The sequence below is a fragment of the Panicum virgatum genome, chromosome 7N, assembly GCF_016808335.1.
Source record: "Panicum virgatum strain AP13 chromosome 7N, P.virgatum_v5, whole genome shotgun sequence".
In the NCBI taxonomy this organism is placed as follows: Eukaryota; Viridiplantae; Streptophyta; class Magnoliopsida; order Poales; family Poaceae; genus Panicum; species Panicum virgatum.
Window position 1 is genome coordinate 36,768,151 of NC_053151.1, and position 140,559 is coordinate 36,908,709.

At 47.1% G+C, this 140,559-nt stretch overlaps 9 protein-coding genes, 2 long non-coding RNA genes and 2 pseudogenes across 16 annotated transcripts; 5 read left to right on the forward strand and 8 right to left on the reverse strand.

Annotated features, from left to right (window-relative positions):
- Positions 1–3,741: 3,741 nt before the first annotated feature.
- On the reverse strand, positions 3,742–7,484 carry LOC120682991 (beta-glucosidase 18-like). Its single transcript, XM_039965001.1, has 11 exons — positions 7,140–7,484; positions 6,387–6,453; positions 5,921–5,979; positions 5,734–5,809; positions 5,568–5,642; positions 5,139–5,479; positions 4,913–5,028; positions 4,574–4,826; positions 4,366–4,468; positions 4,160–4,268; positions 3,742–4,067 (listed from the first exon to the last, which is right to left on the reverse strand). The coding sequence occupies exons 1-11, from the start codon at positions 7,272–7,274 to the stop codon at positions 3,887–3,889; spliced, it is 1,515 nt and encodes a 504-aa protein (XP_039820935.1). The 5' UTR covers positions 7,275–7,484; the 3' UTR covers positions 3,742–3,886.
- A 9,070-nt stretch (positions 7,485–16,554) lies between these two features.
- Positions 16,555–20,010, forward strand: LOC120682408 (protein disulfide isomerase pTAC5, chloroplastic-like). Its single transcript, XM_039964309.1, has 6 exons — positions 16,555–17,201; positions 18,310–18,405; positions 18,507–18,599; positions 18,845–19,088; positions 19,545–19,582; positions 19,688–20,010. Exons 1-6 carry the CDS (start codon positions 16,653–16,655, stop codon positions 19,787–19,789), a joined length of 1,122 nt encoding a protein of 373 aa, XP_039820243.1. The 5' UTR covers positions 16,555–16,652; the 3' UTR covers positions 19,790–20,010.
- Positions 20,011–20,440: 430 nt separating this feature from the next.
- Positions 20,441–23,790, reverse strand: LOC120682407 (annotated as a pseudogene).
- A 1,345-nt stretch (positions 23,791–25,135) lies between these two features.
- On the reverse strand, positions 25,136–43,552 carry LOC120681209 (disease resistance protein RPS2-like). The gene is made up of 3 exons (XM_039962731.1): positions 42,923–43,552; positions 41,150–41,606; positions 25,136–26,823 (listed from the first exon to the last, which is right to left on the reverse strand). Exons 1-3 carry the CDS (start codon positions 43,550–43,552, stop codon positions 25,136–25,138), a joined length of 2,775 nt encoding a protein of 924 aa, XP_039818665.1.
- A 1,834-nt stretch (positions 43,553–45,386) lies between these two features.
- Positions 45,387–50,612, forward strand: LOC120682201. Of its 3 annotated transcripts, none has more exons than XR_005678282.1 (4): positions 45,387–45,482; positions 45,575–46,599; positions 48,802–50,066; positions 50,163–50,612. It is a non-coding gene; the product is annotated as an uncharacterized LOC120682201 (long non-coding RNA). The 3 variants fall into 3 exon arrangements; XR_005678281.1 differs by having other exon boundaries at positions 48,802–50,063; XR_005678283.1 differs by lacking the exon at positions 50,163–50,612 and having other exon boundaries at positions 48,802–49,794; positions 49,878–50,024.
- Positions 46,017–50,303, reverse strand: LOC120682200 (annotated as a pseudogene).
- A 1,863-nt stretch (positions 50,613–52,475) lies between the features above and the next one.
- LOC120682199 (casein kinase 1-like) lies at positions 52,476–57,347 on the reverse strand. 2 transcript variants are annotated; one of them, XM_039963997.1, is made up of 14 exons: positions 56,888–57,347; positions 56,738–56,778; positions 55,921–55,990; positions 55,687–55,835; positions 55,482–55,577; positions 55,026–55,096; positions 54,267–54,328; positions 53,953–54,016; positions 53,782–53,866; positions 53,528–53,654; positions 53,374–53,447; positions 53,224–53,284; positions 53,029–53,126; positions 52,476–52,953 (listed from the first exon to the last, which is right to left on the reverse strand). In XM_039963997.1, the coding sequence occupies exons 1-14, from the start codon at positions 56,961–56,963 to the stop codon at positions 52,657–52,659; spliced, it is 1,371 nt and encodes a 456-aa protein (XP_039819931.1). In that variant the 5' UTR covers positions 56,964–57,347; the 3' UTR covers positions 52,476–52,656. The 2 variants fall into 2 exon arrangements, with proteins under 2 accessions (XP_039819931.1, XP_039819932.1); XM_039963998.1 differs by having other exon boundaries at positions 52,499–52,953; positions 53,032–53,126.
- On the reverse strand, positions 52,514–63,017 carry LOC120682198 (putative pentatricopeptide repeat-containing protein At3g23330). 3 transcript variants are annotated; one of them, XM_039963995.1, is made up of 11 exons: positions 60,432–63,017; positions 59,088–59,165; positions 58,391–58,517; positions 56,888–58,286; positions 55,921–56,778; positions 55,687–55,835; positions 53,953–55,577; positions 53,374–53,866; positions 53,224–53,284; positions 53,032–53,126; positions 52,514–52,953 (listed from the first exon to the last, which is right to left on the reverse strand). In XM_039963995.1, exon 1 carries the CDS (start codon positions 62,709–62,711, stop codon positions 60,771–60,773), a length of 1,941 nt encoding a protein of 646 aa, XP_039819929.1. In that variant the 5' UTR covers positions 62,712–63,017; the 3' UTR covers positions 52,514–52,953; positions 53,032–53,126; positions 53,224–53,284; positions 53,374–53,866; positions 53,953–55,577; positions 55,687–55,835; positions 55,921–56,778; positions 56,888–58,286; positions 58,391–58,517; positions 59,088–59,165; positions 60,432–60,770. The 3 variants fall into 3 exon arrangements, with proteins under 3 accessions (XP_039819929.1, XP_039819928.1, XP_039819930.1); XM_039963994.1 differs by having other exon boundaries at positions 56,888–58,517; XM_039963996.1 differs by having other exon boundaries at positions 56,888–58,517; positions 58,967–59,165.
- Positions 63,018–99,982: 36,965 nt separating this feature from the next.
- Positions 99,983–103,315, reverse strand: LOC120683148 (60S ribosomal protein L14-1-like). Its single transcript, XM_039965177.1, has 5 exons — positions 103,142–103,315; positions 102,940–103,041; positions 100,538–100,667; positions 100,340–100,452; positions 99,983–100,251 (listed from the first exon to the last, which is right to left on the reverse strand). Exons 1-5 carry the CDS (start codon positions 103,142–103,144, stop codon positions 100,192–100,194), a joined length of 408 nt encoding a protein of 135 aa, XP_039821111.1. The 5' UTR covers positions 103,145–103,315; the 3' UTR covers positions 99,983–100,191.
- A 1,680-nt stretch (positions 103,316–104,995) lies between these two features.
- LOC120682616 (dCTP pyrophosphatase 1-like) lies at positions 104,996–107,375 on the forward strand. Its single transcript, XM_039964588.1, has 2 exons — positions 104,996–105,300; positions 107,018–107,375. Exons 1-2 carry the CDS (start codon positions 105,106–105,108, stop codon positions 107,249–107,251), a joined length of 429 nt encoding a protein of 142 aa, XP_039820522.1. The 5' UTR covers positions 104,996–105,105; the 3' UTR covers positions 107,252–107,375.
- Positions 105,307–106,231, forward strand: LOC120682617. The gene is made up of 2 exons (XR_005678503.1): positions 105,307–105,862; positions 105,963–106,231. It is a non-coding gene; the product is annotated as an uncharacterized LOC120682617 (long non-coding RNA).
- A 5,062-nt stretch (positions 107,376–112,437) lies between the features above and the next one.
- LOC120681210 (beta-glucosidase 18-like) lies at positions 112,438–126,174 on the forward strand. Its single transcript, XM_039962732.1, has 11 exons — positions 112,438–112,638; positions 115,094–115,160; positions 116,490–116,548; positions 117,927–118,002; positions 118,099–118,173; positions 118,289–118,629; positions 118,737–118,852; positions 120,243–120,507; positions 125,448–125,550; positions 125,648–125,756; positions 125,849–126,174. The coding sequence occupies exons 1-11, from the start codon at positions 112,438–112,440 to the stop codon at positions 126,027–126,029; spliced, it is 1,593 nt and encodes a 530-aa protein (XP_039818666.1). The 3' UTR covers positions 126,030–126,174.
- A 1,549-nt stretch (positions 126,175–127,723) lies between these two features.
- Positions 127,724–130,808, reverse strand: LOC120682160. Its single transcript, XM_039963929.1, has 9 exons — positions 130,165–130,808; positions 129,909–130,060; positions 129,668–129,763; positions 129,352–129,414; positions 129,145–129,213; positions 128,947–129,049; positions 128,730–128,801; positions 128,382–128,470; positions 127,724–128,254 (listed from the first exon to the last, which is right to left on the reverse strand). The coding sequence occupies exons 1-9, from the start codon at positions 130,475–130,477 to the stop codon at positions 128,102–128,104; spliced, it is 1,110 nt and encodes a 369-aa protein (XP_039819863.1). The 5' UTR covers positions 130,478–130,808; the 3' UTR covers positions 127,724–128,101.
- Between the last annotated feature and the right edge of the window lie 9,751 nt (positions 130,809–140,559).

The following is a 140,559-nucleotide window of genomic DNA, read 5'->3' on the forward strand; positions in this document are numbered from 1 at the left end:
AGAGGACATAGATGAGGTTGTCAAAGATAAAGACCCTGCACGTAAGCCTGAGATGAATTATGACAAGAAAGATCCTCCTATGGCTGTAGGAACTTTGTATTCAGATATGGATGCCTTTAAGTTGGCTTTAGCTTCTCATGCTACCAAATATGAGTTTCATTATAATATTGAGAAGAGTGATAAGACTCGCTACACGGTGTACTGCAGTGGCAAGAATATAGGTTGCAGGTGGAGACTTCATGCCTCTACTATTGACGATGGATGCACAGTAAAGGTAATCTTTATTTTAGTGTAACTTTGTATTCATTGATATCTTTTTTTTCAGCTACAAAAATCATTGAATTATTGTCTTTGCAGGTCAAGACGAACCCATACCCTCCTGAGCAGTGTCACAACACTAGAAGGGCAGGTGCATGTGTTGGAATGACACAGTTTTGGGTGCGTGACCAAGTGCTTGATTGACTAAAAGAAGATGGGAATTTGGGATCCAAAGAGCTGAAAAGGAAGCTGAAGGAACATCACAAAGTGGATGTGTCCTACAGAAAAGTTTACATAGGGAACCAACTTGCTATGTGATAGAATGTATGGCCCTTTGGGCTCAAGTTTTGACAACCTGTATAGATTTTAGGCTCAGATAGAGGAAAGCAGTCCTGTGTCCTTTGTTGTCATTGATCATCACACCATAGATAACAAGATAAGGTTGAATAGGCTTTTTTTTTCCTTGAAAGCTTGTGTTGATGGATTCTTAAGAGGTTATAGGCCATATCTTGCTGTAGATAGTATATTTTTGAATGGAAGATTTAGAGGCCAGTTGTGCATAGCTTGTGCAGTTGATGGGCATAATTAGATGTACCCAGTAGCTGTTGGAGTGATTGACTCAGAAACAAATGAGAATTGGGTGTGGTTCATGGAGAGGTTAAAGGAAGCTGTAGGCACTCCAGTTGGCCTAACATTCAGCACTGATTGTGGACAGGCAGGAAGGAGAAAGAACAGGATGAAATCAGCTTTGGAGGGAGGCAGTAGCAGGAAGAAGAGACATGAGTGCCCAATATGCCATGAGTTAGGGCACCGCCGGTTCACCTGTAAGAATGGGAATCCAGAGGATATAGCTGCAATGGAGGCTGCCAGGTAAACTAAATACACATTAGTTCACTTTAACTAAATGTACCTAATTATGTTGGTTTTATGTTTATCTTTAGACCTGCATATCAAAAAAAAATCAGGGGCCCACCAAAGACAAAGCGCAAGAAAGCATCTTCTTGTGCATAGAGAATAGCATTGTTTTGCCCACTCCTGCATCAGGGATGGTCTTTCCACATAATGAGGCAGTTGCCAATGCTACACACAAGAAAAGGAAGTCAGCATCTAAAAAAAAAGTGCCACGAAAAGGAAGGGACTAGCAACAACTACTTCAACAAGTACTGCCGATACTAGGTCTACAAGGTGTGGTCTTAATTTGTTCTCACTTTTCAATACTTTCTCATTTACAATCACCTCACTAATACACATTTTTTTTTGCTTTACACACAAGATCTGGAACTGGCTCCAATGACCCTCTTCCTCTCTAAGTTGCGCACCCTGCGCCTCATCTTCAAGACACTGGATACCCTGAATCCATACAACATACAGTGCAGACACCAAAGAAGAAATGTGCCATTAGAAAGCTTACACCAAAGAGGGTTCCAGTTGAGGCAGCCAACCCGTCCAGCCCAGCTTCAAATACTAGAAGCACGAAGCAACTCCAGCTTGAATAAAGTGTGATTCCTAAGTGTTATTTTTGTATGCGATGAACCATCACTTTCTTTTGTTGCCATGTTTCATCCTATGGTCATGTAATTTAAGGCACTTGTAGTGCGCAAACCTAGTACTTATGTGATGAAAACTAGTCAACTTATGAGTTTTAGTGTTGCTGAAATGAACAGGTACATGTTGCTGTTATTTATTGGTCTAATTGCTAAATGAAATATGGTGTGTGGTCCCGGTTGTAGTTCTTCTAAATTCTATTTATTTATTTACATTGCTCTACTGCTGTTATATTTCAAATTTAAAAAAATTGCTCAATATGAGGATAAGCTCACCTCTCTCACGAATGCTACTCGGACTCTCTTTGTGCTCGCTGCCTTTTTTTAATTTCTAAAGTTTTTATTTTCATTATATCTGAAATTAAAAACAAAAAAAGCTATACGGGCGGACTGCACCCTTCCAGCACCTCCAATTGTTTAAATAGTCACAAGGATATATAGGTTAATATCAAGTTTACAAAAGGGTATACAGGTTAAAAAACTCATGGGGGAAACACCTCCTTCACATAAGGGCAAAATTGTCTTTTTCCAACTCTGTTAGCCTCCGTTAGTGCTCATTCCGTCCAGAAGGATACACAGATAAACAAAACTAAATGCGAGGGTATAGAGGTGCGAATTCATTTTTCAGGGATATAGAAGTCACGGGCACTTAACATAAGGGTATGTAGGTAAATGACTCGATTTTTATTGTCAAGCTGGAGTAAAGATGGGTTGATGAGATTTTTTCCATGCACGGACCAGGCTGTGAAACCCCATTTAGTGCTTAGCCCAGATTAAAAAAAATTAGAGTAAAATACACAAGTCGGTCCCCAAACTTTTAAAGAGGTGTCATCTAAGTCCCTAAACTCTCAGGGTCTGAAAATGCATTCTTAGAGTTTAAGTATCTGTCCTATAGGATGACACCTCGAGACAAGTTCAAGAACCGCGTGTGTATTTTACTAAAAAAATTAATCCAACCTAAAGGAACCGAGCATCAGGCTAGCATGTACTTCCCCTTTAATTTGTAAAACTGATGTGTTCTTTCCACTTCTAGTCCAGATGCAGCAACTAATAAAACGAGATACATTTTCTTGGAAGAAATTACTAACTACCGCTCCCGAACGCCGTTAGCATTGCGGAGAGCTAGCTAGCTGCAAGGCTGGAGAATGGGAATTAGGAACAAATGCGTGGATTTTTTTTTCTAACCAAAAGTTCCTCCGATGTTTCTAGGAGGTCTATCTATACCAAACCAGAGTAATTGATTGTCTTTTGATTGTCTTGAGTAGCAATCGGAAATAATAATATGATAATTCATTATAAGAAGGCTTTCAAGACATCAACTAATTTCGCTTCTAGTGACATTCCAGCTTTGATATAACAATATGGTACAAAACTTAGGGAGTTGGAAGTATATGTTGTACCAAACGAAAAGGATTGGAATAAATTGTCTCTCCACCTAAGGAATAAAGCATGTTGTTTGTATATGTTTATTTTTCTTGATTAGAAAGTGACTTGTATGCGCACACAGTCTTCCCACACACATACCACAAACATATAGCCACGTGTAGGAAAATATTTCCCTTAGCCCCTTAGGCCAGTCTCATTAGGAGTTTCATGGGCATAGTTACTTAGACTGTGAACTAAGTAACTATGCCAGATGAGTTTTATGGTGATGAAACTCACTTCACATCTCATGAAACTTTATCATTCTCTCTCCTTGCCATGTCAGCAAAATTGATGATATTTAATGCCATGAAACTCTCAATGAAACCCCATTGAGACTGGCCTTATCTCAGCATCCAACGTTGCCAAAAGGCTCTCGGTTCATAGCTTGGGCGCCTGCGTCCTCTCCCCTCCCCCGCCACCAACCTTAGGAAGGGCACCCTATACTCTCTTATACTCTTTGGTCTTCAAGAAGCCCCTTTGAGCATACACGCCTTATATCAATAGGGGCATGATGGAACAGCTAGGAAAGTTTGGATGCTTTATTCATGATTAATCAGTATATACAGGATCAAGCTCTTCAGTTTCATAAATAATTGGTGAAGAGCAAGCATAATGTTGGGTCTCAAACTTTTCAAGATTTAGAAACAAGGCATAATCCTCTATTGAGCTTCATGCAGACTTTGCAGGAATCTTTTGTACCACAGCGCTGACGACTTGGGCTTCCTTTCCTGCGTTTGGAAGTCCACGTAGTGAAGTCCAAACCGTAGAGTGTACCCATATAGCCACTCAAAATTGTCGATGAGAGACCAGATGAAGTAGCCACGGACATCAGCTCCGTCCCTAGCAATTTGGCTCAAAATTGTTAGCTGGGAATAGGGAACGCAGTTCGTCCATGTCATCAATGAAACCGTGAAATTTGGAATGCAACTGACCTGATAACTTCGGCGAGTTTTGTGAGGTAAGCGTCGAGGTACTGTATCCTGCCCTGGTCGTCAAGCCAGTCATCGACATGGGCGTAACCATCTCCGCCTTGCGCGTAACCTGTTGAATTTTTCGTGTAATTGTTACAGCTCTGAACGTGACGGAAACAAAACATGAACAGCAGTTCAAATTTGAACCAATACTGTCATAGACGTACCATTTTCGGTTATGAACATGGGCAGGTTGTTGTATCTCTTCATGACATAGGTGACAATCTTCGCTATCCCGTCGGGGACAACGTAGAACGTCGGCATCGGTGTCTGCACAAAGGGCACGACGATCAAATCGAGCATTGAGTATGAATCTAGGCACAAGTCAGTTAGTATTCTGTGTTTCAGCACGAGTGGAATCCATGTCAAACTCACTGGAGGTCCGATGGGGATCCCGTTCCTCTCTTCGGTGACGGCCACCAGCGCGGGCTGGGTCTGCTGTCCCAATGGGCAACCTGCTGAAAACATGCAGTCCTTGGCGTACAGGGTGGTGTAGTGGTTGACCCCGATGAAGTCAAGCTTGTAACCCAGCTTCCTTCTCTCCTCCGGGGAGAAGGTCGGTAGCCGGGAGCCCAAGAGCTGCCGCATCTCCGGAGGGTAGTCGCCGTAGACTATTGGATCAAGAAACCTGCAGCAAGTAAAAAAAAATCTACAAATTAAGCACATGCACACATGTTTGTTCCGCTGTCAGTTCAGAACTTGATGATTTCTTGCCATGGAACGTCGAAGGCCAGCACCCGTTCAGTCGCCAGCCGGTCCTCTGGTGAGTCCGTCAGCGGCTCATACCAGGTGGTCGACATGACGATGCCGATCAGGCCCTTCTGCTTGCTCTGCAGATTTCAACCAAAGCAGGTTGTGAACATCTGAACGGGGGGCTACAGCATTTTCTGATGTTCTACACATCATCAGACATGTGACTGGCAATCAGTTCGTTAGTTACCTGGTACTTCCTCTTGTAAATCTCGACGGCGGTGGCGTGGGCCAGGACGATGTTGTGCGTGGCGAGGTAGGGCTCGGTGCCGGAGTCGCCGCCGGCGCAGGAGCCGTACGGTGGCGAGCAGCGCTCGGGCGGGTAGGTGCCGAGCATGTAGCCCTTGCGCACGACGACGTTGGGCTCGTTGAAGGTAACCCAGTACTTGACGCGGTCGCCGAACGCCGCGAAGCACACGTCGGCGAGGTGGCCGAAGTCGCGCCGGATCTCGGCGCTGAGCCACGCCCCGTACCTGTCCTCCAGCTCTTGCGGGATGTCGTAGTGGTTCAGCGTGACGAACGGCTCTATTCCTGCTCCAGCAAACCAAAAAAAAAAAAGCGTCTGAATTCAGAACTCTCAGCTACGCGTTGAAGAAATTCAGAAGAGATCGATATACACCTTTGAGCAAGAGTGCGTCGATGAGTTTGTTGTAGAACTCGATGCCTGCTGGGTTCACTTTGCCGAATCTCCCTCCTGTTCGAAGCATTTTGTTCAGGTTAAGAGGAACTGACGACAAAGGTTCGATCGATTGAGAAAGAGTGAAGTTTTGAAGCATAGAGCTCACTTGGAAGGATTCTGGCCCATGATATAGATAACCTGTAGGCGTTTGTGCCAAGAGAGTGGATCAGCTCAACGTCGTCCTGTCAAAAGAAGCAGGCCGGATTAGCAGTTCAGTTTAAGACATACAAAAAAAAATCAATTTTAGTGATACATGGATCTTCATTAGTTGAACACATATGAATAGTTTGCACCTCGAAACGATGGTAGTGATCATCCGCGATGTCCCCGGTGCTTCCATCGTTGACTCTCCCTAAAAGCGTACGACTGCTTCAGATATGTGGCCTTGCAAATTCATGACTAGGGGTGCAAATTTGTGATCCTTAGGTGCACCTTCAATCCTCATTAATTTAAAATTTTACACTAATTTTTAAAATGAGATCTGATTTTGAAAAAATAGTTCAAAATTTTGAACTAAAAAAGAGTTGGAGGTACATCTAAGGATCACTAATTAACACCCCTATTCATGACAGAGTAATAGGTATCTATGACAGAACAAGGGGCAGGGCAATACTGCAGCCTTACAGAACAGACAATTACTGTAGGTTCAGACATCATCAGTTTTTAGCTGACAGGAATAATCTACCACTACCCGTTGTTTATAGGAGTTAACTGTTTGACCACTTTTGGAGATGGAAAATACTTTAGTCAATGACTTACCTGGTAGATGAGTGAGCACATCCCAATTGCTTAAACTTTTGTTGCCCTCCAGGTATGCACCTTCGATCTAGAGGTAAAAGAAAACAAATTAAGAAGAATATATATAGGCATGTTTTCTTGAATCCATATTGTGTATCGTTTTATCTTAGTACTTATACCATTAGTGTTTCACCTATTTCAACCACACAAACAACACAGGGAAAAAAAAGAAGGGTATACTCCCTCCATTCTTTTTTATATGACAATGTTGACTTTTTTCTTCAATTTTGACCAACATTATTTGACTAATCAGTTAGTTAAATGAAATGAAATGAGTACCTTATGTTTATTATCAAGAGTCTCTTGAATCTAACTTGAATATTTGGCTATTTACATAAATATTTATAGAAAAGATGAATAGTCAAACAAAAAAAGTCAATATGGTGTTATATATTTAAAAACAGAGGGTGCATCTTTTCACCACAGTCTGAGGTACAACAAAATTCTAAAGACAGCACAAGTACATGGGCCTGGATCAGGTGGAGCCCAAAACAAGCCCAAGGAGGAGGGTACAGATCCCAGCCCAGCAAATGGGTGTCTGTCGGGTCATCATTTATTTCTCTAGAAAATCTGTGTGCGCCAAAAGCTTTTTTTTCCGAAGGTCAACGGAGGGGGAGAGAATCCCCCACCCTGATTCCATTTCATGGCCAAAAGGTTGGGGCAAACTAGAGCTGATGAGAGTGAGAAAAAAAAATGGAGATCGAGAGTGATCACCTGGTACGAGGAAGTGGCGGTGCCGAAGAGGAACGCCGCCGGGAAGTCGCTCCGGCGGACGGCCGATGCCCACGGGAGAAGCCACAGCAGCCAGGCGCCGGCGAGCAACGGCCGCCATACCTCGCCGCCTGCCATCTCCCCCCCCCCCCCCCCCCCCCCTCCCTCTCCGGTATGGTAATATACGCTAGCTAGCTAGGACCTTTGCTCTGCCAAGCTCTTTTTCTTGCTAGGATATACAATGTTGGCCGACGAGCCGACGACGAGGGGGGTTAGTTGGAGTGACGAGGAGGGGCGGGCGTTTTCATGTGATCCCCTCGACGGCTTGCTTCCGCTTTTCGGAGCCGGACAGACTATTATATTATATTTATAGGGTGAGGTAGTGGGTGTGATGGTCTGAGCGACTAGCTAGGGCGTGCTGGTTGTTGTTGGGTTCCATCGAAAAGCTAAGGTTAGTTGGAGACGGTGCCGAGACACCCCCCGCGCCCTCTGCTGCGTGCACGGCCGCGGCGGTGGAAAAGGCGAACCGGGACAGTAGGACCGGGCGTGGCGCTACCTGGAAGAAGTGGAAGAGAAGACGATGCAATGCAAGCAGCGCGACCGGACCGATCGATCTACTCCGGATAATCCTGCATGCGTGGAGGAGCTACTGGATAATCGGCAGCCATTTCGTTCCGCCACGCAACCAGCAACTGCGTGATCGATCGAGCTGCTGGCTTGATCGGAAGAGTTTTGTGAGACTAGCTAGGTTGCTGGTTTGATTTTCATCCGGGAAGTGCTTGCGCAGCAATGGGCCACGGCGATTACGGTCTCGTGATAATAACAATAACAATGTGCAGCACATGCAAGGTCTCTCTAGGCTAAAACGTACTCCCTCCGTTCTAAATTATAAGTCATTTTAAGAATCTTGGAGAGCCAAACCATCTCAAAGTTTGACCAAAATTATAGAGAGAAACACAAAGATTTATGACATTAAATAGGTATACTATGAAATATAGCTAACAAAGAATCTAATGATACTTAATTGATATCATATGTTATTATCTTATTATATAATTTTGGTCAAATTTGAAAAATGTTGACTCTCCAAAATTTTTGGAATGGTTTATAATTTGGAAGGTGGGAGTACCGAGAAATTTCGAGAGAAACTGATTCAAATGCTCTGACTTGCTGCCGTGTTCCAGACAGCCACACAGATTTGCCTGGTTAGACGCGCTAGGATTTTAGCGCGCCTATTCTAGTCTCCGCATGAAAGACCAAATAAAGTCTATTTGCAAAATTTTTTCAGGGATGAGTGTAATTTTTCGCGACGAATCTAATGATGGTAATTAATCGATGATTTGCTACAGTGATGCTATAGTAACCATTCTTTAATCACGCGGTCAAAGACCTCATTAGATTCTTCAGGGTCACTGGCGCGGAGTTCTGAAGTTGGTTTTGTAAACTGATTTTGTTTTACATCGTAATTAGCGGTTAAATTGTCACTATTCACTAGCATGCTACAAACTAAATGGAGCCACGTGGCACGTAGGCTACTGTTGGCCTGCTGCGAGCTGCAGCAAGCAACCCGTCTCTGTCTCTGTCCCTGTCATTGTCCTTCTTCTTCGTCCTCACCAAGGGTTGCAGTCCATCTTCTCCATCTCGATCCATCGTCCCCTCGGCAAGAAAATCCACCCCGCTTCTCCCCCACCGGCCACCGTTTCCCAGCTCGCTCGCCCGCGTCGCGTCCCAACGATAATGGCTCAGGGTGTGTTTAGTTGGTGAAAAAAGTTTGGATTTTGGTATTGTAGCACATTTCGTTGTTACTTGATAAATAATGTCTAATTATGAATTAATTAGATTTAAAAGATTCAGCTCGTACTAATTAGTTAGACTGTATATTTAGTTATTTTTTCAACTACATTTAATGCTCTATATATGTGTCCAAAGATTCGATGCGACGAATACTGTGCAAAATTTTTGAGGAACTAAACAGGACCTCAAGCCGGAAACAAATTAATTAACTCAGAGCGGTCAACATGAAGGGAACATATCAGTGCAAACAAGGACCTCGTGCAAACCCGTGCAAACCTACTAAATAAAGTTTCAAAAAATTCTGAAAAAAATCATGAATGTGCTTCTCAGATTACATCATCTATATATAAAATTTCATGGTCAAATTCGTCTTACTCTAGAAGTTACAAAAAAGACAAATTTGAGATGCATTTGAGCCATTATTGTTGTCAGAAAATTTGTCTTTTTGTAACTTCTAGAGTAAGACGAATTTGACCATGAAATTTTATATATAGATGAGGTAAGCTGAGAAGCACATTCATGATTTTTTTTAGAATTTTTTGAAATTTTGTTTAGTAGGTTTGCACGGATTTGCACGAGGTCCTTGATTTGCACTAGATACGTTGCCCAACATGAAACCTCAGTACGGCCGCGGTTAATTAACTCAGAGCGGTCAACATGAAACCTCAGTACGGCCGCGGTTAATTAACTCAGAGCGGTCAACATGAAACCTCAGTACGGCCGCGGTGAAACGTGAAAGCGGCAGCCACTACCGATCGATCGAGAGAAGGTAGTGCGTGGCGCGGGGCGCGGTGAAAAGCAGCAGTCATTTTCTTCTGAAAGATTGAGAAGCAGCAGTCACCGCCGAGGTGCTTTCCGCCCAAATCTCGGCGCGATGTTACCCTGCGGGTCGGATACTACGATGCCGACGGATCCACCGCCGACCCTGATGGCGATGCGCGGGGTACTCTTTTTTCTTTCTTGCCCGGAGAACCCGAGGTAGCCTGGTACCGTCCACGCGACGCACGGGGGAGGGAGGCGTCCACGTCTCGCCGGTCGACGACGAGCTCCATCCGCAGGGGATTGGGATTGGATCGCGTCTCCACGTCAGGACTCGGAAGAGCTCCGTCTTTTTTTTCTTCTTCTTCTGAAGATAAATAAAATCAAAGCGCGTTTGGTAATTAATCGGGCGTGCTCTCCTGTGGTTCCTTGCCCCGGAGTCTCCGCACGCACCGTCTGTCTCGCTGTTTCTCCTACTTCCAACTCTCTTGCAGTTTTGAGGATGGCATGCACCCAACGTGGCAACTGCCACGTGAGCATGCAGAGGAATTCACCACGTGTCGTGACTTTCCCTGCAATCCTGCACACATACTTATCCGCAGAGATCAACAGTCTGGTAAAATGATCGATCCACACGCCAGATTTACTACCATTTTATATTTTGTTATGACCAGATGAATCGACGCATTTCGTTTCATCTGCAAAATTGGTACATGTCCCGGTTACAATTTCTCTTCTGGGCTGATTGGCTGTGATTCGGCCCAGACTTGTACGAGGAACTGGGTGAGGCCCGTATAGGCCCATGCGACCAGCCCAAGCTGGATTCTCTTCGGGCCGTCATACAGCCCAGCAAGTGCGAGCCCACACGCTTGCGCCCTTGGCATTTCAGTGGGCGGTTTTTTATTTTTTATTTTTTTTATTTCTGTTTTTACAAAAATATATTTTCGAGTTGGAAATTAACAAAAATATACCCCGGCCGCCCGGCTGCCGGGCGGCAGGGGTTAAACTGCAAAAAAAAGAGGAAACAAAATTGCGGCCAGGTCCCTGGGAACCGGCCGCCTGGCAGCCGGGCGGCCGGCCTCCCAGGCCGCCCGGCTGGGGGGGGTGGCCGGCCCCCCACCCCTATATAAGGGTGAGGTAGAGGCAAAGCGGCGAAGCCCTGTCGGATTTTAAAGCCGGCGACTTTAGGTAACTAAAATTTTTCACATTTTATAAATATATTATGTTGTAATTATTTTGTTGAAACAGTAGATTACCAATCAGTTTAATTATTGTTAGGAGTGATTAGTGGTACATTTAGTTGCATTTACTTATAGTGATTAGTGTTGATATAGTACATTAAGTGATAGATTTAGTATTAGAAAATACTAGAAAATTGTTAGAGAAGTATTAAAAATACAAGATAATATTAGAAAATTGTAGAAAATGTTATTAAATTGTAGAAAATTGTAGATAATGTTAGAAAATTGTAGAGAATGTTAGAAAATTATAAAATATTATAGAAACTATTTGTTGAAACAGTAGATTAGCAATCATTTTAATTATTATTAGGACTGATTAGTGGTATATTTAATTATTATTAGGACTGATTAGTGGTACATTTAGGTGTAGTTAATTATAGTGATTAGCGTTGATATAGTACATTAGCAATCTAATTAATTAATCTTAAAAATTGCAAGATAATATTAAAAAATTTCTAAAATGTTACAAAATATTAGAAATTATTATTAATGCTTAGAAAATCTTATAAATTATTTAGGAAATATAAGGAAATATTAGAAATATTTAGATGTGTGTGATTGTATTGTTTTGATCTTACGTGATAGGTATAGCCGGGGTTACTCCTGCGTTGCTGGACCCAACAATAGACTCGGGTCACTGGTCCTTCCTTGCGAAGGTTCAGCACCAAGAACTAAACGTGCTGCGTCCACGTCCACCTGCAGAGTTGGTTGCTGTAGACCCACGATGGGTGCCTAGGTGATATGTCGTATATTTTCTGTTTTTATCCGTTATACATTTTGTTATATAATGTATTAACATTTGAGCACTGTATGATGCAGTCTGAGCGAGGCATGTCTTCTCACAGTGGCTCATCTTGCTGAGAGTGCTTTGGTGAAGCTAGACAGGTCTCTACTTTAAGCTCTCATTGACAAATGGAGACCTGAGACACACACGTTCCACCTCCCTTGTGGGGAGACGGCACCGACCCTACAGGACGTTGCGATGCTGCTTGGTCTTCCTATCACCGGAGACGTTGTCGGGCCCCGCGTGATACCTTCTACGTGGCTGGAGGATCTTGAGGAACGTTTTGCAGGTGTTGCCACCACGATTGATCCTGAAGATTTCAATGAGCACCCACAGTCGAAAGGCCCTTCCAAGTCATGGCTCCTACAGTTTCAGGTACAATTTCGTACAAAACGATGTGTTGATGTATTTTACGGCTTTGAAATAACTCATGTGTTTCTTATTCTCAATGTTCGTACTTCATTGCAGCCGGATCTGTTGGCAGCCGATGCTGATGACTACAGCATGACTAGATCACTCGAGGCGTACCTGCTGTGGTTATTTGGGTACATCCTGTTCAACAACTCACACGGGCACTGTGTGGGTAGGGTGTTTCTGCCATACGCACAGGAGATCGCCGATGCAGATGAGGATGCCATACCCTTATATAGTTGGGGTTCAGCGGCTCTTGCATGCACATATCGTGGACTCTGCAAGGCATCACGACAGAATGATAGGAATGCTGTCCTAACGGGGTGCCCAATTCTGCTACAACTTTGGTCTTACGAGAGGATTGCGATCGGTCGTCCCATGATTGACCAGTCACCGTACACGCCGGATATGTACAGTGACATGGAGGACGACAGACCCACCATGGGGACTCTCTAGTACTCTCGACAGGCATGGGACACGATAAAAATTTATATTCTATGCGTACTATGGTCATACATTGTTCCCTCAATACCTTTCTTATGGACACAAAATTTTTATTTTTGCAGAAAACATGGGCACATCTACAGACCCGGCGGTCTTATCCTGAGTTTGTTGCCGAATTTGATCGATTGACCCCAGAAGACATTGTGTGGGAGCCATACAGTCCTTCGGCTATAGCCGCACGTGCACCGCTTGGGATATCTTTGGTGTGCACACAGGACCAGGTTCTATGGATGACTACTGCAGCTTTGGTGTACGACGTTGCAGTTGAGGCCCACTGCCCGGATAGAGTCATGAGGCAGTTCGGTCGACGCCAGTCTTTCCCTGTGTCTTCAGCGTTGGATCGTGTTCAGCGCCACGATCATAGGTAACAAAAATGTATGAGCACCCATGTACTAAATAACGTGAAACTAATTTCTATTCAACGTGCAGTTTATCAAGGGCTGGACATCATTTCTCAACAATGTGGGTGACTAGATTACAACCATGGGTGGCTGCGTGGGATGATGCAGACGAGCAGTTGGCTGAGGATACCGGTCCACACACTGAGCCTTCGTTTCGGGCGTACCTGACCTGTTACGAACCGAAGACTCGTTGCCGTTTGACGTATGTTGACATGCATCCACAGCCGCATGTTGCGACTTCTCAGGATCGGTATGCACGACACAGGGATGAGGCATTAGCTGGGGCGGTGAGTAAATGTTGACGGCATTTTCGATCTTTTAATATTTGTATACTAAGTTTTTTTGGTTGCAGTTCGAGGCATGCAGGCTGCTTGAATTAGATTGCTCCCTGAATGTAATGAGGATTCATGGCGGGTCTACGATGAGCGTGCCGGCACAACTCGAGGCCTGGACCACTCAACGTGATAGAGCCCGAGGTATGCTTCAGGCCTTTGGTACGCGGACGGAGTACGAGGATTCCTACGGATCGTCGCAAGCGTCGACGTCGGTTCCTTGTGGTTCCGCATGGCAGCAGCCTCCCTTATACCACCGACAGGTAGAAGGTATGATGTGATATTTACCGTTCCGTATGTTTATATGTATTATTTAAATACGACTCCACACAGGGTATGGGTACCCCGATTCTCAGCCCTATGGAGGGCCAGGTGCCTCGCAAGGGGCTCCATTTCATGGAACCCAGTTTACCTCTATGCCACATGCTGGAGGGACTTTAGATAAATATGTGGTGCATAATTTTATTTGCTTATGTTTTATGGTCAAAGACTCATACGTTATTATTTATACTCAGGATCACAACAGTTCACTGGAGCGGGGCCGTCTTCGTATCACCCTATGCCGTCACCAGGAGGATATGAAGGAGTTTCTCCCTATCCACCACCTCCTTCAACACAGGGTACGTACAATAATTTGTACGGAATTGCATTCACCTTTTGAATGTTACTTAATTTTTTTTGATCTGTAGGGTGGTCTGAAGACAACGCCGCGGCCTCCTTGGACGAGTTTACACAGTTGTTTGCTACGCCTGCCCAGGACTTTGATCCCAGCTCGCATACACCTCTGGCTCAGTTACGCCGTCCTGCCAGAAACGTGGGGCCACCGGAACGTCATAGCTACCCTACAGATCACGTACACGCACAACGTAAGAGAGGTCGGAATGGTAGGGGTCGTTAGTTGTTTGCACTTGTTTCTCCGGCGGCATTGTGGATTGTTTCGACTGTTCGGATTATGATTGTTTATGATTGTGGTAGTTTACTTGTCATTTGTTTTTATAGATATTATTGATGTGAACTTGTTATATTTGGGGGTTCCATAATGCTCGTGAAATAAGGGAATCTCTTGCGAATTTTTTCCGTGATTTAATGAAGGACAAGTTAGTTGCGGGAGGAGTTAGCGGCTGAGATCCCGCCGACGATGACGACGACTACCGCATACAGAGTAAACTTCGTAACAGGCTCGTATAGCTCAAAATAGGGACCATAGTGTATCTATCTGCGAGTACGAGATCACGGGTTTCACATATGTCGCATTGTTTGCCCAGACAAACGTGACAAAAGTCGACAGCCAATAGTAGTGCCCTTTCACTATTTCGAAAAGATGTGACAACACGGCAACCACACTAGCTCACATTCAAAGCAGTCTCTCGGGCGAGGACGACGGAACTGTCATTCTACAGCGAAGGTCTGTGGCGTGTCGAGGGGAAGGCGGCATCTAGGCACGATCGACCGAGCGGCAGCGATGCAGTGCTGTGAGTCTGCATGCACTTAGATGCTCTGCATGCACAGAGATGCATCGAGTAGTCAGTTCGATAATTGAATATAGCATTTTCAGTGTTCGGTTAGCTAGCCTCTTCACTGTGTTGTCATGTAGGCTTTTCAGGTCCATTTATACTCCACACTCCGGGTATCAGACATTTGTGCGCCTATAAATACTCCGAAGTTTGTGAACTCCCAGCAGCACTCAAACAACAAAGCTCATTGTATACCCAATGTCTGGAGGTGGGTCTAGCGGGAAGAATTACTATAGTTTTGAAAAAGGAAAAGGGGGAAGAAATGGAGACCCCATAATATGGGAGGGGCCTCTTGGACCTGATTCCTTTCCGGAATCAGTGTTTGAGGTTCCGCCACAGCACAAGAGTGATTTTACCAATGAAACTCCTCTACGACAATACGATAACCGTAGAGAACCGTGGCCAAAATGCAGACATGATGAGGACTGCTTAGTGCAGATGTGCACCGACGGGATGGATGGCGGTCGGCGTTTCTTCAAATGCCCACACGCATGGGTAATACTCGGTTGTTTTATTTCTTTATCTTCGTTGACATACCTTACATGAAATTTATTTTGCAGTCTTCAGATGTTTCAGAAAACTGTGGTTTTACCAGATGGGTCGATCCTGCACCAATTGATTTAGTTCAGGAGTTCATCGAGTACCTCCAGATAAAGATCTTTGATCTAAAATGCAAGGTAAACCATTACGAGGAATTGAGCGAGGGTAACAAAGACGACGAAGATGATGATACCAGCAATGCTGCCGCTTCACAGGATGAACCATGCACTATTCCTTACTGCAACTGCCCTTGTCACAAGAAGAAGGGCCCTGCCCCTCCGGCACCACCGACTGCACCACATGCAATGGGTGGATACTGCGGAGAAGGCTCAACGCAGTTTGCTACGTGGGGGTACGGCTACTAGGACTATCTATTGCTAGTCACATGCTGCATCGTTGTGTTTGTTGTGTTTTTCTAAATTACCTAAGGCATGTTAGCTTAGTTCAGAATCTGTTTACCGTGGTTGCAACGGGTTTTGCCATGCCACTGCATGTTTGATGTGTGTTTCATTAACGTTGTATTATGATGTAATTCCTATGGTTTATATTGTGTAATGCAATTTTTAGTTCTTAATTCTTACCGTTATATTTTATGTGTGGTTCACAGTATTCTAGTCCACTGAAAATGTCTGAAAATTTTAAATGCAAGTTCGAAGATTCACTAGATTGCTTATGCGTGTGTGACACCTCGGCGCCGTGATATGTGGCATCAAGACGTGTTATCTCGGCGCCACATATTACAGCGCCCACCCCTAGGGTCTATTTCTGCAAAAAATTACAAAAAAAACATATATGTTCAATTATTTCGTGAAAAGGGCTAAATTGCAAAAAAAAATTCCGGCCGCCCCCCAGCCAGGTAGCCTGGGAGGCCGGCCGCCCGGCTGCCGGGCGGCCGGTTCCCAGGGACCTGGCCGCAACCGGCTGCCGGGCGGCCGGTTCCCAGGGACCTGGCCGTAATTTTGTTTCCTTTTTTTTTTTGCAGTTTAGCCCCTGCCGCCCGGCAGCCGGGCGGCCGGGGTATATTTCTGTTAATTTCCAACTCGAAAATATATTTTTGTAAAAACCAGAAATAAAAAATATAAAAATAAAAAAACCGCTTTCAGTGGCGCCGGCGGCAAAAATATCAACCGCCGCGCCGGAGAAATATCCACACGGCCAATCTCCTCCCGCCCCGCCACTTCGCCGCTCGCTTGCTCCCTCAGTCCCTCCCCGCGACCCAACGCCTGCTCCCCGACCATGATCACCGCCGCGGGCGCAGCAACCGCCTTCCCGTTCGTCTCCTCCTTCCACCGCCCGCGCCTGCGTCCCTGCCCGCGCCGCGCCGCGGCCGTCCTCCCTGCACGCGCCGCCGGCTCGTCCTCGTCCTCGTCGTCCTGGGAGGAGCGCGAAGAGGCGCGGTGGCTCCGCGAGGAGCAGCGCTGGCAGCGGGAGGAGCAGCGGTGGCTGCGCGAGGAGTCCCGCTGGCGCGCCGAGCGCGAGGCCCTGCTCGCCGAGGTTGCCGCGCTGCGGCTCCGCCTCCGCGCGCTCGAGGGGACTCACCCCGACCTCGCGGCCGGCGCCGTCGTCGACGCCGTGGCCTCGCCCGCGCCCCCGGCCGCGGTGCCCGCACCGCAGCCCAGGCCGGCGCTCGTCGAGGAGGTCGAGGTCGAGGTGAGGAAGGAGGTGGTGGTGGTCGAGGAGAAGAAGGCGGCGCCCAAGGCCGAGGCGGGGAGCGGCGCCGGAGCCGGCAAGCGCAGGAGGACGCTGAGGGCGGGGGCCGAGGGCGAGGACGTGCGCGCGATGCAGGTGAGCGTCGTCGCGGGCCTCTCGTTCTGGCTAGGATTCGTGTTGCATGACGTGTGTGCAGTGGCGGAGCCACCACTAGGGCGAGCCAGGGCGGCCGCCCTAGGTCCCTCTAAGTGAAGTCTAGAGTATATTTGTTAACAGTAGAGGTAGCAGAAAAAGAGAAAGAAGGATGGATCTGAAAAACATAGGAAGAACATAAGAGAACAGGAAATTGGCTTCCGCAGAATAGATTACTTGAGAAAGGAGTAAGAGTTCAAACAAGTTGTTCGATACCATTCCTCCTCGCACGCACTTAGTATTTAACTAGCGACTCTCTTGCGTTTACATGGACTTGACCTGATACGTGCGCGCAGGCACATCTAGCGAACCCATTCGCGCCAAGACAGACACTAGGCTTCCTGGTGCGGGGGCCCATAGTAGGAGATGCTTTCTCTGGTTCGTGGGTGCTGACAATATCCCCGTTCTCAACTCCGGCAGGGGCTCATGGCGGTGCGGCAGCGCCCCCCGAACGCCAGGTCGAGTGGGCTGCGGCCTCTTAAGTGGCTCAACCTAGCGCCCCAGCCCAGCACCGCATCTTGCCACCAGATGCCGCTGCCAATTTCGGCAGTTCACCATCTACCCCCCTGCAGTCCCGCTCAGGCGCTCACGCTGGCGTGTCAATGCCGTTGCGTGACGCCACTCCACGCCCGTCCGTTCAGCAGCCCCATCTCGGCGCCCGTCGGGCGCCTGCAGCCGGGCAGCAAGTCTCGGCGTCTCGCTCTGGTCGTGCAAAAATTTTATCGTAAAAGTCCGCCCTAGATCATTTTCTGGGCTGGCTTCGCCACTGCGTGTGTGGGGCTCGGTGGGTGCGTGGAGCTGAGCGGACACATCCAGCCGGCCCATCGCTGCTTGGCAATGCCTCTGGGTTGTGAGCACAGCCTAAGCCTATGCTTGGTAGAAATGCTCTACGCTGCCAGATATTTCTGTACAATTTGCTGCGTTTCGATCAAACTCGATCAGCAGCTCTAAATTGTCAGAAACTTGTCATGAATAGCTGATGCAGTAATCCTACACTTGCAAAGCACAAGATTGATCGGAGCAAAACTAACTGCATTTTGGACATGTGCAGGAAGCTCTGGAAAAGCTCGGTTTTTACTCTGGCGAGGAAGACATGGAGTACTCGAGCTTCTCATCTGGCACAGAGCGAGCTGTCAAAACATGGCAGGTCAGTACTACTTCAAGCTTCATACTGTTACGACTGTATTGGACCACGTAATTCCCATGTTTTATCTGATGATGAGTCAACGACATTCACTTTCTTTTCAGGCAACGGTAGGGACTTCAGAGGACGGAGTGATGACGTCGGGGCTACTTGAGAGGCTATTCTCAGGCAAGACTGGGGAGGATGAAAAAACTAAAGTGAGTTTACCTGCATGAATATAGGCTTTGCCAAATTCAGCTTGCCCAGCATTTCTGATTTCAATTTAAATTTACCGCACATCCACCTGACCTGTGTCCTTCGAAAACTTGCTCCTAAAGATTTCTGATATACAAACACACAAATCACAAGTAAATAGTTTCGGAACTACAGAACTTCTTCAATACAAGAGCTTGCCTTCTATAACTGTGTACATGGAGAAACTTCAGGCAGTATTTCCTTGCAGGATGGCACAAACGGAGCAGCTGTTCCTGCTGTAACAGGTATCGCCAAGGTTAAGCAGACTGTGGTTACTGAAAATGGTGTCTCAGGGGTAGGGATTTCGGAGAACAGAGTGTTTCTTCTTGGTGAAAACAGGTGGGAGGACCCATCCAGGCTGACGCAGAACAAAAACCTAGTCAGCACCGGTACTGCTGCATCAGCTAAGACATGCATCTCCTGTAGAGGTGAAGGCCGCCTCATGTGCTTAGGTACTGAAACTAAATCCATTCACGGCCTTGTACTACAGTACTAGTTCATACTCACCTTTCACGGTCAGGGAAAACATATTTTATGTATAAGCTGGTACCTTCTAGAACCCTAAAAACCATGATACAAAAGGTTTCTGCCAAGAAATTATCTTCAGTAATTTGCCAGCGGCTCTTGTTCTGTTCAAGTTATATCAAGATCGAGTATTTCTTTTAAAAATAGTATATAGCAAGATCGACTATGGTAGAACCATTTCCAGGTTACTTCACTCTATAATGTTATCTGAACAACTATTTGATGTCTGATGTACAGTAAGTCAATAAGCAATTTCCATGTGAAAAGTATGTTTGAATACCATTATTCCCCTGATTTTGTTGACATGTAATGTACTGAAAATTGGCCTGCCGCACGTCTCTGATTCTGTGATTATTGATCAATTTTTTTCTTCCTTCCTGCAGAATGTGATGGAACAGGAGAGCCAAACATTGAACCACAGGTGTGCTAGATTCCTGCTTCATAAATGCATCACACCACCAAATCAAATAAATTTCGATCGTTCTTGTCTGAATGCATTAAAAAATTAACGTTTCTCTAAATGCAGTTTTTGGAGTGGGTTGGTGAAGATACGAAGTGCCCATACTGTGAAGGCCTTGGTTCCATTTTATGTGATGTTTGTTATGGGAAGAAAGTAATGGCAAATTAAGTGACTTTGAGGGACATTATGCCTTGTTTGTGTGCATACATAACCACATGTGTAGATACTATCATTTATTCAGTTTTATCATAGTAATTGAAGACTGCATTCACATTGTAATACTGTTTATTGTACAATAGGAGATAGAAACATATTGATAAGTAAGGCAAATTCTTTCTCAAATCAGACTTCTAAAATTAGGATCCCCGTTAACATTTCACTTGTCATAATCTCTTTACAAAAGTATGGGATATTCTCTGAAGCTATTAGCTATGTTGGTTTTCTTCCCTATTTGGATTTGTATCATTTACTTCAGTTTCATAGTGTGCAGTCATTAGCCACCTATGCAGTTTACATTGGGTTAGTGCTTTAAACATAATTTCTATTACATGTGTACCATAAATTGAAACTGTAGTTGTAGCATAAATCCTGAAAATCAACATATTTATTTAGAGAACAAAGTAAATAATGAGTTTATATCATGGAAGGAATACGTGAAATATGGTACCTCTGATTAAATATCTTAGTGATTAACTGTAGGTTGTTCTTCTTTGTACAGTGCAAACTCGTTGCTTTATTAGCACAAGTGCATGAAAAAGTAGTTTTCTTTCAGCAGTCAACTAAATGAAGTATGGTCAGTGCCCAGTGGGGAAAAGACGATTTCCTTGATATGGCATTTTACTGATGGTGGGTAGCACTGCAGACAGACTATGGCTGTTTTTCATATTTTTTGGTAAAATGTAGTACAAATACAATGTAATGTTACCGAATTCCCCACCTAAACAACCAAACATATACTTATTAGATCCTTGACAAGCCAAAAGATTAATGAAGGCCCATACTCCTTTAGCCGGATATAAGTTAAAAAGGGCCCTTATCCCTCAAGCAAGCATTCCAGACAAATTAAGCTGATCATATTCCTCAATTCTGTCATCTTTAATCATTCCAGTTAGATTGCCAAGCATTTCGTAGATGCTTAGAGTGTCTGGGTGATGTGTGTCCTGTACAACAAATAAGCTTGTTTTGTTTCCCACAGTGATCCAACTACACCCTGGAAATTTTGTCACCCCTTTTTCTCGCATTGTTTCTCTGGCTACCTTAGCTTCAACCCAGTTGCCAGTCGCAGCATGCATGCTTGAAAGGAACACATATGTGGATGAGCTTTGTGGTTCCAACTCAACAAGTTTCTTTGCTGCAACTTTTCCTCTCTTCTCATCCTTGTGTATTCGACATGCTGCAAGATATGTAGCCCAGATCACACCATCAGCTCGGAAGGGTAAATGGTCTATAACTTCTTGAGCCTCTTGAAGATGACCACCACGTCCAAGTAGATCGATGAGACATGCATAATGATCTACTCTGGGCATTAGCCCATAATCTTGGCTCATAGAATCAAAGAAATTCTGGCCTTCAGAAATTAAACCAGCATGGCAACAAGCAATTAGAACACCAAGGAATGTAATTTCGTCAGGCTTTAGTCGCGACTCTTGCATCTTCTGGAAGAGAAGAAGTGCCTCGTTAGCATAACCATTTTTTGCAAAACCAACAATCATGGAGTTCCATGGCATGATATCTTCCTTGTTTTTCAACTCCTTGAAGATTTCGAAAGAGGAGACTACATCCCCACACTTGGCATACATGTCTATGAGGGCACTGGTGGCAGTTTCATAAGAAACAAATCCAGATTTTATGATGAGGCCATGTATCTCTTTTCCATCTGCAAGAGCTGCTATCTCAGAGCAAGCTTTCAGAACACTTGCAAATGTAGCCTCATCTGAACGAACATCATAACTGCGCATTCTCCAAAACATCACCAACGATTGATCGCTGTAACCATTTTGAGCATACCCTGAGATGATAGCTGTCCATTCAACCAGGTTTTTGTGATCTGACACCTCCTTTAGAAGTCTGTTTGCATCCTCAAGCAATTTGCACTTCAAATATATACCAACAAGAGAGATGCCAAGGGAAGTATCCTGATTCAAAAGACCGGATTTCAGTGTGTAACAATGGACTTGTTTGCCGATAGTTGAATTGATAAGGCCAGTACACCCAGAAAGAATGCTTGTAAATGTAAAGCTAGAGGGTCTGAAACCATCTTTTAGCACTTGATGGAACAACTCTATAGCTTCATCTTCTCTATTGTTCTGCACAAGACCTGTAATAAACGCATTTCTTGGGACTATGCTGCTTGCATCTACCTGTGCCGAAACCTTTCTAGATGATTCTATATCTCCATGCTTTGAGTATAAGTCAATCAGAGAGCTGCCAACAGCGTGATTTGAACATACATTATACTTGATGGATGCGCAATGAATCTGCTTCCCGGTCTCGGTAGCTCGAATATTGGAACAGGCATTAATTGCAGTAGCCACAGAGCTTCATCCTTTTGAGCATAAGGACTGCTTCATCCTCCTCCTCATTCTGTGCAAGTCCAACTATAAGAGCATTCCAGGATACACTGTCCTTGTATGGAATGAGACTGAACAGTGCTTTCGCAACGTCAATTGCCCCAAGTTTTGAGTACATATGTAGTGTTGCATTAGCAACAAATAAGTCTGCATCCATGCAGTTCTTGATTGCTATACAGTGTACCTGCCTTCCTAAGTCAAGGGAATACAAGTTAATGCATGCACCGAGCACACTCACAAATGTAAAATCATCAGCCTCAAGGTCAGCCCTTCTCATATACTGAAACATTTGAATGGTCTCTTCTTGCAGCTCATTTTGAACAAATCCATAAAGCATCGCATTCCACATGACATTGTTCTTTTCAGTGGAGAAGTCAAACACCTTCTTTGCATCAGAGATGCAGCCATGTTTCAAATAGAGGTTGATCAGAGAACTGCCCACAAAAACATTTGCATCCAAACCATGCCTTACTGCCGCTGCATGTACCTGCTGGCCTTCATCAAACACTGCCACGTTGGCTGCTGCGCTTAGCACGCTCGCAAAAGTGGACCTAGTCGGCCTCAATCCCCGTCTCCTCATATCCTTATACAGGCCCAACACTTCCCTCTCAAGTCCACCTTGCGCATAACTTGAGATGACAGCATTCCAAGCAACTGTACTTTGCATATCTATCTTCTTCAGAAAAGTTCTTGCGTCCTCCAGTCTGCCCATGCTTGCAAGAGTGGAAATGACGGTAGCGCACGTCACCTGGTCCGGGGCAGAGCCCATCTTCGTCATCCTAGAAAACAAAGCCAGCGCTTGCTGGTAGCATCCAACCCGGTGGTACCCTGCAATCATGCTCGTCCAGCATATCGCGTCGGGGCAGAAGATCCCGTCAAACACCCTCCGAGCATCGGCGACCTGGCCGCATTTTGCGTACATGTCCACCAACGCCGCCCCGCAGAAGGCGCTGGAGCAGAAACCGCACTTGACCAAATCGCAGTGCACCTGCCTGCCATGGCCGAGAACGCCCAGCCGGGAGCACGCGGACAGAACCACCGCGAGGCCAAACTGGTCCGGCCGGCTGCCGACGGAGCACCTGATGGCGCGGAACGCGTCGAGGACGTCACGCGGAGACCCGGACCGCGCGTGGCAGGACAGCACCGAGCTCGCCGCCTCGGGGCCTGACGCCTCCGCCCCGAGGCCGCAGCCCAGCGCGCGCCAGGCGTCGGCTGCGCGGCCGGACCTGCAGTACAGGTCGACGAGCGCGTCGCCGAGGCGCAGGACCTGCGCGTGCAGGACCCCGCACGCCCGCGCCGGGTGGGCTCGGTGAGGACTCGCGTCGAACGGGTGGCGGGCGTGGCGATCTCGGGCGAGGGACGCGAGGAGGCCGGAGTAGTAGGCCTCGGGGTCGGGGTAGCCCGCCGCGCCGGCGGAGGCGGGGGAGATGCCGAGGGGCGGACGCTCGGGTCTCGGCTTGGGCGCGGAGCGGAGGAGCGCTGCGGAAGCGGAACGCATGGGCGGGCGCACGGCCGCGGCCGCCGCATGTGATGTTCAGTTTCGTCGGGCTCGAGCGCGCGCGGCGTCGGCTGATGGATGGCAATGCGAGCGGGCGGTTCTGGTGCGTTGCGAATTGCGATGCGGCAACACGCGGGGGACAGGGTGCTCCGGGCCGTGCCAAGTGCAGGCTAGATTCTAGGCTGTCAGTTGCCGACCGATGAACAGCGTATGCTTGTTCATTTGGGCAAAAATTTTGGAACAGAATCTTACTATTTTGAACTACTAAATGAAGTTTATTAATAAAATTTTTTGCATGAATAGATTGTAAATCGCGAGACGAATCTAATGAGTCTATTTAATCCATAGTTAATTTATAATTAACGAATAGTTACTGCAGCATCACTGTTTTTAATCATGGATCAAGTAGACTCATTAGATTCGTCTCGCAATTTACAACTCATCCGTGCAAAAAGTTTTATAAATAGACTTCATTTAGTACTTCATGCATCTGTCCATATGTGTGATGTGATGGTTTTGGCCAAACTTTTTTCGCTTCTAAACACGGCCTAAATTCACCTGGTTTGGTGAGCAACAAAATAAGGTACTCCATCCGTTTCAAATTATAAGTCATTTTCAAGAATCTTAAAGAGTCAAAAATTTTCAAGTTTGACCAAATTTATACAACAACATAATAACATTTACAATACCAATTAAGTATTATTAGATTCTTTGTTAGTTATATTTTCATAGTATAACTATTTGATGTTATAAATTTTTATATTTCTCTCTATAATTTTGGTCAAATTTTGATATGGTTTGACTCTCCAAGATTCTTGGAATGACTTATAATTTGGAACGGAGGGAGTAATGTGTATCAAGCCACAAAACGGCAAAGGAAAAGAGAACTTTTTTCCAGAATAAGTAAACAATTGCAATTTATTGATCACAGATTTACAACAATGAATGAATGAATGGATAATATTATGTACTGGTTTGTAAACTCAGCAATGTACATGTACGGCCTACTTGTATGGCCTTGTTTGGTTTTCTTCCATGATCCTTAGCGCACGCAAGCCGAGAAAAAAATCTCGCATGTATGGAGTCTAAAATAAAGTTTATTTGCAAAACTTTTTTAGGGATGGGTGTAATTTTTCGTGACGAATTTAATGACGGTAATTAATTGATGATTGACTACAGTGATGCTACAGTACCATTCTCTAATTATGCGGTCAAAGGCTTCATTAGATTCTTCGGGGTTCCTAACACAGGGGTTCTGAAATTGGTTTTATAAACTGACTTAGTTTGACACCATAATTAGCGGTCAAAGTGATGATTTCCTAGCATTCTACAAAACCAAACAAGGCCAAACATCTTGCATGGCATCGCATATATGCCAAACTGCAAGTACAGAACGAAGCCTCCTGCCAACGATGCAAGAGCTGCTGCAAACATGACCCCTGTCTGTCAGATTGGAATGAAGAGCTTGCTATCCATGCCCTCCTCGTCCTCCCACTCCAGTTTATCCCACCACTCAACCGAACCGCACACCTGCTTCAGTTTCTCACAATTATACCTGCTGTTGAGTGGGATGCTTCGCAGATTCGGGCAGTCCTCCACCCGGACCGTCTCGAGGCTGGGAAAATCTCTTGGCTTGCAAATAATCCTCAGCTTCTTCACATCAGTCAATACGATTAATCTCAATTTCGGGAAGCCAGTACGTGTTTTGTCATCGCTTAATTCGCTCTTACCGTAGCTTTTACCGTAACCATTCCGCTCATCTCCAGAATGTTCGGCCACGGCATTGTCCTCCTGTCCTTCAGAAGGATGATCCGGCATCGTCTCTGCCTCATCACTATTATCTTCTTCGATGATCTTCAGCATCCCATCACAATGGGTTACGACGAGCCTCTCGAGCATTTCAAGTTTTAGGACCCATGTGATGTCCTTCAGTTTGGGGCACTTCGAAATGACCAGCTTGCGGATGTGCTGAAAATGATGCGGCATCGGTGCAACAATGACGTTCTCCAATGAAGGAAGAACTGAGAGCGTTAGGAGCTCCAGGCCTGAAGTCGTCAGCTCAGCGTCGGCAGCCAGTGTGTTCAGGTCATAGCATGATTCGACATACAGCTCCTCAAGGTGCACCAAGTGGTTGAGATCAGAGATTTTGATCGACTGCATTTCTCCACAGTACTTCAGATTCAGGCGATATGTTGACTTTGCCAAAGGGCTGGTCTTGTTCAGTTTCTTCAACACGTCCTCTGCATAAATAGTGATTCCAAGGAACATCAGTGCCTTTAGGGAATCCAGATTCAGGTCATCAACATCATGAATTCCGTAGTGGCTGCGAAAGAGATTAAGCACTCTAAGCTTGAGTAACTTGGAGCAATTGTTCAAGGTATCTTCGAGTGCAACAGTCACACTCAGATCCAGATGCCTCAACTCTTTCAATAACCATAGCCGCTCAGGTAATCTGGTGATGAGTGTATGTGACAAGTTAAGATGCTGCAATGCAACCAGTGTCTCACATTCTGGGAGTGATGTTATTGCAGTATGAGAAAGATCTAGCACTGTCAAAGAGCGCATAAATTTGAAAAATTCTGAACCCAGATTGTCCAGATTTGGGTTATTTTGGATCAATAATGTGGTGAGGCTTCTGCATTCTGGTGACAAAGAAAGCTCTTTGATGTCATTAGACATGATGGAGATCCTTGTAGCTTCTTTCCATTCTTCTACTGATGGAGCAGTATCCAAAGCCATCCCTGCTTGAACAAGAAACTTTTGATCTGTCTCCTTAACCAACCAAAGCCCCAGATGCCTGATTACATGATGCATTTTTACCTTTGATGACATTGAACCACTGGTCTGCAACAAGCATGCTGAAATAAGATCGTGGATTATTTGGTAACCCTTTCCACAATCATCGAGTAGCAAACCTTCAGCCAACCAATAATCAACCAGTTGCTCCTTACTAATAGATCCATACTCAGGGAAAAGAGTGCAGTACAAAAAGCACTGCTGTTGAGTGGCAGTGAGCCTGTCATAGCTGTATTTCAGCCGATAAAACATTTCATCCACACCATCATTTTTGTACTTGTACATATTGTTGTTAATTGCATCCGCAGCTAGAGTCCACTCCTTTGGCCCTTCCAAGCCTGCCACAGAGGTTCCAATGACATTGATGTAGCAGCACCGTCCAAATTAAACCGGCTTAAATGCACTAACCATCATCTTAATACTTAATCAAGTTACTGTGCACTTAAAACGGTGTAACCTGACAGGCTGTCGGGTAAAATCCCGATTAAACTACTGTACTCCAGGATCACAATTGCACTTAGACCCGTACGAAGACGAGCACAGGTGTTACCAGCATACGAAAAATCTTCAAATTAATTTACAACACAGGTTTTACATAAAAGGTTTAAATACAAACAACAGAGTTCAAACGCACAGCGGAAGTTTAAAACTGAGTTCGAAATACAATACGATAGCTACGACGACGATAAAAGGTGAGCTCCACATCCTGCCCACCGATGTGATGCCAACCTGCCCAACCTTCACGGGGAAGACGGGGCCCACTCGACGGTCCAACCTGGAGGAAGTGGCTATCCAATCCAGGACGCACAGATCTCCTCGAAGTCCGCAGGGACACAACCTGCTCAGAAGGGTTACAACAACAACCCTGAGTATACTAATACTCAGCAAGGCTTACCCGACCTTGGGTATACTTAGCCCATTACCTAGACATGCAAGGCTTTTTGGCTCTGGAGTTCTTTTGCTGAAAGGCTGCTAAAAGTGAATCCTTACTTTCAGTATTTTAGCTCCGTTTAGTATACCAAGTATTACTAAGTTCGCCTATTCATCTAAAACACACATGGTGGAACAGATTATCTTTTAGAACAACAGATACACATTCCATCGCTACCTTTCAAGACTTATTTCACTTCTTACTACGATGTGACAAAGAGATCAAGGCTCTCATAACCGCGAGTCACGGCGAATCGATCCGATTTAACCTTGCAAGGTGGACCTAACTCACACGACACATGCAAGCCCCGTCGGGCCACTCGCGTCAACTGTTTCCACATTACCACGGCATCTGAACTACGCCTGCTAAAACCCAGGTGATGGGCCCCTCGCAGTGAACTCCCGGAGAACCCGGAGGCGGCATCCTATCCAACACCCGCCAACTCCCACGCCCAGCGTAGCATGGCGGAATTCAAATTACCGCTGTAAGGTGGTACACAGCTTACCGGTTTCGACTACCTCCTACTTCCGGTATGTGGTTAGTACTGTTCAATCCTCGATCAGCACTGCCAACAACGGAACGGTCCTCAATCGACACAGGCGGAGCTAACTTTCCATCCATTCCATACCAAAACCAACTCATTTCCGCCCGGTCTCTATTTCTCTTTACTCAACAATTCATTTCAAGCCAAGGCTTAAGGGATCAAGATCCTAAACTCGCGAGTGACAGCAATCACTCGACTTCTACCGAAAACCTATTTAGCAAAGCATTTCTATCGACACCTGCTTACTAGTATAGGCCCACGGTACCTAGGGAACTACTATGGTTCCATTCAACTCCTAGAACATAAATGCACAATACTTAAATAAACATTGAATAATTTAAATTATGGTTATGCTCCGGGGCTTGCCTTGCAGGTCAGCGGGGTTAACTAGGTCTCCGGGGGCGTGCTCAACGGCGTCCTCCTGCTGCGCTCCTGCTCGTGGCTCCTGGACCGGCTCAGCAACTAGCTCGTGGACAGCGTCGGTCGTGGCGTCTACACGAATAAAATATGTCATGCAACTGATAGGACACAGAGCAATGCATAAGTGTTTACGATGCGAAACCAAAGTTCAACATTTAGCATGCAGTGATTCTTCCCAAAACAGCTACTAACTTTAAAATAAATAAAAGAGCATGGCGAGGGCAAACTACAAGCAAAACCCTAACTTGCAAACATGATCTAGCAACACAATTAAACAGCGTAACACGAAGACAGTAAAGCATGCCACGGAATTTTTCCGACAATGAACGACGATCGAAAGCATTTGTCTTAACCCTAGAAAAGCAATTAAACAACAATTAGATCCACACACTTGCATATAGAACAAGCACCTGAAACTTTTTCAGTGAACAACACATACCAAGAGTAAGCTACTGCAAATTTTTCATAATTTTTAGAGCCCTGGAACTACCTACAATAATTAAACTAGGTTTAACGCAAACTGAATTTTTCATCAGAGAAAAAGTAACAAAATACAGGCACAAGTATTTTTCCTCAGAAGCTTGTGATTTTAGAAACCTAACAAAATTAGGTTTGCAATTTTTGGATTTTTCTACAAATTTACACGGATTTTTAAAGTTTCAGTTAAATTAAGAAATGGAAAACAATAAAAAGGGGGGGGGCGGCTGACAGCCGGGCCCCACATGCAAGGGAGCCCAGGCCTGCTCCCCCCCTTCCTCTGTTTTGCCCGCACGGGCGGCCGGCCGGCCGGTGCACGGCCAGGGGCAGGCGGCCCGCGGCGGCCCTGGCTCCCGCCGGCGGCGGCTTGCCGGCGGCGTGGCTCGGCGGAACCGAGGCCAGGGCGCCCGGAGTGCGGGGCGCGGAACAGGCGTGGGGCGCAGGGGCGGCGCGCGGCTTGGAGCGGTGGCGGTAGGGGCGGCGCGGTGGCGGCGCGGCCGGGCCGGCCAGGGCAAGGCCAGGCGGCGCGCGGGGAGGGGCGGATGAGGGCCAGTGGCCCCAGGCGGCCGTGCGGCTCGCGGCGGCGCCGCGCGAGCGTGCGCAGGGGGCCCCCGCGGCGTGTGCCGGCGGCTCACGGCGGCGCATGGCCACGGGCGGCGGCGGCGGCTGCGTTCCGGCGGCGGCAGGGCCAAGCGGCGGCAAGGCGAGGCGGGGCGAGCACCAGGGGGGTCAAACGGCGGCGGGGCGCGCGGTATTGGCCCGCGGGCGGGGGCAGGGAGGCCCGGCGGCATGCGCGGGCGGCGCTCAGGGCGTTCCGCGGCGGCGCAGCTCCGATTCGACGGCGGCGGCGCCGATTCGGATGGGGAAAAGCTCGGGAAGATAGAGGAGGGCGCGATTGAGCTCACCGGGGGTCGATTTGGGGCGGAGGATGGCCGGAAGGTGGTGCTCGACGTGGGGGTGGCGAAGCTCGGGGCGACGGCAATGGTGGCCACGGTCTGGAGCTCGACTTTGGCCGGGGTAGGGCACGGCCGCGCTCGTGGAGGGATGGAGGAGCTTCGGGGCGGGGTCGCGCAGCTCGGAGTGCGACTGATTGAGGTGGGGCGGCGAGGGTTGGCCGGAGCGACGAACGATGGCGATGTCGCTCGGTTCTGCTCGCTCGCTCGAGCTCGACCTAGCTCAGAGGAAGGAGGAAGGAGGATTGGGACGGCACGGGAAGCTTCGAGGCGACCGTGAGAGGAGAAGAGCGGCGTCGGGCGCGATTGCCGACGCGTGGACGCGCTCGCCGGCGTTCAGTCGCCGGTATGGGCGCGGGCGTGCACAGTGCTGAGCACTGGAGCTGCACTGTTTCTTCGTTTAATGATTTTGGCTCGAATTTGAACAGTTGAAACTCCAAATTTCATATGGGAACATGAAATTTGGCCAAAACAAAAGTTGTAGAGGAAAAGAAGATCTACAACTTTTGTTTTGGGCGAAAGTTGATTTGGAGCTCGGAACAAGGACAAAAACGAGATCGAACACAGCTAAGTAGCTGTTTAATACGCGAACGCGATTAGCGTTAACGACGAATTTGAGTCCACGATTAGCGAGTTAACTCATGCTTAGCGAGACGATTAACACAGGGGTGTTACAGCCTTCCCCCCTTAAAGGAATCTCGTCCCGAGATTCAGGCACAAAGGAATAAAGACAGGCAGAAGGGGTTCGAAGTTGTAGTACCTGGATGAGTGTTCAAAAATTCCGGATACTTGGATTTCAGAAATTCCTCCTTCTCCCAAGTCGCTTCATCTTCGGAGTGATTACTCCATTGAACTTTGTAGAATCGGTTGGTTGTGCGACGAGTAACTCGATCCTTGCGATCGATAATCTTGATAGGATGCTCAGGATAAGAGAGATCAGACTCTAATTGAATCGAGTCACTTGCCACAGCTTCAGTCGGAATTCTAAGGCACATTCTGAGTTGCGATACATGAAAGATGTTATGAACTGCAGAAAGATTTGCTGGAAGATCCAACCGATAAGCCACCGGACCGCATCGTTCCACAATTGGATATGGACCGATGTAGCGGGGAGCTAACTTCCCTTTTATTCCAAATCTTTGCACGCCTTTCCAAGGTGATACTTTTAAATAGACATAGTCACCGACTTTAAAGACGAGTGGATCTCTTCTTTTATCCGCATAGCTCTTCTGTCGGGACTGTGCAATCTTTAAGTTGGCTTGGATAAGGCGAACTTGTTCTTCGGCCTCTTGAACCATGTCGGGCCCAAAGATTGTTCTTTCTCCGGTTTCAGACCAATTGAGAGGTGTACGGCATCGACGACCATACAGGGCTTCGAATGGTGCCATTTTGATGCTCTCTTGATAACTATTGTTATAAGAGAATTCAGCTAACGGCAAACATTGATCCCATTTCTGTGGATAGGTCAAAACACATGCACGAAGCATATCCTCCAAAATTTGATTTATCCTCTCCGTTTGGCCGTCTGTTTGAGGGTGATATGCAGAGCTACGAATAAGATGCGTTCCCAAGCAAGCATGTAATTGCTCCCAAAAACGAGCAACGAACTGAGTTCCTCGATCGGAAATGATAGTCTTTGGCACACCATGTAAACATAGTATGCGATCCATGTACAATTCCGCATATTGTTTGGTCAAGTACGTCGTCTTAACTGGGAGGAAATGTGCCGACTTGGTTAATCTATCCACTATAACCCAAATAGAGTCGTAACCCTTTTGAGTTCGAGGTAAGCCGACGATGAAATCCATACTTATATCTTCCCATTTCCATTCTGGAATATTCAAGGGTTGAAGAGTCCCAGCTGGTCTGAGATGACTGGCTTTAACCCTCCGACAGATATCACACTCCGACACATACTTGGCTATTTCCCTTTTCATCCGAGTCCACCAAAATCGTTGCTTCAGGTCTTGGTACATCTTGTTGCTACCCGGATGAATTGATAATCGTGACGTATGAGCTTCATCAAGGATCTGTTTTCTGAGTCCAAAATTCTTAGGCACCACTAATCGGTTCTTGAACCATAATACATTCTCATTATCCTGGTGGAAGCAATTCACTTTAGGGTCTCCTTCTGATAGTCTCCTCTGAATTTCCTTAACCCCCTTATCTTGCTTTTGTGCCACTATGATGAGATCGCGAAGAGTAGGAGTAAGCTCTAGATGAGCCAATGTGCCATGTGGTACGATACTCAAATTCAGCTTTTCCATTTCAAAGCAAAGAGATTCGCTTAATGGTATAGCTGAGATGCAATGACAGTGAGCTTTGCGACTCAGCGCATCGGCAACTACATTTGCCTTGCCAGGATGATAATGCACTTCGAGCTCATAATCTTTAATCAACTCAAGCCATCTTCTTTGACGCATGTTCAAATCAGCTTGAGTGAACAGATATTTGAGGCTCTTGTGATCGGTATAGATGTTGCACAATGAACCTAAAAGATAGTGTCGCCAGATCTTCAGTGAATGGACCACAGCTGCTAATTCAAGATCATGAGTGGGATAATTTTCTTCATGACGCTTGAGCGATCGAGATGCATAAGCAATCACTCGGTTCTCCTGCATCAGAACACAGCCAAGTCCTGTGCCTGAGGCATCACAGTAGACATCGAATGGTTTGGTAGTATCAGGCTGGGCCAAGATTGGAGCAGAAGTGAGAAGTGTCTTCAATTTCTGGAAAGCTTCCTCACATTGAATACTCCAATAGAATTTAACACCCTTTTTCAGAAGTTCAGTCATTGGCTTCGCAATTCTGGAGAATTCTGGAATGAACCGACGATAATACCCAGCTAAACCCAAGAAACTGCGGATTTCAGGAACTGAAGTGGGGGCTTCCCAATCGAGTACATCCTGTACTTTACTGGGATCCACAGAGATACCTTCAGCAGATATGACATGACCGAGGAATGGCACTTCCTTCAGCCAGAAGTCACACTTGCTGAGTTTGGCATAAAGCTGGTGCTCTCTCAGACGCTGAAGTACTATGCGAAGATGATGAGCATGTTCTTCCTCATTCTTCGAATAGATCAAGATGTCATCAATGAATACCACGACAAACTTGTCTAACTCCGGCATGAATACCGAATTCATGAGGTACATGAAATAGGCTGGAGCATTTGTTAATCCAAAGGACATCACCAAATACTCGTATAACCCATAACGAGTAGAGAAGGCTGTTTTTGGTATATCCACCGGTCTGATTTTTATCTGATGATAGCCAGATCGGAGATCTATTTTTGAGAATACCTTAGCTCCGGCTAGTTGATCAAAAAGAATATCGATACGAGGAAGTGGATATTTGTTTTTGATGGTGACTGCATTCAGAGGTCGGTAATCCACACATAGCCTCAGCCCGTGATCTTTCTTCTTTACGAACAGAGCCGGGCAACCCCAAGGTGAGGTGCTCGGTCGGATATAGCCTTTATCTAGCAACTCTTGTAACTGGATTTTTAATTCAGCTAACTCACTGGGAGTCATTCTATATGGCCTTCGAGATATGGGCGCTGTGCCAGGCTGTAGCTCAATGACAAACTCAATATCCCGATCGGGAGGCATACCTGGCAAGTCCTCCGGAAACACATCGGGGTATTCACAAACCACTGGAATTACCTCTAGGATTTTCCCCTCAAGATGGTATATGACAATGGCTGGAATTGCATGCTGGGAAAGATGAATTTCCATAGAACCATACATGGAAGAGTTGAACTGAAGGATACGAGAAGAGGTATTGATGATAACGCCATGCTTCTTCATCCAATTCATTCCAAGTATGATATCTATCCCTTGACTTGGAAGGACAATGGGAGTGAGTGGAAAATTTTTCCCACCCAAGCTAAGGGAAACATTTCGAACTACTTGGCCAGCATTTAATCGGTTGCCAGGTGTCTGAATAATATAGGGTTTCTCTAGGCATGTTACTTGTAAGTGAAGTCGTGCCACACATGCTTCACTGATAAAATTATGAGATGCTCCAGAATCAAATAGCACAGTAACAGGGCAGTGATTAACGGAGAACGTACCCGCCATCACTTGAGTGCCCTCCGGGACTTCCTCCAAAGTGGTGTAGTTCACACGACCAGTCTTGGCAGGTACAACCTTCTTTTTCTGATCCTTCTGGCTGGAACCTTGACTCAGTGCTGGAGTCTTGTAGATATTCTGCCGAGGTGGCAGACGGCAGTCTCGTGCAAAGTGCCCCAGGTTACCACAATTGTAACAAGGGTAGTTGTTGGGGCGTGGAGCTTGTAGCATTAGCGGCCTCTGCTGTTGTGTCGGGAAACGAGGTACCCACGGCTGCTGTTGCTGGGGTGGCCTAGCGACCCAACGGCCCTGCTGTGGAGGACGGTTTGAAGCCTGCTGATTCCCTGTCTGAACCAGCTTGTACCTCTGGGGTGCATTGTTGGAGGATCCAGCAGGTGCTTTTCTCTTCTTATCAGCTTTGTGTGCCAGTGTGGCATCTTCCTGCGTGATGGCCTTATTAACCAGATCAGTAAAGTTGTTGCAAGTAGTGAGAGCCAGTTTGTCCTGGAGCTTTGTACTAAGTCCCCTTCTGAAGCAATCTTGTTTCTTCTCATCAGTGTCCACATGAAAACCATCATACTGGGATAGCTGGTTAAAGGTCTGAGCATATTGGAGTACGGTGTTGTTCCCTTGCTTCAGGGCTAGGAACTCTGCCATCTTCCTCCTCATCAAGCTTGTAGGGATGTGGTGGGCTCTAAAAGCTGCCACAAACTCATCCCAGGTGAGACGTGTACCAGCGGGAAGTAGAGCCTTGTGATTGACCCACCATATTTTCGCAGGTCCTCGCAGCTGTTGCGCTGCAAAGGCGGCTTTGTCCATCTCTGTGCAATTGAGGATGCTGAAATTATCCTCAATGGTGCGAATCCAGGCATCAGCCTCAAGGGGATCATCGGCCTTGTGGAACAGAGGTGGCTGGGTGGCCAGAAAACCGACATAGTCAGTTTCTGCTGGTGCTAGCGGGGGAGCATGTCGACCTCTGCCGGCATTGACCTGGGCTTGCACCAGTTGCCTTATCAACTCCGTCTGCTCGTTGCGGTCGGCGATAAGAGCTGCAACAGCTTGAGCCAAAGAGGGAGGTTGCTGGGGCAGTGCCTCGTGATTGTCATTGTCATGATTATCACCCATCTGCAAAAAGAATCATTCCCCTGGTTAGCCATTTCGCTAGCAAGACTAATCCATGCAAGTAAAGAATGTGCATATATAATATGAACACACGGCATGAATCATTTCTCTCGCGAGATGGTTCACCAAGGGAATTAAAATTTACTTGCTTTGGTTGAAAATGCATCAACACAACAAGTTTCGTCCAACGTAGCTCTAACGTATGCAAAACTGAACCTCGCTCAACAATGTTTCAGATTCGAAGACGATCAAACACAACTCAAATCTGAAAATTCACACACTGACAGAAAAGATCATTACGGGAGTAAAATTTACAATAAGCAGCCACGCTGCTTCAGCTGGAACAAGGTTCAGTACAACCCAAGCCGTGCTACGGCAACAAACTAACATGGGAGAAGGGTTCACAAACGACCCTACAACACACCACTACGGGGTCTTACACGACCCGGCTACACACCACACTAGCGAGGGGTTATCCTACATGACTCGAACTACTGAGCCACAAAAGAATTCTCAACCCAAGGTTAGCCTAAAGCTCTATGTTGGTCATCCTACCCAACTATCCTACAGTAAGGCTACACTGCAAGGGGAGAATCAACACTGTCCATCCACGTCCTCACGGAGTCCCAGGTCCCGACTCGACTCCAGACACTCCCTCGATCTCCTCAGGGTCCTCTTCCTCTTCTTCTTCTTCTGGCTCCTCCTCTGCTGCATCAGCCTCCATCTCTGCTGCTGCCTGCACCTGAGCCTGGGCGTCCTCAATCCACTCCTGGGCCTGCTGAAGCTGCCCCTCAAGGTGCTGCACCATCTGAGTCCTGTTCTCTAACTCCTCCTGCAACTCCTGAATCCTGATCTTCCTTGCTCTAGACTTGGCCTTCAGGGTCTTGATCTTGTCCTGGGTACCAATCATGTGCTGCTCATGGAGGTGAGCCTCTCGAGCCTTGCTCCTGCATATCACATTCTCCTCACGAAGCTGCTCATACATGTTGCTCAAAGCTGAGGAGTAGCTGAACGAGAGTGCTGTCCTGACGCTGTAGTCGGGCATCATGATGTTCAGGTTGCGGTTCACCCGATCTGCATAGGCCTGAGTGGTCTCATCCTTCAGAGGAAACACACTGTAAGGAGTATCTATCACCTCTGCATTATGCTTCTCTGAGAACTCCTCAATGGCCCTCCTAGCTGCAATCTCCCAGGAGTCTGCCAGCTTCCTACCATAAACAGTGAGCTGCCACGAGTCCCAATCCAAGCGAGCGGGGCAAGCAGGAATCTTCACAATCATCTGACAGCGCTCGGTGCCCAGCAAGCTAGACTCGTGTCTGGAGTACTGTGGGGGCTCAGTGTAGTCAAACGCCCTGAGCATCTGCCACAGCAGACGAGGAAAGTGGCCGGTGTGGAGGGCATTGGAGTGCGCCCAACCCTCAGCGTCCACGATCACGTGCGTGAAGCTAGCCATCTGTAAGAACACATAGCGCTGACGTAAGTGACAGTTTTCAAAAGAAATAGGTTTAAACTTGGCAACGCAACACAAATAAATTTTTAAGAACACATAGTAAAAACATGGTGATCCAAATAAATTTTTGTGAAGCGCAACCGAAGGTAACCAAAAATAAACAACAACTCAGGAATGCAAGATGCAAGATGCATGCCACGTTCTAGCGTTTCTCACTCAAACAAGTACCAAAATATGGTATACGAGAGCAATCGGTGGCACAATTACGTTCTCTCCCTATATATAGACTAGTCGTTCCTACGATCAAGGATTTTTTTTTAACGCGCTTACGGAGTTAGTTTCCTGCAGAAGAACACAGAGACAGATATAACTATCCATTTCTGGACCCTTCGTGCCAGCACACACGAACGGCCCCCATGTGTCCTACGCCACACGGGTAACGCATATGCAGTTTCCCACATATTCACACATACATTACCATCCACTATAGAGATGGCACCCAGACGTTCGACGCTGAATGGGCAGCGCTGCATACGTCATAACAACGTATTCACTTCCCGTACACTCGCCTTACGGGACATCCAAGGGTAGACGTGTCCCAAGGGTCACGGTCATGGCCAACCGCATGACAGGTTTACATCTCGTAACATTGCCTTACGAAATGGCCGTGATCACAATCACACGACATGAAATCCGCACTCCATATCAGGCGGCAGATAGCGACAGGCTCATTTGAATTGAGCCTTATCACCTCCTCGTATGCTCAACATACGGGACCCGCGCACGTATGAAACACGTGGGCTATTCTAAGGACTACCAGAATGCTTACCTTGCTTACCTTAACGGAGGTGCGTCGTTACCGAAATAAGGTTTAACAAAAAGTGAAAGCTGGAAGTGCTGGAATAAAATAGATACTTAGTTGCCACCTAACTTATACAACATAATTAGGGCATACGAACTATCTATTCTATTCCTTAGCGCATCTAGCGTCAACTTTTCGAAAAACCCGAAATCGTTGCAAGGTAATCACCCCAGTGCAATTTAGAGCTCTGATGCCAGCTGTAGCAGCACCGTCCAAATTAAACCGGCTTAAATGCACTAACCATCATCTTAATACTTAATCAAGTTACTGTGCACTTAAAACGGTGTAACCTGACAGGCTGTCGGGTAAAATCCCGATTAAACTACTGTACTCCAGGATCACAATTGCACTTAGACCCGTACGAAGACGAGCACAGGTGTTACCAGCATACGGAAAATCTTCAAATTAATTTACAACACAGGTTTTACATAAAAGGTTTAAATACAAACAACAGAGTTCAAACGCACAGCGGAAGTTTAAAACTGAGTTCGAAATACAATACGATAGCTACGACGACGATAAAAGGTGAGCTCCACATCCTGCCCACCGATGTGATGCCAACCTGCCCAACCTTCACGGGGAAGACGGGGCCCACTCGACGGTCCAACCTGGAGGAAGTGGCTGTCCAATCCAGGACGCACAGATCTCCTCGAAGTCCGCAGGGACACAACCTGCTCAGAAGGGTTACAACAACAACCCTGAGTATACTAATACTCAGCAAGGCTTACCCGACCTTGGGTATACTTAGCCCATTACCTAGACATGCAAGGCTTTTTGGCTCTGGAGTTCTTTTGCTGAAAGGCTGCTAAAAGTGAATCCTTACTTTCAGTATTTTAGCTCCGTTTAGTATACCAAGTATTACTAAGTTCGCCTATTCATCTAAAACACACATGGTGGAACAGATTATCTTTTAGAACAACAGATACACATTCCATCGCTACCTTTCAAGACTTATTTCACTTCTTACTACGATGTGACAAAGAGATCAAGGCTCTCATAACCGCGAGTCACGGCGAATCGATCCGATTTAACCTTGCAAGGTGGACCTAACTCACACGACACATGCAAGCCCCGTCGGGCCACTCGCGTCAACTGTTTCCACATTACCACGGCATCTGAACTACGCCTGCTAAAACCCAGGTGATGGGCCCCTCGCAGTGAACTCCCGGAGAACCCGGAGGCGGCATCCTATCCAACACCCGCCAACTCCCACGCCCAGCGTAGCATGGCGGAATTCAAATTACCGCTGTAAGGTGGTACACAGCTTACCGGTTTCGACTACCTCCTACTTCCGGTATGTGGTTAGTACTGTTCAATCCTCGATCAGCACTGCCAACAACGGAACGGTCCTCAATCGACACAGGCGGAGCTAACTTTCCATCCATTCCATACCAAAACCAACTCATTTCCGCCCGGTCTCTATTTCTCTTTACTCAACAATTCATTTCAAGCCAAGGCTTAAGGGATCAAGATCCTAAACTCGCGAGTGACAGCAATCACTCGACTTCTACCGAAAACCTATTTAGCAAAGCATTTCTATCGACACCTGCTTACTAGTATAGGCCCACGGTACCTAGGGAACTACTATGGTTCCATTCAACTCCTAGAACATAAATGCACAATACTTAAATAAACATTGAATAATTTAAATTATGGTTATGCTCCGGGGCTTGCCTTGCAGGTCAGCGGGGTTAACTAGGTCTCCGGGGGCGTGCTCAACGGCGTCCTCCTGCTGCGCTCCTGCTCGTGGCTCCTGGACCGGCTCAGCAACTAGCTCGTGGACAGCGTCGGTCGTGGCGTCTACACGAATAAAATATGTCATGCAACTGATAGGACACAGAGCAATGCATAAGTGTTTACGATGCGAAACCAAAGTTCAACATTTAGCATGCAGTGATTCTTCCCAAAACAGCTACTAACTTTAAAATAAATAAAAGAGCATGGCGAGGGCAAACTACAAGCAAAACCCTAACTTGCAAACATGATCTAGCAACACAATTAAACAGCGTAACACGAAGACAGTAAAGCATGCCACGGAATTTTTCCGACAATGAACGACGATCGAAAGCATTTGTCTTAACCCTAGAAAAGCAATTAAACAACAATTAGATCCACACACTTGCATATAGAACAAGCACCTGAAACTTTTTCAGTGAACAACACATACCAAGAGTAAGCTACTGCAAATTTTTCATAATTTTTAGAGCCCTGGAACTACCTACAATAATTAAACTAGGTTTAACGCAAACTGAATTTTTCATCAGAGAAAAAGTAACAAAATACAGGCACAAGTATTTTTCCTCAGAAGCTTGTGATTTTAGAAACCTAACAAAATTAGGTTTGCAATTTTTGGATTTTTCTACAAATTTACACGGATTTTTAAAGTTTCAGTTAAATTAAGAAATGGAAAACAATAAAAAGGGGGGGGCGGCTGACAGCCGGGCCCCACATGCAAGGGAGCCCAGGCCTGCTCCCCCCCTTCCTCTGTTTTGCCCGCACGGGCGGCCGGCCGGCCGGTGCACGGCCAGGGGCAGGCGGCCCGCGGCGGCCCTGGCTCCCGCCGGCGGCGGCTTGCCGGCGGCGTGGCTCGGCGGAACCGAGGCCAGGGCGCCCGGAGTGCGGGGCGCGGAACAGGCGTGGGGCGCAGGGGCGGCGCGCGGCTTGGAGCGGCGGCGGTAGGGGCGGCGCGGTGGCGGCGCGGCCGGGCCGGCCAGGGCAAGGCCAGGCGGCGCGCGGGGAGGGGCGGATGAGGGCCAGTGGCCCCAGGCGGCCGTGCGGCTCGCGGCGGCGCCGCGCGAGCGTGCGCAGGGGGCCCCCGCGGCGTGTGCCGGCGGCTCACGGCGGCGCATGGCCACGGGCGGCGGCGGCGGCTGCGTTCCGGCGGCGGCAGGGCCAAGCGGCGGCAAGGCGAGGCGGGGCGAGCACCAGGGGGGTCAAACGGCGGCGGGGCGCGCGGTATTGGCCCGCGGGCGGGGGCAGGGAGGCCCGGCGGCATGCGCGGGCGGCGCTCAGGGCGTTCCGCGGCGGCGCAGCTCCGATTCGACGGCGGCGGCGCCGATTCGGATGGGGAAAAGCTCGGGAAGATAGAGGAGGGCGCGATTGAGCTCACCGGGGGTCGATTTGGGGCGGAGGATGGCCGGAAGGTGGTGCTCGACGTGGGGGTGGCGAAGCTCGGGGCGACGGCAATGGTGGCCACGGTCTGGAGCTCGACTTTGGCCGGGGTAGGGCACGGCCGCGCTCGTGGAGGGATGGAGGAGCTTCGGGGCGGGGTCGCGCAGCTCGGAGTGCGACTGATTGAGGTGGGGCGGCGAGGGTTGGCCGGAGCGACGAACGATGGCGATGTCGCTCGGTTCTGCTCGCTCGCTCGAGCTCGACCTAGCTCAGAGGAAGGAGGAAGGAGGATTGGGACGGCACGGGAAGCTTCGAGGCGACCGTGAGAGGAGAAGAGCGGCGTCGGGCGCGATTGCCGACGCGTGGACGCGCTCGCCGGCGTTCAGTCGCCGGTATGGGCGCGGGCGTGCACAGTGCTGAGCACTGGAGCTGCACTGTTTCTTCGTTTAATGATTTTGGCTCGAATTTGAACAGTTGAAACTCCAAATTTCATATGGGAACATGAAATTTGGCCAAAACAAAAGTTGTAGAGGAAAAGAAGATCTACAACTTTCGTTTTGGGCGAAAGTTGATTTGGAGCTCGGAACAAGGACAAAAACGAGATCGAACACAGCTAAGTAGCTGTTTAATACGCGAACGCGATTAGCGTTAACGACGAATTTGAGTCCACGATTAGCGAGTTAACTCATGCTTAACGAGACGATTAACACAGGGGTGTTACAATTGAGTGCAAGTGGAAGACCTCCACAACTTAGGATTATTTCCATGGCACGCTCCAAAACAATATTGTTGGAACTCAAAGACTCAACAGCCTCATTGCTCAGCTTGCTCAAGAACAGATTCCGGGCAGCATCATTATCCAAGACCTGCATTTCAATCCGGCTCTTCTGTGCACCCATCTGGAAGCATACTTCTTTGTAACGTGATGTCAGGATCAGCTTGCTTTGGCTGTTGGTATCTGGAGTTGGGATACCAACATCCTCTAGTCGGAATTTCTTCCTTACATCATCAAGCAGCACCACAAATCTTTTCCTTGACAGAGCCTTCACCAAGAATTTGGCCCTTTTCTCAACTGTCTCTGATTCATTCCATGGCAAATTCAGCCTATCGGAGATAGTCTGCTGTATCTCCACTATGTTCAGTGTCTCTGAATTGGATACCTCAATAAATATAACAACCTGAAACAGCCAGTTAAAAGTAATTTGTTAACATGATTGAAAATGTAACATAGAAATTCGGAGAGAGTGTGTATAAGTTCAGCATGCAAATATGCAAAAATTAATTATTCAATTCCCACTCTAATATATAAGTTACAGGTACACTTTTTTAAATATATATGGTGATTTGGGGAAAAAATACTTGCATCTAGTCAACAAATAAACATAATATTTCAGGCAGCATCTATCATCTTCTAGCAAACAATTATATTTTCTTTAATCTATGACCAACTTAGGGGTGTTAATTGGTGACCCTTAGGTGCACCTCCAACCCTCTTTAGTTCAAAATTTTGTACCACTTTTCCAAAATGAGATCTAATTGTGGAGAAGTAGTACAAAATTTTGAAGTAAAAAGGGTTGGAGGTGCACCTAAGGGTCACCAATTGACACCCCTAGACCAACTAACCTTTTGGGAGCAAACACATCCATACACTTGAAAGGAAACTATCACATACTAGATTAAGTTTGATCCAGATTGCAGCACTACGTATTCTGCCAGGGTTCCCAACTAGCATGGTAAGATATAAAAGCAGCACACAACCTCACAAACTGAACTTATGCATGAGACAGGATCCAACTTGCTAAGATTCTTGCTAAATAATCTATACATATTTATACTCATTCATTCATCTATTTTCACTTACTCAGCGTAATGCTTAGTGATGTGTTTAGCTTTAAATAAGTCTATGAGGAATTAGAGAAAAAGGTCACGTAGAGATCAGTTATGAGCAGTGCCTAAAAATATTTAAAATCTCTGAAGAGTAAGACTGACATTATATTTGCTGCAATTGCATCTATTCCAAAATATCTTTCAAAGGAACTTTTTTATATACTTTTTCAAAGTAACATTTAAAAAGTTGTTACAGGCAAAAGAATCATATTCATTTCATGCTGTAAATAATGATGTTACTTTCTTCTTCCCATCTACATAGTTCGTGTACGTCTCCATAATTTACTTCCGAAGCAGCATATCTTCATTTTCAACTAGTACTCTTGAACACCTACACATGTTAGATTTCGTTTAGCTGTACAAGAACAACAGCATCTTCCAACTATTACTGAAACAAGACTTTTGCAGTTTAATACTGTTGGTTCTACATATCATTCTGAAAATACTACCAATGAAGCACCATCATTTTATCATTGAAATAATCTTATGCAAGCAATCCAAAAGAGCAACACAAACAAACGGACCTGAACCCGAAAAAAACAAACAGATACATCATACATGTATACTCTGAGAAGTATGTTCCAATTTTGAGGAAGCAGAATTGCACCTGGTAGTCGTGGGCCTTCTTTTCAAGATCGCTGTTGAAGACATGGAGGAGGGTTGTCTTACCAATGCCTCCTTGACCCCACACACCGATTATGTTGGAGTCACCCTTCTCAAGGAAATCATGGAGCAGAGTCAGCATGGACTCCAATCCAAACGTCTCGATCTGGGGTAAATGATTGACGATTTCCGGTGGCGGCTTGAACCCAAATTTCTTGAACCGCCTCCCTTCCTCTGTCAGGTTTCTCACCTCCTCCAGCGCCTCCACAACACGCTTGCCGATGCAAGCACGGCGACGAGCGTGCACAGTGCACTGGCAGAGGCAAGAGAACTTCAACAGGCTGCCGTACTCCTCGTCGATGGTGTCCCGCCGCAGCTCGTCGACGCGCCTGAGCCACACCTGCACCTGAGGGTGACAGACGTTCAGCTTATCCTCCTCCGCGGCGACCCGCGCCCTGACCGTCGTCTCGACGGCCCGCAGGTTGTCCCGCCCCTTCTCGAGATCGTCCCAGTTGGCCTTGACGCGAAGGAACGCGGACACCTCCCGGGCCGCCGCGTCGAGCATGCCTGTGCTTTCCAGGCATCCATACAGGGGCTCCAGGCACGAGCCGGCCGCGCTGATCGCCTCAGCCATTGGGGGCGGTGGTAAGCGTGTAGCAGGTGAACATGGAATCTGCGGAAAAACAGAGTTCTTGAACTTGAAGCTTACTAAGTTACTATATAGGAAGCAGCATATGCAGGGCGGAGGCGAAACGCCACGCGGTGCCCGGAATGAATGGGGCAACACGGAAGACGGTTCGTCCCGATGGTGATTGCCATATGTCGCGTCTTGCGAAGAAAATGTCCACGCGCATGCTGCCAGTCGGTTTTGGGGCTGCCTGCCAAAAGTCATCAGCTGGGAGGAGAAACCCAGGTTAGGACAGGATCCACCAGCTCAAGCCGTCGTCGGTGATCGAGTTTCCTCGTCGTTTCTTCAGAAGAAGACGAAAGCCGAAGCATCGTAAGCCGTGCCTGGCTTGCCGGCTTGGGCTGTGGTGTCTGATCGTGTCCGCGGCGGCATGGCGGAGCAGGAGCTGATCTGGAAGAGTCAATCCGTCAAACACCTTGCGTGCGGCGTCGTTTCTCCCGCGTGCACGGACAAGCGGGCGTACCTACCTGGAAGTTCCGCCGTGGCTTCTCCGCCCGCAGGTTTGTGGAACGGCTGAGGCCCCGGCGGGCAGCGGTACATGTAGGCGGGATCTTTTTGCCGCGATCCGTTTCATGAGTTCCGCCATTTCAGCCACCCATCTGTCTCATGCACCTCCTCCCCATCAACCTTGTCGTCTTCTCCTTCTTCGAGTTGCTGGATGCGCGCGGTTGGCCTCCATGACCATGATGCGGTGCTGGTACGGAGTCGCATAGGATGCGGCGGCGGAAACCCAGAGGTACAGGAATGCAGAGACGGAGGACGAGCGGGAGTCCACTCGCGAGGGCGGCCGACGCCGGGCAGGAACGGGAGTCCACCGCGAGAGGGCGGGGGGAGCCGCGGAAGATGGCCGGGGCAAAGCTACGGACTACTCGCTCTGTTCAAATATAAGTCATTCCAATATTTTTGGAGAATAAAAGTTTTTCAAATTTGATTAAATTTTTAGAGAAAATCATGAAAAATTATGGCACCAAACAGATATGTTATAAAAATATATTTAATAAAGAATTTAATAGTACATATTTGATATCATATCATAAAATTATTACTTTATTATATAAATTTGGTCAAATTTGAAAAATTTTGACTCTTCAATAATATTAGAATGTTTTATATTTCAGGATGGAGGGAGTACCTTGTAAATATTTGGATCGGACATTTATACATACCGCTCTAGTCGGATTGCGATTAATAATCGCGATCCGACTTAAGGGTTTATGTGTAAATAATATGGTCGAGATTAATAATCACTATTCTTTTTACGGGGTTTATGTAAATATTTGGATCACGATAATAATCGCAATCCATTGGAGGGTTCATATTGTTATGGACTGTAGTCCACGCTGATGTGGGATACTATTAGCCGTTGGATCTAGCGTGTGCGGTTCAGACCGAGGTCAACTAGCTCCTCCGACGCAGATTCGCAGGTCGGCGGCGTCGGTGAACTCAGTACTCACCCGCCGGCCGCTGCAGCCCACACCACGTCGACCTCGCCTCGCCGCCTCCGGGCTGGTACCGGCAGTGTCGCCGCCACGCGCCCGCGGAGGAGGTCCGAGAAAAAGCTGAATCCTCCGGCGGGGGGAAGGCCGATGGCCTGCCCCGGATCTCACCGCTGAATTCTCCGCTCCAGCAATAGCTTGTTTACCCCGTTGAGCAGCAGTTTACTCCACACCAGTCCCCCCTCCACGACGACGAAGGCGAAGGCACGCATCGCGGCAAGCTTAACCCCCCCCCCCCCCCCCCCCCCCAATGTCTAGTGATCTGAACTGCTGTTTCTCCCTTACCTCAGTCCACCACGGCATCTGGTGATTTGGTGCGGCGATCTACGGGATCTCATCGGTGGAGGCGCGGGAGCACCAGCTGGAGGCTGCCTTGCAAGGTCAGCGGTCTGGGACAAATACGAATACGATTGCTTTCATCAATTACCAATCACTAGATGTAGAGAACCATTTGATTCTTTATTTTCTGCAGATCATGAAGGACATATTTGTTCATTTCAAGATAGAGAATGCTGCAACCATGGAGAACATCACTGTGGGACACAATGCATAGATAACCATTCTGTCAAGCTGCTGTCCATATTGTATCTCCAGATGTATCTTTGCATGTGTTATTTGCTATTTCCAAAGAATAAAATGGAAGGTGAGCTTTCATTGCTTTCCTAAGTTGTTTTATACAGCTCATAAGGAAGATTTGCGCACAGATATGCAGTTGGTTCTCCCGTTAAAGAACAATTTACTGACACAAGGGACTCAACAAGATTTGATCTACACTAATGGTTATTGTGTTTGAGGTTGCTCTTTTTGAAATTTTAGAGGGCAACTTGATGGTTAATCATTTCAATTGCCGCAAAGCATAGGAAGCAAACCTGCATGAAAATGAATATGAAGGATAAATACATTGACATCTGAGATTAACATTTGATAAACATCTGCCTTGCATACCAAATTAGTGCTAGTGCAATGCATGTACAGTCTGTACAGTTTCTATGTACAAAGTATACAATCATTACCGTTTGTGTACAATATGCAGTTTGTATGGAAATAGTGCCCTAAAAAAGTTTGTATGGAAATAGAAAAATTGGCTCATGGAAAAGCCGCTTATTTATGACTTGGAACACATGAACAGAATAATTAAATTTACAGATATGCAGTTAGACCATGAATAGTAATTTTCAGTAATATGCACTGTACATGTACTGAGGTGGTCCAAATAGTTTCACCAGCGTGCTAGTCTTCATCTTTGATGGCAATGAAATACTTATTCTCCATTATCTCTTTGACATTCCACTCTAGCTTCTCCCACCAGTCATATGATCCACAAATCTGCTTTAGTTTTGGGCAGTCATACATTTGACCCAATGGAAGCGTTGTCAAACGTGGGCAACCCTCTACTCTAATAATCTCAAGATAAGGGAAGTCTCTTGGATTGCATATGGCCGTCAGCTTCGGCAAGTCTGTCAGGACCATTGTTCTCAATTTTGGGAAGTCCACATGGTGTGTACCTTTGATCCACTGATTCTCAGTCTTGTTCTGATAACCATTTACATTGTCATTGTTTGCATCTTTTACCATACCATGCATCTCCTGTTCTTCATAGAAACCGTTTCTGGATCTCGGAACTGAGTTGTGCTCAATCCCCTCTCTCCTGTTGTCCACCTCGTTGTCCACCTCGTTGATTGTTTCTTGAACAACTTGCTCCAACTCGTGGCAATGACAGATAGAAAGCTTCTCAAGTGCATCCAGCTTCAGAACCCAGCTGATGTCATGCAATTTTTGGCAGTGAGATACTGTTATTTCTAGGAGGTTGCGAAAGTGATGAGGCGAAGATCCAACAAGAATTGTTTGGAGGGCAGGGAGTTTAGCAAGGGTGAGAACTTCCAGGCAAGAAGCTCTTCCCTTGTCAGGGTCAGCAATGAGTTGTACCAAGTCAAGACATGATTCAACATAGAGCTCTCGAAGTTGCACCATGTGTGTGAAGTCTGATATTTGGATTGACTGCATTTGTTCACAGTGCCTGAGGCTAAGGCGTTGTGTTGACTTTGCTAGTGGATGTGTATTTGTCAACTTCTTCAACACATCCTCAGCATATATTGTGATCCCAAGGAATTCCAATTCCCTTAACGAATCGATGTTCAGGTCATTAACATCGCGAATCCCATAGTTGCTTCGAAAGAGGTTTAGCACCCTTAGTTTGTATAGCTTGGAACAGTTGTCTAAGGTCTCTTTGAGTGCCTTGGTAACACTTAAGTCTAGATGTCTTAGTTTTTTTAGCATCCAGAATTCTTCAGGAAGCCTCTCAATGAATGTGTGAGACAAATTGAGATACTTGAGCTTTGCCAATGTGCTACAGAAAGGAAGTTCAGTAATCCTGGTGTGTGAAAGATCAAGAACCTTCAAAGAATACATGGACTGAAAGAAGGTTGTACTCAACCTATCCAAGTTAGGATTATTCTGGACCAGTAGAGTTACAAGATCCTTGCATTCAGGTGAGATTCCGAGGTCCCTTATGTCATTGTACATGAGTGATATCCTTCTTGCTGTTCGCCACTCTCTGTGTGGTGGTGCCTTTTCCAAGTTCATTCCAGCCTTCACAACAATCTTTTGTTGCACTGCAAGGGACAATCCCAGATGACGAATAATGTGGTGCATTTTCACCTCTAAATCAGATCCGCAGCTCTCCAATAAGCATGCCGAGAGCAGGCGACTGATTATGCGATGGCCTCTGTTGCGATCTTGAGGTATCAATTCTTCTGCCATCCAGTATTCCACAAGCTGATCTTTGTTGATCGAACCATAATCAGGGAAAAGGGTGCAATACAAGAAGCACTGCTGCTGCGTTGATGTCAACTTATCATAACTGTATTTCAGTTTATGGAACATTTCTGGGATTCCATCCAAGTCCTTGATGTCATGCTTGGCTGCTTGCATTGCCAAAATCCATTCCCTTGGTGCTGTTAGCCCTGCCACTGCACTCCCTATTACCTTGAGTGCTAGTGGCAAACCACCACAGCTTTGGACAATTGCATCAGCACATTCTTTTATAACATTGTTGGGGCCATTCGAATCAATGGCTGTAATTGCCTGAGTGCTCAAATTGCTTCGGAAGAGCTCCCATGCTGCTTCTTTTTCTAGGTACTCCATCTTGATCAAGCTCTGTTGAGCTCCCATTTGATAGCACACATCCACATTACGTGATGTGAGAATCAGCTTGCTTTTGCTATCAAAATCAGGTGCAGGGATGCCAACTTCTTCTAGATGGAATTTGTTCCAGACATCATCCAGTAAAATCACAAATCTTTTTCTGCTTAGTGCTTTCATTAAGAACCTCGCCCGAGCTTCCTCTGTCTCTCTGTCAAGTGTCATCCCATGGCAACCCAAGGCGGTCCGTAATTGTGCGTTGGATTGCTGTTTTGTTTAGAGTTCCTGAGTTGGACACCTCAATCATGATCACCACCTAGCAAAGTTATTGTCCCAACGAGAAAGTATTAGGATATAGTTAAACTGCAGTTGGTAAATTTAAAGTTTTGGATTTATGGGTATATGATGTAAGTGGAGGGAAGAATTAGTTTGTAGTCAAGAAGTTTTCTCTTTTTAAAGTGCAAATTTAATTATCTCAACTGATGAAATGCAATTGTAACCATGTTTGATTTTGAACGAACAGCACCTGACATGTCTTTTTCTAACCATCAATTTGAGGTGTATGCATCTGTTTGAGATCTGGGTGCTAAATACATGATACTGATCATTTATCCGGACAACAAATGATCAATCTCAGTTTCAAGTAAGTATTTGTCTTTTTCTTATTTTGTGGATGCACTTGTGTTAGATCTTGAATTACCGCAAGGTTATGGGCTATAGAGCATATCATCTCCATATCAGTACTTCTACACCTGAGTTACATGGAATTTACCACTTTTGACCATTTTTAAAGTTGAGCTGCCGTGCTTATACAAGAGTAGCTATTATGAGAAAAAACCAAGTGGTTTTTAGGTCAACAATGAGTTGTGCATGAAAGTCTGAATATTATTAATGTTTGGGTCACCTTATTCTTAACAACTCAAGTGGATCTCTGAATCTTAACGATTCAAGTGATTAGAGGCGCAGGTCTTAGCTTGTGGAAGATATGAAGTACAAAAATTACGCTATAGAAGAGAAAATTAGGATGTACAGTACAAATTTCGTTCTAAATTGTAAAAAAGAAGAAGACAGAGACGAGTCATATAATGTGTGGGTAAATCAGTTACTCCCTCCGTTCCAAATTATTAGTCGTTTGACTTTTCTAGATTCATAGACTTTACTATGCATTTACACATATGCATTTACTTAATAGCTAGTCTTGTATATGCATTTACATATATTACTCCGTTCCAAATCAGTTACTCCCTCCGTTCCAAATTATCCAGTTTACCATTCATAGACTTTACTATGCATTTACATAATTTGGGACGGAGTAGTTTCTGTTAAACTGGATAAGAATCTTTAGCTAACTGTTCGTGGTAAACTGTCGGCAATTTTTTTGTGAGAGAGATATTTACCTGGTAATCCCTGCTGAATGCCTTAAGCTCATTATTGAAGTTGTTAAGGAGTGTTGTCTTCCCGACGCCACCTGGGCCCCACACTCCGATGATGCTCACACCAGTGCTTTCAAATGATTCCCACAAATCTCTCAGCACCGGTTTGATGCCAAAGGTTTGTGTCCGTGGTCTCTCCTCAACGAAATCTGGCAACCTCCTGGATGCAAATGTTTTAAATTGGTTCCCTTCCTCGATTAGCTCACCAATATCTTCTAGCATCTGGGCAATATGCTTGCCAAGACGGTATCGTTTCCCAAGGCCCAGAACTGAACGACATAACCAGGAGGACTGCATCAATCTATCATATTTGTGGTCGATGGAATCACCTCGGACACTGGCTACCCTTCTCAGCCACAAATTAACTCGAGGATCACACTCGTTGAGGTGGTTGGTCTCGAGATCAACCTGTCCCTGAACCACCTTCGTAATAGCTTGCAGGTTTTCCCTGGCTTTTCTAAGGAGTTTGTGGTTGCGCTTATGCAGGCGAAAGATGAGAAGCGTTTTGCAGTGGCTGCAGGCACCCCTGCTTCATTGATAAAGCCACAGATGACAGGCTGCAAAGCAGCACAGATCATGCTTGTCTCGGCCATGGAAGTTGTGGCAAGGAAGGAACAAGTAGTAGTTCTGGAAAGAAGAGGCTGCAATACTGTCTACAACCCTGTATTATGCTTCCACAACACCTTTTGTGGGCTTCGTTTCAATTTAGTTTGGGAGCCTGGCTATTTAAGAATGGCACCAAAGGCAGGGGAAAAGATTGGAAAGTTCCTTGCAAAGTTGCAAATTAGCTTCCTGTAGCTCACCTGGGGGGTCTATTTCGTGGAAGGTGCAGGACACAGTTTGTCAACTAATAGCAGTCTATCTCCAAGGTTTGCTTGTGACGAGGAACATGAAAAGTGGATGCTTGCGAATTAATGTTCTATTAATTTGGGGATAGTAGTTGCATTCTTTTAGTTACACTAGAAAAACCAATTGCCTACAACGATCTGTATGCCTTAAGTCAATGGAAATATGCTCATTTTCATGAGGTAGAAGTACAACTGGTGTACACGCATCATACATAGCACTTGCTTTTTAGAAAATGACTGTTAGGATCAAAACGTGGATGGAACTTTGGGTTTTTAATACTTTACATTGAACATCATTTTCGTTACTGGAGGTATAGCATTGTGGAACTAGTCAGATACTTTGGGCCTATCACATTTGCCAACTAAGACATCACGACGATGAGATTTGACATACCTGTCCTTAAATTTCTCCATCTTAAATAAGTTGATTTTCTAATTGGCTGCATAGTACCTACGGAGTAGATTGCTTTCTCTACTAAGCAAGCTAAACGTTTTGTGCAGGGTACTTCTTTTTGGAAATTCTAGTAAGCCCCTATTTGTTTTGACACCCCTCTTATCCAGAATCACATCCAAACGCGTTTCTTGTTGACCCAATGCAAGAAATTTGCAGTTCAAAAGCTACCTGCAGCTGCAAGCATAGGCTAGCCTAGTCAGTTCTGATTCAGGTACACATCATAGGCTCGCAGCATCTATCCATTCATCAATTCATGTACCATCTGACTCAGATACATGCCATCTTAACCATCTGCACTGGATGCTCTCGATCTTTAGTCAGAATGGGGTTGCTTGTGACAGAATTTTTTTTTCACTGTATTTCCATTTACAAAATTTAGCATCTTGACTTTATGCTAGCGACGCTGTCATGCTACTGCAATTCCTGCCAAACATTGTATACTACTCCTAGATTAAAGCAATCATAACTCACATTCAGAACAGCATACTACAAGTTCAAGTTAAACAAGTTTTATCTTTCCGCTGAAACCAAGCAACACGCATTCCTAGCCTTCAGCTCCTCTCCTGTTCAATCCAGGTGCAATTACCGGCGAAGAAGAAATACTGAATCTGATTCAGAGCTCAAACATTCTTCTTCATCAGCTGGTGCTTGCGCAGGTTCAGGCTTGCTTTCCGTGCAAATTGCTTTCCCACTGCTCATACCAAGAGATCCTTTAGGCTTTATAGAAACTTGACTTCTCCGAGCACTCAATCCAGCGACCCATCTGCTCCAACTCCAAATAAAGATCTTTGCAAACTGACCTCCAGCTTATCGTACGGTCACTACCCTCGAGCTGCCTGATCGAAGATACTCTTCGATGTCAATGGCTGGCGAGATCGGGGCATCATGGGAGGAAACCAGCAGGCCGATACTCCACGGAGCCAGCCCATGGATCCGGCAGTCTCCCTCTCCTTAGACAGCGGTCTCTGATAGTCCGATGTGATCTCCAGTTCTCCACTCCACGGTGTCCATTAGCGTCGCGGCAGTAGTACCAGGGGCCGCGGCGCCGGAAACCCATGAATATTGCTGGCGAACGAGCACTTCAAGCGCAGAACGAATTCTTAGTGGCATGCACAAGACCTGACGCCGTTCTGCAGACTTGGGTGAGCTCTCGCCCAGGTCGTCGACCCCGCGACGCCCCAGACCGCAGACGGGCAGACGGCCATGAAATTGTCGGCGACTGGCGACCGAGGTCTTCCGCGCAAAACAAATTGCTTGTGCAATCTAGCTCTAGCTACCACGAAACTAAATTGTAGACGCTCTCACATTGGGCCTTGGCAATCCGCCACTGCAGCCGGCCATGAAAATGGCGGACCACTTTTCAGAGCGGAACTCACCTGTTTATCGCGTGGCAACCATGAACCTTCTTTGTTGTGTCACCGTCTGTTCTCCTGTACGGAAGAATCCACACAGGCAGCTATGTAGTACACGCACATTTTTTAGCTTCTAGCTCATCTATTAGATTGGGGGCAACACAGCTCTTGGAAACAGTCTCATAAGTTACATAATCTCTTTTACTTCGAGAAGAAACTTTTCAGCATACAAATCCTGGGAGCTGCCGGCTCATTAGTCATTACACCACCCCAGCACTAAATCCTCATCTTCCAGAGTCCAGAACCTGGCCCATTTCATGAGCGCCTTATTTTCTCCTGTCAGCGCCAATTGAGAGCAGCTCAAAGTTCCTGATAGCGTCATCATGTGAAGACCCTCTGATCTTCGATAAAGATGAGGACCTGATCTCAGCTCCACCCAGATGGTGCACCCTTTGGGCAGTGGTTGATGGGCGGCTGCTGGCACTGGAGACCATGCGGCCCATGCGGTTTGGGTCACTTGGATCTCCAGAAGAGCTTGGTTTGCTTGATGAAAGGATGGCTCTTCTTGATGTGCTTCCGTTGCGCGATGATGATGACGGCCTTGTTCTATCTGAATCAACAGCCTACAGAACACAAGATATAGTGGTTAAGATCTTCCCTGATCATTGTCGGACTTAAAGAACAGCAAAACTTCTTACCACCTTGGATGGCATCAGGGACTCTAGAAGACTTCTGTGCTTGGTGTGTTCTCTATTGTGACCGGAACCAGATCCAGTTCTTTTAAACAAAGCTTCAGCTGCAGAAAACAATCTGTCAGGGTTGTAACGTGCCAAGTCATAAATAAAAAAAGTTATGTAGTGAATTCCACTTTCCCTTCTGAAATATTTACAGACCTGCAGTTCTCTCAGTTCGTTCTGCAGAAGGGCCTGCCAACCCACTAGTCTTGCCGCTAGACTAGTTGCCAAGAACAAATGCAACGTCAGCACAGTGAAAATCACATTGCTTTTTAATGAATGGCAGGGAAAAATTGAAAGCCTATGTACCTGAAGTTTGCTTTTATCTCTAAATTGAGGATACTTCATAATGGTCCAGTCAAATACGTAATCTAGTTGGTACCCTGCATGTATCCAGAACAAGTCACATCAACACTATAGGCGCAAGGAGAATCGATAATACATTTCTAATGTTTAACCATACCTTCGCGGATAAATAAGTCACGGAAGACTCTCCTTAAATAGGAGTAATCTGGTTTATCGTCAAATCGTAAGGATCGACAATAATGGAAGTAATGACTAAACTCTGTTGGATATGATTTACAAAGGACCTGCTTAAAAATTTGGCATGTTATTGTTGTGAACAATTGGTGAAATGTGTTGTTTGAACAGCATAGTAAGTGATGGGGTCATAGGGACTTCGCATCGCATTGTGCCTTGATCTAAAGAAGCAATTACCTCAACTGGCGTTAACATTTTCTTTTCACTGATTCTATCATACTTTTGCTTCTTTGTGCCAGCTTTCAATCCTTGCCAAGGAAGGCTGGGGAATTCCAAGATGAAAAAAGAAAATTTAAAGAGTGCACAAATAAAACTACAAGAAATTATAGAGGAGAAATTGTATCTCACCTTCCTCTTAAGAAATACATCAGCACATAACCAAGAGATTCCAGATCATCTCTCCTGCTTTGTTCTGGAAGGAAACCAAGAAAGATTAATACAAATTCATCTATCAAGGCTTCCAGATTTGTGGATGAATAGTCCACAGTTGAGTGACTTCAAGTTCAAGGTCTAGTGTAGTGTTTCAGGTTTTCAAGATATTTAAGTTGTTCACGATATTTGCCTTCCTGTTCCCTCTGCCCCATGAATTATCATTTAATGTTCAGATACTGATGATACAGACATACAGTAGTACATATCTTATTTACAAGCCATAAACTCACCTACTCCAAGATGGGTATTTACACTGGCATATCGCGCTGTCCCTGTGAGATTTTTGTTTTCCCTGCGGCATGACAAATGTTAGCTTTTAAAAACATAACATCTTTAGAAGCTTATAACCAAAAGATTGAAGCTCTCAGGGGAAAAAGTAGCAGCATCAATTTTTCCAACAAAAAAAAATGTTGGTATTGAATACTGATCCGTGCAGTAACACATTTACAATGTTTAATATTTGATCCTTACACGTGTTTAAGATACAATGCCATTCCTGACCTGGCTCGCAAGCTATATCAGCCAGTAGAAAGGCAAAGTGGCCAATTTAGACATGGTCAAGGAGAAAATATATAGAAGCTTGGTGATTCATGCTGCTTATATGAACCAACTCACGCTTTGGTTAAAAACAGTTTCCAATCAAGCCAGGTACCAGGTTAACCTTTTAGAAATAGAGTGTCTGTGACCAGGACCAAAAGTACAATTAACCCGAAATTTGAATTCCAGGTAGGCTTTAGAACCAAGAACTTATTCATGTAATAAACTGTAAACAAGCTGTTGCATCACAATACACCACAGAAACTTTATGGTATGTGAAAACTATGAAAAAATGCCAATGGTATAAAAAATACATTTAGGGAAAGTCAGAACATGAATACAGACACTAAACTATATGATCTAATTTGGATAGTACACTTGAACAATTCCCACTTCAAGATGCTTAGATAGGAGCTCCTTTATAATTTTTATAGGCATAAATTCTCCTTTACCTGTATGGTATGTGCTTATGAGTTTGGAGGTCTCGGTATTTTTTCGCAAGGCCATAGTCGATGACAAATACCTGTGGAGAGTGCTCAACTGTTTTTAGATGGTAACTTTGCCAGAAAACAACTAGTCATTTCTCTATCCATGGATACACAACAATCAACATTTTACAATTTCAGAAAACCAATAATCATTTCGCTTGAAAGCATAATCACCCCTATTATTTGATATGATTGTTACGTTACAAAGTAATTATTAATGACAAACATGGCTGCTTACATCATTCAACTTCACCATTATCATTAGACATCAAATAGTAGGATACTTAAATAATGTACACTTAGACATTCCAAAGTGTTTCATATTCGAAACGTTTTGATTTGACATTGCCCAACTGGTATGCACAATGCTTTCAATAGGAAAACTGATTCTTAATAAGGTTTAGCAAAAGTAGTACAAACCTGGTTTGCTTTACGCCCTAAACCCATGAGGAAATTATCAGGCTTGATATCACGATGTAGAAACCCCTTTGTATGCATATACTCTACTCTACTGATCTGTATTCCAAAGTGAAGTGAAGAACTTATTAACATTACATTAGTATGTGGTACCAAGAAGACCAAAAAAAAAACACAAGAATAATATAGAACTGTAAGATAGACTCACCATCTGATCTGCAAGCATTAGTACAGTTTTGAGGGAGAACTTTCTGCTGCAGTAGTTAAATAAGTCCTCCAGACTTGGACCAAGCAGATCAATCACCATGACATTGTACTCGCCCTCCACCCCAAACCACTTCAGATGTGGAATCCCAGCTTCAAATCAGAGCAGAAGGGAAACAGATAAATAAAAGGGACCAGTGTAATTGGAGTAACCAACTTCTACTGTGGTTACACTTACTTCCACCCTGCAAAAGCATGTACAGTTTTGATTCGTAGTGAAGCTGAGGGTGCCGTGATTTCACCGATTCCTAAAAGGGTATACACACACAAAATAAGGTGAGCAGGCAAAACTAGATTCCTAATAGTAACTAAGGGTGACAAATAGTATCAATGCCAAAAATCAAGTTCTTCTGAAAATGATCGGTCGCACAGAAATTAGAACATATACTGAATACATATATGTGCCAAAAGTATTTTTGATATTCTCTTTCATAAAAAAGGTACTTTTGATATGCCACTGTTGATATTACTGCCTCCAAGCAGTATTCATCGTCAGTTAACACACTAATTCAGTTTAGCATAGATAGAGAAAACATAAACTAAAATCTAATTTTGAGAATCATCGAATCAGAACAAACAAGAGATTAACATCCCTGGGCTGCTTTTCAGCATTGACTTCTAAGGACTACAGCAGGTTCATCAACTCAAATTAGCATTCCTATCTCCTGAATTATATTGTGAGTTAGAAATGATTCATTTCACAAGTATGAAGATTATTTCCAGAATCCCAGGTCTCAATGTTGACAATTTGTAGCGAGAGCCATAGACAATGTTGGATACACATCATTTCTGTACAGGAAACTCTTTGTCTTAATTGCCCAGCTCCCGCCTCCTAATACGCCATGATGCTTTCAAGGCCACGCAGCAATGATTAGGCTAACTACATATGCAAATTACTACAACTGGAGTGAAGTCCTAACTCTGAACTGGTCACCTTTGACATGGACTGTGGAGTGTGGACACTAAAATAGCACGGGAAGTTGTTTGTGGCATACCAGTTTGACGGCCACCTCCTCACCATTCTGCACGTTGACGGCTGCAAATAAATCAAGCAAGCACTGTCAGAAATCAGAGGCATGCATACACCAGAGCACACCCGGAGACAAAGGAAACGCGAACAACCAGCGAGGCAGCGACCCACTCACCGAGGTAGAGCTCCCCGAAGGATCCGCTACCGATCTTCTTCCCGAGCTTGAACTTCCCCCCAACCACCTGCTCCATCCCGGCAGCCAAACGCGTGAGCTAGCGCTACGCCCACCACCGACTCCCCACCGACACCGCTCCGCTCCAGATACCAGCCACGCGCCTCAAGCAGCCCCGCGGACCGACCGCATTGCCCGGCACCGCTGGCCTCGATCGGACGGAACCCGAAAGCGACCGCCGAGCCCCCCGAGCCGAGCGGCGGCGAGGCGAGGCCCCCGCCGCAACGCGAGGTCAACCTCCCGCCGGGGACGCAGGCGGAGCCGATCGCGGGGGACCGGCCGGCCGGCGAGCGGGCCTGGGGATTCGCGGGGGAGAGATCCGGGGCGAGGAGGTTCCTCGTCTGGATTAAACTAACTGGAGAATTTTTTGGAAGCGGAGGCGAGTTAAAGAGGCGTGTGTGTCGGAGGGGGAGGAGGGAGGAAGACGGGGGCTCGGCGCGGGGAATGCGGGAATTGGGATATGGAGGCGAGGGGCCGGGAGCCGGGAGCCGGGTCGTGGTTGGAGTCGGATGCTCTTTTCGCTTTGCGATTCGTGCGCCCCTCCGGATTATCCGGCTGCGCAAATCCCGTGCCCTCCGCGGCAGCTGCAGCTGCAGCTGCCATCGTCGGCGGCCTTTTCGTATAGGTTGTTACGTCCTTGTCACTTGTCGTTGCGTACAAAAGTATGTACACGTGTACCGACAAGTAGCGCTGCAAGTAGAATTCAACTTTACTTTCAAAAAACAATCAACTATACAGTATTCGCGTCTTCATCATGGTACAAAATAACGACCACCGCACCCCTTACTTTCTGGTTAGTGCTAGTACTGTTTGTCAGTGGTAAATAAACTTAATCAACGAAGCAATTTTAGTTTATCTGTGCAAAGAACAAGCTTGTAAAAAACGATGAGGCATAGCTTCTGTTTCAGTTCACACCAGCGGCGACGAGCCGACGAGGCGGTGCTACATCAGTCAGCTGGATCTTGGACTAACGCGACCTCCAGCTGTAGTCTCCGCTGTAAGCAAATATGGACTGGCTGTGCCAATTTCAGTGGAAATGTTATAGGAGTATCATGGACATTAAATTTGCTAACATGTACCACCAATAGTATGAGGAGAGAGAAAAGATGAGCTAGCACAGTTCTCAAGTTTCCAATCTTGATAACTGTGTCGATGACACTCCCACTGAGACCGGCCTTGGATATAGGTCTGAATGGTCCCAATCTCCCAGATCCATAACGGGGAATCAATGAACCCATTCATGGCGTGCTCGTGCCGAGTACAGCTACAGCTGCGCAGGCCACAGCATGCCACACGCACCGGTTGCGCCTGTGCTCCGCGCCAACCTAGGATTGCTGGATCACTGCAGAAGGTGCGGCATGCGATAAAAGTTCAGCACCGATGCATGCCGTTCAGACCTGGCTCCTACTGATGTACCAGCAGTTCTTTACACTGCAGAGCCAGTACATTGCTGTGGTGGCTCCATGCTGAAAGAAGGGGAAATAATGGCGCTGCCCGGCGCCCAGACTCCAGAGTGTGCTGCTATTGCCCGGAATCATGGGCGTCCACCACCGGGCTGCTCATTTGGTGTGCCCTGCAAGCATGAGAGGGAAATGAGTGCAATCATGTTACTTTTCGAGATAAAAAAAGGACGCATTTGCTTGAAAATACTTCTAGCAAAAGCTCAGCATTCGTGCTCAATGATAGGTGCAGATCAGACTTCAGACCATTTTGTGTTCTAGTGATGAATCCCACCTCCATATCCTGAGAATGCTAGCGTGAAGTGCCCTTGAATGATAACGTGGCCATGATTTCCAACATTTTCAACCAAAGGCAAAACTGCCCAGCTATTATAAAATTAAAAAAGCAGAGTTTTGCAAAAGGTCGAACCACGCTGGGGACACCAACTGATGTTACAGGAATTAAATTCTAAAAAACCAGAGCATGCTTTCCAATATAAAGTTTCCGTGTGTTATCCAGTTGTGCAGGATCATGTTGAACAATGTGATTCTGTAATATGATGGTCCCATAAGATTCACTTACCCAAAATCTAATTTTCAGTTGAGGTATGCAGAGAGTAATATGCTCAATACATGCATGATTTAACTATTTCTTAAGTCTCTTGAGATGAGGACCTGCTGCTTCGTACAAGTTTGATTGATACCTGAAGGATAAATGTCGCAACTTGTCATGCCAGACCTGTAAACTTGTACATAATCTTCATGCGGTGTTACAACCACAGCTGCAATGAAAGCAAGATAATCATTAAGGCATATGACCAAACAGAATTTACTTACACTGTTAGATATCGCATGGAAGTACAAAAGGCCAGTAAAAATATGAGTGGCTAAAAAAGAACAGTAAGTTAAAAAAGAACAGTAAGTTAAACCTCACCCATATATTGCAAAGATTGCCAACTTTTCTAGCTGTTGATTGTCATTCTATTTGCTGGGCCATTACAATCAAATGGCACTGGAAATGTTGACGAATTAGACTTGCCCAAATATTTAGATAAAGGTGACAAAATGGCCTTCAAGGCATTTTAGCCAAATGCCATATTCCTAAATTCTGTTATATACAATATAATTTAGTTCGAACAACTAACAAGGATGTCTGAAATAGTTCAAGAGGCGTGCTTTAGTAGCAAGGATTTCACTGGTTAATTAAGTGTTGGATAGTCAGGTGCTAGCTAAAGCATACATGTATTGGTTGCAACTGAACGAACAACATTAGCATGCGAAAAAAAAAAGAACGTGTTAATAACCTAACAGCTTGTTATCTTTAAGTTTTAGCAGCTAATTTGACAAATGAAATAGCAAGAAAAAAACTTTTGAAAAGAAAATAGCAAGAAAAATTTTAGAGTCCAAATCCAAATGATGATTTGAAAGGTTGAAGGACATGAGACTGGTAAAGGTTACGAACATATGGTAATGCATGAGAAGAAGCTGAGATTATGATGATAGCAGCATAGGACAGACATGTGAGGAAGGAAACACACATAACTCCTCAAAGAATGATTAGACCATGGTAACAGCAGGTGAGAGATCTTGATTCAGCAAAGATTGCTGCAGGGTGCTAACTCAGTCAAATGATTGCAAGTATGACTGTTATGCTACATTCAATACAGAGCAATCGAAGTAACAGGTATTACTCAGTATTTTCACCATAGTCAACGACATCAAGGCTGGATGATTAACTAATAAACCCACTCACATACCCGTAACTTAATGTATTTTTATGCAGGTGTGGGATTAGGTGACCCATGACCGTGACCATGATTCAATGATGAAAAGATAATAATTCCAGGAATGGAGCATACCCTAGCTAGTAGGTTAATGGAAGTTACAGAACAACAAAAGGCAACTGAATCAGAAGAAACTACATTTTTTTATCCTAACTGAGAAGAAACTAAATTTGTGAACAAAAATGGTTTATGTGGGGAACGCACTGCAGCTGAATTATATATCATGAAAAAGCAGCCATTTGATTGTAAAAACAGTAAGTTTACCATAATATGTGCAAAGAATCAGGAGACATGGTGATGTGTACCGCTTTCAATTGTGCTTACTGTCCTCTTTAGTCCCACTCACTATAGTCTTCAAAAGAGAGTATGAGACTGACTGGCTCATTCTGAACCAACTGACTTGGTTTTCTAAACTAAAGGCAACCTTTAGTTCAGCCTGGGATTGCACTAAATTTCAGAAATATCCAAATAGCTTATATCCTTGTCATGATGGAAAACACTTGGATTGGGAAGGCTCCTTTTCATCAGTTGCCCACACTCAGTATAGACAACATGCAGTAGGAACTCATTTCACAAACATATGATCCCCAAAGTGTTGTCCAATCACCAAAAGTCCCCACAGGAACAATTTCCATCCTTAAAGTGGTGGAAACGGTTCAGATCACGCAAAACAATCTCCCTCTCAGCTAATTTTGAAATATATTTCGTTACTGTGTGGCAATCAATACAGACTCGGAGATTCTTGATCACACGAATTGTGGTTCCAGGTGGTGTGCTTATAATACCAAACACTATAGCAAGTTTCTCACTGTGACCACATAACACATATCTCTTCTGCTCTTCTTCAATATCCTGGAAAACATCCTCTGTGTTAGGCACATATCCTTGGCGTGCCATCTTCTCTGAGAAAACATTCAGTGCATCAATAATCCTATCATACCAAGGATGGGACCTATCATGAGCTACAAACACATGCAGTTTATTCTTCACTTCAATCCAACTGCAAGATGGATCCTTCTTCATACCCTTATTTCTCATAGATTTCCTTAGGCATGCTGCTTCATTCCATCTCCCAGAAGCTGAATACACATTTGATAAAACTACATGAGATCCGATGCACCTTGGCTCAAGCTCCATAATTTTCTTGGCTACTTCCTCAGCTAGTGAAGTATTTTTATGGACTCTGCAAGCCCTTAACAATGTGGACCACACGCTTGCAGTTGGCTTTATTTGCATCTTAGATATAAAATTATATGCTTGATCTAACTCTCCTGCACGGCCAAGGATATCTGCAAGTGCTGTACAATGCTCTAAAGTAGGAACAATTCCATAATGATCCGACATACTATTGAAATACTTCCTGCCCTTATCCACCAATCCAGCATGACTGCATGCAGTCAGAACCGCAAGAAAGGTGATATGATTAGGCTTCACATTTCCCAATTTCATTCTCTCAAACAGCACAAGAGCCTCACTTGCTGGACCATGCAATGCATACCCCATGATCATAGCGGTCCATGATACAATGTCTGGTGAAGGCATCCTGTCAAAGATGAGACGGGCAATGCTAATTTCCCCACATTTGCAGTACATGTCAATCAGGGAGCTAGATATAAACAAATTATCTTGAAACCCACCCTGGATCACATAGGCGTGCAGCTTCTTCCCAAAACGCAACGACGCCAAATTTCCACAAGCAGGTATGAGACTCGAGAACGTCACAGGCACAGGCCTAACTCCAGCCTGCAGCATCCGACGAAATATTCCAAGAGCCTCCTCAACCGAACCATTTTGTGCACACCCTGCGAGCATGGAGTTCCACAGAATTGGGTCACGTACTGGGAGATTGTCGAACACCTTAACAGAGTAATCTGTCCGAGTGCAATTTGCATACATATCAATCAGGCTACTGCCAATAAACACATCTTTGTCAAACCCATTCCTGATTGCAAAACCATGCACCTCCATGCCTCTCCTGACATCAGCACACTCGGCAAAGATTGGCAGGACACTGGACAAGGTGAACGAGTCAGGCCTGAACCCATCCCTCCACATCTTCCTGACCAATCCCAGCGCTTCCTGGTGCCTCCCTTCCTCCGCGCAGCCCAGCACCAAAGTGTTCCACGATACCACGTCCCTCTCGAGCATTCCGTCGAACACCTTGCGCACGCTCTCCAATGCGGTCGGTGATCCCGCGCCATCCACAGTGGTCACCCCGGAGGAGTGGAGAGACGAATCTGGTAGCTTGCAGTAGAAGTTGAGGAGGGCGTTGGCGGTGAAGCGGTCGGCGAATGCGCCGGAGCGGATGGCCAGCCCGTGGAGGGAGGCGCCGAGGGCGCGGAGGCCGAGGGCGGCGCAGGACTTGAGCGCCGCCGGGAGGGAGGCCGGCACGGACGAGCGCGGCGCGGCGGAGGCGCGCATTCGGAGGAAGACGGAGACGGCGTCGCGGAAGTGGCCCTGGGCGGCGGCCACGCGGATCTGGTAAGCCCACGAGGGCGGAGGTGGAGGGGGCGACGGTGCATAGGCGGCAGCGGCGATGGACATTACGAGGAGAGGGCAGATGCTGTGGATGCGGCCGCGTCCGGGGAGGCAGGATGCGGGCTATGACTACGAGGAGGCAGGATGCGGGCTACGACGACGGAGTCCGCGATCGCGGTCTCGGTTCAGGCGAGAATGCTGAACAAGTGAATGAAGAAGACGACGGGTGGGTGCCAGCTTGAATTGACGTTGCCACGTTGGCATTCACCGCGCCGAAGGCTGGAGAAGGGCCGCTTGTCAGCATCCGTCGCACTACATTGTGCTGCCAGTTGACTTGTTGTTGACCCGACTTTTTTGAGAAACCTGATCGAACAGTGAGAGTTGTCAGTTTGAACTTTGAATCGGTATCCAATTCCAATTGGAGTCCTTTTATCTCCTCGTGGCTTCCATAAAAAGGTTATTTATGCTACCGAGCAAGCTGCTCTGTTGTCTAGATAAATTAATACTAGAGCAATCTTTGATCTCGCCGTCTCAACTATAAGCAAAGCAGGGAGAAAGAAGCTGGAGATCCCGAGCTGCAAAAGATGCTCATATTCCTCACGGGATTCGGTACGATCCTGCTTTCTCATATGACGTCGATCTACCTTCCGGGTTGCTTCCACATCACTTATTTATTAATGGGATAAGTCTATTTTACAACCTCGAACTAGTCAAGAAGTCCGTTTTTCAACCTCCTACTACGAAACCGGATAACTTAGGCCCTCGAACGGGCAAAACCGTCCGAATCACCCCCTAGAGCACTGTAGTAAGCTGTTTCGAGGGCGGTTTTGCTACAGTAACATTTTCGAATTTCTGAAATTTCACACCTCTCTCAATTAAATAAGAAAGAAAGCATAGTTAATATTGTCTAAAAATCATGATATTTTTTTGGGAGGTAGATAAAAAGACAAGGAATTTATTTTGGCTAGATGTGATACATTAAACATAATGAAATTTGAATTATAAAATTTTAAAAATGGGTAGAATTCAAAATTTCTTGAATTTTTGGGTTAGTTAAACCTTTGATAAAAATGAAATAAAAATATGATAATTCATAATTTTTTATTTAGTTTAATAAGATATTTTTTATTGGCCCTAGTTTTTATGAAAGTTTTTGAATTCCTTCGCAATGCTCAAATTTGAATCAAATTTGATTCCTCAAATTTTAATTTATGAATTTTCTATATAACTTGGGCCAATAAAAAATACCTAACTAAACTAAATAAAAAAATATGAATTATCATATTTTTAATGCATTTTTATCATAGGTTTAGCTAACCTAAAAATTCAAGGAATTTTAAATTCTACCTATTTTTAAAATTTTATAATTCAAATTCCTTTATGTCTATTGTAGTACATCTAGCCAAAATAGATTCCTTGTCTTTTGATCTATCTCCCAAAAAAAATATCATGATTTTTAGACAATATTAACTATGTTTTCTTTATTATTTAATTGAGAGAGTTGTGAAATTCGTGGTAGGGGAAGGGCGCGTGCCGGGCTGGTGCGCCGGGCCTAGAAGCACGGTGGAGGTCGCCGCGGCGGCGCGCGGCGCGGGCGTGCGGCTGCCCGAGGGCCTGAGGCGGCGCCTGGAGGCCGAGCTGCGCTGGGGGGCCGCGGAGTTCGACGTGGAAGCTAAGCTGTTCCGTGATCGTGAGGAGGAGACGCGGAGCCCCGTCCTGCTGCGGTGCAAAGCTGCCGGGCCTCAACTACCAGCACAACCGCTGCGATGTAAAGCTTTCACTGACTTTGCCGAGTTGTTTGGTTCCAAGGCTAAACTTTAGACTATATCACATAAAAAAAATCTTAGTATTTAGAAGTATTAAATGAAATCTAATTATTAAACTAATTGTAGAATCTTTGGACTAAACTGCAAGACTAATCTAATAATGTATATTAATTCATAATTAGCGGATGTTTACTGTAGCATCACTGTAGCAAATTATGGATTAATTAGGCTCATTAGATTCGTCTCGTGAATTAGCACCCAGTGTCAAAAAATTTTTATAAATAAATTTTATTTAATACTCATAAATGGTAAGATTATTTTTGATGTGACAGGGACTAAAAAAATTGTAAAAAAGCTTCTGGTCCTCAACTGCAGGCTTAATTTAAAATTTTAATCCAGAGCGAATAATTTTGGAATTTGCCTCTTGTTTAGTTGCCTTCAAAATTCCAAAACTTTACAATATTCCCTGTCACATCGAATTTTTGAACGCATGCATGAAGTATTAAACGTAACTAAACAAAATAACTAATTACACAGTTTGTTTATAATTTGCGAGACAATTCTTTTGAGCCTAGTTAACCCATGATCGGATAATAATTACCAAATACAGACGAAAGTGTTACAGTACTTTACACCCAAAACTTTATGCATTTAAACAAGGGCTTGGTTTGAGAATCCTAACAACCGTGAGTGTTCTTTTTTTTTGGCTAAAGTTTCAATGCAAATGTAAAACTCTGGATTTGTTGCCCCAAATTCCACTACTCTCTGCGTTCGTATTTCTTTGGTATGTCGTCGACAGTGTATCGTTGCCCTCACTCTACAGCCTAAATGCTTGTGTTTGGTGGGGTACCCCGTTTGCTCTGGACCGCTTGCGATCACTGACGCGGCGGTAAGATACAAGTAAGACCAATAATCATATCTTCAAAGTTAGTATCTGAAAAACAGTACTATAAACAATGTTAAGTATATTAATACTCAACAAGACTTATTCATCAACGAATATACTTAGTCCACTTAGCTAGACATGCAAGATTGGTATGGCTCTGGATTTATTTTGCTGGAAAACAACAAAGAGTAGATTCTTAATTTCAAGTTTTAGTTTCAGATTCTATGTTGATTAACCATTCTAGGTATGCACCTATTTCTAAGTATCCATGGTGGTGAAAACATTAATCATACAATAGTTTTCTCATCATCATGTTTCACTTGTTACTCTATGTGACAAAAATTATTAAGCAGTCTCAAACCGTGAGAGGCGTATGTTTCGAATCGAATTTTTTAACTTTATAAGACAAACCTAACACAAACGTATGGAGAATTATGCCACCCACAAGACTTTTCCCCTTTCTTTCCAGTTCGTGGATCAGGGTCACTCCCCTCGACTACAGAGTCCGACCACTCTGCAGCCGCATGTTGCGCTCATCCTGGACCGAGTCCAAAAGAGGGTGAGAGTAAAGGCCACTCGCCGGTCCAATTAGGTACTTAAGCTTACCGATTACTATATTTCTCGACATGTGGCTAGTACTTTCAAAAATTTAACTAAATGTGCCACACACCGCGACCTTATCGGATTTTCACTATACCGACGGGGTATCACAAGTACACAACCCAGCCCGTTGTCCTTATATTGCAACAGTAAGTAAAGTCAGTCACCTCTTATAAACTCGCAAGAGGTAGGAAACCACTCGACTTCTACCGTCCTAATTAGCGAGCATCTAGTCGAAGTGAACGGGGGTAAACAGTACATAGGAACCTAGATTCATGCATCTAAGGTTTCAACTAATTCCTAAAAACGTAAATGCGCAGATAAATATATTACAGCATAGATTAAATATATATACACGAAAATAATGAGATTAATGCACTGGGGTTTGCCTTCCTGGGCACTATCAGCCTTGGGCTCTTCTGGACTTTGGTCCAGGTCTTGGATCAATTCGGTTAGATTTAAATGAGACCCTTCGAAAATGGATTCGCTGGCAGGCACTATGAAGCATCCCCTCATAAGAGAAGACTTAAATGTGATACAATATCAGTCCCAGGAGGCTGATAACACATTTATTACATCAGATGGTACATCAGCGTACAACTCTACGCGGTAATGAACAGTGAAGCGCCACTATCGCGAGGATAACAACTAAAACCCATACAACGATATTAACTACGAAGAGGTCATCAGAGTCTTGCGCCATACAGAGCTCCTGCGAGTGACCCTGTCCACAGGAAAGGTTGGGTGCAGGACGGAACCCCTACTCAACGTCTTCGGGAACAAAGTCTGGATCTTCCTCTGTAAAAATTAGAAAGGGGGTGAGTACAAACGTACTCAGCAAGTCCAACCACACCCACGGAGGAGGTATAAACAGAATATAATGCACATGGTAAATCAAGGATAATGTTAGGATTTAATTTGCGGAAAGCTAATTTTTATGCAAAGGTTCATTTGGAAGAAAAGGATTTTCAAAGCAACTTTCTCACATCGAGTAACACGTAGGGTTGGTCCACACAGAATCCAAGTTTTAAATTTGCTATCGGACTCCTCATCCGCCATAGCACACGGCACAACTGTCGGACTCTTTTCCAAAATAACTCACGCCAACTCATCCATTCCCAGAAGAAACACTAGTTGTGTGACCAAACCGTAACTCGCCCAGTGCCGTGGGCACGGCTATTCGAATAGATTTTAACTCTGCAGAGGTGTGCAACTTTACCCACAAGCGGGGTACCATAGCACGATCATCTTAGTATCGGTGCAGATCCCAACAAAGCCATTACCCACCTTAGCTAGACCTGACTAGCCACCACGGGATCCACCAAGGGGTCATCGACCTATCACCGAGGTTTAACCGGGGCATAAGTCACACAGAGCTTATCCCTTCTCCTTGGTCACCCGTTACTCTCAGCTCTCCTGATGGCTATCAGACTAACTAATGTGATTTATGCTAAGCCGTTGCCCATACAACGGTCGAGTGGTTTGCACGATAGTGGAGTTAGGCAAGATGACACACCAACTCGGTCCTTAATTGTGACAAGATGGATATCTCCCTTCCTTGCTCAACCACACAGGTACGAGCACACCATTTGGCAATTTCACATTTTCCCTTCCCACACACACTCACACATTTTCTTTTTATAAAACAAGTTGTACCGTGTTTAAGGTCCTAAGCGTTCTAGCAGCGATTAACGTCCAAGCAAATCACATTCAGACATTAATCTAGGTGGTCAAGGAATGGCTATAACAAATCAAGGGGTGGCTATCCAACCATGTTTTCAGTAGTCAAAACATAAGCAGTTTTGTAAAATAGGCCAATAGGTTGTGTTTATAAAACTGGGACAAAATATGCATCAAAGGATGAGATTGAACTTGCCGTTCTCAAAGCCTTCCGAGAAGTCCTGATCGAGGTACTGTCCTTCGGGTTCGGGGTCGCACACTTGCTCGCGGTATTGCTCGTCGACGGGTTCTCCTTCGTTCACACCGTGATCTACGACGCACACAAACAAGCACACAAGCAAGAAAAAGAAATAAAGATTTTATCGCCGAGCTCGAATCGGGAACTATTAAGATTATAGAGATAGTAGTAATATTTTTTTGGGCGGTTTTCTATTGGCACGGCCATAATTATGTCAAAGATGGTGTGGTAGAATTTGGGGAGATTCGGAGAATGTTTGGCGCATGGAATGATAGATTAAAGAAGTGGTTAGGGCTAAACGGGGGTTTAAAGGCCTCTTTGTAAATAGTTTTGACGGTGGAAGGACTGGATTGTAATTTCTAGAAATATCTAGGGCATACTAGAAAGGTGTAGGGGTCTATTTAAAATTAAGTTTATACGGTGGAGGGCTAATTCCCTAAATAAGTAAAAGTAGAAGGGCCCTTATTCAAAAGTAACATATAAGGGGGGGTTCTTTAAGAATTAGAGGGAAGGGCAGGGGGTTTTGGGCATATTTGCCCTTCTTGTTCCCCTCTCCCGCGACCAAAACAGGGGAGGGGGAGAGGGTGGCACCGGCGGCCCTGGTTGGCGGCCTTGGGGGTTCAGCGGCGGCCGTGGGGAGGGGGAAAAGGGAGAGGGAGGTCAGGATGCTCGATTCCCGGCCACAGCTCGGGTGGAGGCGGATCGAAGCGGCCTGGCCACGAGGGCCGGCGGGCGGCGGGCGGTGGCGCTGTGGTGGCGGCACTGCGGGCTGGGGAGGAGGGCTAGCGGCGGTGGGTGAGGTGCTGGAGTCGTGGTGGCTCGATTCCCCTCCCTACCTTGAGCTGGGACGGCGCGGGGAGGTGGCTCTGCGGTGGCGCTGGGAGCTTGGGGAGGTGGGCGGAGCTGTGTGTGGCGGTGGCGCTGGGAGCTTGGGGAGGGGCTGCGTGGTGGTGGAGGTGGTTGTGGAGCTCGGAGGTGAGGCGGAGGGCCTACTTATAGGCGAGGAGAGGCGGTGGAGCGGTGGTGGCCGATGGCGCGGCTTTAATGCTGCTCGGTGTCGCGGCGCGGCGGCACGGGCGGCGAGGCAGCACAGGGTTGACGGGATGGCTCCGGCAGGCGGCGCTGTGCTTGACGGCGGTCGGCGCGGCGAGCGATGCGGCGCGTGGTGCACGTGGGAGCAGTGTGTGCGCGTGGACGGGAACAGGGCATCGGCCGGCGGCGAAGGCGGGTGCTGTGCGCGGCTCTGCTCACGCGAGCTCGGGCGCCAAGGCGGCACAGGTGACGGGGCGGCATCGACGAGTGGCTCGGCGAGCGTCCAGGCACACGGAGCGCGTGGGGGCGGCCGGGAACAGGGGCGCGCGTGCATGTAGCGTGCAGGAGAAAGGAGAGAGGGAAAAAAAGAGAGGGGCGCCGGCGAGATTTGCGGCGGCGGTCGCGAGCGCGTGCCGTGGCTTCGGCGGGAAGCGACGCGTGCGGAACGAGAAAGAACAGCGATGGGGCGGTGATTGAATTCGGGTGTCGATTCGATGGTGTTGGAATGGAGATTGAGTTCTGGTGTCAGGATGGCGAATCGCCGGGAAGGGTTTCGGGGAATTTGGGGTTCGAACAGAAATGATTTGAGCTCAGCGACGAACCAAGATTTTGAATTTATTTTTAGCGAGTAATTTATTCGGGTGAATTTCCGGGATGTTACAAACCTACCCCACTTAAAATGAATCTCATCCTCGAGATTCGGCTAGCTCCTAAACATATGGGGAAACTCTTTCTTCAGAGCATCTTCTCGCTCCCATGTAGCTTCTTCTTCTCGCGTCCATGTAGCTTCTTCTAAACAGATTCACCCTTTCTGTTTGACCATCCGTTTGTGGGTGATAGGCGGAGCTGAAATCCAATTTGGTGCCCATAGCTTTATGCAAACTTTTCCAAAACCTAGAGGTGAACTGGGTCCCTCTATCTGAAACAATTCTGCTAGGCACACCATGCAACTTTACTATGTTTTCCACATAAAGCTTAGCTAGCTTTTCTCCACCGTAATTGGTCCGTACGGGTATGAAGTGAACCGCTTTAGTGAGTTGGTCCACTATTACCCATATGGAGTCATGTCCTTTCTGTGTTCTGGGCAAACTCACTACAAAGTCCATTCCTATCTCATCCCATTTCCAAACCGGGATGGGTAGGGGTTGCAGCAATTCTGCTGGCTTCTGATGTTCGGCCTTGATCCTTTGACACATATCACAATGGGCGACAAACCGTGCAATATCCACTTTCATTCCCTTCCACCAATATTTTTGTTTTAAATCCATATACATCTTGGTGGATCCTGGGTGGATGGAGTAGGCCGAGTTATGGGCTTCATCCATAATTATCTGCCGGAAGTCTCCTTCCTCGGGCACACAAATCCTATTTTTATACCATAAAGTTCCCTCATTATCCACTTTAAAGTCCGGTGCCTTATTTTCTCCAGTCTGCATTCGGATTTTCATCAAATCCTTGTCCGAACTTTGGGCTTTTCTGATTTTATCCTCCGGAGTGGGTTGAATGCTCATCTTGCGAATGGAACCTCGAGGGACAATGTGCATATTCAATTGTGCCTTTTCTTCCTGCAGATGGGCATCCTTGGGTCCATAAGATTTCCGGCTTAAGGCATCGGCTACCACATTAGCTTTGCCAGGGTGGTAATGAATTTCCACATTATAATCCTTAACCAGTTCTAACCACCATCTTTGCCTTAAGTTCAAATCTGGCTGGGTGAAAATATACTTCAAACTCTTATGGTCGGTGTAGATCTCGCACTTATTTCCAATTAGATAATGCCTCCAAATCTTGAGGGTATGCACTACGGCTGCAAACTCCAGATCATGTGTTGGGTAATTCTGCTCATGAGGCCTGAGCTGTCGGGAAGCATAAGCTACTACCTTCCCGTCTTGCATAAGGACACATCCTAATCCTTGTCTGGATGCATCACAATAAATGACAAAATCCCGATGAATATCCGGTAGGGTCAGCATTGGGGCGGTTGTCAACCTATTCTTCAATTCTTGAAAACTTCTTTCACATGACTGTCTAGGTGAATTTCTTATCCTTCTTGAGCAGCTCTGTCATGGGCCGGACTATCTTAGAAAATCCTTCAATGAACCTCCGATAATACCCAGCTAATCCAAGAAAGCTTCTGATTTCACTAACATTGATCGGTTGCTGCCAATTGGAGACTGCTTCGACCTTCTCAGGGTCCACTGCTACTCCTTATGCGGTCAGAATATGACCAAGGAAAGCTACTTTCTTAAGCCAGAATTCACATTTGCTGAATTTGGCATATAGCTTATGTACTCTCAGCTTTTCCAATACTACCCGCAGATATTGCTCGTGTTCCTGAACACTCTTGGAGTAAATAAGTATGTCGTCGATAAAAACTACGACAAACTTATCTAACTCGTCCATAAATATCTTGTTCATGATATTCATGAAATAGGCAAGTGCATTGGTGAGTCCAAAAGAGATCACCGTAAATTCAAACTGCCCATAACGGGTGACAAAAGCTGTCTTTGGGATGTCGCTTTCTCTAATCTTGAGCTGAAAATATCCTAACATCAGATCAATCTTGGAGAAGTACTTGGCTCCTTTTAGTTGATCGAAAAGGTCATCAATCCTGGGGAGGGGGTACTTATTCTTGATGGTAACTTCGTTCAGTGCCCGGTAATCTACACATAACCTCATACTCCCATCCTTCTTCTTGACAAATAGGACTGGGGCTCCCCAAGGCGACGATCTTGGTCTGATGAAGCCAATTCGTTGTAGTTCTTATAGCTGCTTCTTTAATTTCACCAATTCAGAGGCTGCCATCCTATAGGGTCTCTTGGCTATAGGAGAGGTTCCAGGGACAAGGTTGATGACAAACTCTATATTCCTATCTAGTGGTATTCCGGGAAGTTCTTCAGGGAAAACACCCGGATACTCATTTACTACTGGGACTTCTTCCAAGGACTTAGCTTCCATGCTAAAAACCATTGGATCTGGTCCACTTTCCCGGGTATGGCAGGTCACTCATACTCCTTCTGGGTTCGTTAGGTGTACCACCTTGTCAGCACAACCTATGAGACCATTGTGTAGGCTTAACCAGTCCATTTCAAGGATCACGTCTATTCCCTTAGACTTAAGTACTACTAGGTCTGCTAGAAATTCTACCCCACTTAAATTGATCCTTACACGTAGACAACCTAGTTGACACTTGATGTCACCTCCAGGTGTCCGAGTTAATAGGGGTATTTTTAGTAGTACTGTAGGTATTTTATGCTCATCCACAAAGCTTGATGATATGAATGAATGTGATGCTCCAGAAACAAATAATACTGTTGCCAGAGTTGAGCTGACTAGGAACTCACTTAGTACCACTCCTTTTGCACCTTGAGCCTCTTGCGCGTTGATGTGGTTGATGCGGGCTCGTCCATACGGCTGCTGGCTGTTGTTGTTGCCCTCGTTGTTGCTGCCGATGGGAACACTGTTGGCTCCGGACACTGGTGGCCTAGGTCCATTCACCATGTTGGAGAAGGCTGATGCAGCAGGCTTGTTCTTGGCATATGGGAAGTTGGCAATGTAATGCCCTGTCTCTCAACAGATGAAAAAGGCCCTAGTATTGTTGTTGTTGGTGGTGACTTGGCTGGCATTGCTCTGCGGGGCCTTCATGGTGTTCTGGCTTCTGAACTGTGCATTAGGGGTTTGGGATCTGTCGCTTGTGACTGGGTCCTATACTGCATTGGGGCCTGAGATCTTGGTGCCGTATAGCTGGAGTTCCTTGGTTTCTGGAAGCGGTCCTGCTGGCGGGCCTTACTTTTCAGGAACTTACGTTTATTTTCCCTCCTTTTTTCAGCTTTGGCCCTTTCTGTGAGGATGGCCATGTTCATCAGAGTATTGAAGTCTGGGTATATCTGAGGGGTAAGCAAGGTTTGGAGTTCTGGGGTTAGTCCCTTCTTGAACATGTCCTGTTTCTTTTCATCCTTGTCTACTTCTTCTGGTGCATAGCGAGCAAGCTCCATGAACTGGTAGGTGTACTGTTCTACAGACATGCTCCCTTGCTGCAGTGCGCAGAACTCATCCGCCTTGCGTTTCATGGTGGCTGCGGGGATATGGTAGCGGCGGAACTCTTTCACAAACTCGTCCCAGGTGATGGTGGTGGCATCTTCGGCAGCGGCACAGTAATTCTCCCACCAAGCTAAGGCAGTTTCGGTGAGTTGGTGAGCTGCCAGGAGAACCTTGTGTCGGTCTTGGCATTCGAACGACTCGAGCTTCCTTTGGATCACACGCAGCCAGTCATCTGCCTCCAAGGGGTGCTGGATCCTGCAAAGGTGGGTGGCTTGGTCCTTAAGAAAGCTGCCAGCTTGTCATTCATGGTCTGCTCTCATGGCCGCTTGTTGATGAGGGCATTGGCCAGGGCTTCCAAGATGAGGGTCTGATTGCTTATTGCCTGTGCCAAGTCCCCGAAAGGTGGAGGTGGTGGTAGTGGCACTTCTCCTTGATTTCCTCCTCCATTCTGGCTCACTTCCTATTCGTCCTGAAGAGGGTTCTATCCATTAGGATGTCCTCCCGCGCCAGTGGCTATAGGGGTCCGATTGCGGGAGGCCCTCGTACCGCTTCGGGAATGTAACACCCGGTTTACAAAAGGGCATAAACCGAGCAATCATATACGTGCCAGGATCAAGTCACACGTATATAAAATAGAATGAACAATATATCACAGCACGTATCACGTAAAAAGATATAATAAAGCGAATACGAATGTTATTTATTACATTAATGACAAAATGTCTGATACAGAGTATGCGGAAGCGTAAAACAAGTACGAAACTCGGAATCTGGGCGCCACAGGGACGTCGATAGGGAGACGACCGCCTAGAAGTCCTCGTACTCCTGGTAGCTCCGGGTGAACTCCTCCGCGTCGGCAAGAACTGAGCAGCAGTAGGGTGTCCCCAAAGAGAACAAGAGGAAAAGAGTAGAGTAGGCAAGAGTGAGTACACAACTTGTACTCAACAAGTATAACACAAACTATGAGGCTCTAAGGTTGGCTGACTCAACTGCATTAGCTTTTAATCTTGGCAAAATTTTATTAAAGCTAATTACTACAAGTGGATGATTTACCATAAACCCAGTTACATAGAAATTTTAATCTTGGCAAAATTATGAATGCAGCTAATTTTATTAAATGCATTAGCTTTTAATCACCATGAATGATTGTACATCACAAGATCACAACCGGGGCCCTACCTTGATCTTGATGATCCTAGCTCCAGAACTCCGACATGGTCTTTCTTGCAAGGTTCCCACGTTGGCTAGGGAAGCCCCTAGACAACTAGCACGACCCTCGGCTCTCCGAAAGGTGTTTCTCTATCTTCTCTGCTCCTTGGCATAATCTCCCGAATGACTTGATGCATGAGCCTCGGGGAGGGGGACTTTAAATAGCCCCAAGAAACCCTAGGTCGAAGGTGAGGCCAAGGCGCCCTGGAAAGGCCCTAGGCCGGCCGGCTTAATGGGCTCAGGCCGGCCGGCCTGGCCCATTCCTTCGCCGCCTCGCGTTCTCCTTTCTCCCCAAGTCTTCTGGAGTTTATCCCTTTCACGATTGCACCCCATTGGACGTCGTTATCTTCGAGATATCTTCGAGGGAAAGGATAGGACGGTGAATCCTTCCTTAAATCTCTATTTGCTTTGCTTAGCCCCGAAGTATCTTGATCTCATCTTGTGGGTTTTGTCCTTTGGTCTTCATTGGAGGGTGGATGTGCATGAACGGGCTTCTAGTCATCATGGCCTTTGGTCCTTGTTTGGGCTTTGGCCTGTCTTTCTTCGTGTTACCGCGTGATCATGGGCCTCGTCATTTCATGCTCCAAAATTGGCCAAAAACTTGAAAAAACGAAGTACCTCCAAAATATATGTGCAAATGTGAAAACGACCAATAATTGTGCCGAGGTTAGGATGGTTAGTGATTTTGATATTAAATTCATGCCATTATCAAAGTTAAACAGGGGATAAAATAGGTACTTAAGGAGCACCAACATTCCCCACATGCTTAAACCTTGCTCGACCTCGAGTAAGTCTTTGATAAAAATCAGTGTTGCCTTTCGGTGTCCATTCCCTGCACTTGATCATACACTAGAAAACACATGCTCTTTCAATGTTTTCCAGTTAATAGTTCAAGTTGTAACCAGCTTTTTCAATGTGGAAGGTAGATACAAGTTAAATGATTCCCCAAAATTATTAAGCACATGTTCTCAAAATTAAACAAGTCTCAGAATTAAGAAAGTAAGTTCCATAAGTAATGCTAAACCAAGATCAATAATTTAAACCTCATTGCAATTTGCTCATGGAAACTCTCAGCTCATCTTGTCTCTCAAACTTGCTAGAACTTTCTCCTTTCTTTCTCTCATATGTATGTGTGAGGCTTTATCTGGAGCTCTGGAAAGGTTAGTCCTAACAAAAGATATTATAATCAAGATATTATCAAAACAAGAAATACTTCTTACGGGTCTACCGAGACTCGTCAAAAAGACCATTGCAAAATAATTTCTTTGTGGAGAGGGAGAGAATGGAACACACACTTTAGTTGGTGGACATGTACAAATGGCAACGGTTAATCCCAAGGCACAGTTGAAGTCCTTGTTATCGGATTGCACATGGTTGGAATAGTTGAGTATAGAATAATCTTCAAAGTACCTAGAGTTTAATGAAGCTAAAGGAACCGAGGAGCTTTTCATCATTATTATTTTTTCTTTCTTTTTGCTCCTCAGAACCGTTGGCAACACAATGCACTTACTCCACCTCCCCCCATACTTGAACGTTTGCTTGTCCTCAAGCAATGAAGTGATGATAACCTGATGGAGTGAGTGCACAAAACTTGTATCAATTATCTGTACTCAACTTTGGAATTCAAGGGGGCATCTCCTCGTAAAATATTGAAGCCAACAGAGGAGGCAAAGGGCCAGGCCGGCCGGCCTAGGGGTGTTGGGCCGGCCGGTCTACTGCCTGTAGACCTCCACTTCTTCGGATTTTTCTGCTGCGAACTCTTTGATGCTTCCCAAGCTTATGTTTTACTGAAATTTGTTCTTGATTCCACTGTTTTACCGTCGAAATAATAATACATACTCAATATATAGGTTGTGGTCAAGGAGGTGTTTCACAAAAAGATGTTTTTTGTTATGGGTGGATATCCAGCGTGGTTTGCGATGTTCCTGGTGTAGAAACTCACAATGCATGGATAGAATGGCTAGCAAAAGAGAGGTACACAAAAATACGGAATGGTCAGCTTCTTAGTCATGTACCAAAGAAGATAAATCTTGTTTTGTCATGATATAACATTTAGGCTTTTAGAAGGGTAGAGCAATTGCAAAAGGTATCATTGACAAGGTTAGCTCAAAATTAAATTGAAATTAAATTTTCCTTGACAAGCTTAAGTAAGAGAGCAAGAATAAAAAGATATGGGTCTTAATTTATCATAACCTCCACAAAAGAATTAGCCGGCATTTAATTAATTTTTCAGATCATGTTAGAGAGAGCATTAGTTTAAACATGCATAAACCAAGCACAAGAAAGTATACAAGGCGGCAACGATCATCATATTTTAATATGGCACAAACTTTCTATCATCATTACTAACCATAACATTAAAGCGTGGGTGATGCATTTATTTATCATGGTGATGAAAGCAAAAGAAAGCAAATTGCACACATTGTGAAAAATAAAATAGAAAATTGCTACACACAAGCTTGCACAGATGCTGAAAATAAATGAAAAGAAATAGAAAAATCCAAACCACACGTGCGAGCATTTTATTCATGGTCTTGTCGTCGATCACTCTCCTTGATTGCCTCTTGCATTGTATCCTTGGTCATAATATTGTTGAAATACTCCTCCATCAAATTGTTCCAGTGGCGCTAGGCCTAGAAGTCCCATTTGATATGCAATTCCTGCAGTTTCATCTTCTAGTTGGCTTGTGTGCCTCCGGATGGCGTCTATGTCTTCCATGTTTCTTCTTGCATAGGCACCCATGATTCTCATTCCTTGTTCCGGTTGAGGGAGGTCAAAAATTGTGCTCCAAATGACGGGTTGGGCATCTCTCCTTGGTATGATGGGGGTGGGTAACCGTAGTTGCTAAATGGTGGGGGTGCCGGGTATGCCGGTGGAGGCGCCGCCACACCATGCCCCCATGCTTGATCTTGGTTTCCTTCCCATTGACTCGTCCATCCTTGCGGGTGTCCTTGTTCACTTGATGCACCTTGAAATTCATTCCTCCAATAAGCGGAACTTGGTGGTGGAAGCTTTACCTCCAAATTTTCTTGTTGTACCGATGCCGATGTTCCTTCAATCAACTTTCCTCTTTTTGTTTTCTTCACCTTTGCTCCAATGTTTTCAACTCATCAATCGGTCCTTCCTCTTGTGAATAATTTTAACATTTGATCGGGGAGGGAAATATCCGTCTCGGAAATAACGAATCCCTTCTTTTCATCCCCTCCGATATAATGGCCTTGCCTCAAATGTTCAATCCCCATATCCCTTCCCGGGACATAATATTTTTGGATCACCCCTAACTCCGGATTCATGGCTCGGGATATTAGTGTGAGATAACACCCCGAACTTCTCCCGTGCCGGATGATGCTTCACAAACCCATCTATCAACCATGATGTAGGTGGGATCAATCACTTGCTTTTTCATCAATGTTGCATACATCCAATTCAATTCTTGATCGGTGACCTTTGATTCTCTCATCCTCCCGAGAATTCTTTTGCTCACCCAAGAGTGAAATATTTGGAGGATCACATTACTAATGCTCTTCCTTTGGCGATTGACATCTTTTGCTATCTTCATCCAAAACTCATCGAGCTCTCCATCTTCGACTTCCACCATTTCACTTGCATTGCTTTTGAACCCAAGCAAACTCTCTATTGCTCCATAAGTGATGAATTTTTCTTCATTCTTGAGCCGAAATTTCAGACATGGCACTTCTTCATCATCCACCACCTCCGTTATTTTCTTTAGTGTCATGAACATCTCCAAAGCCACTTCTTCTTGCATGTCTACCGTAACACCGTCGGAAAATAGCTTCCAACCGATGTTCTCCAAGAGCTTGTGGATATCATGATGGAATCCCAACTTCTCCAATGATTCATCATTGAAATCATAGTTTGCTCGCAGCCTTCCCTTCATGAACTTGAGCCTTTCTTCTTCTTCTTCCTTTGACAAGATGGTAAACCCGTATTCAGATTTCTTGGGCTTGTATGGCGGTGGTGGGGATGACCTTGTCGAACACCGTGGAGGAGGTGGCGCGCCTTCGGTGAATCTCATGGAGGAACTTCTTGGGTCTCTCATCCCACCGAGGAGTAACATGTCGCTCCTCGGTGCGGGGTTGTCCACCCCCATGCCCCGCGGAGACTCGGTGACCGAGTGCCTCCGCGAAGAACTTGCCGATGCGTCGGATGTTGATGAACGCGTCCTTCTCCTCCCGGTGACGAACTTCATGAAGCCACTCATGGTGACTCTTTGCTGCACACACTAAAAAACAAACACACCGGGGTTTTTTTTTTGCCGATGGGAGAACAATATATCGAAGAGTGGAGCAAACTATGATTTGTGGTGAATTTTCGAAGATTTTTGGAGTTGATTTTGGTGGACGAATGTTTTTCAGAGTTCTAGCTTAAGTTTCTAGGTGATGAACTTGAAGAACACGAATAAGGAATTGAGTGAGGAGCATACATGTGAAAGGGGAGCACCAGAGGGCATAAAAAGAGGCTAGGCCGGCCGGCCTAGGGTCATGGGGCCGGCCGGCCTAGGGTGTTCCTGGCCCTCCTCGACTTCATCTTTCTCTGGTGACTTCCTGGTGTGATTCATTGCCTCTGTCCAGTACATTTTTTATGCTTTGCACCGTCCAAAACCCGTGCACCACTCCTTCCTTGTCCTTGTTGTCCACTTGAAATATTACTTCTTCACTTTGTGTCATTCACCTTGTCCCATATTTCATCATTCATCACATGGTGCCATATTTACTGAAAATTTCATGTCCTTCCCATGCATGGCTGCTCCCTTCTTTGGATTATTTGCATGTGGTGGTAGGTAGAGAGCACAATTTCTTCCCGTGAACTCACTTTGATCAATAGATATTAATCAAGCACATAAACCTTCTCCAAATCATGCTTAGATGTTGAATCCTCCTCTAACTTCGAAATTTCAGAATTAACTCGAAGCATGAAATGAGCTTAAATAAATAATCAAAGGGGAATCAAAACATCTTTATATTTGTAAGTCGAAAAATATTTTCCGACTACATTAATTTTGGTTGCACCGGAACCGTTCACTTTCATGAATTAATAGCGAACAATCTCGAATTCAACCGTGGGTCTTGGGTTTAGGTTCTAATTTTGCCAAAATGAGAGAGAAATTTTGAAAAAGGGAACAATTAAAGTTAGGAAAATTCTAGTCCTATGGTAATGAAACTGAAAATTCTCTCTATGTTTGTGCGAACCTACGCATCAAGAATTTAAATAATATAAACAAAGCGCGGCTCTACTCGTGTCTTTTTGTCTCAACTTGGTCCGGCCATCATGGAAAGGACGGTCGCCAAAAATAGGTATGGAAGTTTGGATGTGGCTTTCTCAAGAAGAGGCAAATAAATCATAGGATGGCTCATGTCATTGGTTTAAAATAAGAAACAAAATCGAAATGACCGAGCGAATAAAATCCAAATCAAATTGTTCGACCGAACGACCAATTGTTCAAAAGTTTATCATGTTATTGCGTAGCAAAATTCACGACTCACTTACCCAAACCTCTCGCGGGTTGTCCTCCCGGCAGCTTGTTCTTGACTCGACGAACCGGTTGAACTCCCAGTAGCTTTATTCTTGACTCGACAAATGGGTTGCCTCCCGCAAAGCGCTTCGTTTATAGTCTATAGCTGAACTTTCTTCTTCTTTACTTCAGACCAACGCTCGGTGATGGCGCTGCAGTCTTGGGTACCCACTTCCGCACAACCCTTGGTGCGGGTTTGTCCTCCGGCTTAGTCGTCTTTTTGGTCTTTACAGGCGGGCTTCTAGCTTTTATCTTGACGGGTGCAGCGATCTTCTTTGTCGCCATGGACGCGACGACTTCTTTCTCCTTCTTCGCTTCCTTCTTGTTCGGCTCCTCCTCTTTCTTCGGCTTCTCCTCTGTGACACGGCGGTGAGGCGGAACATATTTGACATTGATCATGTTGCATACCTCGAGGCGTGGACGAAACTTGAACTCGCTTGTGGTGCCATTGATGTCGAACTTGATCTCCCCCTTGCCAACGTTGATGTTCGCCCTTGCGATCTTGAGGAAAGGCCTCCCAAGTATGAGAGGCGCCTTGCTCCCTTCTCCCATATTGAGAATCACAAAGTCAACGGGGACTAAGTGTTCTCCAATGTTCACGGGCACGTCTTCGGCGATTCCCAAAGGATAGCGAGCGAAATTGTCCGCTAACTCTAGGCACATGGCGGTGGGCTCCGGCTCCGGTAAGCGTAGCTTCTCGAACATGTTCTTTGGCATGACGCTCACACTTGCGCCGAGATCACAAAGTGCTCTTTTGAACATAAGAGATCCAATAGAACACAGGATAGTAGGACATCCGGGGTCCCTCTTCTTCTCAGGAGCTTCATTAGCGATTGACGCACTACACTCCTCGGTTAGCTTGACGGTGCTTGGCGGTATCTCGCGCTTGTTTCCCATGATGTCTTTGAAGTAGCGAGAATATGTTGGAACTTGTAGAGCGTCCAAGAGCGGCATGTTGATGCTCAACCTGCGTACCATGTCAACAAAATTGTCGAAATGCTCATCTTCATGTTTACCTTTGCGGTATCGTGGCCTTGGCGGAAGAATCTTGGTGTCTTTATCATCTAGCTCAAACTCCGGCTCTTGGGTGACTATCTCCGGCGTAGGAGTAGGCGCCTTCTCCTTGATGATGGTCTCCACTTCAACTCTTGGCTTAGGCTTCCTTGCTCCCGCCACGTGTTCGGGTTCTTCGGTCTCCTTTCCCGAGTGAGTTTGAATTGCCTTTGCCGTCTCCGGACTTTGAGGTTGCCCGGGCAATTTCCCTTCATTGCTAGATAAACGTCCGGCGAGCTGGGCTACTTGCGTCTCTAGCATCTTTATCATGTTGAGTACTTGAAGGTTAGAGCTCTCGACCTCCGTCACCTTGCCATTAATGTTCTCCAAGACCTTGTCCATAGCCTTGAACTTGGTGATGGTGTCCTTGTTGATCTTGCCTTGCTCCTCCATGAACTCCTTCAATTGTATACAAAGAGGAACCAAGTTTTGAATGGAAGAGCTTGCATTAAATTGAGATCTACCTTGCCCATAGCGGAAGTTGGATTGTGGGATCCATTCTCCCTTCTTTGTGTAGTCGAGCATCTTGGCTTTCTTCGGGCAATTCTTATGGACATGGTCGTACTCTCCACATTCTTCACATGTAGATCTTGCTTCGGCCGCCTTCAAATCAATAGCTTGGGCTTCTCTCTTTTCCACCTCCATCTTCTCCAACCTCCTCATGAGCGAGTCGATCTTCCCTTCTAGCACTTCTTCACGTTCCACTTGCAATACACTCTTTGCGGCGCCCACGGCTTGGAGTGGTTGTAGGCGCCCCGATGATGCCCATGCGTCATTGTCCGCCACCTTCTTGAATAGCTTGAAAACTTAAGTTGGTGTGAGCTCAATGATCGAACCTCCGGCCGATGCGTCAATGATCCCCCTTGATGCAGTAGTGAGGCCTTGATAGAACTTCTGGACCACATCCTCCCTTGAGAACTTGTGATGAGGTATGGCACGGATGTAGTCATTGAAGCGCTCATTGGCTTCCGCAATAGTCTCCGTCGGGGCTTGCGCGAATGTAGCAATCTTATTGCGCAAAACTTGGGTCTTGCCCGGCGAGTAGAACTCCGTCATGAACTCCTTCATCAAGGACTCCCAATTTTGCACCGTGTGCGGTGGTAGAGAATGAAACCATTGCAACGCTCTCCCAAGTAGAGAGAACGGAAAGAGCCTCACTCTCATTTGATCTTGAGTCATCCCTTGCACGTCGAAGGTGCGGCATAGTTGGAGGAACGCTTGAAGATGTAGGTTAGCATCTTCTTTTCCAGTGAAGGGCGAGCTTTGCACCATCCTTATGATTGAAGTCTTGATCTCGAATGGAACTCCGATGTTGTTGAGGTTTTGAATCGGCAAGTCCCGAACGTCCGGAGCGCATAGCTCTCCGATCGTACGCTACGGCTCCGGTAGCGCCATCCCTTGGTGAAATGGCGCCTCCCTTGGACTTGTTGGTGGAGTCGCTTGAGGTGAAGACGATGAACCGTCGGCTTCGTCTTTTGGATCTACTAGTTCCAACTTCCTTGATCGTGCTTCGCGTCTCCTTTGCCTGTAAAGTTTTTATGGATCATCCACAAAATTTTCGGGTTTGTTGGAGAGGCTCCCGTCCATCTCTTGTTAGGAGTTAGTGAAAAGAAAAAGAAAAATATATATGAGATCTAAAAGATGAATATACAAGATCTAAAACATAAAAGAAAAATAAAGCAAAATAAAGCAAACTCTAGATTAGATTGATTTTCGTGGAATAGATCCATTTTTTTAGTTTTTTTATTTAGCACAAAAAATAAGAGATCTACAAAAAAAGGTCAAAAAGAAAAATCAAGAAAAAGAAATATTTACGAATGCAAGTAAGATTGGATCTTAAATCTTTGGGTCCCCGGCAACGGCGCCAGAAAATCTTGTTGACGCTCCTTAGCGCCCCAATTTGTATAACGCAAGCGCACGGATCGTGTAGCTTTTCCCTTAGAGTATTCCCCCAAGGTTTATCAATCCACGGAACCAAAGATACAAGAAACAATCTACTAACATAGAGAATCCTTTGTGTTGAGATGGTGTAAAACGAATCTAATCTACTAAAAGCGACAAACACCGTAGGTAGCAAGAGAAAGTTAGAGATAACCAATCTGGATCACCTAGATCATGCACATGTTGTAGTTCAAAGCTAGATGTAGTGAAGCAAAATAGGTGTGAATCTCAATGAAAAGCATCTTTAAACCAAAATCTCCAATCCAATCCTTCGATAACCCGTCTTACTAAAGCAACGCCCTGTCACGACGCCCCCTTTTGGACTAAGCTACCACGAAGCATGATAAACAAGTCGAACCCCCCCTTTGGTAGTTCTGCCATGAACCTCTAGCCACCAAGACTACAAGATCATGCTAAGTGATCTATCTCGATAATAGATCTAGGATGAAGCAAACCCAAAGAAAAGAATGAAATTGAAAGAGAGAACATGGTCGCTAAAGATTCGGAATCACAAGTAACTTCACCATGAATGATTGTACATCAAAAGATCACAACCGGGGCCCTACCTTGATCTTGATGATCCTAGCTCCAGAACTCCGATGTGGTCTTCCTTGCAAGGTTCCCACGTCGGCTAGTGAAGCCCCTAGACGACTAGCACGACCCTCGGCTCTCCGAAAGGTGTTTCTCTATCTTCTCTGCTCCTTGGCGTCATCTCCCGAATGACTTGATGCATGAGCCTCGGGGAGGGGGCTTTAAATAGCCCCAAGAAACCCTAGGTCGAATGGGAGGCCGAGGCACCCTGGAAAGGCCCTAGACCGGCCTGCTTAATGGGCCCAGGCCGGCCGGCCTGGCCCATTCCTTCGCTGTCTCGCATTCTCTTTTCTCCCCAAGTCTTCTGGAGTCTTCTGGAGTTTATCCCTTTCACGATTGCACCCCATTGGACGTCGTTATCTTCGAGATATCTTCGAGAGAAAGGATAGGACAAAGAATCCTTCCTTAAATCTCTATTTGCTTTGCTTAGCCCCGAAGTATCTTGATCTCATCTTGTGGGCTTTGTCCTTTGGCCTTCATTGGACAGTGGATGTGCATGAACGAGCTTCTAGTCATCATGGCCATTGGTCCTTTGTTTGGGCTTTGACCTTCGTCTTTTTTCGTGTTACCGCGTGATCATGGGCATCGTCATTTCATGCTCCAAAATTGGCCAAAACCCTGCAAAAATGAAGTACCTCCAAAATATATGTGCAAATGTGAAAACGACCAATAATTGGGCCGAGGTTTGGATAGTTAGTGATTTTGATATTAAATTCATGCCATTATCAAAGTTAAACAGGGGATAAAATGGGTACTTAAGGAGCGCCAACAGATGGCCAGAGGGAAGAACCTCATTGGTGTGGGGGCGAGGTGTCCTTCAAAAATCCGGCATAGATAACGGAGTGCCTTCCTGACGGCCAAGGGATAGGTGTCTTGGTGCCTAAATCCTGTGGCGGTCACTCGCCATGGCTGGATGTCGGGGTAGCGGTCACTTCTGGCGATGACCAGGATCACACAGCCGCGGAGGGTACCATGGTGATTGTACTCTCTGTTGTAGTACCTTGGGCGTTCCGTAACGCCAAGGCTTTCTAGGGCATTGATCAAGAGGCTGGGGAAGCCAGGTGCAGTTTGGCAAAGGCCCTGGGTCCATCCTTCCTCAGCCATCTGAAAAACAAAGATAGGGTGAACAACTTTTGTATAAAAATGGTCTGTGTGGTTAAACAGGGAAGGACCTAATGGGAAAGGCGTGGAAAAAGGGTCTCGATCCTAGGGGTCACGTCCTACGACCAATTTACGGCTCTGATACCTCCTGAAGCGTCCCCTCATAAGAGAAGACTTAAATGTTATACAATATCTATCCCAGGTGTCTGATAACACATTTATTACATCAGATGGTACATCACCATACAACTCTATGTGGTAATGGGCAGTGAAGCGCCACTATCGCAAGGATAACAACTAAAACCCATACAACGATATTAACTACGAAGAGGTCATCAGAGTCTTGCGCCATACGGAGCTCCTGCGGGTGACCCTGTCCACAGGCAAGGTTGGGTGCAGGAAAGAACTCCTACTCAACATCTTCGGGAATCAAGTCTGGATCTTCTTCTGTAAAAATTAGAAAAGGGGTGAGTACAAACATACTCAGCAAGTCCAACCACACCCATGGAGGGGGTATAAACAGAATATAATGCACAGGGTAAATCAAGGATAAGGCTGGGGTTTAATTTACGGAAAGCTAATTTTTATGCAGAGGTTCATTTGGAAGAAAAGGATTTTCAGAGCAACTTTCTCACACCGAGTAACACGTAGTGTTGGTCCACACAGGATCCAAGTTTTAAATTTGCTATCGGACTCCTCATCCGCCGTAGCACACGGCACAACTGCCGGACTCTTTTCCAAAACAACTCACGCCAACCCATCCATTCCCAGAAGAAACACTAGTTGTGTGACCAAACCGTAACTCACCCAGTGCCATGGGCACGGACTATTCGAATAGATTTTAACTCTGCAGAGGTGTGCAACTTTACCCACAAGCGGGGTACCACAGCACGATCACCTTAGTGTCGGTGCATATCCCAACAAAGCCATTACCCACCGTAGCTAGACTTGACTAGCCACGACGGGATCCACCAAGGGGTCATCGACCTATCACCTGACTGTTTAACCGGGGCATAAGTCACACAGAGCTTATCCCTTCTCCTTGGTCACCCGTTGCTCTCAGCTCTCCTGATGGCTATCAGACTAACTAGTGGGGTTTATGCTAAGCCAGTTGCCCATACAACGGTCGAGTGGTTTGCACGATAGTGGAGTTAGGCAAGATGACACACCAACTCAGGTCCTTAATTGTGACAAGATGGATATCTCCCTTCCTTGCTCAACCACACAGGTACGAGCACACCATTTGGCAATTCACACTAGAAGTGCCATCCATCCCGTCTAAACTCATCTTTCGAAAATTCCACATTTTCCCTTCCCACACACACTCACATATTTTCTTTTTATAAAACAAGGTTGTACCGTGTTTAAGGTCCTAAGCGTTCTAGCAATGATTAACGTCCAAGCAAATCACATTCAGACATTAATCTAGGTGGTCAAGGAATAGTTATAACAAATCAAGGGGTGGCTATCCAACCATGTTTTCAGCAGTCAAAATATATGCAGTTTTGTAAAACAGGCCAATAGGTTATGTTTATAAAACTGGGACAAAATATGCATCAAAGGATGAGATTGAACTTGCTGTTCTCAAAGCCTTCCGGGAAGTCCTGATCGAGGTACTGTCCTTCGGGTTCGGGGTCGCACACTTGCTCGCGGTACTGCTCATCGACAGGTTCTCCTTTGTTCACACCGTGATCTACGACGCACACAAACAAGCACACAATCAAGAAAAAGTAATAAAGATTTTATCGATGAGCTCAAATCGGGAACAATTAAGATTATAGAGATAGGAGTAATATTGTTTTGGGCGGTTTTCTATTGGCACGGCCGTAATTATGTCAGAGATGGCGTGGTCGACTTTCAGGAGATTCGGAGAATGTTTGGCGCATGAAATGATAGATTAAAGGAGTGGTTAGGGCAAAACGGGGGTTTAAGGGACTCTTTGTAAATAGTTTTGAGGGTGGAAGGACTAGATTGTAATTTCTAGAAATATCTGGGGCATACTAGAAAGGTGTAGGGGTCTATTTAAAATTAAGTTTATACGGTGGAGGTCTAATTCCCTAAATAAGTAAAAGTAGAAGGGCCCTTATTCAAAAGTAACATATAAGGGGGGTTCTTTAAGAATTAGAGGGAAGGGCAGGGGGTTTTGGTCATATTTGCCCTTCATCTTCCCCTCTCCCGCGACCAAAATAGGGGAGGGGGAGAGGGCGGCGCCGGCGGCCCTGGCCGGCGGCCCCGGGGTTTCGGCGGCGGCCGTGGGGAGGGCGAAAAGGGAGAGGGAGGTCAGGAGGCTCGATTCCTGGCCACAGCTCGGGCGGAGGCGGATCGAAGCAGCCTGGCCACGAGGGCCGGCGGGCGGCGAGCGGCGGCGCTGTGGTGGCGGCACTGCGGGCTAGGGAGGAGGGCTAGCAGCGGTGGGTGAGGTGCTGGGGGTCGAGGTGGCTCGATTCCCCTCCCTACCTTGAGCTGGGACGGTGCGGGGAGGTGGCTCTGCGATGGCCGGCGGAGGCGGGCGGAGCTGTGTGTGGCGGCGGCGCTGGGAGCTTGGGGGAGGGGCTGCGCGGTGGTGGAGGTGGTTGTGGAGGTCGGAGGCGAGGCGGAGGGCCTACTTATAGGCGAGGAGGTGGTTGTGGAGCTCGGAGGCGAGGCGGAGGGCCTACTTATAGGCGAGGCGGCATAGGGTCGACGGGACGGCTCGGGCAGGCGACGCTGTGCTTGATGGCGGGCGGAGCGGCGAGCGGCACGGCACGTGGTGCACGTGGGAGCAGTGTGTGCGCGTGGACGGGAACAGGGCGGCGGCCGACGGCGAAGACGGGCGCTGTGCGCGGCTCTGCTCACACGAGCTCGGGCGCCAAGGCGGCATAGGTGACGGGGTGGCATCGGCGAGCGGTGCGGCGAGCGTCCCGGCACGCGGAGCTCAGGGGGGCGGCCGGGAGCAGGGGCGCGTGTGCGTGTAGCGCGTGGGGAGGACCGGCGCGGCGGCGAGCTGCTCTGCAGCGTGCGGGAGAAAGGAGAGAGGGAAAAAAGAGAGGGGCACTGGTGGGATTCGCGGCGGCGGTCGCGAGCGCGTGCCGCGGCTTCGGCGGGAAGCGACGCGCGTGGAATGAGAAAGAACAGCGAGGGGGCGGTGATTGAATTCGGGTGTCGGGACAGAGATTCAATGGTGTTGGAACGGAGATTGAGTTCTGGTGTCAGGACGGTGAATCGCCGGGAAGGGTTTCGGGGAATTTGGGGTTCGAACAAAAACGATTTGAGCTCAGCGACGAACCAAGATTTTGAATTTCATTTTTAGCGAGTAATTTATTCGGGTGAATTTCCGGGATGTTACAAACTAACTCATAAACGCCGTTGGACAGGTTGACAAACTCTATATGAATGCAAGATGCTCGTAGTTATAACATGATATAAATGCATTTATTTCCTTCATGATAAAGTTGCAGTCCAACAAATATGTTAATTTAATGATGAGTTTGTTTAATTTATACTACTGGACAGTCATTTATAGAGTAGTTATTATATTTACTTTACTTCGTAAAATAAACTGGGCGGGGGTTTTTATTTTCTAGGCAATAAGCCTGGACATGTTTGATAATTACATTATGCAAACTAAGAACCTCCATTGGTACCATGAATTTTACTCACCATAGCAAATCTAATTAAAAGCCTATAGTAAAAATTTCAGCTGAAAACAGTCAAACATGTGAGCATGAAAAATACTTTAAACAGAACCTATCAATATCAAGATGCATTTCTACAGAACAAACTGTAAAGGTTCTGGGGCTCAAATTTTGAAAGTAAACTCTGCACATGATATTCTACATGCGGTATTTTTTTCTAGATTTTAATCAGGCATATATCAGGAACAATAATTTTGACAAAATGAGCATATATAAAGCACGATTGATTTCTACAGAAAGCTACAAAACGATTCTGTGTCTGAAAATTTTACCAAAGCCTAATCTAAGCAGAAACAACCTTCAGTAAAAATTTCAGCAATTATTTCTAACAATAGCTTTAGCATGGTATTTCTATATTTAAACACATGCATAAATATTCGAGGTAAGTACTCTCAAGTAATGGCTACCAACATTTTTGTGCAACATTCAGATACATTTAGAAGGCTTTATCTAAATTTTCACATGTAGATATGCAACATATTATCCAGAGTAAAAATGACAAGTTCATCTTGGTAATTACTTGAGCAACTATTATCTATCATTCTACTCATCATCTGAATCTCAAACTTTGCAATCAGGATCATATATCCAAAAGTAAGCATTGGTATAAATCTTATATGTTTTTAGCAACAGGAACTATTTATTCTATTAAAGTGACATTTAACAAGGATTAAATCACATGTATAGTTAACCACTGTCAAAAATGTTCAAACTTGCACATTTGTAGGAATTTAGTATACTCAGTTCAGGGAAAACTTTCTTACACAGATCTATAATCAATCATCCAGAAATAATAAAATGAAGCTTACTACAAGATCTAACAACTTGTGGGTTGTCTCCTAGTTAACAGGGTCCAATGGGTTCCAAAATTTTACACAGAGCTTATAATAACATGAAGTTACATCTGGCCAAGAATTATCCAAAGTAACTGAGTAGAACTACCGGAACATTTAAATCCTATTTATTCTTGTTTTTAACCTAGAGGTAAAAATATTCAGAATTTGTCCATGGGTCTGTGGTCAAACTTGTAGATCTCATTTCAAGGATTCTAAATCATTTGGATTTGCATTTTTACCATATATCTATGATTTATTACACATTTTCAAAATTCACTGATTTGAATATAGGAAGTTCATGTAACATTTGCAATTTAAACCCTGGAATCAAGATTTTTATTTATGAACAGGTCCCTAGCCACCGAAATTCGAGCAGAGCCTCACTCGCCGGCGATGTTCTGGCAAGGATGGGCCTCGGCGACGGGGGCTAGGTGGGGGAATCGGTAGAGGGGATCCATGTGCATCTTCTGGTGCTCGGGGTCGAGGTCGGGGTAGTCGGAAAGGGCTCGGCGGCGGCGAAGTGCGGCAGTCGGGGTCGGTCATCACCGGCGAGGTAGCTCCGGCGGTCCTGGGTGCTGGATTTTGGGCTCCTGAGCACCACCGAGCAGCAAGGGAGGTCCAAGTGTGGTTGGATTGGGCAATGTGGGTCTGGGGTGGCCGCTCCACGGCAAGCTCGATCTCGCTGGAGCAATGGCGTACGGCGGAGGAAAAACGGCGATTCGCGCGCGAGACCGGCCTGGGATTCTATTTATAGTGTAGAACGCTTAGTGGCGAAGGTTTGGAGCTCCTAGGGGAGTGCCATTCGGCCTGGGGTTTCGACGACGGTGGGGCGGCCGCACGAGCGTCGGGGACGCGTGCCACCCGCACAAGGAGCCAGGAGGGACTGGTTTCGGGGAAACCAGAGGCGCGCTGGGGCACTTGGCTGGCCAGTTGCCGCCCTGGGCCGTTCCCCCGGCGGAGCGCCGGCATAGGGCGCCGGGAGAGAGGGGAGAGAGAAACAAAGCTCCTGGGGGCCTTTTTGTGATTTCTAAAAATTCTAGGGCTGTTCTGTAAACTAAAATTTTCTGCTTCTTCCTAGCCTCAAATGAAAATTTTTTTAATACCATTTTTGTTCAGTTTTTTAGATCTATACAACTGTTATTTCAGGTACGTTTTCATTTGATCAAAGGTTTGCAAACTATTTTAAATGTCCCACTTTGCATAAAAGGGCCTCAAATTTAATGGTGTTTTAAATGGAATTTGGCTGAATTCCAATTGCGCACATGTTTCTAAAGGTACTAGTTTTCAGACATCTTTATTTTTGTGACTTGTTTGGAAAGTGATTTAAGTTTGATGATTTGATTTTTTTTATTCTGTTACATAAATTATGTAAATTGTGAATTTAAGTTTAAATTCATATGTGGTGCCTTCTTTAGTTACTTTCCCTCACTATTATGTTGTAATTTAATTGACTCTGCTTAATTATGCATTTTAAACACCTAGGTGTCACAGGGCCATGGCGCCGGCATGCGGGAGCAACGGCGGGCGGTGGCCGCCGCGAGTTGCTGCTACTGGAGCTCCCCCACGGCCAGCCGGGTGGAGGAGCAGGGGCGAGCTCGCTGCAGGCGGAAGGGGCCGGCGAAGCTTCGTGGCGTCCGCTCTGCGCTTGGGAAGAGGCCGGCGATGCTTCGTGGCGGCGGCGAAAAGGTGTCGGGCGTGCAGAAGCAACGGCAGCAGAAGCGAGGTGGGCCAGCATGCGCCATAGAGGAGGCTCGCTATCCTGCTGAATATGGCATAAACGGGGAGTCTCCGCTACTTTTACAGTGGGCTTTAGTGTACCCATTGCAGCGAGCGCTCCGCTATCCGCGTCCTGCAGGAGCGGATAGCGCCCCTGGTGCGACCATCATGAGGCGGCGGCAGCCAGTGTCTTGGAGAAACGGTGGTGGGCGCAGCCACGCAGGGAGGAAGAACGAATAAGGAGTGAGAATAAGTGAAGAACAAATAAGAATGAGAGAAATGGAAGAACTGAGGGGAAAAAAAAGTAAAGGTGGTATGGTCATTTGATCCTTTCTGTGTATATTAAACAACTAGGAGCTATTTTGGTTAACATTTTCTAAAATGGCTTAAGTTTCATCAGAGAAGCCACTCCATCAGACGATCTGAAGCCGAAGCCGGTGCCGGAGCTGAAGCAATTTTTGGAGGAGCCGCAGACCTGACCTGACAAACAAGCCGAGTATTTTTGATGGGAAGAAAGAAGCTTTGCGCGTCCGTAACATGCAAGCTGGCCAGCATGCAAGGTTGTTGTTTGTAGAGGATTAAACTTTAGTCATGTCACATTAAAAAAGAATCTTTTTATTTAGATGTACTAAATAAAATCTAATTATAAACTAATTGCATAATTTCTTAACTAATTCGCGAGAATAATCTAATGAGATAATTAATTCATAATTAGTAGATGTTTAATGTAGCATCACTGTATTGAATTAAAAGTTAACTAGACTCACTCTATTCGTCTCAACGAATTAGCACTCGTAAGTGTGAAAAATTTTATAATTAAATTTTATTAAATATTTTTAAATAGTACTCGTAACATTTTTTTAAATAGTACCCGGTGAGGCTCCTCGACGGGTCTACCGCCCCGTCCCCGGCGCGCTCTCCGCTTGCCTTCGTCATCCCCACCTCTGCCGCGTCTCGGGCACCATCTCCCGCCGCCGCCTCTCGGTCTCCTCGGCGGCTGTTTCGGTAGGTACGTTGCTTTTGAATCTATGTGCGTGCGGATGGGGGTGGTGGGCTGGTGGCAACACCGGTGGCATATTCCTACGAGCGATAGGGTTTCGGGGTTCACCATCTGCTGTTGTGGGTGATGTCACCGGCAAGATCCTACGGGCGCTAGGGTTTCACGGTTCATCGGACGATAGGGTTTCGGGATTCACCGGCTCTGCTGTTGTGGCTGGGTGACGACACTCCACAACGGTGGGATCCTATGATTGACACAGCGGGGTCTTAAGGGGAATGGTGGCGATGATACGGCGGGGTCTCACGGGAATAACATTTCGGGATTTACCGGGGCTGGTGGGATTGAGGTGTTAATTCGGTTATCTTCTCTCCACAACCATGCTGATTGATAGTTTGTTTAGAATTGTCAAATTGATTCCTAGACAGTGTTTGACTGTTGTACACTATCTGTTCAACAAATGAGCCTAACGTTTCCTTCAAACACATCTGATTTGATGATGTTGTGCCAATAGTTTATCAATAAGCAACTTGTGCAAATTTTGGAATATTTTTCCAACCTCACTTTGATTATACCTGGTTCAATATCTTGCCTCTCAAAGCCACTAAATCACAGTAGTCATTTCCTTTTTCCTTGGACGTTTAGTATCTCCATCTCAGAAACACAGATACGGCAGGGAAGGTGCGTATCCCGTTCTCTTTTGACCTACTCCTGACACCTCCCATGTGCGGTCTGCCTCACGCAGCCGCCGCCCACACGCGGCGTCCAGATCCCATCTCACCCACGCGGTGTCCAGATCCGCCGCCCGCCGGCGACCAGCCTCCGCCCTCGCCGGCGACAAGGAGCCCCCGCGACGGCGACGAAGAGCTGCACCCGGCCTCCAGCAACGAGCCCCCACGTCCCGCGACGGTGATGAAGAGCTGCGCCTGGCCGGCTGCAACGCCAACGATCCCCTGTGACGGCGAGTCCATGACTGCACCCTGCCTCGTGCCCCCTGCTTGGGTGAGTTCCTCTCCCTCCCCAATCCAATTTAGATCTGAGCCAGTGCGCCCTGCCTTATTGATTTTGTCCAATGTTCATTGTCCAGTATGCTATCTCCAAATTTGAGTAGTGCTGGAAGTGGTACTGCTAGTGGTAGTGTGGGATCTGGGGCCAGAGAAACAACTGATATCAAGGCTCCGCTGTGGGATCATGTCACCATTCTAGAGAGGCCTAGAGCTGGTGGAGGAAATGCTTTATGGAGATGCAACTATTGTGCATGGGAAAAATGAACCAGCTACACTAGAGTTGAAGCTACACTGATGCATACAAGACATGAGAGACAAGGATGTGGGATGTGTAGGAATATGGGATAGCAGAAACAAAAATTTTCTCCACATAAACCAGGATTACTGCAGTTATAGATCACGGGATTACCACTAGACGCGCGGTTGCGGAACTTCTGTAGCGCGTCGGTGTAGTGCAGATGGAAGCCGGCAGTGTAGTTGCGTGAACCTCCTCTCGAACGGCTCGTCCTTGTGCAGTAGATGCGGCACCTCCAAGGTATCCACACGTACAGGAAGAAGCGTCGCGATCCGGACTGCTAGATCCGCGAAGGCGACCTAGGGTTTGGCGCACAGGAGGGACGGCACTATTCAAGGTGGCTACTGTAGCGCATACTGTTCACCCGCGTGGTACTGTTCACGCGCGGGTACTGTATCGCCAATTAGGGTTTTTTAAGTGCCCCCCTTATGTTTATATAGCCCCTTAGGTGGGCTGCCTTGGGCCCCACCTTGGGCGCCCCCTTTTGGGCCTAAAAGGCCCATTAGTGCACCTAAGTCCAGTCTAATTCGGATCTCATCCTTATCAGATTTCTTTCCCTTAAGTGTGTGATCATATGGGCTCACATGCGAATAGACATGGGCCGAATACTCTTACTCGGCCCAATAGTAGACAGTGGCCTCTAGCAAGACATGTCAACTCCTATGCGCACACAAAGATCATATCAGACGAGCCGCCACAATATCATATACATGTTGTTTCCTTTGCCTCACGATATTTGGTCTTGCTTGAAGCCGACCACTCTTTCTCGATCCTATGATTCAGAATCCTTGGTTAACTCTTAACCCTAGCATGGCCATGTATTTCTTGATCCGAATCACTCGAGGGGCCCAGAGATATCTCTCTCTTGTAGAGAGGGGCAAATCTCATCTTGACCGACTATGTCTCACAACATGCTTCTTGACAGACCCGAAAACCATCTTTATAACTACCCAGTTACGGTGCAGCATTTGATGGCTCCTAAGTAAGTCGGTTCACATCTTGAGTACATACGACGATCTCAGGTCTTAGGACATTGCGAATATATTGTGTAATGAGAAGTCATCATCTCGTGTTAGGTCAGTTCAATCTCATATCTCACATGAGCCCACATTATTAGTTTGACATCCCCATGTCCATGACTTGTGAAACGTAGTCAATCAACTAATACATGTGCTAGTCTAATATTCATGTGTGTCCTCACGTGAACTCCGACTAGGAACATTTTAGAATATTCATACAAGTATAGAGTTTCACAAATATTTCACATAAGCATTAATCAATACAAGTTGTCATCCATGAATATTCAAGGTACACTTTATTAACCATGAATACAAGGAAATATGATTGCCTCTAGGGCATATTTCCAACAGGATGTTGGAGGAGATACTTTTGATTCCCTTAGTGGTATAGGTCTTCTTGAAGTTGTTGACCTCTCCATTGATGAGCCTGAGTTGCAGGCTGTATCAATTGGATTAGGTGATCTTGAGGTTGAAAGTCTGGAGGAGAATGAGGAAATCGAGGAATTAGCTTGATGTTGATGGCTTGATGCTATCCTATCCTACTAATTGTACTACATTGCTAGTTTGCTACTGCCTTTTATTAATTTCTTAAATTAGAACCTGCTATCATGTTATGCTGACTAATTTATTTGTGGTACTAACTAATTTATTTATATGCCTATGCAGGTTTTGTGCATACCAGTGTATCACCAAGTCAGCAGTTTCTTGTCTCAATTCTCTTTGCAGCTTGAGGTTTGTGTCTGCAACCTTATCAGAATTGGAATTTCTTCTATCAAATATGAAGTCATGCCATAACGTATTGCCTTTGCTGTTCTGCAAAAAACCATCACACAACAAGATATTAGGAAGTTTAACCTATTTGTACTTATCCATAAGGTTCAAATTTAGAACATAGTGGTATTCCTTCCGGTTCCAAGGAGCAGTTTTTTCAGCATAGTTTTCGCAAGTTGTTATTATGAAATTTAGTGTTATAATTCACAGTTTTATTGAATTTTATATTGTGGGTTTAGATAAATCTTTTATTTTATATATCTTTGTTGTCCCCTTTTTTATTTTCTGTTTTCTCTTATTTCAGTTTGTTCCATAATTGATCTTTTCTTTTGCTAATTTACTGGTTTTTTATCTCCCTAGTTTATGAGTAATTAAATATTGCATTACATAGTTCTCAATTGAAATGAACACGTTTGTGACGTTAAAATGAGAGCAAATCATTGAAGATATGCTTGTTATAAAATGTGTTAGATATGACTATGGCAGTTTTATATGTGTTTTCTATATATCTGTACCAAATTTGGAATTGATTACATATGCGTTCTCATATTTGACTATGGTCTTTTTTTTTCAGGATTGTTTTACTTATTGGACATTGTACTTCGAGAATTTGGACAGTCCTCTTGGATAGAGGTTTGCGTTTCGTTACTATCATATTTTCTCTCACTTTTTACCCTATCATCAGCTGCCAAGTTTGCACTATTACTCTTCTCTTCAAAAGATTTTTGTTTGTTTCATTTCTTTACTTCTTTTTCTCAGTGTGAAGGTTTACAGCTAATTTTATTGCTATAGTTGGAGACAGCATTTTTTTTTTGAACCTCAAGGTTTTAAGAGTCCATAGACATGCAAGTTCTGGAAGAAAGTAGAGCGCATTGATAGACCGAGCATGTCTGTTTGGAAGATGATTAATGGGCTACCTATGGGGTGAATATGTTTAGAGCTAATGTTTGATGCACATTGTTGGGCCAAGTTGGATCCGCCCATCATGGATTCAGAATGGAATGTCCTGCTCACTAGACAAACATGTAACCACGTCTTAGGATTTCTCAAGATGGTTGTGAAAGTCGTACATAAGAATTAATGGGCTACTATCAGGGGGGAATATGATTAGACCCGATATTGGAGGCACACACTGTTGGTTGAAATTGGATCCTTCATGGTTCTTGCTCTCCATTGCTGTCATAATATTCTGGCGCTGGTTTTTCTAGGGTGCTATCAAGATCCCAAAATCTGAATCTGCAGGCTCTTGGCTATGCTCGGATCTGAATATCTCCATCCGAATAATGATTCCAGTCACTATCATCTTCAACATTGTTTGGCTAGTGTGGTTGTGCCTTATTAACTACAAAAAAGTAAGCACAGTTAATAATGCGACCCTCTTTAGATCAGTCTAATGGATAGTATCCAATTCTTTAAGTTTGTGCTTTGTTGTAAAATATAACCAGTACTAATTGTCTCTGCAGACTTTGCTCTGTGTAGCTGTAGGAACTTTGGGCTTCATCGGTGTTTGTCGTGCTGCACTCATTTTTGAAGGCTCTGATAGGTTGCAAGTTCTTGGTTTTGTTGCTGTCGCTCTCACAGTTGCCAGTAACTTCTGCCGAATGAAATCTTCAGTAAGTTGCTTTTACCTTGCACGGATATTTGTTTTTATTCAACAATTTACTTTTGATGCATTGCTAATCACCTTTTGGATTGAACTGCTGGTAATTTGTGAAATTGAAATGTTCCAGTTTGGTGCAAGAACATGGTATTTTTTTGTAAAGATTATTTACTCAACTATATGATAACATTGTTCCAGGGTAGACCCCAGCTCTCGATACTGGGCATCAGTGTGGCCATAACAGGTTTTATAGGTGGACTATTGTGGTTTCCAAAAGAATTTGCGGCTGATCATTTCTTAGCTGATGCATATAAGCATGGATTCTTAAGCGTGCTATTCAAGATAATTTTTTTCTGGAAGGTAATATTTTCGGAAGGTGGAGCAACCAACCACAGTATTGCACAATTCTTTAGTAATTCTCCTTTTTTAACCTTTTGCATTTAGTTGTCTTCGTCAGCTGGAAGTCTATTTCGTGGACGTGATTTGGTGATCCTCATGATCCTGCTGGCCGATGAGGCAAGGAATTTGCGTATAAATATTGCGCAGAGATGGTTATGGTTCCAAGCAGTGTTTAAAATAGCGGGCTAAGGCATTTGGCGGTTGGTGTTTGTAGAAGCTAAGAAAGACTATAGTGGGTTATAGCCTAGCTAACCGATTTAGCAGTTCTGTAAATACCATGTGTTGAGAAATCGGCACCCCTACCATCTTCACCTAGGCACTAATATGGGAGACCAACCCTATATAGGAAATCAACTCTTTATTCACTATAACTTAGTACAACACAATACTCTTACATTCTTTATATCGCTATCCTACCATGACACTACTACACTACATGGCAACCATGCCATCTTGTACTTGAGACCTCTTATGCCACGGTATGGCAAGAGGGGGAGGGGAGCACACCCATTTATAGGACTCTATGGCTCATATGATTTTGTCATGTGTCCATCTTCTACACAATGCTTTACAAAATATTTAACTTTAGAATTTTCCTCATGCTTATCTAATCATACAAATATCTAATTTCTAGAGTATTTCATATTTCACCATGAAACATGGTAACCATGGTTCATGCATACTCTCTAATCTTTAGAAACTTCTCACAATTTTGCATTTCTATTTCAATATCATACATAAATCTGTGAGTAATTTTGCATATAAATATGAATCAAGAAAATTTCATTGACTGAAGTATGTCTTGGACTTCATTTCCCTCGTTACATTGCTGATGAAATACTAAGTTTTGTAAATGATGAAGTTTATTACTAAATTAATAATAAATAAAGATTAATTATATGATTTAGCTGGTTAAATAATCCATAATTTAGCGGCTATAGCGGGATATAGCCGGCTATTAGCGGATTTAGTCATTTAGAGCTAAGAAATGGATATCCTAGTTTTCTTATCTCCTAAAGACTATAGCAGGATATAGCGGTGGCTATAGTCGGCTATTTAGAACATTGGTTCTAAGTAGAGAACGGGTCAAGTTTACAGCTGAAGATAGGGCACACTTGGTTGCAGATTCAACATCAAGTGACTCGATCAACTGATCCTCAGATATGACTGTTACTTGGTTGGTCTGTTGACCGAATGATCTAAACTCCTAAGACGGTTATGTCTCGACAGCGCCTGGTACCTGTCGTTTGGGCCTTGAGCTCAGGCACACCCCCTCAGGCAGGCTGCTTTAACATGTGTTGCAGCCATAATGTGCGCAAAGTTTTCTAAGGTCGTACAGGATTCTGGCCAACAAATAGTATTAGTCATACTCATACATACTGGTAGTGCTGGCAAAATATGTGGACGATGTTACATGTTTGTTCCTCAAATGAACGAAACAAATAATGAGTTGGACATCTAATAGCATGATAGTAACATTCAGATGCAAATCTGGCAGAGAAAAACCAGCTATGGACATTTCTGAATTTTGAACATTGTTCTCAGAAGTGATTCCTTGAGAAATTTTCTGCCCACTTGGTTGATAATTTTCTTGTGTCTCGAAGAGTCGAAGTGACATGGCTGAACGCCTGAGCCCCCAACCTCCGTTCGGATTGGAGTTAAAACGTATGAAAATCAAAGGGGAACCGCATTGAAGAGGATCTGTTTTCTCTGTCGTCGTTTATGGAACATAGGAATCGCTCGAAACCATGAAAGGTAGACGAAACTGTACTTCTGGAGGAAGCTGAAAATAAGCTCCGAGTGCCCACCTAAATTTTTCCTATCTGCCCACATTTTAATTTTCGGTAATACTAGGATTAGGACGTCTGATGCGCAGAAAAAATTGGACGCTCCGAACCATGTTGCAAGAGTCAAGTACTGATGTTGCTATTATTTTTTTATGTTATGCAGTGGACATTGCATGAAACATGATGTTAATGTTGCGGTGAGAAATTTCCATCCTTGAATCGCATATTTTTTAATGCTGCAAACGTTAATTTCTGATATTAGAATGGTTATCTATCAATGTTGCGATGGACTATCCGACGAAAAAATTATGATGGGACATCTAGACGCTAGCAGTGCCGTTTTATTTTCTAGATGGAGCTCGGCTGCTCGAGGATCCTGCCTCTCCCTAAACATGCTTACCTGAACGACGTCAAGGCATCTCGAGCCTTCTTGTTGCAGCTCATGGCCATAGCTGCTAAATCCATCGCGTCATTGCTCCCAAACGCCGTCGCTTTGCTCATTTTGCTACTTCAAGAACGTCTCGCCTTGAATCAGGAGCAGTTCTCTACGGTGCAAGAGTGCTTCGAGTGCTCAAATGGACACTATAGGGTCTATGATTTTTTTTGGAGGAGCAAGAAATAAATTCAAATACCACATGATGAAGCGGGAAAACGTTTGTTTAATTAAGGATTTTGGGAGTTTAGGAATTATAAACACCAAGGTGCTGAATGAGGCTCTCCTCTTCAAATGGGTGTGGAGAATCTGCAATTCTTTGGAGGATTACTTGTGCTGCTCTGCGCTGAAAGTAAAGCATCTGAGAAATAGATCTTTTGCAAACAAATAAACAGTAAAAGGGGTAGGCTCTCAGTTTTCGAAAGGATTACACAAAGTTAATGATAAGTTTTAGAGGAAATTGGAGGCGGCTTTCCAACTTGGAAATGGGGAGAATAATAGATTTTGGAATCACATTTGGGTATGTGACATCCCTTTGAAGCTGGGCTTCCCTATGCTACGTGGTTTAATCGGTTCCGATTAAAGATGCAAGTGGGTACCCAATTGTATTTTTTGAATCGTCTAATTAATTACAATAGATACCACTCTAATTTATTTCTTCTCCTAAATTATTTATGCAAAATGTCATTCTAGTTCATTTTATCAATATTTTTGGATCGACCCAATGACCCAAAATTTATATAATCTGCATCCCTAGTTCCGATCCAGTACCGGAGTCCAGATATACCCTCAATTATTATGTGATGTACTCCTCTTCACCAGTATCAAGATATGATAAGCCGTGCATACATATATTCATATGGGACTACGGGAGGAGCATTTAGGGCCTTCAATTGTTTAGACTTCAATATTGCAGAGACAATGAGTGAAAAAGAATAAGAAATGGTTAATTAGGCATGTCAGGGAATAAGAGTAATTGTTCCAATAAAAACGAATGGAAATTAGGTATACTTCGTCCATCCTAAAAAAATGCAATTCTAACTTTGTTTTAAGTCAAATTCTCTCATGCTCGACCAAAACTATAGAGAATATTATCACATTTGTAATATATAATAGGTACGGCACCAGAAAATAAAACAGTAGGCACGGCACCAGATATCTTCATATTGTCGAACTATCACAGAATCAGAAAAAGCCATCTGGGCAAAATTTCTAAATAAGCCCTGTTTAAAATTACCATTTTGACAAGCTCTGATAAACCGTTGAAGTAACTCGCACATTACATGTTCCTTTTTCAGATATCAAAACATAGCCGACCAAAATCTAAACCACCAAAGCAATCTAAGCAGCAGCAACCTCCTTTTTAAGCTTAGCAAGCTCCTGTCTGATAGCACCACCCCTCTGCGCAGATCAAAATCATAGCATTAGATAACTTCATAAGCAGTAAAGTACAGAAATTAACAACTCAAAGAATATACGCATGACAAACCTTGATCTTTGCCAACATGACCTTGAACCTGTCAAAGTCGTTGAGTGATGCTCTCCTCTTCTGGACAATCAGCTTCTTGCCCCACGAGCTCTTCTCCCACTTGCTTTTCACATCTACAATCAGGATATTGTCCATTTAAACAGTGGTCATAGTGAAAACATATAAATTGAAAAAATGGTGGAAGAAGCAGCTAATCACCAGCTTCCTCCATTGCCTTAATCAATGTAGTCTTCTTTGGGACACGTTTAATGTCAATCTTGATGTCAGTCAGGGAAAGCCGCTTGAAGTTCATCTGGCAACGGACCATGTCGGGGGCATCCACAAGTGCCTAATATCAGAAAGAAAAAGACACTTTAAACTTCCATCACCACCTATTAGTAAATAAATTCAATTACATATGTTGTGGTCAGATTGGTCGAGCAGAACACGTCAAACATGACTATCAGGAAACAATAACATGTCATGCCAGACAAAATATATATTTTTTAAACAATAACCATATCTCTAAAAGAAACAAGTTCAAACAGTAAATATACACAAAAACTATCAGGGTCCGTTTGGATGTCTGAATTGGAGGGTATGGAATTGAATTGGGTTCAATACCAAATCAGCCGTGGTATTGAAATGAGATGCGATTCCAATTCTATTGTTTGGATGTCATTGCATTGGCGTTTAGAATCTTAGGAAAGAACTCAAATCAATTTTCTGTTTGGATGTACAAGCGCATAGAATTGGTATTTGTTCTTCTTCGCCTCGAGGTCGGCGAGCTCGGTGAGGCGGAGCTCGAGGTCGGCGAGCTCGACGCCGCCGAGCTCACGGCGGAGCCGTGCGCAGTCCCCCGGGCGAGGAGGCGTGGCAAGGAGGCGGTTGAGAGGGAGGGATGGCGCCACCCGTTGCTGCTGCTTCTGCCGGGGAGCTCGAGCCTGGGGCGGAGATGCTGCTGCCCGCGCCACCAGGCTGGCCCTACTCCGGGTGCCATGGCCTCCATGAGGAGGGGCGAGGAGGGAGGACGAGGGCCGAGCTCGCGCAGATCCGCCGCCGTGCGATGGCCTCCACCGCGCCTCGCCCCGTCGCCGTGGAGGGAGCTCGGCCGCCTGCGGGCCGCGGCGGCGTGGAGCTCGGCCACCCTCGATGGAGGGGGTGGAGGAGCGCCGGAGTCCGCGAGGAGGCACGGCGGAGGCCTGCCCCCAGCACCACCGCGCAGGCCGCCCCGCCGTCTCGCGCAGGGCCGCCGCACCCCGCCCCATGCGTCCGCCCACCGCCGGGGAGGGCCGAGCCGAGCCGTGCCGCCGGAGTGGAAGGGGAGGGGTCGCCGGAGTGGAAGGCGCGGGGCAGCGGGGTGATGCGAGAGGGAGACGAGATGAGAGCCAATGCCGATGAATACGGAGGGTAAGAGCTCCGAATCGAGTGAGGGGGTGCGGCTGAAGGCTAATGCCGAGCTCGGTATTGGAGGAGATTCCTAATTCCAATACCAAGCACATCCAAACACCAGGTATTAAAGACAGCTAATTCCAATACCAAATTCCAGCCTTCATTTCAGACATCCAAACGGGGTGTCACAGATTTCACATAATGCAATGATGGAGTATCTTAATAATAATCACCGAACAAACCATGGACTTGCACAAGAAGTTTTGATTCCTTCTAAAAAGAAGTGACTAATCAAGAGGAACTTCCTGATTTGGCATTGATGTCTCAATGGCATACGAAGGCGACGTGTGTCATTAACAGTGGAAAATAAGGGAATGTGTAAAATTGCAGTTGAAGGAAGGTATTTATCCACTAATCTAGTATTTGTCTATCAACATTCAACAATTCCATGTATATCAACATAATAACTTGCTCCATGTTGGTCTATCACTTCTTAAGGACATATGACATCATGACAGAACACATTGCAATAAACACCGTTGTATCATATACAAAATATTAATATTAATTATTTGGCACGAAATGCATCAATCAATGTGGAAAAAAAATTGTTCACTTACAAAAGTCGAGCATGTGCAGTGACAAAGATGCTAAAGTTTCAGGCCATGAGTTGGGGGGGGGGGGGGGGGTAGTAAAAGAATATACTTCACTTGCAAAGTTAACTACAAAAGGCTTGAATACAACACAAGACAGAGAATATTGCGATTAAGTAGAATGGTTGGAATAGCTACAAAGATGAGCAGGTGAAGTAAGACTATTCCACAAACAATTCATTTAACAGACTGAACACAGTTTGAACAGGCTAAAGGTTGGTCCGCCATTTTCTCTAGGAACCTAATTAGATTCGAATTAAACCTATCCAAAGTCTACAGTGCCAACTGTGACACAAATGATGTTGCTACTAGACTTCTACAACAGAAATCAAAGCAAAACAGCTAATTACACAGTGCGGATCAGTTAAACAGGGCAAGCTACGTGTCTAATGCAACCAAGCCAGATATGCCGTGACCCGATCGCTCAAGCGGCTACCGATCGACAATATAAAGCCCGTGCTGACGAGAGAAGGGCTCATGAAACAACGGCACGATCCGCACACCGAAACCGGTATCGACACCTCAGCCCAAGCAAATCAACGACGACAATGAGACGAGAGATCCGACTCAACTCACCCTGTTCTGGTCGACGACGTCGACAATGACGACGAGGCGGCCGTAGTCCTTGCCGTAGTTCACCAGCGCCACCCGCCCGATCTCCACGAACCTCTTGAACGGCTGCAAAACCACAGGGCGCGCACCATTAGATAACACCGCCGACGCCGAACGAAGCGCGAGACTACAAGGCTGGCGGGGGGATGTCGCGAGGCCACCGTACCATTTTTGCGGCGGCGGCGGCGCGGCGAAGCGGGAGCGAGCGAGACGGCGAGGCGGGGTGCGGCTGGAGAGGGAAGGGTTTAGACGACGCAGATGTATATAGCCGCGGGGATTGGTTCGGGGTGAGCCGATGGATCTTGGGGTGAGGAACTGTAGCCGTCCGATCTAGGTTTGATGTGTCCGGAGGTTCTTTGGGGTGATGGATTGGGCTTTGAATGGCCACATTTGGGCCGGCCTGGCCTTTGTTTGGTTAAGAAAAAGGTAGCTGCCGGATCAGTTCACTTCAGTCTTGAGTGCCACGGTTGGTTGCACGCAGACACGGCATAGGCAGCACCAAGCCAAATGTTGGCATATCCAAATAAATAAGAGTCAAATTCTAGCACCAAACGCAAATGATAACCATCCATTCAGTTGAACCATTCGAACTTTTGTTAGAGCTTGAATTTTTCATGGCTGCAAACAAAATGGACTTCCTTCTGACCCCAATCTGCACGCGTGCACTCTCACATACGTCTTTTCTTTCGGTACCTGCCTGCCTGACTCTACTTCGGTTTGCTGCTCATCCAACTAAGCTCATGAACTGATAATGTCTGCCTGAACCGCTTCCTCACAACCTTACTGTGGCACATACTTCCTCTGTCCAAATTATAATTTGTTCAACTTTTTTGACTCTAAATTTGACCACTTGTCTTATTTAAAAAATTTGTGCAAATATATTCAAATTTAAGTTATTCTTGAAGATTTTTATTAATAAAGCAAGTCATTACAAAAGAAGTGTTATTTTGCACAATTTATTGAATAAGATGAGTAGTTAAACTTAGCATCAAAAAGTCAGACAAATTATAATTTGAAACGGAGGAAGTAGTACACTTTTTTTCAGGTGAAGAGAGAGCTTTATTAACTAGGCTTATCCCTAGGTACAATTGGAGTTGATTAGGTCAATTACGCACGCAGGAGCTTGACCTAACCACCCTGCTGAATGAGTATTTCATCTAGCTAATGCAACTAATGCATTTGTAACTAAGGGTGCAAATGGATGACCCTTAGGTGCACCTCCAATCCTCTTTAGTTCAAAATTTTATACTAATTTTTCAAATTGAGATATCGTTTTGGAGAATTAGTACAAAATTTTGAACTAAGGAGGGTTGGAGAGGCAACTAATGGTTACCAATTGTCACCCCTATTTGTAACCTTGTTACAATCCCTCGACACCTTAACTATCTTGAACTCCATCAGAAGTTGTGATAGTTCCTTACCCTCGGCTACGAGGAAACCGATTTCTTATCTGCCAGGCTTTTGCTAAAAAAAAACTTTGCACTATTCTAGCGCATTCCGACTCCAGGATGATCAGTACTACACTTGCAGGAGGAGACACACATTCTCTCCGCGAATGAGTACAGACATTTTTACGCATGTGCGTAAGACCACACAACACACAGCCCTCCGTTCCAAGCGACGCACGTATGGTCCTATCGTACACAAGACAATGCGTGTGATGCGCAGAGCCACAAGCAGCTTTTGTTGCGCCTGCCTTTGATAAGAGCCGCCCACCCCCGAATTGGCGAGACAGCTATGCATGCGCATCTGCGCAAGGATTAGAAAAATGATCCTAGATGGGCTCCATTTGTTAGCGCCGATTTGAAAATTTGAATTGAAGAAATTTGAACTGGTCGTGCATGGTAGGCAATAATTGATCACTGCCTAGTAGTGTATCCCAGGCGAGAAGTGATTGCGCTCCTCTGTGATTTCTCAGGCAGCAAAGCTGGACGACGATGCCCACTAAGGCACTAACAAGGCACTAATTAGCATCGCTGCGCCATTAACGATTCCCCAAATTGTTTAATTCCCTGCCAACTTTGCCGCACGCCTGCGGGTATATAAATCCCCCCACGCCTCTGCTTTCCGAAGCACCAGACCAGAGAGGCCGGTTGTTTAAGGGGTTTCTCCGGGTAGACGCCGATCGAGATGGAGGTGGAGGGTATGAGTGGGATCGAGAAGAAGGCGGCTGCCATGGCGGCCGCAGAGGAGGAGGAGGTGGGGAGGAAGGCGGCGGCCGCCGGCGACGTGGGCCTGAAGGAGCTGTCCAGGAAGCTCAACGACTTCGCCAAGGAGAGGGACTGGGAGCAGTACCACAGCCCCAGAAACCTGCTGCTCGCCATGGTTCGCATCGCTTCTTTCCCTCATCGGCCACCGCTTCATCTTGTGTCGCTGCTCTTCTTGGCGTGATTATTCGCCAGCTTTTTCGCCTTACATAGACTGAAAAATTTAGGGTTTTCAGCGTGTTTCCCGTTTGCTTGGCTATGTTTCCTTCGGTAGTTATTACAATCTCTAGACAAGAGTTACGCCAACACAATATTCAGTCTCCGGAAGTGTATGCTTGACGAAGTAGGATGGTCTCCATGAGGGAGCTGAGCGACCATTGGTTTCAAGAACCTATCAATTGTTCCTTCTTTTTGAAAAATAGGGGCCATGGAGAAAAACAGCAATGACGTGTTTCGATGTATTGCTGCAAATTGCATTGACAAGTCATGACTAAAAAGCATGTCTTTAGCTTTCAAGGCGTGAGTGACATTGCGTAATCTTCTACTCTAAATTATATGCGTGCACTTACGAATGGCAGCATAAAGCAGAGTGATCTAATGTCGTCGTCTTCTTTATTTTTCACTTTTCAGTCCAAAACTTCCATGAGCTTTCAGCATGGTGGTTGTTATTATTATCCATGGTAACTTTGATTATGAATTATAATAACTTCAGCCTTCAGGCCATAGATAGTACTAATTACTGCTGCAATTAAATATTTGTTTAACGCTGCACATCTCAAGAGGGAAAGGTACGCATCAGTTAGCAGTCAGCATCTCTAGAAGACCAGAACATCATGGGCACATAAACAATGTCTCCATCCGGGAAAAGGAGTGAACTAGATTAGCGGAAGGCTGTTATAAGAAGATGCTTCATTCCAAGGGCATCATCATTGATAGCATTTGTTATCTTATAGTAGCATCTTTGAGTTTATTATGTTCTAAAGACTAAATTATCGTTAAAAAACGAGTTCTCTTTTGACCAACTGTTCAACAAGATTCTTTGTTCATTAGTTTTTTTTCGTCGATGATGTGCTACTAGATCCTTGAGATCTATCCGATTTATTCTTCTCACATAAACAATTGCATGTGGATGGCGAACAGTGTACCTTCTATTGATTTTGCACTTCCTTTTTTCTTTTCCAACCATCATCCACAAAGTTAACAAACCACAACCTCCTAGCTGCCCAGATGTATAAGGATCCTGAAGTGATGCCAATACATCTGGCAAGAAGTACAAAAGGGCTCGGCAGCGTCTGATATTTCTTAGGAGACTTTTTAGCGCGCTGCTCCTGAAAAGATGATGCAGTCCAGGTGTTAGTTATTGGGGGATGAAACGGGACATATAACCAATTTCCTCACTGCTCATGGCCTGATTCCTGAACCGGGGATGCAGCTTTCATGTGTCGCGTCTTGGATTTGGATGCCACGTGGTGCGAGCTCAGCAGGTCGGGCCCCAGGCCTGTCGATGCTCACTTCCGGCGTCGCCGTCGGAGAGTCGGGTCGACGCTGATCGCTGTTGTCCGATGTGTTTATCCTTTATACTGACTGGTTCAGACGTGAGGCTCACTGCTGAAGGAACGATCACTGTCAGCTCGTGACTGAATTTTCTGAACCTGGATGGCATAGGGAATGCGATTCGCACATCTTCTTTCCGATTTTCTTTTTTGTTGGGAAGGTCTTGCTTCCGATTTTTAGAAAGCGTGAAGCCGTGAACCGCATTATTCTCGTTTGTTGGAAAGAACTTCTGTTTTTCTTTTCGTTCCTTTTGCTGACGGAGGAATTTATGCGCCTGGCAGATCGCTGAAGTTGGGGAGCTGTCGGAGCTGTTCATGTGGAAAGGGGAGGTGCACAAGGGCCTGGCGGACTGGGACGACGCGGAGAAGGAGCACCTCGGCGAGGAGCTCGCCGACGTGCTGCTCTACCTCGTCCGCCTCTCCGACATCTGCGGCGTCGACCTCGGCGACGCCGCCACCAGGAAGATCGTCAAGAACGCCGTCAAGTACCCGGCGCCGTCGAAGGAAGACGCCTGAAGAACAGCGCCGATCGACCATGCTCCTTTGGTGCTTTGGGGGTGGCACCAGGGTCCTGCATGAACTGATGCTTGAAGCATTCCTGATTCCTGTTTGTGAAAATCTTGTGCGTGTTACAGAAAGCGGACCCCCCCTCCCCCTAGCGATTCGGGGGCGACCTGTGCCGTCGCCACTCCCTCCTCAGGCCGCCTCCGGTGGCCGGCGGCGGCGACCGTCCGGGCGGCGGCCCGCGGCTTAGCCGAAGCCGGCCCAGCCCGCCGCTTCCCCTCCCTTCCTCCTCTCATTCCCCCCTGCCTCCCTCCTCCGACCCCAGTCCTGACCGCCGCTCGCCGCCGGCCGGTAGGGCCAGATCCGGCCTCCCCCTCGCCGGATCTGGTGCCTCCTGGGTTGGGTCCGTCCATCGCGGGCCTTTCCCGGTGCTGAGCCGCTTCGGCCCGCGCGGGGGCGTGGCTCGGCCGGCGGCTGTCCGGGTGGCTTGCGGTGCTCGGCCGTCCCCGGCTGGCGCCGGTGTGGGTGCTGTGTCGCCTCCTCTCGCCATGGCGGCTGCTCGCGGTGCTCGGCCACCATCGCGGCCGTCCTTGGCGGGCGCTGGCGGGGGCGCTGCGTCGCCCCCCCTCCCCCTTGCTCCGGTGATCGGCCGCTGCCGTGGCCCTCGCGCCCTGGCCATCCTCGCGGATGCCGAGGGGGGGTGCTCTGCTGCTGTTGGGCTGCCGGGGTCCGCCGTCGCCGCCTGCTTCCCCAGGTGCCCAGGTGGTCGGAGGGTTGTGGCCACCTCTTGGTGCTTCGCCTGGGCGTGGTGTCGTGTGTCCTCGCCGCTCTCGGTGGCCGTGTGGCCGTGGTTGCTGCTGCCGGCCTCCTTGGTGTGGCCCGGGGTCGTGGCCGCGTCATGTTGGCTCTGTTGACCGTCGGCTCTAGGTTGGAAAGGGGCGGTGGCGAAAGTCTTGGTTCCGCTTGCGGACCATTGGCGACGACGCTCGCGGGCGCCGTTTACCTTCTTGAAGGCGTCATTCTTCCGCCCTTTTCCTCCCTCTCCAGCGAGCATTTCGGGTGAAGACCTAGACCATGTTGGTCGGACAACGACGGCGCCTGTGGCGTCATTTCCTTCCTGGAGGGATTGTCTTGGAAACTTTACTGGTGACTGTCATCTGCTCTTCTCGGAGAGTTGCTACTTCTACGCATGCCTTCGCCTCATTTTCATCTGCATCGTTCAGATCGCGTTTGGTCGTCGGATTCTCTTCGCTGGCGGATGCTTTGCCGCCGTTCCTGTCTAGCGGATGCTTTGCCGCTGTCGTCGCTCCGGGCGGATGCTTTGCCGCAGTGGTCGGTTGTTCGGGTGGATGATTTGCCACCTTTGTTAGGTCGTCGGCCTTTGCTATCTGGACGTTGTTGTTTGTGCTTGCAAGTTTAGTTGTAGGGTTGTGGGTTGTGCTCCTTGTCATCTCCATATTGCTTTGCTACTGTTCGTGTTGTCGTTTTGTTTCTTAGTGTTGTGTCTGCGTTTTTTTTCAGTATTTCTCTATATTTAGTTCTTTGTGCTCTTGTGTTGGTTAAGCTCTGTTTGGCCGCATCAAGTTTGCGTCTGTAACTGCTTTCTTCTTAATGAAATACGTGCTCAGTCACGTTCACGAAAAAAAGAAAATCTTGTGCGTGTTGGAAGGTTAGTGCAAACATGGCGAGTCGAGTAGTGGCTCTTTTGACGACCTTGTTATGCCTAAAAGGAAAAAGCTACAGACGAGCGGAACAAAAGAACTATTAGGAACTGTGAAACTGTGGTAGGCAGAAACCAGCAGCGTCCAGCGGGTTGGCGCGACACCGCCACCGGAGAATATGCGTAGACGACTGCCATTGCCTGATGGTGATGGGGGATGCCGGAATGGTAACTGCAGCGGCGACTCAGCAAATTCTGTGTGTGGAAGATAAGAGCAGTACAGCGGGCCAGCAAAGCTCATTTGCTTAGCGGGCCTTCTTTCCGACTGCCCTGCTCAGCCCCGTACGGCCCATTCTATTATCTAAAGAAAAGCCCAACGGGCGCATTCCATTCCATCTTCTCGACTCATCTCAAAAATGGGAATGAAAAAAGAAATCTAAGTCCAACTGAGCGAGCGAAATTAGACAGTGCTACTAGTAAGATGCCGCTCGTATTTCCGGCTACACCTAGTCTTTCAGTGATCGGAAGCGCCTGTCAATAACGAGATGCATGGCCGTGTTTCGAGAAAAGAGTGGACCATCATACCCTTGCAACTTGTGCTGCACTGGGGTCATCATAGGAACCTCTACCAACTAATATCTACATGGCGTAGTTATTGTGCTTAAATAATATTTCGAGTTCTGTATCTTAGAAATAATACGAAGAATATACAGAGCCTATGAAATAAAGATCAATGACTCATATAATTACTCCAAAAAAATTATTCTAACAAAAGATAATCTAGCAAGTAAGAATTGGAAGGAGAGTTTGAAGTGTTGCATCTGTAATTGTAATGAATCAATTACACATCTCTTTGATTGTCACCATGCAAAGGAAATTTGGAAGATAGTCTATTTAGCTACAGGGTTAACCCCGCCAAGATCGATTTCCCATATGATAGGAATTTGACTCTCAAATTTTGATAACAACGAGAGGCGTGTCGTTTTGGTGGGAGCAGCTGCATTGTGTTGGGCTATTTAGAGATGTCGTAATGATATTATTTTTAACAAAACCAAGTATTCATCATTTATGCAGACTACTTTCAGGGTGATCTACTGGTTGCGCTTATGGGCGCAACTGCAGCATAAAGATACGATAAAAGTGATGTTTCGAAGGGCCGCATTGGAGGTCGTCGTCTCAGAGATAACCAATCATGGGTGGAAGCATAACCTTAGAATTAGTTTATATGATTTTGTCTTTGCTTATTCCCCCAGCTAGCCAATAGACGGCTATGCTTTGTAATAATCATTGGGTTGTGTACATTTTGTAGAAATCGGAACTCGTTTTTATTATCTAAAAAAAATATAATTACTTAATGGATAATGTCCCAAAAAAAAGCTCATAGTGACCAGGCTCAGACGACTGTTTACCAAAAACACAGATTTCCGCAAAGCCGCAAGACTATATATAGGGGCTGACACCTGCACATGTATCTTTTTTTTGAACGAACCGGCACAAGATGGTGCCCATTTCATTGATAAAGAAGGAGTGAATACAAGTAGATAGTCATGAAAGACTACATACAGGAAAAAGAAAAAAAAACACAGCCAAACGGAACGACAATAATAAGGCACGCGACGTCCACTTGAATAGCGTTGAACCATTAGTCGGTAATATCTTCATATAGGATTGGATGGTTGGTCGGTAAAACTTTGTTGGTTGGCAAAAACTTATCCCGACGCCACTTTTACCGAGAAATAGACCTGGGCAAACGTCGGGTCGGGTCGGGTTCGGGTCGGGTTAAGGTCGGGTCACGGGTCGCATAGGACGGCCCGTGCCCGACCCGTACCTATCACCGGGTCGGGTCGGGTTGGCCCGTGCACCCTGTGCGGGCGTGTCGGGTCGGGTTTTTTTCGGGTTGGGTCGGGTTTTTTGGCCTTTGGGTCGGGTTTTTCGGGTTGGGTCGGGTTTTGGGTCAAAAATCACGGCCCGTGCCCGGCCCGTTGATTGTTGCGGGTCAAAAAATACGGCCCGCGCCCACCCGCCACGTAGCTCGGATCGGGTCGGGTCGGGTTTTTTTCGGGCGGGTTGGGTCGGGTTGTTCGGGTCGGGTGACCCATGCCCAAGTCTACCGAGAAATAGTTATGGTTAGCATAATTCTATGTCGACTGATGATTCGTCGCTAAAACGACTTATAGCGGCCACAATGCAATCGCTATCTTGGAGCTCTGGTACAGTGAGTGCCGGAAGGTCAATGAAGTGAGAAAATTGTAATTATAGAACACCAAATAATGCGCTTTACAATTATAAATTCGCTAAAATGATCTTCAACTTTAACGCTTTGTTATACATGACATTTGGTCCTTTTAATCAATTTGTTAACCTGAAATCCAGTAATTTGCCCTCAGCTTCGTCGATTCATCTTACTGGGCCAGCCAAATTTCGAAGGGTTTTCCTTTTGTCGACATGCGACGGCGAGACGTGGACGCCTCCCTACCCCGTACGTCCCGTGGACGGTAACAGGCTACCTCGGGTTATCCGGGCAAGAAAGAAAAAAAAACCCCCCGCTGGGTAACATCGCGCCGAGATTTGACCGGAAAGTTGCTGGTAACACCGCAGTATCACACGGTTGCTGGGTAAGTGCACATGATGGCTTTTGTTTCAAAAAAAATACATGATGGCTGTCTGGAACCGGGTGGCAGTCAGAGCATTTGAATCAGTTTCTCACGAATTTTTCCACTACGGTTTAGTCTAGAGACCTCTTGCATGCGCTGCACATTGTTATCGTTGTTAGAGCAACTCCAACGACTTGATTTTTCTCTTTTCGCTTTCCACTTTTTTTCAATATAGAGAATTAATGTTGAAAAAACTCATTCCAGCAAATTGATTTTCCATCTCCTTTTCTCTTTTATTTTTTCTCAATCCCCAATATCATCTCTCCCATCCCCAATAGAAAGGGGAGAAAACCAGTCTCCCTTTCCGTCCCGATGGCGCCGTCGCCTCCCACCGTGCTAGCCAGGGCCCGACCTCCGGCACCACCGTGCCCATCGCCGCCTCGCCGCCTGGGCGTCCTCCACTGTCTTCCACCCGGGGGACCAGCTCGTGTTCAGCTACGACGTGTCGGCGCACGACGTGGTGGAGGTGACCCGGGAAGGGGACCGCTCCTGCTCGGCGGCGAGCCCGGTCTCCCCTGCGCTGCGCACCGGCAGCGACGCCGTCCGGCTCGGCGGCAACGGGTGGCACTACTTCATCTGCGGCGTGCCGGGGCACTGCGCCGCCGGGATGAAGCTGCAGGTCGAGATCTCCAGCGCCTCCCGTTGCTGAGCAGCCGAGGAGGTCGCCGGCGTCAAGGTCACGCAAGTCGTCGGCGTCCGGACGAGGTTGCGGACAGTAGCAGCGCCGGTGCCGGCCGGTGGGGTCGCGAAGGTCGCCCCTGAGGAGGAAGAAGGCGCTGGCACTGCCAAACGTGGACTTCCCCCGCCCTTCCCCCGCCAGCGCCTTCTTTAGGCCCTCAACGTCGGTGGGCCACGCGTGCTCCGACGAGTCGGCGCGGACGATGATGGAGATCTGCCTGCGGTGCCTGGCCAATGAGGCGGCGCAGCGGCCGTCGGTGGAGGACATGCTCTGGAACCTCCAGTTCGCTGCGCAGGTGCAGGACGACTGGTGCGCCGGCGATTCCCGCTCCCAGAGCAGCGAGAAGTCGCCGCTGTCGCCGTCGCAGATCCCCAGGGCGCCGGCGCCGGCGGATGCTGCTGCCTATGCATAGCTAGGTACGCGCCACCACTTGTGCGGGTCCAGCGCCACCGCCGCCTCGGGCGCCTGCCGCGGCGATACCACCGTCATCTTCTGCAGTGCGCTGCCGGCGCTGGCCATCTGCCAGGTGCCTATGGGGGAGCACAAGGAAATGGGAAAGGAAGGGAAGAAGATGCAGACAATGACAGGTTGACCCCACGTGACAAGAGAAAGAAAGAGAAAAGGGAAAAATCAAACTGCTGAAGCACTTCTTCCCTATAAATTGAAAGTGGAAAAAAGAATTCCCCAAAATGGTGAGAAAGGGAAAAGGAGAAAATCAAACTGTTGGAGTTGCTCTTAGTCCGTAATCGCCGTGCCCATGCTGCTGCGCAAGTCCTTCCCGGATGAAAATTAAACCAGCCTAGTTAGTCTCAAAAAAACTCTTCCGATCAAGCCAGCAGCGCTCAATCGAGACGCATCACACGGTTGCTGGTTGCGTCGCCGAAAGAAATGGCTGCCGATTATCCAGTAGCTCCTCCACGCATCTCTATACTACGATTCGCGCACCAAAAGGTGCGACGTCAGCGTGCCACGTCATTAAAAAAATCTCAGCCGACGATCCGGCCACGAACGGCCCGCGGCATGCCGAGCGTCCCCACCGACCCACCCTCGCCCGCGCCCCCCCGCCGGCTCCTCGCCAGGCCTCCCCGGCCGCTGGTTGTCGCCGCGTCACGGAGAGGAAGGAGGGGCCGCGCGGCGCCGCACCTCCGGCTTCGGGAGCCGGCCGCCGCCGGTCCACAGAGGGGAGGGGCCCGCGAGGCCGAGACTCCTCGCGCCCGCAGACCGCATCCCCAGCCCCGGTCGCCGGCCGCCGCCTGCCCATGGAGGACCCACCCTCGCCCGCGCTCCCCGGCCGGCTCCTCGCCGGGCTGCCCCGGACGCTAGTTGTCGCTGCGTCACGGAGAGGAAGGAGGGGCCGTGCCGCGCTGCACCTCCGGCTTCGGCAGCCGGCTGCCGGCGGCCCATAGAGGGGAGGGCCCGCGGGGCCGCGACTCTTCGCGCCCGCAGACCGCACCTTCCTCCTCGCCGCGAGGGGCAACGCCACGCCGGCCGCCCACGCTGCCGCGGTGCGCCGAGCTACCCATCGGGACGCCGCGGAGAACGGAGGAGGAGCCGCCGCAACGTCGAGCTCAACGCAGGGTAGTCGCGCCGAGCCACCTCGCGCTGTCGGGCTCCTCATCGGTGCTAGCGGCGAGGCCCTGCTGGGTCGCCCGCGCCGCCGCGGTGCGCCGAGTTGCCCGCCGGACCGGGCCCCCGCGGACGAGAACGGCGAGCGCGCCGGCCTCGAGAAGGCCGGATTCGGCCACGGTCTACCTGCGCCCCTCCGCCGACCTCCAGACGCCGGATCCCGTGCAGGGCACCGGGCCGGACGCCGCCTCCCTCCTGCTGTGTATGAGCACCGGCTCGTCGTCGTCGCCGGGCCGCCTTGCTCCGCCACGCCAAGCTGCCAGTTGAGCGCGCGCCGCGCCGAGCTCTCGAGCCCCCGCGACGCTGCCAGCGCCACGCCACCCACTCCCGCGCGGCGCCGAACCCCTACGCCGGGCGGAGCAGTCTGGAGACAGGGATCAGAGATTGAGAGACGATAGTGGAGAAAGCGAGGGAGACGAGAGGCGGAGAGAGTTCGAGAGATATCAGGGAGTAGATATTTAAGGCTATTTTGCAATATAGTCCTTGGATAATTTATAAAATAGTCTCTATCATAATTTTGAGGGATGTTTTATAGAATAACCTTTGTTATTTTTTACTATGGTTTTAAACACTGCAGCACCGCCCGTTCTAAATATTGTGGATACAATTTTGACCATTAGTTTAAAAAATTAGTGTAAATAAATAAAACTATAAGTCATGCTTCAAGTGTATTTTATGATAAAACAAGTAAATAACAAAATAAGTGATACTTACATATTTTTTTAAAAAATGAATGGTCAAAGTTGTATCTAAAATGTCAACAGTAAACTATATTTTTTGTAACGGAGGGAGTTTGACACATATTTTACCTAGGTAGTAACTTTTAATGGATTTAAGGGTGCATATTTGGTAAGGAACAGACTACGCATATTTCTCCTAATTTTTCTATTGTTTACAAAACCTATTTTCCTATTTTTGGAAAGTCATAAAATTATTTCCGGTGCACTTCAAGTGCTTGGCCTATTCTTCGAGCACTATTCAATTCTGTTCGACCACCACGTCAACTTAAATTTTCACCGCAAAAATATCCAATATTTTATTATACAATTTGAAAAAAAAGAAATGCTCTTCTTTTTTTTTCCCGTGTTGTTTGTGTGGTTGAAATGGGTGAAACACTATGGTATAATTGAAATGGGTGAAACGCTATGGTATAAGTACTAAGCTAAAACGATACACAATATGGATTCAAGAAACCATGCCTATATGTTCTTAATGTGTATTTCTTTTACCTCTAGATCGAAGGTGCGTACCTCGAGGGCAACAAAAGTTTAAGCAATTGGGATGTGCTCACTCATCTACCAGGTAAAGTCATTGACTAAAGTATTTTCCAAAAAGTAGTTCCCAAAACAAATTTGATCGCTGCCACGTCATCTATATATATGTGCGGGCCAATATCCTTGGCCAATCTACAGCTACGTGGGACGTGTTGTCCGAAAAAAAAGCAACTAACGTGAGAAAAAAGGGCATGCGGGAAAATAAAAAGAACCACGTCATCATCTCCCGTGAAAAAAAATGTCGATTGGCAGTGTGGAGTGGTGGCTAAAATTTAGCTCAGAATAGCTCGTATATATTGGGCTTGCGGAAAAGTTGGGAACTAGATTGGATCACTGTTGCAGTGATGTTTTTTCAAAATATATTCAAAAATTAATTATTGGGAATATTTATTAGGCTCTCTTGGAGATGCTTTTAGCTACCAGAACGCCCTCCACTTTTGTTAAGATGCTGAACTGTCGAAGAAAGACTGTTACAAGATGGTGCTATATAGAAGTAGCATGAACGTGACATGAAGCAACTTCTTTTAAAGTTTAAACAACGGGCAGTGGTAGATTATTCATCTCAGCTAAAAACTGATGATGTATGAAATGTCTGTTCTGTAAGACTGTAATATTGCCCTGCCTCTTGTTCTGTCATATTGCAAGGGCTAAGCCACATATCTGAAATGATGGCGCGTGCGGTTCCGGCTGCGATGACGCCCGTGGCTGAGGTGTAGACGGGGGCGTGCATAGCGACGGCTTCATCGGTGACCGACTTTCTTGTGCTGATGGCGGACTTGGCTCGGTGTGCACAGGGAGAAATCTTAGCCAGTGTCATGCCAGTCGGCAATGGTGCCGTTTGATGCAGTGATTTTCTCATTGGAGGCTTTGTCGATGTGCTATCCTATTTGCACGTTCGTGAATATCGGGTGATACGGAAACCGTTCGAGGAAATTCTTGCATGGTGTAGCGCTGGCGTCAACATTGGTGACATCGTTTGGTGCCATTCCCTCGCTGGAGGTGATGCTGACATATCCTCCTACTCTTTGCGCCAGATGGATGTTTATTTGAAAAGGGCAAGCAACAGACCATCTGGATATCAATCTTCTAAGCAGACGAATGATGTGATGGGTTCGTATGTGTGAATACGTGGTAAGATTGAAGCGGAACGAAGAAAAATTTTGTAGCTTAGTCTTCTATGTTTCTTTCTTTGTTTTATAGCTTTTTTTAGTATTTGTGAAATTCCTCATTCGAGATCTAGAGTCTAAAAGCTCTTATAATTCTTTTGGCTTTAGTCATTTACCTGTGAATGATCAAGGCCAGAATTTTTTACCATAATCTAAAAAAAAACATATCTGAAGCAGCTGTACGTTTTTAGGGAGAGTCAAAGATGGAAGCACCGGGGACATCGCGGATGATCACTACCATCGTTTCAAGGTGTGAACTATTCGTATGTCTTGAACTGATGAAGATCCACGGATCATTGAAATTGATTTTTTTCCCGTATGCCTTAAACTGAACTGCTAATCCGGCCTGCTTCTTTTGACAGGCACTACTACAGAACAGGCTTTTGTTCCAGGCCATTTGTCCCGGCTGTCTTTGGACCCGGGACAATAGGTGGCTTTTGTCCCGGGTCCAACGACTAGCCGGGCCAGCGGGGAGATAGAGGTCTTTTATCCCGGTTGTAGGCACCAACCGGGATAAAAAAGGAGCTTTTTGTCTCGGATGGTGGCTCCAACCGAGACAAAAAGACCCCGTGGCCTTTTTGTCCCGGGTGGAGCCACCACCCGGGACAAAAAGCGACCGACGTCTCCCCCCTGCCGATATTTTCTAAGGCGCTGGCTCCTCTCTCCTCTCATTTCTCTCCCTCTCTCCTCTCTCTCTGCCTTATCTTCTTCCTCCCGCGCGCCCGGCCCCTTCCTCAGCTGCCTCTCTCCTCCCTCCCTCCGGCCCTCAGCTCCCTCCCCGGTGTGGGCGGGGCCGGCGAGCCGCAGCTAGGGTGCGGCCAGGCCCCGGCGGCGGGCACAAGCTCGGCCCGGCGGGGGCGCGCGGTTGCCGGCGCGTCCAGGCTAGCCCAGTGGGGGCGGCTTGGGTCTGCGCGTCGGCCAGCGACGGCGAGCAGCGCCCGGTGGCGGCGGCGCGAGGCCGCGGCGGAGCCGCGCCCGCTGGCCCGGGGCGGCGCGGGGCCGCGGCGGAGGAGCGCCGGGCGGCGGCGGCGCGGGGCCGCGGCGGAGCAGCGCCCGCTGGCCCGTGGCGGCGCGGGGCCGCGGCGGAGCAGCGCCCGGCGGCGCCGGCGCGGGGCCGTGGCGGAGCAGCGCCCGGCGGCGGCGGCACGAGGCCGCGGCGGAGCAGCGGCCGTGGCGCTGGGACGGCACGGCGGCGCGGGATCCGGCGAGCAGTGCCCGGTGGCCATGGCGCGGGGCCGCGGCGAGTGGAGGCGGCGCTGGCCGGCTACGGGGTTCCTCTTTGTTTTTTTTTCAATGATTCTGGGATTGAAATTGAAATTATGTGAATGATTTGGTATGGATTATACGCATGATTTGTATGTGGATTTCGATTGCGATTGGGTTCGTGAATGATTTTGTCACTGAGAATAAAAGATTTGGAAAAGTGGGAGCCTGCATGTGGGCGAACCGCAGGCGAGGTCGGGCCTGCGAGATTTTTTTTATTTTGCAAAAATATCATTTGTCCCGGGTCGTGAGCTGCCGGGACAAATGGACAAAGGGCATTTATCCCGGATGCTCAATCCCGGTTGAAAAACCGGGATAAAAGGCTATTGGCAACCGGGACTAAAGCCCTATTCTGTACTAGGGAGGACGACGTTGAGCTGATGCACTCTCTCGGCACAAACGCCTACAGGTTCTCTATGTCATGGGCCAGAATCCTATCAAGTGAGCTCTATGCTTAAACTTCATTCTTTCTCAATCGATCGAACCTTTTGTTAGTTCCTCTTAACCTAAACAAATTGCTTCATTGGCCGAGAACAGAAGGGAGATTCGGCAAAGTGAATCCAGCAGGCATCGAGTTCTACAACAAACTCATTGACTCACTCCTTCTCAAAGGTGTAAATCGCATGTAACCAGCCATTTACCCTCTCTTACTTGGATCCTTTCTCCTCTGGATTGCTTCAGTGCGTACCTGAGAGTTCTGAATCTCGATTGTTTTTTGCTGGAGCAGGAATAGAGCCGTTCGTCACGCTGAGCCACTACGACATCCCGCAAAAGCTGGAGGAGAGGTACGGGGCGTGGCTCAGCGCCGAGATCCGGCGCGACTTCGGCCACCTCGCCGACGTGTGCTTCGCGGCGTTCGGCGACCGCGTCAAGTACTGGGCCACCTTCAACGAGCCCAACGGCGTCGTGCGCAAGGGCTACATGCTCGGCACCTACCCGCCCGAGCGCTGCTCGCCGCCGTACGGCTCCTGCGCCCGCGGCGACTCCGGCGCCGAGCCCTACCTCGCCACGCACAACTTCGTCCTGGCCCACGCCACTGCCGTCGAGATTTACAAGAGGAAGTACCAGGTAACGAATTGATTGCCAGTCACGGGTCGGATGATGTGTAGAAACATCAGAAAATATTGTAGCCCCCGTCCATCATGTTCACAACCTGCTTTGGTTGAAATCTGCAGAGCAAGCAGAAGGGCTTGATCGGCATCGTCATGGCGACCACCTGGTATGAGCCGCTGACGGACTCACCAGAGGACCGGCTGGCGACAGAACGGCTGCTGGCCTTCGACGTTCCATGGCAAGAAATAATAAGTTCTGAACTGGCAGCGGAACAAACATGTGTTCAGGCTCTCCGCACTCATCACTCTCTAAATTCACTCTTCAAAAGAAATATTCCTGCCTGTTCATAGAGATTCTCCTCTCTATATTCAGTTTCGCTGCGCTCGTTCACTCTCTATATCACTACTCTATCCCAACTATCACATATTTTATTCAACTATCTCCACCTAACATCTCATTTTCTTTTCCTTTTCTTTTTTTCTCTCTTTTATTCTCCCCTTCCTCCCTCGCGCGCTTGGGTCCATGGCTCGGCTGCATGCCCCCAACGGCTGCTCGGGCTCGCTGCGGTCCGCTCGGGACAATGGAGCTGCGGCGAGGCAGGCGCTCGGAGCTGCGGCGAGTGCGCGCGAGCTGCGGCGGCGGGCGCTCGAAGCTGTGGCGGTGGGGGTGCGGAGAGGGAGGAAGGCAAGCACGCAAGGGCGCGATGCGCGGACGAACAGAGGAGGCAAGGGCGCGACGCGCGAGCAGGCAAGGGCTCCCCTGCTCCGGCGGAGTCCGCGACGCGCCGCCTCCCCTGCTCCCCCTCCCCTGCTCGCACGGGGATGGCGGCGCGCGGCACGATCGGCCTCCTCCCCCCTCCCCTGCTCGCGCGGCACGGCGGGGCCGCCGGCGAGCCCCCTCCTCCCCGCCGGCGGAGCCACTCATCTTGAAGCTTCACGGCGCCTCGAATCGGCCGATTCGAGGCCCAAATCGAGCTCGGGGGCGCCGCCCCCATGGCGCCAGCGGCGGAGGCCTTTCGGGGGGCCATTGGGGCGGCGGCCATGGCTGGATCTCGGCGGCCAGCGAGGGCTTGAGCTCCGCGCGGCCGAATCGGCGGGACCGCGGCCTGCGCTCCTCGGCTCTGCTCGCGCGACCTGTGCGGCGACGACGGGGCGGGCTGGCGCGCTGCGGAGCCTCACGCGGAGGCGGCGGCGACGGCTTGGGATGGCGGCGCGCGGGTAGGCGGCGTGGACGGCCGCGCCGCCGCGGCCTCGAGCTCGGCTCCACGGGCGGCCTCGAGCGCGGCGAGCAGGGGCGGGCCACCGCGGCCGCGGCCTCGGCTCCCTCCGCTCGAGCGGGCTCCGGCCGGCGCGTGGATCCGGTGGAGCGCTGCGGCGGCAAGCGCGGGAGGAGGACCGGGGGCAACGGCCGGTGGCGGGCCTATGCCACGTCGCCGCGTTGCTGACGGTCGCTACCGCGCTAGCTTTGGCGCGCGGGAGTCCCGTCCGCAACGTTAGCACGCGGGGTAGCGCGGCCCGCTGCAGCAAATTTTCACGCTAAAAGCAACGCTAAACGGATAGCGCGGGGTAGCGCGCCCCAGTGCGGAAAGTCTCATGTGCTTAATTTTCAGTTTTTTTTACTTGCTGCAGGTTTCTTGATCCAATAGTCTACGGCGACTACCCTCCGGAGATGCGGCAGCTCTTGGGCTCCCGGCTGCCGACCTTCTCGCCGGAGGAGAGAAGGAAGCTGGGTTACAAGCTGGACTTCATCGGGGTCAACCACTACACCACCCTGTACGCCAAGGACTGCATGTTTTCACCAGGTTGCCCACTGGGACAGCAGTCCCACTCCCAGCACGCGCTGGTGGCCGTCACCGGAGAGAGGAACGGGATCCCCATCGGACCTTCAAATCCAGTGAGTTTGACATGGATTCGACTCGTGCTGAAGCACATGATGCTAATTAACTGACCTGTCCCTAGATTCATACTCAACTAGTCTATCAACTCGTGCTACCGCACAGGCTAATTAAAATTAATATAAAAATATTAATAATTATAATTATCTATGTTACACTCTTTTTTATCTATTAAATATTCTAGCACATACTCTAATATATATACATATATATATATATACATATATATATACATATATATATATATATTATCTAGTTATAATAGATTTCATTTTGCATCACACACCTCCATATGTATTTGATATATATTTAATTGAACTATTTATTTGTAAATTGATATTCTTATCTCTTCCATCATACGAATATATTGGTGTACTTCAATATTTCATTACAATTATATAATTTAGATTCAGATTTAGAAGTAATTTAATCTGTAATAATAATGAAATAATTGGATAATTTATATGCAAATTTAGAGGGGTATTTGTATTAGTTTTCTAATGGCATATGTGGATAATTTACACAAAGATTAGGGGGTTACTTTAGATTGTTTTTATAATTGCAGAGGTGGGTAATTTAGATACATGTTTAGAGGGTTACTTTAGTCTATTTTCATAATGGCAGAGGTGGGTAATTTATTAGAAAAGATAATAGATCTGATGGTTATTATAATTAGAGTTGTTGGATTGATGGCCGGATATTTCTGTTTTTTATGAGAATTTATAGGATTTCTCTATTTATTTAGAGTGTCCACATAGGATCCTAGGTGGCTTCATGTGAAGACTCCAAAAAAACCTCCAATTAGTAATAGTAAGATGATTGTTGTGGGGATTCTAGGGGTACCCACAGCCGGGTGGCGGAACGCACCCGCCTATTCCCAGTGAGGGAGTACTCAGGGAAGTACTAGGCAATGGGACTAGATCTACGCTGAGAAAGGGGACTCAAGAACACACGATTTAGAGTGGTTCGGGCCGCCGGAGCGTAATACCCTACGTCCACTGTGAGATGTATTGTTCTTGGTTGTGTATGAACCTATCCTCTGCTGGCCTTGGCTCTTGCTCAGCCTGAGGTTTTCTAGCGGCGTCCCCCCCCCCTTTTATAGATCAAGGGGGAGCGGATACATAGGGCGTTGATGCCCCGACAGGTGGGCCCAACGTGACTGTGGCTACAGCGGTAGCGAATCTTTACTGCTGCTCTCCTGACTCAGGGGGGTCTTTTCTTGTCCCGTCAGCTAGGCGCTCGTTGGAGTAGCGTAGCTTGCGGCGTGGCCTGCTGAGGCTATTATGTAGCGTCATAATGGGCGAAGCCGAGCCGTCGTATCCATCTGTCACGGTAGGCTGGCAGATGCGGTATGGGCGGCGCCATCGGCTTTACTGCCTTGGTAATACGCGATGAACAGTGTCCCCTGGTCAATGAAACGCCTCAGCTTCTGTCATATCAATGCAGACGTCCACCAACCGCAATGAATGCAATGGTGGGTGAACGTTGGTATGGAAACCCAAACGGCCATGTCTTGCAGACACATGGCGGCCCCGGACCACCCTGACGCGGGGCGTCGATCTCTTCCCTTAGCGAGGGGTCCGGTTATTATACAGGGGGTCCGGTCTCCTCGGGGAGGTCCGGAGTCCCGACTGCTTGCGCACGAGTTCCTGCCTTTTCCGGGACACGTGGTGTCCCCGGACCTTTCCCAACTGAGGAACGGCCCAGGCCGCTGCTGGGAGAACAGGATTCCGGACCGCAGGGGTCCGGTTGTTTGGATGTAGTTAAGGATAACCATAAGATCCTTGCCTAGACACAGCAAGAGGGGGTACCCCAGTCCTGGGGTACCGACAGTGGCCCCCGGGCCCACCTCGGGTGAGGTACAAACCCGCAGGTGGGGCCATCATCGTGATGAGTTCCTACGCAAGTTGATTGCGTTGGTGTGCCCACGGAGAGAGCGTGCATCCCGGACCCCTGGGGCCGGTATGCCTGCTGCTAGGTTTAGGTACTAGAGTGCTCTCCATGGGGCGACGAAGGTGTAGGCTTAGGGTACGGAACCAAGCTAAGCGGCTACACAGACTTCGGATCGCCCAGGGAGCAAGCACCTCTTCCCGGACCTGGCTTTTGTCGACCGTGGCGAGCGGTCTCCGCCGGAGCGGGCCACCGGAGTGGACTTGGAGCGACCGTGGCGAGCGGTCTCCGCCGGAGCGGGCCACCGGAGTGGACTTGGAGCGACCGTGGCGAGCGGTCTCCGCCGGAGCGGGCCACCGGAGTGGACTTGGAGCGACCGTGGCGAGCGGTCTCCGCCGGAGCGGGCCACCGGAGTGGACTTGGAGCGACCGTGGCGAGCGGTCTCCGCCGGAGCGGGCCACCGGAGTGGACTTGGAGCGACCGTGGCGAGCGGTCTCCGCCGGAGCGGGCCACCGGAGTGGACTTGGAGCGACCGTGGCGAGCGGTCTCCGCCGGAGCGGGCCACCGGAGTGGACTTGGAGCGACCGTGGCGAGCGGTCTCCGCCGGAGCGGGCCACCGGAGTGGACTTGGAGCGACCGTTGCTGACAATCCGATGAAGCTTGTTACCGGACCTCATAGTAAGGTGCAAAGAAACCAAGCCTTATACTAGAAGAGAGCCCGGGACCTCTAAAGACAGCAGTCTTGGGTACTAGAGTACTTGTAACAGGGTAGTGAAGTACGTAACTTTAGGGTACATTACCAGGCTAAGCCACGCGGAGCTTCTCTACCCCAGGATACAAATACCACTTCCCCAGAGCAGGTCCCTAGGGGTCCGGACCGCCTTCCAGCTAGAAGGGGTGTCTTCACCTGACCACAAGCCAGCAACTTAACTTGGATTGTTAGCAATAAGGGAAACTCCGGTCAAGAGAAAAGAATAGTTAAACCAATGCGGATAGATGTAATCAGGGTGGAGCCTAGGTAAAACTGAAAAAGAAAGTCTCCTTTATTATTGTGGTTGTCACGGTATACATCGGAGGTCGGGATTACGAGGTCGGACCTCCACCGCTCCGGACCGCTTTTGCCTGTTTGTGTGATAGGGCCAGAGGTCGGGTTTACAAGGTCGGACCTTGACCGCTCTGGACACACACGTAGACGCCACGCTATTACAAAGGAGGAATTCTCTTAGTTTTTTCTTAGGAGTAACCTACGGCTGCATGCTATACAGCGTGTTCTTCGGAGGTGAAGGCGCCCTGGACGTGCCTGAACCGCATCATCCAGCATCACTTCGGGAGCTCGGGGGACCCCTTCTTGCCTAAGAGCTGTCACATGCTTACATGGCATGAGACAAATTCTTTGGCTTTGAATGGGAGAGGCCCCCTCCCCCTGCCGTCGCCGTTGCCGATGGAAACCAGAGCGCTTGCGCAGCAGATGGACCGGTGCGACGCGTGGAGAAGTGCGGTCGTTCGCCGGCTTGTCCTTGGTGCTAGCGCCAGGGGCCCCCGCACGAGGAGGCGGGGTCCTGTCTGCAGCAGCGCCGAGCAACGCTGAGGTGGATCTCCGGCGCTGGAGACGGCAGGACGACACGGTCAACTTCCTCCGGGATGGCCGTCGGCTCCAGGCTCCATGTTGAGAGAAAGCCTTGAGCCGACGCCATGCCACCGCAGAGGAGGCGTGGCCGTTGCTTGAGAGAAAACCTTGAGTCGACGTAGGGGCGGCAGCGCGCAGCGGCGCCTCCGCTGTGCGCTGCCACGCCGGCTCTGAGGTGTCGCAGTGGCGACGCACAGCAGGCGTCGCTGCCGTGCGCCGCCGCACCGAGGGCATTGGAGCGCCGGTGCCATGGCATGTGAAGTGAGTGTGGCGCTGCCTTCCTTCATCTTCTCGCTCGTCGTTGCAGAGGATGAACACGGCCCAGAAGTCCGAAAATCCAGCCAACGCCTGTCCTCCCCACGGACGGCGCCAAAATGTTGTGGGGATTCTAGGGGTACCCACAGCCGGGTGGCGGAACGCACCCGCCTATTCCCAGTGAGGGAGTACTCGGGGAAGTACTAGGCAATGGGACTAGATCTACGCTGAGAAAGGGGACTCAAGAACACACGATTTAGAGTGGTTCGGGCCGCCGGAGCGTAATACCCTACGTCCACTGTGAGATGTATTGTTCTTGTTTGTGTATGAACCTATCCTCTGCTGGCCTTGGCTCTTGCTCAGCCTGAGGTTTTCTAGCGGCGTCCCCCCCCCTTTTATAGATCAAGGGGGAGCGGATACATAGGGCGTTGATGCCCTGACAGGTGGGCCCAACGTGACTGTGGCTACAGCGGTAGCGAATCTTTACTGCTGCTCTCCTGACTCAGGGGGGTCTTTTCTTGTCCCGTCAGCTAGGCGCTCGTTGGAGTAGCGTAGCTTGCGGCGTGGCCTGCTGAGGCTATTATGTAGCGTCATAATGGGCGAAGCCGAGCCGTCGTATCCATCTGTCACGGTAGGCTGGCAGATGCGGTATGGGCGGCGCCAGCGGCTTTACTGCCTTGGTAATACGCGATGAACAGTGTCCCCTGGTCAATGAAACGCCTCAGCTTCTGTCATATCAATGCAGACGTCCACCAACCGCAATGAATGTAATGGTGGGTGAACGTTGGTATGGAAACCCAAACAGCCATGTCTTGCAGACACGTGGCGGCCCCGGACCACCCTGACGCGGGGCGTCGATCTCTTCCCTTAGCGAGGGGTCCGGTTATTATACAGGGGGTCCGGTCTCCTCGGGGAGGTCCGGAGTCCCGACTGCTTGCGCACGAGTTCCTGCCTTTTCCGGGACACGTGGTGTCCCCGGACCTTTCCCAACTGAGGAACGTCCCAGGCCGCTGCTGGGAGAACAGGATTCCGGACCGCAGGGGTCCGGTTGTTTGGATGTAGTTAAGGATAACCATAAGATCCTTGCCTAGACACAGCAAGAGGGGGTACCCCAGTCCTGGGGTACCGACAATGCTCGATTTGATCATGGTCGTGGTCTTTGTGCAGATGCCGATGCCGACGTTCTACGTTGTCCCCGACGGGATAGCGAAGATTGTCACCTACGTCATGAAGAGATACAACAACCTGCCCATGTTCGTAACCGAAAATGGTACGTCTATGACAATATTGGTTCAAATTCGAACTGCTGTTCATGTTCTGAATCCGTCACGTTCAGAGCTGTAACAATTACTCGAAAAATTCAACAGGTTACGAGCAAGGCGGAGATGGTTACGCCCATGTCGAAGACTGGCTTGATGACCAAGGCAGGATACAGTACCTCGACGCTTACCTCACAAAACTCGCTGAAGTTATTAGGTCAGTTGCATTCCAAATTTCATGGCTTCAGTGATGACATGGAGGAACTGTGGTCCCTATTCCCAGCTAACATTTTTGAGCCAAATTGCTAGGGACGGAGCTGATGTCCGTGGCTACTTCGTCTGGTCTCTCATCGACAATTTTGAGTGGCTATATGGGTACACTCTACGGTTTGGACTTCACTACGTGGACTTCCAAACGCAGGAAAGGAAGCCCAAGTCGTCAGCGCTGTGGTACAAAAGATTCCTGCAAAGTCTGCATGAAGCTCAATAGAGGATTATGCCTTGTTTCTAAATCTTGAAAAGTTTGAGGCCCAACATTATGCTTGCTCTTCACCAATTATTCATGAAACTGAAGAGCTTGATCCTGTATATACTGATTAATCATGATTAAAGCATCCCAACTTTCCTAGCTGTCCCATCATGCCACTATTGATATAAGGCGTGTAAAGGGGCTTCTTGAAGACCACCAGAGAGTATAAGGTGATGCCCATCCTGAGGTTGGTGGCGGGGGAGGGGAGACGAGGCGGGCACCCAAGCTATGAGCCTTTTGGAACCGATGAATGCCGAGATAAGGAGCCAAGGGAAGTATTTCCCTAATACGTAGCTATGTTTGTGGTATGTGTATAGGTAGATGGCGTGCGCATACAAATCACTTCCTAATCAAGAAAAATAAACATGTACAAACAACATGCTTTATTCCTTAGGTGGAGAGGCAATTTATCCCAATTCGTTTGGTCTAACATGATTACTCTATACTTCCAACTCCCTAAATTTTGTACTATATTGTTATATCAATGCTGGAATGTCACTAGAAGCGAAATTAGTTGATGTCTAGAAAACTCTTATAATGAATTATCATATTATTATTTCCGATTGCCACTCAAGACCTCAAGTACTATGGTTTGGTATAGATAGAGCTCCTAGAAACACCGAAGTAAATTTTGGTAAAAAAAAACCCACGCATTTGTTCCTAATTCCCATTCTTCAGCCTTGCAGCTAGCTAGCTCTCGGCAAAGCTAATGGCGTCTGGGAGCGGCACGTCGTTAGGTTAGTAATTTCTTCCATGGAAATGTATCTTATTTTATTAATTGTTGTATCTGGGCTAGAAGTAGAAAGAACATCTCAATTTTATAAAGTAAGAGCATCTCCAAGAGGCTCTATAAAAACTTTTGGATAGGTAAATTTTTACAAAAATCGGGATATTGCTACAAATTCTTTTTGCAGTAGTGTGCTTTACTCATCTAGAGCGTGCATGCCCAACGTCAAGGGTACGGTCAGTTTGGTTGGGTCCTTCTTCAGTCACAGTTTTGTTTTGTTTTTGAAAAAAAGGCAGCATAATGCTAAACCAAATGAACGGACACGGATGGACGGGACAGCTTGCAGGTTCTTTCACTCTGCAACTATTTGTATCTGCCCCAGGTAATGCTAATGCATGCAGTATTTACAAAAGGACAGAACTGAACCTTACAGGAGCTGAAAGCGACGCAGATATTTGTATCTGCCCCAGTAGGAGTACACGTGTTACAGGGCTCCGGAGCCGCTTCGAGGCATTCAGGCATGCAACGTGGTCGGAGTTGGGACCCCTGGTTATGTGCTACGGTACACTCATGTTTCTTGTAGTTTCCATGTCAGTTTTCTGTCTCGAGCTCTGCCAACGCTTGCTTGGCACATCTGCTGGCTTTGGCAACCAGTGCTCCATCTTTTCTATTTTTCAAATTTTAAATAGGCGTGGACGTTACATTATACAGTACTGTACTCTGTTACATGGGAATTCACATTTGACAACTGAATGTGTAAAAATTCCTTTTCTGCAGGAGTATATGAACGGTGGCAATTCTCAACCATTGTCCCTTTGGAGTGAGTGACCAATCATCAGTTGCAATGGAAAAAAACATTACGGCAGTCGTCAAACGCCAATCTTATACAGTGATGAACACTGGGCAGTCGGACTCTGTTTTCCCTTCCTTACATGCGAACAATCTCTTGTTTTATCCTTGGAAATCCAGTGCAGCATGCATCTTTAAAAGCATCAAACATGCAACTTTGCAACAGTGAGGGACGAAAAGAAAACAAAGAGTGGACTATCTATTTTCCTTGCAAATGATACAGTACAAACTTGGAGTCGTACACTATACTACTTCCTACCATATTGATTCATCCTGCATATCTATCAGCATATGTACAGACTTTATCTACATTACATGAGCATATATATATATATATATTTCCCTCAATCTTGCACCTATCTTAATTACCTATGCTGGTAAACTGGATCAAAACTTGTCAGACGCCTGGACGCCGGGTCTTCTGATTGAAATCGATCGATCATACGGTACCCTGCAGTTACAATGTGTCTGAACTTTTCCCTTGGCTTCTGACCTGCTGAATCCTCTGCCGTAGTCTTCTCCTGTGGTCGTGGATTTTCCAGAGCCCATGGCCAAGGACAACGGCGGAGTATATGCCGTGGGTGATCATAGGCGCCAGAATATTGTCGGTCTGCATTGTACCCATCACACACAGATATTGTCAATCGTTTCATGAATCATATTTCTGAACATAAAGCTGAATATATTCGTGTCCATTATTCATGCATAGATCTCCTATACTATGCAAGTATGCATACCTGGATCCATTCGAAGCCAAGGTAGAAAGCCAAGATTCCTTCTAGAAGCGGGGAGTATATCTTCCTCATTTGCCTCCTCTCGTACCAAGCTGCAAATCCATCGAAAGCAGATTCAGTTATATACTACTTTCGGATATGCTACTCTGCTGATATTAATCTTCGGTTGGAGGCTTGTCTATATATCTCTAGCAGATTCTAATGAACTACTCTGCAACTATATATATATATATATATATATATATATATATATATATATATATATATATATATATATATATATATATATATATATATATATATATATATACCAGCGCAAACAAATGATTATATATATACAGCCAAACATACCTGCAAATAGTTTCTTGAGGTTCTCGCGCCCCGATCGCGAACGCATTGCTGGTGTTACCACATAAGTAGGGTCTGAAATTTAAATGAAATATTTATATCACTCCACATGTATAGCTCACTAATTTTCAGGATGAATACAGTTGATTCTACTAGAAAGAAAAGGGAGAACAATTATTAGCTATGCGCAAATTAGGACTGTCAGTAGACTATGGATCACCTTTCGGAGCGGTGGCGATATAGTAGAGGGATCCTGTGAGGGCTGCAGTGATGACTGCTGCGAACGTTTGAGCAAATGGAACCAAAGGAGGAACAATTCCGCTCTGCATCGCATGGGTGCAGTTTAATTCAGGCTAATATTAGCGATATCACAAAATTCAGTTTTATCCTCAGTTCGGCTGAAGGCGCATATACATACCAGGGATGCAATCCCTCGAGCGTCTTTCATGAGCTCCGTGCTCCTCAGGAAAATATCAGCTAATGCTCCCTACAAGTTCAGTGATTTTCGCCTCAACAATATGAGCAAATGAAGTCATAAAAGCATTTACTAACTACATGCAAAGATTACTGTTTCCTCCACAGAGTTGCAAAGTACATTTGATAACCACAAGGAGAATGGTCGTACCTGAATAGCTGCACGGTAGAAGAGCTCCTCACCAATTGAGCTAGCAGTCACGACGAGCATGAACTGCAAAATGTAATTAAGATACCTAGATAAGAAATTACAATCTCATAGCGACTTTATTTAGTAGATTCAAGCCATTCCCCATAACAACTCACACCTAGGGCTGTGTCAATAGAGCGATCACACACTGTTTGTTTCAGTACAATACTACAATCTATTTATGCTATGCATATGTAGCAAACATGCACAGATCTTTGAGAGCACTGCAAATTTAGGAATTATAGCAACCGTCGTGCTTCATGTATGTGTACAGTACCTGCCATGGTTCCATGCCATAGAAGAAGCTGCGAAGCTCCTCATCCTCCACATCTCTGATGGCGCGCGCATGAGGCGAATATTTGACAACTTCATCCTGCCAGCAGAAATTAATTAAATTAAAACCACATGCAAATTATCTGTTCTAGATGACTAGTCATGGAGAAATAAAGAAACCAAGTTAGTAAAAGGAATTGAAGTGGGGCCAGCTGAGGTGTGAAAGAGGAGGACGCCGCACATACATCGAGGATGAACAGCAGAGCCATGATTGGCGGAGCTGCATAGCCAAGCCCCTGGACGAGCGCCGTGAGCGAGGGGTGGAAGCCCCCCGTGCAGTCTATCCCGGCCATTTGGCATATGAATCTCCCGGTGAGCGCCATGGCTCCGTAAATCCCTGTCCACACATAGATAGATTGGTCAGGAGGATTGATCGATTGCATGCATGCCCGTGACGATGAGAGAAATCGCATGACGCGGTGGGGATGGTGGAGCACCAACCAATGCCATAGCTGAGCCTGACGACCGCCCCGAGCTTGTCCCACATGGCGAGCTCGGCGTCCCGGGCCCGGAAGCCCGCGCTCCCGGCCGCCCCGGCGGCGACGGGGGTCGCGGTGACCTCGACGACCCTGGGGCCATCGGCGGCGAGGCTGGCGCCCCTCCGGCGGCGGTCGGAGCCGCCGTCGCCTCCCTCGGCCGCCGCGCGGATCCGGCCGGCGCGGACCAGGGGGGAGAAGCCGATGGAGCAGTGGGTGTAGGTGGCGGTGTAGCTGCAGCTGCGCGCGGCCAGGTGGTGGTGGCTCCCCAGCTCCATGAATCCCTCTCTGCCTCCCTCTGCTGCGCGCGGAGGAAGAACTGGAAGAAGACGAGGTAGGGGCGGCGAGCTGGCGATGGCGGACAGGGAAGATACTTTTGTGTTTTGTTTATCACCGCCACCGGGATAGATTATTCCGCTGGCCCTGTGATGATCTGGAGGGACGAAGTGGATCGATCGGAGGAGGAGTAAAATAAGCAAGGGAATTGACGGGGGAAGAAGGAAACAAATCGGTGGACGATGATGGGCAGCCGCCTTCTTCCTCCGGGCGCCGTTAGTTTTTTAGTTTGGCCCTCCTCGTCCCTTTGTCGGGTTTTGACGATGACCGCGCGCGCGCTTACTTGGCCTGGCCAAGCCCGTCCGTCGTGCGGCGGTGGTCGTGGCGGGAGGCGTGTGGCCGCCGCCGGCGGCCGCGCCAGATGAGAGGCGATTTGCGGGCTCCAATCGGCGCCCCCCACGTCGGCCGCCACGCGATAAGGTCATCCGGTTAGCTCCGGCGGATCGGGGTGGGGTGACGCGGGGCAACCGGCTCAAACCGTTTTGGTTGGGCCGGACGGCCGGTGCAGCATGTAGCCAGCCCAGCCCAGGTGCGTGTTGCTGCTGCTGCTGCGATGGAACCCCCCAAGCTAAACGGCCCGGTTTTGGGGCCTGTTTGTTTGAGACGAAGATTTTGGTTTGGGGTGGGTAGCGAGCGTCTGGATGATCGGCCCATAACAGCGGCCACTGCGAGAGAACGCGGCCCATTTATGCCCGCAGGTCCATGCATGTGCACTGGATCAATCGAGTGAATGCCGTCGATGGCGCCGCGCCGGCCGCCGGGGCCCCGACGACGATGGATGGACTGGACCTGACGTGATCGATCGATCGATCTGGCAAGGCCTGGCATCATTGACGGACGCGGAGGAGCGCCATCGATCCCTAGTTCCGTCTCCACTAATAATCGATCCGCCTGGGCAGGCTAAGCTAGCTCCTGGCCTGCTGTTGCCATGCATCCATCCTCCATGGCTCATTCATCGATTCGTGCATCTTTGTACGCGTGCTACTGTGCTGCAGCTAGCTACTACCCAGCTGTACGTGTCAGAGCAATAATACTGGGCCGGCCGTCACGGAAACACAACACAAATGACACTTTCGTTGCTCTCCGCTAGGCCTTGTTTTGTTTGTGTTCCAGAGATTCTATAGAATGGGGTTTGATTATTAATTAGGAGTGTCAAATAAATGCAGTTTACAAAACAAATTTCATAACCCGTGTGCTAGGAATCTTGGTGAATATAATGAGGCATTTGATCGTACGATTAGAGGATGGTTACTGTAGCATCACCGTAGCCAATCATCAATTAATTACCGTCATTAGATTAGTCGCGAAAAGTTACACTCATCTCTGAAGAGGTTTTGCAAATAGACTTAATCTGCTGGTCCAAGGTTACACTCAACCATTCACCTGAAATAATCTGCTGTTGCAGAATCTGTTTATGGGTTCTAAGATCTGGAGGATGATATCCGGGACTATTGTGTGTATTCTGAACAAATTGATATAGAATTTGATCAAGAAGAATTGTCAGTCTCAGAGGAAGAAGTCCATGAGAACCATCAATATCAGAGAAATAGGATCAAAGATTTAACAGATAGAGAAAGGCAAGACATATACGAAGCTTTGCTTGAGGTAAGCAACAACGGAAAATTAAAAAAGAACAGCACATCTGTGATTGCTTATAGGTTCAACGTCAGTAGGCGTACAGTTCAATGTGTATGGCAAAGGGCCATGGAATGCCGTGCAATTGGAGTGCCAGTTGATGTTAGGTCCAAGAAACCAAATAACTCTGGCAGGAAAATGATAAGTGTGGAACTGTCAGAGGTTGCTAGAATTCCATTACATAAGAGGACCACTATTAGGTCCTTAGCAGAAGAACTGGGTATTAAGAAAAGCACATTGCATAGATGGTTTAGAGAAGGAGAGCTAAGACGGCACTCCAGCTCGCTCAAACCTTTTTTGAAGGAAGCAAACAAGATTGCGAGGTTGAGGTGGTGTCTCTCTATGTTAGACCAGCATACTTTGCCCAATGATAAAAAATTCATTGAAATGGAATATATTATCCATTCAGATGAGAAGTGGTTCAATGCTTCAAAGAAGAGGGAGACATATTACTTGCTACCTGATGAAGAAGACCCACATAGGAAAGTGCAAAACAAGAATTCAATTGAGAAGGTTAGGAGAGAAGGCTGGCGTGCGAGGCATGTTACCAGGGTTCCGCCGCCGCCGCCGCTCTGCAAATCTTTCGCGGAGGTTGTTGCGGCCATGGCCTGTGAGGATCAACGGGATTTCCGTCGGGGGATGCCCGGCCAGCAGCCCAAGCGCAGGCTTGAAGATGACCGAGGGGGGCAGCCGTTCGCAGCCGGAAGGCGGAAGAGGGGGGGTGACGTGATGCTGATCCACGCCGACAATGGCAGACGCGAGATAAGCCTCACAGAGAGCAGGAATCCTTCAGGATGGGCGATCCTAGGGGGTACAGGACCGATGAAGCTGTGGGGAAGCGCAGAGCTATGGAGCCGACGGCCTTCGATCGGGAGAGCTATCACCACAGCCAGAATTCTAGGTATTAGCAAAGCTACAACCCCCACCCATCGGTTCATGATAGGCTAGGCAGGAAGATAAAGGGCCAAAATTCCGGAGGGGGCGAGGAGTTTGCTGGCAAAGGGGAAGCAGTGGAAGATGGGGCCATCAGTGGTATATGCTTTTGGTGCTGCCAGGAGGGTCACCATCAAGCCACATGCACAAATCCTCCCTTCTGCTTCAGGTGTAAGATTACTGGCCACATTTCATCCAAGTGCCCTAGCAACCAAGGCGTCTCTATGCGCATGTTTGGTTTCGGTTTCCCTGGACAGGGGTTCCACTGCCTGAAGATCCCAGGAACTATCAATCAGCAGGCTAAGAGCAATGTGGGGTTGATCCACATCGAGAATGGAGAGGCGACAGCAGAGAAGCTGGAAGAAGAAATGAAGAACCTGATAGATATTAAATGGGCATGGAAGGTTAGGCGAATATCCAACCAGGAATTCTTAGCTACCTTCCCAAACAAGATGCTTCTGGATACCTTCTCTTGTTCCAAGAGCATGGTTCTTGCTTTGCACAACATTCCAGTTACCATATCCCATTCCACCATTGACCCAAGAGCTTTCTTCAGTGCTACAAACAGGATGGGTGCAACTCTTCAATGTGCCAGACTCGGCGAGAAATACTGAAGCTGTTACTCTGATTGCAGAATTAGCGGGAGATGTTGTGGTGGTAGACGAAGTTTCTCTGATCAAGGATGGAGCGGTGCGAGTGAAACTCTGGGCGTGTGATGTGGCCAAAATTAGTGGATTTGTGGAAGGTGTGGGCTACGAGATTAAGTTTGTTCCAGAATTGAAAGGAAAAACCCAAGGACCCAAAGATCCTCCTCCCCCTCGAGGCAGGCCTGATGATGATCTATCCGATGATGATGCAGATGATCTTTCAGATTTTGAGGGAGAAGTGAGACGCAAATTTGGGGAGTCGGCTGTTCCTAAACATTCCAGTGATACGAGCAGGGGAACAGTCCCAAAATCACAAACCAAGTCTGTGAAAGGGGGTGCGGCAAATTTCCCTGCCCTACAAATTGAAGGGATTCGAGTGGAAAAAGAAATCCTGGAAATTGTACCCTTAAACATATATGATCCCAAAACTGATATCCAGCAGCTCTCAGCTGAGACACATGTTTCCCTTCCCAAGAATCTAACAAGTCTTCTGTGGAACCAGCCAATGAAACCACCAAAGAGCAAACTCCGCAAGGATATGTCCTGGTTCACACTGAAGGGGGGGGGTCACACATACCTTGAGAAAGATAAATGGCCAGCTTTGGAGATGGGCCGTGATGTTGATTGTGCGAGTATGGGCCAGGAAGCTGTCTCTGATGAGAACTTGCTGATCTCTCAAGAATCTCTGGGAGGGGGTGAGGTGATGGAAGAACTCCCAGCAGATGACCTGACTGTGGTTTTGATTCATGAAGACCGAGAAGAATGGGAGGTGGTTCCTTCATCCAGGAAGAAAATGGCCAAGCCAAGAAAGTGCCCAGCAGTGACAGCAAGGAAGAGTGCAAGAATTCCAGCAACCTGCCGGCCTACGGGGGGTAATTCATCTTCTACAACAGGTAAATCTTCACTCTCCTCTTGTGGTTTCACTGTCCTTAATTCTTTTGAGGAAGATGACCTTGTTAATATTGCCCTAAACTGCGACATTATCTTGGGAGAGAATAGAATAGACTCTAAATCATCTATCAGCGCTATGCAACTGGAAGAACAGGCTAGGGCATCTCTTGCGGAAGCCTTGTATAACTCCAATGTGGAGAAATGGCTGAGAACTGAACACAGTTTGGAGGGGGAGAACCTGGTCCTTGAGCCCACTGACAACCTGCAAAGGAGCTGTATGAAGAGTGATAAATCGATACACCAAGAAGGTGGCAGCGACACCTCTGACTCTGCTAGGGGGGGTATCGGCAACGAGCAGCTGATGCAGCAAGTGCGGGAGCAACAGCAGGAGCTCTCAGGGACAGTTGATCTCACTGAACAGGAATTGGGGGTGCTGACGCAGAATGTTTTATCTTCGTCAGAAATAGCCACATGCAGCTCCCAATAGGAGATGATGTGCATGGGGGGGGGGAGAAAAACAGCAAAACAGTGACTAAAGAAAGGGGGAGCAAATTGAGCAGAGAACTCAAACGTATTAGTATCCAATGAAAGCTATCATTTGGAACATTAGAGGATTAGGCAAAAAGTCATGGGTTCGACAACTCAGAGAGCTAATACAGAGTGAGGATGTAGAGGTGGTAGGGCTGCAAGAAACAATCAAGAAAGATTTTTCTGCTCGTGACCTCGATCGCCTCACACCAAAAGGGGGGTTTAGCTAGCAGTGGACTCCGGCTCGTGGCCACTCAGGGGGGATTCTATTGGGTATAAAGGAAGACATACTCCAGATAGAGAATTGGGAGACGGATGACTTTTATATTGGGGGCTATTATTAGACACAGGCTTCATCACAGTTTACGGCCCAACTGATCATGCTAGATCTCCTGACTTCTTAGAGAGTCTGACTAGAAGATGCGAGAATGCTACTCTGCCTTTGTTGATGGGGGGAGATTTTAACCTAGTTAGATGCAAGGAAGACAAGAGTTCGGGGGTGTGTGATCCTGGGCTGATGGACCTCTTCAACAATTTTATTGAGAAATTTGCTCTTAGAGAGATTCATAGATGGGGTGGTAGATATACTTGGACCAACAACCAGGGTGAACCGATCCAGAGTAACATAGACAGAGTCCTTTTGAGCATGGAGTGGGAAGAGAAATTTCCCTTGACTACTCTGTCCTCCTTAACCAGGCTGTGATCTGACCATAATCCTCTCCTGCTAGATACTGGGGTGCAGAAGCCTCCGAGGCATAGAAACTTCTTTGAGAAACAGTGGCTCTCAGAAGAGGGGTTTGTAAATCTGATTGATTCCAAATGGAAAACCTGCAAACTCAGATGGCCCTCCCAGGCTTACTCCCTCGACAAATGGCATGGGGGAATCTGCTACCTACAGAACTTTCTGAAAGGATGGGGCAGCAATATCCGGGGGAGTATAAAAAACGCAAACTCAATATCATCAACAAAATCAAGGGCATTGATAACCTGGGAGAAGGAGGGGGTGTTGACATGGAGGCGCTCTGTCAAAGAGCGGCCTTGGAACTTGAACTGGAAAAACTCATGGAATCAGAAGAAGTGTATTGGCAGCAAAGAGGGAGCGAGAAATGGGTCTTAGAAGGAGACTCCAACTCTAGTTTCTTCCACCTAGTGGCGAACGGGAGGAAAAGGAAGAAAACAATCTTATCCCTGGAACACGAAGGGAGTGTGGTCACCAACCCAAGTGACATTCAGGGGGTTATCTATTCATATTACAAGCAACTTTGCGGGAAAAAACCACCGAGAACTGTGTCTTTGGCAGAAGACTGCTGGAGGTCAAGAGGGGGGGTTATCGGGAGCCGATAACACTGAACTTACCAAACCTTTTAGTGAGGAAGGTAATGTTTGACATGAAAGAAAATACTGCCCCAGGCCCTGACGGGTTCGGGGTATCCTTCTGCAAAAACTGTTGGGACTCCATCAAAGAGGAGCTGATGGAGATGGTTAATGACTTCTACCTTGGATCCCTAGACATAGCCAGGCTCAACTACGGGGTGATCACGCTGGTCCCGAAAGTTGCTGAGGCCAACAATGTTAAGTTGTTTTGTCCTATCAGTCTACTCAATGTGAGCTTCAAAATCTTCACAAAGCTCCTCATGACCAGACTCAACACAGTTGCGGATAAAATCATTTCTTCGATCCAGACAGCTTTTATCAAAGGGCGATATATTGTGGACGGGGCGGTTATGCTTCATGAGATTGTGCACGAACTACAAACCAAAAAGTAGAGAGGGGTAATCTTCAAAATTGACTTCGAGAAGGCCTACGATAGTGTCTCCTGGGATTTTGTAGAAGATGTGCTAAAGAAGAAGGGTTTCGAGGAAAGGTTGAGGTCGTGGATTACGCAAACGGTCGGGGGGGGGGGGGGCAAAGTGTGTATCAATATTAATGGCGAGAATGGCCCGTATTTCAAGACCCACCAAGGCCTCAGACAAGGGGACCCTTTGTCTCCTCTCCTTTTCAACCTAGCTGTGGATGCTCTGGCACATATCCTGACCAAAGCTAGAGAGCAAGGTTATGTCAGGGGGGTGGTTCCGCACTTGATCCCTGGAGGGATTACCCATCTGCAATACACGGATGACACAATTATCATGACGGATGGGGGCTTTGACACCATTAGAAACTTGAAGTTCCTACTCTACTGTTTTGAGTGGATGTCCAGTCTGAAAATTAACTACCATAAGAGTGAACTAATCACCTTTGGAATGGACAGCGAGGAACAGCATGCTATTGCCAACATGCTTAACTGCAAGATGGGTGAAATGCCAATGAGGTACTTAGGTTTCCCAATAAGCAGCAGGAATGTCGGGGTGGGGGGCTTCAAAAGCATTGTTGAAAAGATGAGAAAAAAGCTACAACCCTGGAAGAGTAAACATCTTTCATCGGGTGGGAGATTGGTTTTAACAAACTCGTCCCTTAGTAGCATGCCCACTTTCATGATGGGGATATTCCTATTACAAGACAGGGTGCATAAACAAATGGACAGCATCAGAAGTAATTTCTTTTGGGGAGGCGACGACGAAAAATCTAAATATCACATGATCAATTGGGACAATGCTTGTCTGCCTAAAGAGTTTGGTGGGGCTGGTATCTTGAACACTAAACGCTTCAACGAGGCCCTTCTGTTGAGATGGGTGTGGAGAATCTATGCCAGCTCGGCAGATGACTCATGTTGTAACCTTCTCAAGGCGAAATATTTGAAGAATAAACCACTGCTAAATGAAAAAAAGGGGAAAGGCTCACAATTCTTGAAGGGGGTTAATAAGATCAAGCATAACTTTTGCTGGGGGGGCTACGTTTGTGGTGAATAATGGCAAACTTACACGCTTTTGGGAGGATACATGGCGAGGGTCGACCCCGTTGAGGATTGCCTTTCCCAGACTCTTTGAAATTAGTGATAATAAAACTGGGAGGGTCTGTGATTTCTTTAAAAATGATGGCTGGACACTAAACTTCAGGTGATCTCTCAGTCAACAAGAGCTAGTGCAGTGGGGGGGGGGGGGGCGGGGGGGGGGGAACTCATGGACCAGCTAGAGGAGGTTCAGCTCAACTCTGACCAGGATACGGTCAAGTGGGAGCTGGAGAAATCTGGTATCTACTCTACCAAATCGATGTACAGTTGGCTATGAAACTTAAAGTCTTTCTATGGCAGATTTTCCATGACAAGCTACAGACTGCGGTAGAATTGAAAAAGAGGAAGTGGCGCGGAAGCCCACTGTGTAGTGCTTGCGGTTCTCCGGAGACAATGAATCACAATTTCTTTCAGTGTATCTTAGCTAGATTCGTGTGGACCTGTTTTAAGGAGGCTTTGAGTTGGGATCGGGCTCCTGTAGGGTGGCAGGATTTCCTTGATACCTGGATCCCTCTTGGGTGCAAAGACTATAACGCTAAACTTTTTCTCCTTTGCAATGGTGCTCTGGTCGCTTTGGACGTCTCGAAATAAAAGAGCGATTGAGGGGAAATTCCCTCGGCTACCAATCGAACTAATGTTCAAATGTGATGGGTTTCTGCAGAAATGGAGGGGGTTAATGAAGGATGGTGAACAAAGCAAGATAGGAGAATGGAGGACCCTGGTGGTAAAGTGGGTTGAGGCTTTCCAGGAAGACTGCAAAAGAAGAGCCGAGGATGATTCCTTTTTGTAACACCTAATGCTACTTCTTCCTTTTGCTCCAGTCTTAACCTGTTGTCAATGCGCTGGTGTCCTTTGCTGCTATACTTGGCTGTTGCGCTGGGGAGTTCCGTCAGCAACCCCTGTGCGGGTGTTATGCTCTAAACTTGGTGGTGTAGTTTGTTTTAGTCCCTTTCTTCTTTTTAGAGGCTGCGCCCTTGTTTTCTTTTCTGTTTCTTGGCTTGCTGGTTTACCCAGTGAGCTCTTGGGCTCCGGCCTGCACTCTAATCGCTTTCTATAAAAGCTGGAGTAATTCTGTTTCAAAAAAAAAACCTAATATAACGATGAGCTAGCACAAGAACAAAAAAAAAAAGGACCATGCAGATGCAGCAGGCAGCAGCGCGCCGAAACAAACGGCGACAATGGCAAGTGGCTGTGCTGCTGCATGCTCCAGCTAGCGCTGTCGAGCTCAAGAAAACGAACATCGTTTTCAGTGGCTTGAGAGCCAGTAGTGACGTGAGATCTGATGCTGGGCACTATAGTAGTGCGTGTGGGAACATTATTTTGGCAACAGGAGCCCGGCCGTGACGGGATAGCGATCGAGGCTCGGTCTCTGTTTGCCCTCAGCAACTCAGGTCATAGCATATGCAAGCTTTTCTTCAAGGTCGAGGTAATGTTTTTAGATAGTTTTCGTTTTCATCTTTTGAGAAGTCAACTAGGTCATATATATTACAAAAAAAAACTTTCAGCAGTAGCTAGGTTTGCGGAAATGCTTTGAGTATGACTCAAGTACAACCATGATGCATTCAATTCAATACCATCCAATGCATTATTAATGATCTTGTGTGTACTGCTTGCATGCAGAAGGCTGAAGGTGTAAACAATACCTATCCAAATATATCGAATCCACCATATAAACTTACAGTCCATATTTTTTTTAGAAAAGTCCATATACTGTTGTGAACCTGTTCAGCCGTCATTACTTGTCAAAATCGTCAATCTAGCTTTCTTTTCAATATTATTTGCAATAGTTCGTTGTCTTTTTGAAAAATACATAATAATGTGAATCTAGACTCTGGAGCAGCAAAAGTTTTGCCATTTTAGTTTCCTCGACACATTTCAGATCTCGTACGAATCCGAGATATGTCGTTGAGGGTATCATGGGCTTTGCAAATAATTGCACGAAGAAACGCCCTGATCCGCCACACCAATAACCAGCAGCGGATCGGGGACTCCACTCCATGGCTCCGGATATATCCACCCCACCCATTCATCCAGGAGATAGCTCGCTGTGCTAGCCGTTTGTGTAGTAGCTAGTGTGTGGGTTCGGACAAGGCGGCAAATCGCAGTCGGACAGCCGGGCACGGCGAGGCCCCGCGGGTGACGCGCGCGCGAGCGCGGTTGTTGTGGCTCCCGACGATCGGAGGGCGACCGGCGTCCCGCAGGCCCACACCCGACGAAAACCGGTTGCCGCAAGGAAGAGAGCACGGAGCCGTCACTCCATGGGCAAAACCCAGGCTCAAACAGCTAGCGAGCTCGCCGTCGCCGCAGCCGCTGCGCCCGCGCTCATCACGTACGCCTGCTGCCTACATGGCAGCCGCGGGGGCCCTCCGCCTCTCGTCGATCCAGATGGCGCCGCCGCGCGCCGCGGGCGAGGGCCCTCCAATCATGGAGCTCCTGGCCGGCAGGGCCCTCGCTTGCCGCGTTCCCGGCGCGCGCCAATAATTTAATGCGTGTTCGCTTC

Bases quoted from the DNA above. Each gene is read 5' to 3' on its own strand.
- LOC120682991 (XM_039965001.1), bottom strand. From the start codon at position 7,274: ATGGCAGGCGGCGAGGTATGGCGGCCGTTGCTCGCCGGCGCCTGGCTG. The intron at 5,980-6,386 runs GTAAGTCATTGA...GTACGCTTTTAG, and splicing joins TGTGCTCACTCATCTACCAG to GGAGAGTCAACGATGGAAGC. The intron at 5,480-5,567 runs GTGTATATCGAT...TTGCTGGAGCAG, and splicing joins CGACGCACTCTTGCTCAAAG to GAATAGAGCCGTTCGTCACG.
- LOC120682408 (XM_039964309.1), top strand. From the start codon at position 16,653: ATGATCACCGCCGCGGGCGCAGCAACCGCCTTCCCGTTCGTCTCCTCC. The intron at 17,202-18,309 runs GTGAGCGTCGTC...GGACATGTGCAG, and splicing joins AGGACGTGCGCGCGATGCAG to GAAGCTCTGGAAAAGCTCGG. The intron at 19,089-19,544 runs GTACTGAAACTA...TCCTTCCTGCAG, and splicing joins AGGCCGCCTCATGTGCTTAG to AATGTGATGGAACAGGAGAG.
- LOC120681209 (XM_039962731.1), bottom strand. From the start codon at position 43,552: ATGGCTGAGGCGATCAGCGCGGCCGGCTCGTGCCTGGAGCCCCTGTAT. The intron at 41,607-42,922 runs GTGCAATTCTGC...TGGCTGTTTCAG, and splicing joins AGAAGGCCCACGACTACCAG to GTTGTTATATTTATTGAGGT. The intron at 26,824-41,149 runs GTAACACCCCTG...CCTCTGTGGCAG, and splicing joins TCTTCCACTTGCACTCAATT to GCTTGGAAGGGCCAAAGGAG.
- LOC120682199 (XM_039963997.1), bottom strand. From the start codon at position 56,963: ATGGAGCAGGTGGTTGGGGGGAAGTTCAAGCTCGGGAAGAAGATCGGT. The intron at 55,578-55,686 runs GTGAGTCTATCT...TTTGGAATACAG, and splicing joins TAATGCTTGCAGATCAGATG to ATCAGTAGAGTAGAGTATAT. The intron at 53,655-53,781 runs GTAATTGCTTCT...ATTTTTAAGCAG, and splicing joins AAATGTTAACGCCAGTTGAG to GTCCTTTGTAAATCATATCC.
- LOC120682198 (XM_039963995.1), bottom strand. From the start codon at position 62,711: ATGTCCATCGCCGCTGCCGCCTATGCACCGTCGCCCCCTCCACCTCCG.
- LOC120683148 (XM_039965177.1), bottom strand. The intron at 100,668-102,939 runs GTGAGTTGAGTC...TTCTGATATTAG, and splicing joins ACGTCGTCGACCAGAACAGG to GCACTTGTGGATGCCCCCGA. The intron at 100,252-100,339 runs GTTTGTCATGCG...TGATCTGCGCAG, and splicing joins TCATGTTGGCAAAGATCAAG to AGGGGTGGTGCTATCAGACA.
- LOC120682616 (XM_039964588.1), top strand. From the start codon at position 105,106: ATGGAGGTGGAGGGTATGAGTGGGATCGAGAAGAAGGCGGCTGCCATG. The intron at 105,301-107,017 runs GTTCGCATCGCT...TGCGCCTGGCAG, and splicing joins GAAACCTGCTGCTCGCCATG to ATCGCTGAAGTTGGGGAGCT.
- LOC120681210 (XM_039962732.1), top strand. From the start codon at position 112,438: ATGGAGATCTGCCTGCGGTGCCTGGCCAATGAGGCGGCGCAGCGGCCG. The intron at 115,161-116,489 runs GTAAAGTCATTG...GTACGTTTTTAG, and splicing joins TGTGCTCACTCATCTACCAG to GGAGAGTCAAAGATGGAAGC. The intron at 125,551-125,647 runs GTACGTCTATGA...AAAATTCAACAG, and splicing joins CATGTTCGTAACCGAAAATG to GTTACGAGCAAGGCGGAGAT.
- LOC120682160 (XM_039963929.1), bottom strand. From the start codon at position 130,477: ATGGAGCTGGGGAGCCACCACCACCTGGCCGCGCGCAGCTGCAGCTAC. The intron at 129,415-129,667 runs GTACTGTACACA...TACATTTTGCAG, and splicing joins ATGGCATGGAACCATGGCAG to TTCATGCTCGTCGTGACTGC. The intron at 128,802-128,946 runs GTGATCCATAGT...TTTAAATTTCAG, and splicing joins TATCGCCACCGCTCCGAAAG to ACCCTACTTATGTGGTAACA.